Raw genomic sequence first — 144,179 nt, forward strand, 5'->3', positions numbered from 1 at the left:
CTAACAAGTCACATGACACCAGGGAGGGAAAATAGCTAATTGGGCCCAATTTAGACATTTTCACTTAGGGGTGTACTCACTTTTGTTGCCAGCAGTTTAGACATTAATGGCTGTGTGTTGAGTTATTTTGAGGGGACAGCAAATTTACACTGTTATACAAGCTGTACACTCACTACTTTACATTGTAGCAAAGTGTAATTTCTTCAGTGTTGTCACATGAAAAGATAGAATAACATATTTACAAAAATGTGAGGGGTGTACTCACTTTTGTGAGATACTCTACATGTTGGTCGGGAAGAGGTAAAACCAAAAAGCAAACATTTAATATATTACAGATTACTAATACTTAGATGTGATGGCTGCATTCATTTTAAGACTTTTTGCTACTTTTATCTGGTGATCTTGCCAGTAAATCAGGTGTTTTACAAAAAAACATGCTCACCTACAGATGTACCAGTTACAGAGATGAGACAAACCATTCAACACTGACAGGGGTGTTTAAAATGATCTTTTTTTTTCTATTCATGTAAAACCTTTATCCCAAAAGGGAAAAAAACTGTTTGTTGTTACTGATTATAAAGTGTGAGCTGGAGTTTGGCTTCAATTCGTTAGTGTATTCAAATTTCAAAGGACCACTGGTTGGCGACTGCTGCCATAGATGAGTCGAAAATGGAACAAAAATTCTTGTGGATCGTTAGGTTGGTTGGTGTTCGCATCATTAGAGTGCCAGCAGTGACACGCGATTTCCATGCCGCGATCGAAAGTGCTTAATCTAACATGCTGGAAAAAAGGAAACAAATCGTATGTGCCAATTTATTTTTGATCAACAGAACGTTTGGTTTGCGACTTCCCTAGAGCAGGCCTTTGGTAAAATGTTTCCTGTTCCTGAAGGGGGAAGCCTTGAAGGAAATTTGGGAAAATAATCCGCTGACAAGTTTATTTTCAATTATTAAGCCAGGCTTATCTCCTAAACCAGACCCCCCCCCCCCCCCCCCTGGAAACATTTGTTCCCAACCTACCAGTGTGATTCTGGCTTCCCTGTCGAGTTGCTGACCTCCAGACAGTTGCACTGGTCAGAAATGTAGGGTGCACTGCAGTGGCGGCTGGTGCTCCACGGGCTGGGGGGGGCGGCAGACCGACCACACCATACCCCCCCCCCGGACCACACCAGGCCGCACACCATATCCCCCCCCCCACCCACGGACCACAGGGAGACAAGGGAGACAGGAGAGGAGAAGACAGACAGGACCCCCCGCTCACTCACCCTGCCTGGATGCAGCAGCAGGCGGCGGCAGCTTCGGCTTCTTCCCCCGTCTTCTGTGTCTCCTCCCTCCTCCTCCATGCCCAATGGCATGGCCTCTCCTTTCGGTCAATCGGGAAACGGGTCTCAAAACCCACTTCCTGATTGGCCCGGAGGAGGATCCATGTGACAATAGTAAATTTTCATTCGCTATTGTCACACAACTGGGTGGGCTCCGGGCGCCCCAAGCCCACCCTTTTTTTTAGCCTGTGAGAGTCTCTGGCTCCAATCACGTGGCTAAAAAAAAAAAAAAAAAGCCCCATTGAACTCCATGCGTCCGGCGCCCCGCATGTAGATTAGGGGGCCGGACGCATGGATGGGGGGCGGCGCCCCTGCGCCCCGTATGACCGGCCACCACGTATAAGTTTTTGATCTAATTTTATAGCATCCATGTGTGTTTTGGATGCTTTCTATTAAGTGTTATATATCCATACATGAATATATTTAAATTCTGATGTTGTTAATGGAAATTTAGTTTAGGTTTTACTCCCCGTTGTGTGTCAGATTATGTGATAAATTGTTGTTGTTTCCAAATGTCCGTGGATTCATATCACAGGTGATGGGAGCGGCTTCTTTTCAGATGGCACAATTATCATCAGTTTATTTCAGCTGCTACTCTCCCTTTATCTGTGGTTTCACCTCAGACACTATTTGTATGGTTATGGGTAAGCGACTTGTTTTGTCGTGAAACGCGTCAACCTATTACCTGTCCCATGTCTTACCAGTTTTGTATTGATCCCTGTGATGAAGAATAAATATACTCCAATTTTTGATTTCAACTATACTGGAGTGCGGTCACCTTTTCTTTATGATTTAGTACCTGTCTGGATGGCGGATCCGACCTGCACCTGAGTCATACCTCACCTCGAGCGGTCCACCTGTGTTGGATTCCAGCCGCCACTGGTGCACTGGTCCCACTTACTCTAAATCTCCTAGTCACAAGGTAGTAAAGCAAGGATAAGGATGAAAGTCCTGACTGTAAAAACCATGTTGGTCGTGGCAATTTCCAGATTTCTATCCCTGCCATTCTGTCTGTGCATCAATCACTGGTGGTGGTGCCACCCTGCTCCTAACTATTTTGTTCACGTTCACATGACTACACCTTGCAGTCAGGTTTATTTTGCACTGGGGTTATATTAAATGATTAGATACAAACCATGTTCAAACCATGTTCAGAAGAATCAGAGTGAATCAGAGTGAAATACCCAATTAATTTACAAGTGGCTGAGTGCTCTTTGTAGGTCCACTTCTAAAGTGGGTAAACAGAGTGCTGTCTGGGTTGCCACAAGCACTGGTCCCCCACCTTTGGCATGGTGGAGAACCTCTGATATGAGTGACCCTGGCATGATGAGGGACCTCAGATATGATGGGGGAACCTCTTAAATAAAAGAGTAACTCTGACAAGGTGGGGGACCTTTGATAAAAATGGGGGAACCTCTGATGTGTGAGAGTGACTCTGGCATGGTGGGGGGACCTCTGATTTTATGGGGGAACCTCTGATGTGAAGGAGTTACTCTGGCATGTTGGGGAATCTCTGATATAATGGAGGAACCTCTGATGTGAGAGAGTGACTCTGGAATGGTTGGGGACCTCTGATATGATGGGGGAACCTCTGATGTGAAAGAGTGACTCTGGCATGGTGGGGGAACCTCTGTTGTGAAGGAGTGACTCTGGCAAGGTGGGGGACCTCTGATATGATGGGGGAACCTCTGATGTGAAAGAGTGACTCTGGCATGGTGGGGAAACCTCTGATGTGAAGGAGTGACTCTGGCAAGGTGGGGGACCTCTAATATAATGGGGGAACCTTTGATGTGAGAGAGTGATTCTGGCATGGTGGGGGACCTCTGACATGACGGGGGAACCTTTAAAGTGAGAGAGTGACTCTGGCATGATGGGGGGAACCTCTAATGTGAAATACTGACCCTGACATATTGGGAGACCTCTGATTTTATGGGGGAACATTCCAGAGTGACTCTGGAATGGTGGAGGACCTCTGATATGATGGAGGAACGTCTAATATGAAAGACTGTCTCTGGCATATTGGGAGACCTCTAATTTTTGGGGGGAACCTCCGATGTGAAAGAGTGACTCTGGCATGGTGGGGGAACCTCTGATATGATGGAGGAACCTCTGATGTGAAAGAGTGACTCTGGCATGGTGGGGAACCTCTGATGGGAGAGAGTGATTCTGGCATGGCGGTGGTTCTCCGATATGATTGGGGAACCTCTGATGTCTAAGAGTGACTCTGGCATGGTGGGGGACCTCTGATATGATGGGGGAACCTCTGATGTGAGAGAGTGACTCTGGCATGGTGGGAGGCCTCAGATATGATGGAGGAACCAATAATGTGAGAGAGTGACTCTAGCATGGCGGTGGTTCTCCGATATGATTGGGGAACCTCTGATGTCTAAGAGTGACTCTGGCATGGTGGGGGACCTCTGATATTATGGGGAATCTTTGATGTTAAAGAGTTTCTCTGGCATGGTGGGGAACCTCTGATGTGAGAGAGTGACTCTGGCAAGGTGGGGGACCTCTGATATGATGGGGGGAACCTCTGATGTGAAAAAGTGACTATGATGGGATGGAAGAACCTCAGGCGTGAAGTTAATTTTATCAAGGCAGTTGTTGTGTATTGTCCCAGGCTCAGGTATCCTATTGATAAATATATATGTTTTTTACATTTTAGACCAGGGTGCCTCAAGCTTTTAAATAGTTTTAAGGGTGACGCAACTAAAAAAAGGTTGAGAAATGTTGGTTTAGACAAGGGGGCTCCAAACGTCCTAAACAAAGGGCCAGTTTACTGTCCTACAGACTTAAGGGGGCCCAAACTGTGGGCATTGGGAGCGGAAAAAGTCTGAAAATCAGTGGGAATAAACAATGCCCCAGCTTTGGTGTCCATGGGAGGAATAGCACCCCATCGTTGGTGTCTGTGGTCTGTGGGAGGAATAGCACCCCATTGTTGGTGTCTGTGGGAGGAATAGCTCCCCATTGTTGGTGTCTGTGGGAGGAATAGCACCCCATCGTTGGTGTCTGTGGTCTGTGGGAGGAATAGCACCCCATTGTTGGTGTCTGTGGGAGGAATAGCACTCCATCGTTGGTGTCTGTGGTCTGTGGGAAGAATAGCACCCCATTGTTGGTGTCTGTGGGAGGAATAGCACCCCATCGTTGGTGTCTGTGGGAGTAATAGCACCCCATTGTTGGTGTCTGTGGTCTGTGGGAAGAATAGCACCCCATTGTTGGTGTCTGTGGGAGGAATAGCACCCCATCGTTGGTGTCTGTGGGAGTAATAGCACCCCATTGTTGGGTGTCTGTGGGAGGAATAGCACCCCATCGTTGGGTGTCTGTGGGAACAATAGTGCCCCATTGTTAGTGTCCATGGGAGGAATAGCACCCCATCGTTGGTGTCATTGGGCCCTGATGTTGACGTCATTGGGAGAAATTCTGCTCCTTCATTGGTGTTAGCGGGGGAATTATGCCCCATTGTTCGCAATAGTGGAAGAAAATAGTGCCTCAAGGGCCAGATAAAAGCAAGCAAAGGGCTGTAGTTTGGGACCACTGGTCTAGACTTGCATTTCTCAACCCCCCCCCCCAACACCCTTTAAAATTTTGCACACGCTTGAGGCACCTCATTCTAAAATGTAAAAAAAAAAAATATGAACTAATAGTTTTACATCATGAAGCAACACCCATAGATGTGGGAACAACAGAAGAAGTGATTTATTCATCCAAAAGAAATTACACCTTTGCACACCGGTACTGACTAGTATTCCAATATTCCACCTGTTCCTCAGTTTCTATTCCTCACTCAGTTAATGTAACACTTAGTGCTGACAGAGAAGACCTCACAACATCTGGGAATAGCTAACGTGTTTCAAGGGTCATGCCCTCTTCCTCAGCCTGTTTTTAGTTCTGAGGATGAGGACATGACCCTTGAAGCAGGTTAGCCATTTCTAGACGCTATGAGGTCTACACTATGGTGATTTGGAGGTGGTCTGATCTGCATCTCTAGATATGCTTGTGCATGATATGCGTTTGAGAGTATTCACTTGTTATTTATACATAAAATGTATTTATGGTAATGTCCTAGGTCAGTAAACCTCTCCTTTGTTGTTTTGTAGTTTACTTAAAGTGTTACTAAATCCAGGAGCCTGCAGTCACTTTATCTGATCTCCCACAGCACACAGAATATGGAAATGCAATAGTTTTAGAAAATATAAACTGCTAAAAAACCTTTTCTCATCAGCAATACATAGCAGTCTTGTGACTTCAATCAGTGTCTGGTTAAAGTTTGTAGGAGGAGTTTTTATTTTACTCTGACTGTTCTATGAGGCTGCAGGACCCCTGACCCTCTGTCTGGACAGTGCTGATTGGCCCTGTGCAGATCACAAGCACCCTTCCAAGGAAAAAAAAAAATCTCTAGAAATACACACCAAAATGAGCATGTGCAGCTTGTCCCCTAGCCTCTGTTCTATGAGGAGATGGTTTGGGGACAGTGGAAGAAGGGGAAGAACAGAGAAGACAGGATCAAACAGCCTTTTTAGACAAGGTAGATGATTAACCCCTTAAGTTCCACAGTGAGTATAACAAGCATGCTTTACTGCATATACAGACTGACTTTTACTTTTGTGGGTTTATTAGTATACAGGATTTATACAGCGCCAACAGTTTGTGCAGCTCTTTACAATATGAAGGAAGACAATACAGTTAGTGCCGGTTCACACTTCCGCGTGTGCGGCGATCGCATGTAATATCGGAGCGCACTGCTCCTTCATTAAATGCGATCGGATGTGCAGTGCAAATTCAGCCATACACTTTGTATGGCTAAATTCGCACTGCACCGCACAAAAGTCGCACATGAGGCATTTTTTCAGCCGCATAAGGATCGGATCGCACAGTGGTTCACACTTGTGCGATCCGATCCTGTGCGAACTGTCAGATCGCACTGCGATATGCGATCAAACTGGGGTTGTATCGCACATGGCAGTGTGAACTGCCAGATGTGCGTTTGCGATGCGGGAACAGGCTGCGAATTCGCACAAGTGTGACCCGGCACTTACAATACAATTCAATACAGGAGGAATTGGACATCCCTGCTCATTAGAACTTACAATCTAGAAGGGAGGTTCAAGTGAAGCAAAAGGCAATAACTGTGGGGGAGGGGCTGATCGAGAAAATGGAAGTACAGTTGTTAGGTGTGGGTAGGATAGGCTTCTCTGAAGAGGAGGATTTTCAGGGATGGGAAGGATAGGCTTCTCTGAAGAGGAGGGTTTTCAGGGATTGTCTCAAAGCTAATAGAGTAGGAGATAATCGGACAGATAAGGGCAAGGAGTTCCACAGGATTGGAGAGGCTCTTGAAAAGTCCTGGAGATGAGCATGGGAGGAGGTAATGAGGGAGCTAGAGAGCAGGAGGTTTTGAGAGGAACGAAGAGAGCGATTAGGTTGGTATTTTGAGACTAGACTAGTGATGTAGCTGGGGGCTAAACTGTGAATGGCTTTGTAAGATGTTGTTAGTATTTTGAATTTAGTTTGTTGGGTGAGCGGAAGCCAGTGGAGGGATTGACAGAGAGGAGCGGTGGACACTGAGCGATTGGTAAGATGGATGAGTCTGGCGGCAGCATTCATGATGGATTGAAGGGGGGAGAAGCCTGTGTAGAGGTAACACTTTAAGGATACCCATAGACCTGAGAAGCCAGCAAGACGGTTGTGCGCTATATCCATAAGGTTTAGCCAAGAGGAAAGTACTTTTCACTTCTAAGCACCACACCTGAGCACAGGAGGTTTTATTTTTAAATGTGCTAGACCAGGGGTACCCAAACTTTCTAAACAAAGGGCCAGTTTACTGTCCTTCAGACTTTAGGGGGGTCGGACTTAGCCCAGTGGGAGTAAACAACCCCTGATCTCTGGTAGGGATAGAAATAGTTGGTGTCAATGGGAGGAATAGTGTCCCATTTTTGCTGCCAGTGGTGGGAATTATGCCCCATCATTGGTGTTAGTGGTAGGAATTAGGGCTGCACGATATTGGGGAAAAAAGAACATTGCGATATTTCATTTTCAACAATATATATTGCAATATTTCTCTGGGTGGAATGCAGAAGACGGATTAGGCAGAGTCGGGACTCATAGTTGTGGTAGGAGGTAGAAGAACATGACATGACATCTGTCCCACACGTTCCCTCTGCCGCCCTGGAGCAAGTTCTCTTGACCGAGCGGTGAGCGCAGCACAGCGAACCAATCACGTGAGTAGCGGCACAGGGAACTAATCAGGTGTGCAGGCACTCGTGATTGGTTAGCTGTGCAGGGGCTCACGGCGCGCTGCTCACCACTTAACGCGTGGGACGGCTGCCAGCACTGTGAGTCCTCCTCCTCCCCCCGAGTCCCGACTTCTCCCTGCCTCCCTGCCTAATGGTAAATATCGTGTCTTCGGCGATATGAATATCGCCCACGCCCGCAGAACGATAGTCGATATCACATCGACTATCGTTCAGCCCTAGTAGGAATAGTGCCCCATTGTTGGTATAAGTGGCAGGAATTATGCCCCATCGTTGGTGTCAGTGGTAGGAATAGTGCCTCATTGTTGGTATCAGTGGCAGGAATTATGCCCCATCGTTGGTGTCAGTGGTAGGAATAGTGCCCCATTGTTGGTATCATTGGCAGAAATTATGCCCCATCATTGGTGTTAGTGGTAGGAATAGTGCCCCAGTGTTGTTATCAGTGTCAGGAATTATGCCCCATCGTTGGTGTCAGTGGTAGGAATAGTGCCCCATTTTTGCTGTCAATGGCAGAAATTATGCCCCACCGTTTGTGTCAGTGGTAGGAATAGTGCCCCATTGTTGGTATCAGTGGCAGGAATTATGCCCCATCGTTTGTGTTAGTGGTAGGAATAGTGCCTCATTGTTGGAATCAGTGGCAGGAATTATGCCCCATCGTTTGTGTTAGTGGTAAGAATAGTGCCCCATTGTTGGTATCAGTGGCAGGAATTATGCCCCTTCGTTGGTGTCAGTGGTAGGAATAGTGCCCCATTGTTGGTATCAGTGGCAGGAATTATGCCCCATCGTTGGTGTTAGTGGCAGGAATAGTGCCCCATCATTGGTATCAGTGGGAGGAATAGTGCCCCATCGTTGGTGTCAGTGGTAGGAATAGTGCCCCATTGTTGGTATCAGTGGGAGTAAACAATACCTGATCTCTGGTAGGGATAGAAATAGTTGGTGTCAGTGGGAGGAATAGTGTCCCATTTTTGCTGTCAGTGGTGAGAATTATGCCCCATTGTTGGTGTTAGTCGTAGGAATAGTGCCTCATTGTTGATATCAGTGGCAGAAATAATGCCCCATGGTTGGTGTCAGTGGTAGGAATTGTGCCTCATTGTTGGTATCAGTGGCAGAAATGATGCCCCATTGTTGGTGTCAGTGGTGGGAATTATGCCCCACTGTTCATGCCAGTGGAAAGAATAGTGCCTCATTGTTGGTATCAGTGTCAGGAATTATGCCCCTTCGTTGGTGTCAGTGGTGGGAATAGTGCCCCATCGTTGGTATCAGTGGCAGAAATGATGCCCCATGGTTGGTGTCAGTGGTAGGAATTATGCCCCATTGTTGGTATCAGTGTCAGGAATAATGTCTCAAGGGCTGGCTAAAGGCAAGCAAATGGCAGCATCTGGCCCCAGGGCCGCAGTTTGGAGACCACTGCACTAGACTAGAACAGACCTGGCCAATAAAACAGAAAACACTTGACTTTTTCACCACCATCCTATATTAAAACATAAAGGACACAATAAACATACCGTTCACATAAATCTGTTAGTGTATAGTGAGCATGACATAAATCTACGGCCTGGAACATTGGATACAAAGAATATTCAAGAACCCCTTTATACAAATGAGTATTAGATACATAGGTAAGTAGGCGTAACGCATATGTGCTTTACAAAGATCCATGAGAATTTCCTTTGACATGCCCATGACAGTTGGGTAATGACTCTTTCAAGCCTGTGAAGCAGGTTTAGCGCTGCATATAAAGGCAAGAAGTGAACAATAAAGGATCTGTGACTCAGCCAGATAAGAGGTACACCCAAATTATCTCAGGGGAAGGTAAAGTAGAGAAGCCAGAAAAGTGAACTGTCACACGACTCAGAAATAGAAGACTGGAGCAAGAAAACAAAGTTACATTGCAGCTATGGGGCCTTTCACACTAAGCTATACACATTCATGCATTTAGCCCTGCGTTGCCGTGACCAAGTTCTGTACTACCATTTGTCACCAGTGGGAGGCACTGTTATATTCAGTTTCCGTTTGACACAGAACAAAGGACGCTGCAGCATTGAGAAATGTTACAACTCTGCATACACTTTGAAAAATATTGCTTTAGCCATTTCTTACTGCAGTATTGCATTTTTTTTTTTTTAATGTCTCTTGTCGATTGTATCAAGGCCAACTTCCATGTACAAAATAAATTGACTTTCCCTCAACAAGCGTTGTTTTGTTTGTTCTTTGAATGAAACAATTCTGAAATAAAAAAAAAAAAAAAGCGGTTTTCCTTTCCTTCTCCTCTTATCATTGGGGGCATCAGGCCTGAATGCCTTCTACTCAGCTCCATTGGCCTTGAGGTCTGCAGAACCCAGCTATTATTTGAAAGGTTAAAAACAAGAGAAGGGCGCACCGACCTAGTGCAACACCATAAAATATTTATTGGAAAATTGTTAAAACCACATCATGCATTATACTCACAAGAGTACATTATTGGCGCTTTTCCACTGCATGGAACCGAACGGTTCGGCTCGCTTTTGTGCTTTTCCACTGCTGGTACCGCATGGTACGGTGTAGGAACGGTTCGGTACGGTACGGCGGCGCTTTTCCACTGCATGGAACCGAACGGTTCGGCTCGCTTTTGTGCTTTTCCACTGCTGGTACCGCATGGTACGGTGTTGGAACGGTTCGGTACGGTTCGGTACGGTTCGGTACGGTACGGCGGCGCTTTTCCACTGCATGGAACCGAACGGTTCGGCTCCCTTTTGTGCTTTTCCATTGCTGGGACCGCATGGTATGGTGTAGGAACGGTTCGGTACGGTACGGCGGCGCTTTTCCACTGCATGGAACCGAACGGTACGGCTCTCAAAAACAGTACCACCTCGATTGTGTTTCCAAGAGGTACCATTCCCGGTACCATATCCCACAATCCTTTGCATGCAGTCACTACTAGCCACTGATTGGTCAGAGAATCCCACCCCGTTGTTATCCCACCCACTTAACTTTAGTACTACTTTAGTGGAAAAGCAAACCATACCGTACCGTACCGAACCGTTCCAACACTGTACCATGCGGTACCAGCAGTGGAAAAGCAAACCGGGCCAAGCAGGGCTGAGTAGAGCCGAGCCGGTACTTGCAGTGGAAAAGTGCCATATGTAAAAGCAAAAACCAAAAGAGTTCCTTCAGCTGTCCAGAGACCGCAGGACCATGATCTTTAGTAATGACAGGCGAACGTGAAGATGTCCATAGGGCTAACGCATTTCGAGGGAGAACCCTCTTCATCAGAGCCATTGCCTCTCTGGCCTATATGCAACATTTGAGCGCAGGAGACATTTACTTGTCTTATTTGAAAGGTTGTTAGACCTTACCAGCATGGGGTGTGCCAGCCAGTGTATGCATTGAATGCAAAAGGAAATGAGAAATTTAAATAATAAAAATATAAAAGACATTTAGGATCCTATTTAGCACGGGGTTTTAACGCCCACGTGTATGCAAAGTGCAGTGAACCCTTTAAGCACCAATGCAGGCAATGATCCGTTCATCCTGTATTGAATGACATTAGTATACAGAATCGATGGGGTACAGATTATATCCTCCTACAATCACCTAATAAAAATTCTGCTTTTCAAGGACATGCACCTTCTAGAAACTTACAAGGACTGCCAAGCTATATAAAGCTTACATGAAAGAGCTTTAGACAGCATGCATATGGAGATGTTCATAAACAGTCATGAGAACCAACATAAATACTACAAGAGCTGTTCAACCGCATAGAAGTCTCTTTGCAGGTATTTAACCACTTGCCGACCGCCGCACGACTATCTACGGCGGCGGTCAGCCCCTCACAGGCAAAGTGACGTAGGGCTACGTCACTAGCTTGTGAGGGTCTAGGGAGCGAGCGCGCGCCGCCGGAGGCGCGCTCCCGCTCCCGCGTGGTCACTGACCCCCCCGCGCGTGTGACCGGGGGACCCGATCGTCCGCCGGTCACTCGCGATCGTCGGGGGAGAGGGAGAAAGGCAAGCAGCTTGTGTAAACAAGCTGCCTGTCATTCTCCCCTCTGTATGAGAGATGATCATACGGATCTACTATGTAGATCCGTTGATCACTCTGCATACAGCTGAAGCCACAGCCAATCACAGTTAGAATCACGCCCCTAGGGACACACACAGCCCCTCCCTCTCAAATAAAGTTAACCCCTTCACTACCAGTGTATTTTTCTGTTTCAAGTATTTTATTAAATAATGCAAGTGAGTAACAACGTTTGACATACAGAATAATGCAAGGTAATGTAATCAAAGCTCGGTAACAGAGCATGACCAATAACTGTAACTACAACTACCAGTGTATTTTTACAGTAACAGTGCATATATATAGCACTGATTACTGTAGAAATGTCACTGGTAACCCCAAAAGTGTCAAAAATGTCAGTCAATTGTCCGATCTGTCCGCCGCAATGTCGCAGTACCGCAAAAAAAATCGCAGATCGCCGCCATTACTCGTTAAAAAAAAAAACAACGAAAATGACAAAAATCTTTCCCTTAGTTAGTAAACGCAATAACTTTTGCGCAAACCAATCAAAATACGCTTTTGGCGATTTTTTTTACCAAACATAGGTAGCATAAAACAAATTGGCCGAAAATGTTAAAAAATTTTGATTTTTACATTTTTTTGGGGGGGAATTTCATATAAAAAAAAGGGAAAAATATTGCTATTTTTGCAAAATTTACGCTCTTTTTTTGTTTATAGCGCGTGATCAAAAAATCGCACAGGTGATCAAATACCGCCAAAAGAAAGCTCTGTTTGTGGGAAAAAAAGGACGCCAAATTCGTTTAGGTACAGCGTCACATGACCGCGCAATTGTCCGTTAAAGTCACGCAGTGCCGAATCGCAAAATACCCTCTGGTCGTTTAGCAGCCAAATCCTCCGGGGCTTAAGTGGTTAAAGTGTTACACAATCACCTGAAGCCAAAATAACCCACTTAGCTACTGTGTGAAACACAATAAGGGTTTGATAAATATATACTTATAATACTGTGTATTATAAGCATGTCTTTGCAGGTATTGCCTTACAGCATAGGTGTCAAACACAAGGCCCGCTGGCTGGATGCGCCCCCCCTCAGGCCATTTCATGTGGCCCTTGCACCTCTCCTGCAGCTGCGGCACCCCCTTTGTTTCTGCCCCCACCTTGTCTCAGTAGTTGGCAGCAGAGGACAGAACTCCTTTGCCAGATCCTGTGCTTCTCTGTGCTGCTGCAGAAAGACTAGTCTTCACCCACTCCCCCCCCCCCTTCTCGGCAGTCTGCAGCAGAGAGGAGGGCAGAACTCCTCCTACAGATCTTGCACCTCTCTGTGCAGCCACAACACCACCACCTTGTCTCTGCCTCCCCTGGTCTCAGCATTCAGAAGACTCTGTAAGCAGACTACAGCCCTCCTCTGGTCCTCCTCCAGGCCTTGCACTTTCTTCTTCCCAAATCCACCGGCATCTTCTTCCTGGCAGTAGCACAAGGTAAGGGGCTGAATTGTGATGTAAGGAAGGGTGGGTGACTCTTGACTTAAGATGGTGGGGGCTCTCATGTGAGGGTGTAAGGGGGGGGCTGCTCTGGACATGTAACCTTACAGATATAACTGGCCCTTTGAGGCAGAGCATAATGCTGATGCGGCCCGTGATGAAATTGAGTTTGACACCCCTGCCTTAGACAGAGGATAGATGTGGGTATTGGAAGTCCCACTGATGCTTCTGCCCACAGCCAGCCATGTACGTAGGTTTCCCTTTTAGGAGACACTCAGGAGGAGACTTACTAAAACTGGAGAGTGCAATAATCTGGTGCCGCTCTGCCTAGAAATAAATAGACTTCCAGGTTTTCTTCTCAAAGCTTAAAGAGTAACTCCACTTTTGTTGAGAAATAAACATTCCCCTCTGGGTGATCTCTGTACATTACAGGGATTATAACAAACTTTGTTGCAGATTCCTCCCTTTTGTTATTCTGAAGAAATCATTGTTTGTTCCTCTGTGCTGAGTGGGTCAAATGGGAGTGGTTTCATAATTATCTATCAGCTGTGCACCTGCAAGGCTCTAATAAGGAAATCTGCTGGGCCTGCATTCCCTTTAGATGTGTTCCTATTGGGAGGATCTCACCAAAAAATGACATTTTTATGTTGCAGGGGATGCCTGAAATCTGACTTCTGGGAAAATTGGTGAGCCAATCACACAAGCAGGAAATTATGTTTCTGGGGGTGTGGTCAGTATACATTCTGTGTACAGAACAGCTCCAGGCGGCCATATTGCATTTTCAGAAAAAGAAAGGTTATTTTTAATAACATTCAATTACAATATGATTTGTGTCGCAATCGTATACGCTATATGGTTTTTTCTTTATTTGCTATTTTTTTTCCCCACGAACAGAGGAGTTACCCTTTAAGGTGTTACTAAACCCACAACAGTAAAATCAATCTGTATATACAGTAAAGCATGCTTGTTAAACTCATTGTGGAACCGAAGGGGTTAATCCTCTGCATTGTGTAAAAAGGCTGTTTGATCCTGTCTTCTCTGATCCTGTCCTTCTTCCACTTACTCCAAAACATGTCTGGTTAAGACAGAGCCTTTGGAGTCAGGCTGCACATGCTCAGTTTGGTGTGTATTGCTAGAGAGGTTTTTTTTTTCTTGGGAGAGGTCATGTGATCAGCACAGGGCCAATTAGCATTGTTCAGATAGAGGGTCAGGAGCCCTGCAGTCTCATAGGACAGCTCAGTGCAGCATGAAAACTCCTCCTACAAGCTTCACCAGGAACAGACAGAAGTCACAAGACTGCTATATACTCCTGATGAGAAAATGTATTTAGCAGTTTATATTTATTAAATGATTGCATTTCCATGTTCTGTGTAATGCAGGAGACCAGATACAGGTCCCTCTCAAAAAATTTGCATATTGTGATAAAGTTCATTATTTTCTGTAATGTACTGATAAACATTAGACTTTTATATATTTTAGATTCATTACACACAACTGAAGTAGTGCAAGCCTTTTATTGTTTTAATATTGATGATTTTGGCATACAGCTCATGAAAAACCAAAATTCCTATCTCAAAAAATTAGCATATTTCATCCGACCAATAAAAAAAGTGTTTTTAATCCAAAAAAAGTCAACCTTCAAATAATTATGTTCAGTTATGCACTCAATACTTGGTCGGGAATCCTTTTGCAGAAATGACTGCTTCAATGCGGCGTGGCATGGAGGCGATCAGCCTGTGGCACTGATGAGGTGTTATGGAGGCCCAGGATGCTTCGATAGCGGCCTTGAGCTCATCCAGAGTGTTGGGTCTTGCGTCTCTCAACTTTCTCTTCACAACATCCCACAGATTCTCTATGGGGTTCAGGTCAGGAGAGTTGGCAGGCCAATTGAGCACAGTAATACCATGGTCAGTAAACCATTTACCAGTGGTTTTGGCACTGTGAGCAGGTGCCAGGTCGTGCTGAAAAATGAAATCTTCATCTCCATAAAGCTTTTCAGCAGATGGAAGTATGAAGTGCTCCAAAATCTGCTGATAGCTAGCGGCATTGACCCTGCCCTTGATAAAATACAGTGGACCAACACCAGCAGCTGACATGGCACCCCAGACCATCACTGACTGTGGGTACTTGACACTGGACTTCAGGCATTTTCCTCTCCCCAGTCTTCCTCCAGACTCTGGCACCTTGATTTCCGAATGACATGCAAAATTTGCTTTCATCCGAAAAAAGTACTTTGGACCACTGAGCAACAGTCCAGTGCTGCTTCTCTGTAGCCCAGGTCAGGCGCTTCTGCCGCTGTTTCTGGTTCAAAAGTGTCTTGACCTGGGGAATGCGGCACCTGTTGCCCATTTCCTGCACACGCCTGTACATGGTGGCTCTAGATGTTTCTACTCCAGACTCAGTCCACTGCTTCCGCAGGTCCCCCAAGGTCTGGAATCGGTCCTTCTCCACAATCTTCCTCAGGGTCTGTCCACCTCTTCTCGTTGTGCAGCGTTTTCTGCCACACTTTTTCCTTCCCACAGACTTCCCACTGAGGTGCCTTGATACAGCACTCTGGGAACAGCCTATTCGTTCAGAAATTTCTTTCTGTGTCTTACCCTCTTGCTTGAGGGTGTCAATGATGGCCTTCTGGACAGCAGTCAGGTCGGCAGTCTTACCCATGATTGTGATTTTGAGTAATGAACCAGGCTGGGAGTTTTTAAAAGCCTCAGGAATCTTTTGCAGGTGTTTAGAGTTAATTAGTTGATTCAGATGATTAGGTTAATAGCTCGTTTAGAGAACCTTTTCATGATATGCAAATTTTTTGAGATAGGAATTTTGGGTTTTCATGAGCTGTATGCCAAAATCATCAATATTAAAACAATAAAAGGCTTGCACTACTTCAGTTGTGTGTAATGAATCTAAAATATATGAAAGTCTAATGTTTATCAGTACATTACAGAAAATATATCACAATATGCTAATTTTTTGAGAGGGACCTGTATAGTGACTGCAGGCTCCGGGGGAGATCAGATATAGTGACTGCAGGCTCCTGGGGAGATCAGATATAGTGACTGCAGGCTTTGGTGTGAATAAAGCCTTAGGCCTGGTTCACACCTATTCTGGTTGCAGTTTGCATATTCCAGGTGCATTTTTCAATACACATTTTTGATCATTTGAAGTCTATGAACCCAAACCCCCCCCAAAAAAAAAAACCCATGCCTGGCCCCTTCTATATAATGCACAGATGTGAACATGACCCATAGGAAACCATGTTAAAAGGATTGTAGTGTTTCTGCAAAACTGAAAACGCAGTAAAAAAAAAAAAAAAAAAAAAAAAAAAAATCACATAGGTGTAAAGTGGGAAAAATGTCCCCTTCCAGTGGTTGTCAGAATGCCACCCTTAAGTGATAATTAAAAAGATCACTGGTGTCATGCAAATTACTCTGTCAAGTGGAACGTTACAGGCCCCATCAAATGGGATGTCAATCAGCTAAAGGAACCTCTAGATCAGGGGGTCACCAAACTGTCTAAGTAAAAGGACAATTTACCCTCCTTCAGGAAGGCCGGACTGCGGCTAGTGTGGGTGTATATAATGTCCCAGCATCAGTGTCCCATCATTGGTTTTGATTGGAGAAATAGTGCCCCACTGATGGTGTCAGTAGGGGAATGGTGCCCCATCATTGGTGTCACTTAGTGGAATAGTGCCCCCGAGGGCTAGATAAAAGCAAGAAAAGGGCCGCATACAGCTCAAAGTTTGGAAATCATTGCTCTAGAGCAGGGGTCTCCAAACTTTCTAAATAAAGGGCCAGTTTACTGTCCATCAAAATTTAGGGGGGGGGGGGCAGCAGGATTAGAAAATGACCCAGTGTCAGTGGGAGTAAACAGTGTCCGATCTTTGTGGATTCAGTGGTAGGAATAGTGCCCCCATCATTGGTATTAGGGGGAGGTATAGTGCCCCATCATTTGTGTCAGTGGAAGGAATAGTGCCCCATCATTTGTGTCAGTGGAAGGAATAGTGCCCGTTGCTAATGTCGGGAACTATGCCCCAAGGGCCAGATAAAATCAAGCACAGGGCCGTATCACTGTAAATGGAGCCTCTTCCCACCAATGAAGGAGGCATTTTCACATCCACCGCCAATGAACTGGTTTTAGCAGGGGTTCCTCAAGACCTGAAAATTTGCTTCAAGGGCTCCTTTTGGGTAAAAGGGTCTAGAAAGTCTGGTCAATAGTGTAATTCTTGGCAGAGCAATAAGCCTGTCAGATATAAATAGAGATAAGCCCAGGAGAAGTCATGCAGCTCCTTGAACTTAACTCATAGTGTGCCTTCGCCTTTACAAAGTGTCTGAATTCCTGGAATTCAGCTTGAAGGAACAACTCACGTGTTATCTGCCATGATGACCTTTATTTTCAGCAGTGAGCTCAGATAAAGACTGTGAAAGAGCCGAATGGCTGAAAAGAATAATGCATTATAGCTTAGAGCAGGGCTTAAACCCCAGGTGCTAGGTCACCATGGCGATTTAGTTTTGTGCTGGCGCCTGGGGTGCGGCCCAAATTCTCCCCACACTCTGTGCCTGCCCCCCGCTACATATCCTGGGCTTTACTTGCCCATCTGCAGGCCTGGGACCGGCGTAGCGGAGGCCGCAGGGTAGAGGGCAAAGTGGACACACGTCCACTACTCCTCCCCTTCTAGTTGTTGACCCAGAAGTGACCGCACTTCCAGGTCCCTGTTCAGTTTCCCCAGCCAACAAGGCAAGGGAAGAATGAAATGCATGCAATGTACATTATATTACATTTAATTTAGACCCTGAATGTCTCTTAAAATAGAACCCGTCACCCAAAAAAAAAAAAAAAAAAAAAAAAAAAAAATCACATAGGGGACTTTTTGTTCCCAATGTAATAGAAACGAAAAAGTTAAAAAAAGTTTATTTTTAATGAAACAATTGTATAAGTTATGCTGGCCATGCAAGTTTAGATCTTTGTTTTAAGAAAATTAGTTTGATTTTTCTAATCGATTGTGGGGGTCAAATCAATCTCAGTTTTTGACTGCAGTGATGGGAAAATTTGAAGGGGCAGGAAGGAAAACCTCTCTCGATCTAACAAATTTTCGGTCAGTGTTTACAGTTATCACTCAGAAATTAAATCTATTTTAAAATTAAATGTTAAAAGCAAAAGACCATCTTCAAATGTCATTTGTCCGTTTTCGTACGAATGTTCGAACATTCTCGTCCAAAAATTTATACGTGAATGGCCAGCATTACACCCAAGCATACAATTCCCCCCCCCCCCCCACCCCACATATGCAGGTACAAACTCAAGCAGCTGGGCGTCTATGCCAGAAAGCGTTGATTGAGATTACATATTACCGCACACGCGGAAAGCAATAATTCTAGTACCAGACCTCCTCCGTAGTGCTAAACTGATGACCTATAGGGGTACTGACATGTTTAAGATTTGACATTTTGGGTATCTACTCGGTGCAACCTCGGCTTTTATAGTTTGCCAAAAAATTAGGTATTTATTACATTTTTATGCCCCCAAAAAGCTGGATCTTTACTTACCGTAAAATCCTTTTCCCCGAAGTTCAGTGACAGACACAGCTCCATATTCTTCCTAACCATTGGGTTATATTGCCCCCTACAGGAGTAGGAGACTAGGCAGGGAAAAAAAAAAAAAAACGTTACCACGCCTATGGGGCAGTCCCTGAAGGCATACACCCACTCACTCTGCTATAGGATTCAGTTTTGTTGCAGTGTCAGAAGTAAAAAAACCCAACCCACTCATAATTAGAGGGGCGGGTGCTGCGTCTGTCAATGAACTTCAGAGAAAAGGATTTTACGGTAAGTCAACAACTCAGTTTTCTCTATCATTCTTTGACAGATGCAGCTTCATATTCTTCTTAACCATTGGGACGTTCCAAAGAAGTACTTGCATGAGGGGTGGGAAAACGCAGAGAAAGAATGTAATTCCCCAAAGGCTAAACTTAGCCAACCAGGTAACATGGAGATCAACCAGGAACAACTGGAGCTCACCTAGAAACAACATACACCCTCAGAGAGAAAAAATTGCTCTTAAAACAGCAGCCTGCAAAAAGTTGCGGCCAAAAGAAGCATACGAGGATGCCAACACATCTTTGTAGAATTTAGTGAATGTGTGCACAGATGACCAAGTTGCCACCTTGCAAACTTGTATTACTGACGCCTGATGGCGAAAGGCCCAAGAGGCACTCAGCGCCTTAGAGAATGTGCCTTTACAGGGAAAGGTGGAACCTGACTCTTAAGTGAATACGCCTGTACCACCATCTGCCTGATACATCTGGATATAGACACAGCCAATCCCTTCTGAGGTTCTTCCGTGAGGACAAAAGGAGATTCTGATTTCCTGAGAGACTCCGTAATCGCCAGGCAAACCCTATTTGCCCGAACCACAGCCAAAGAATGCAAGGCAATTTCCTTGGGATGCTTGGGCTTAGGACAGAGTGAAGGCAGCACAATGTCTTCATTCAATGAAAATCAGAAACCACCTTAGGAAGAGAGACGACTGATTAGGTCAAAGTACCACTTAATCTCTGTGGACCACCAGAGGAGTAGAATGGCAGGACAGTGCCACCTATTCAGACACTCTGCGGGCAGAGGTAATAGCCACCAAAAAGGCTACCTCCTGTGACAGTGTAAGCAGAGGAATCTCCCTAAGTTTTCAAAGGGAGGTTTTTGAAGAACAGATAGTACAAAGTTAAGATCCCACAGAGGTAATGGGGACCGTATGGGAGGAGCCACATGAAGAACTCCCTGGATAAAAGTGTGAATCAAAGAATGCGTAGCTAAAGGGCGTTAAAAAAAAACACAGCCAAAGCAGACACCTGGCCTTTAATATTACCCAAGGCCAACCGCTGCTCAACCATTTCTTTGGAGGAAAGCCAATATCTTAGCCACTGAAAACGAGCGTGGATGCACCTTAATCAATTCACACCATGAGATGTACGATTTCCACGTACAAAGATAAATCTTCCTGGAGGTAGATTTTCTAGCCTTCAACAGTGTAGGAATCACTGAGTCAGAAAGACCCCTATCCTTCAATACCTGGCTTTCAACAGCCACGACATTAAAGCCAGCGACGGTAAAGCAGGATGGAAGATCAGCCCTTGAAACAACAGATCTTCCCTGAGAGGAAGTCTCCAAAGAGCACTGGCGACCAACCTTACGAAATTTGCATAGCAAGACTGGCGAGGCCAGTCTGGGGCCACCAGAATGAGTAAAATCCCTTCCAACTCTATTCAGCGCAGAAGCCCCGGCAGAAGTTTCAGCGGAGGAAACGCATCAGCCGATACTGACCCCAACGAGCCACCAGTGCGTCTGTGGTGTCGGCCAGAGGATCCCTCAACCTGGCCACAAACCTTTGTACCATCTCGTTGAGCCGAGAAACTAACAGGTCTAAATCAGGTGTCTCCCACCAGACACAAAACATGTGAAACACCTCCGGGTGCAGGGACCATTTGCCCCTGATCCAACACCCAACGACTCAAGTAATCTGCCTGCCAGTTCTCCACTCCAGGTACGCACAGCGGAGAGGGCTGGAACAAAATTTTCTGCCCATAATAAGATCTCGGCCCCTTGGAGATTGACGTAAACCACATTGGCTGATTGAATCTAAACTGGACAACCCCGCAGACGATTTGTCCAGTGACTTAAGCAAAGCTTTATCGCTCCGAGTTCCAGAATATTGATCGGAAGTCTGGACTCTTTTAAAGTCCAGGTCCCCTGGACACAGCTTTCCAAGTCTCTCTCCCTGAGTCCAGAGTCAGTCCCAGATAAACCATTTTGGAGGCTGGGACATGAGCAGATTTTCTGAAATTGAACCCAAACCGAACTCTTGCAGAGTCCGTATAGTGATTGACAGATCACCCACCAGAGCTGAATGGGAGTCTGCTCTTAAGAGGAGATCGTCCAGGTAGCCTAGTACTGCAATCCCCTGCTGTCCTAGTAATGGCAATACCGGAGCCAACACGTTGGTGAAGACCCTGGCGGCGGAGGCGAGACCAAAGGGTAATGCTACAAATTGATAATGTTCCTCTCCTACAGCAAAGCAAAGAAAAACACTGGTGTGCAGCAAAAATAGCAATGTGCAGATATGCGTCCTCGATATCTTTAGAGGCCAAAAAAAAGTCCCCTTGGCGAATGGACTCAATTCGAAACCTCTGTACCAGCACAATGCAATTCAGAGCCTTGAGGTCCAGAATTTGACGCACTTTCCCTTCTTGTAAACAGTAAACAGGTTTGAATAAAACCCTTGAAAGCGTTCCCGAGGGGGGAACTGGCACAATCACCCTTTGCGACAGCAGATCTTGTACCGCCTCTTAACTGATCTGAAGATAGGCTTGATTGGACTGGAAGAATCTGTCCGAGGGTTGGGACCTGAATTCAATCTTGTAACCCAATCAGAGCTGCTCGTGCGCCCATTTGTCCTGAATCAAGGTGGTCCCTGGTTCCGGACAGAAAACAAAGATGTCCCCCCCACCCCAGATATGGGTGAGGGCGTCCCTTCGTGCAGACTGAGATTTGTCCGCAAATCTGGTGGGGCCTGTTCTCGGCTCACCCGACTACGTTTTCTTGGAACTCCCAGATGACCTAAATGGCTTTGGTCCTTTCTCCTGCGTGCCGAAGGCACAAAGGGGCCGCCTGTGTACTGAAAAATAAGGGCCCCGTCTATTACACGGTGACTTGCTCTTAGCGGATAGAGGAAGAGTACTCTTCCCGCCAGTGAGTCCTTTGATCAGTTCATCAAAAGACCCAAATAGGCAGACCCCCCGTAAAGGGGAGATCTGATAGAGATGCCTGGTCCGCAGACCAGCTTTTATGCCACACCATGCGTGTTACCATTATTGCATTTAGAACAACTCCACTGTGTTACCCCGCTGGAGTGAATTAACTGTCCTGCAGGGGAGGGTGTTGTGGGTTTCCAGGCTGGTGGGGCTGCTGCGGGCATCCCCTCCTCTGCCCACCTTTGCCCTGGTACCTGAGACTGATGGCCTCGCCAGTCATAATTAAGGGGGGCGCAGGGGGTACCCAGGGACGCCTGCCCTGGGTAACAAAAACCTGTTTCCAGGCCTAAAAAAAACAAACTGGGGAGTTATCCCATGGTGCCGTGTTTGCAGGAAACACAAGAACTGAAAGGGCAGCCTAGGGCGGCCTGTTTGAAACTTGTGTGCTTGTGTTTTCTGCAGGAGGCGGAGCTTCTCTCTCTCTCATGTGACCGTCCTGGAGGATGACTGGGGAAAAAGGGAATCATCTTCACTGCAGAGCACCTGAAGTGTGTGGGCGCAGAACCAGCAGAGTCTATAGCACTATATGCTAAACTCACCCTGGGAACATAAGCAGGGGAGGTCGCCAACCACAGTCCCGCAAGGAGCGGCTAAAGTTCCATAAAAAGACCCCTATTAGACCTAAGGGAGGCCCACCATTAATGACATAAAAGGACATAGCCCCCCATAAAGGGGAAGAGGGGGCAAGCCGTAAAGTAGACGTGCAGGCGGAGTACCCCCACACAACGCCTCCATGGCGCCCACCCCTCCCCTCCGATTCAAGGTGGGCGCCAGTCAGTCCATATGTCCACCCCCTTGGGGGGGGGGGGGGGTGAGGGCAGACATCCCTGCCCCAGTCACTAAACCCCAGGAGGCCGGAAACTTGCTCAAAAACCCCTGTGTGCGATCCGGACAGCCCGGTCAGCAACAACCGCATCCACTCCCCACCCCCCTTACTGGAGCTCCTACCTAACCTCCGGAAAGAGGGGGGTAGGGTTTGGGCCAAAAGACCACCGTGACTGTTAGAGGGGCTGGGGGAAATGGAAGAGAACCCCGGAGGCCCACGTCCATCACGAGACCGCAAGAGCTATGGGGGGGAGGGGGTGTCACTACTCACCATACCAACGACAATCCAGTGGGTGCCACTCCGGACAGACTACCTCTCCACTCGGGGTGGGGGCGCTGATAGCCAAGGGGCATGCTGCGAACCAGGTCGTGTGCTTCCCAGCAAGGTGTTTCACTCGCAGGCCAGCTCCCGTCCATTGTAGCTCCGTTGTGGTGAGGCCTAGCACAGGGCTATAACCTGCACATGCTCGCTGGGGGACCTTAAGGATCTAGGATATCCAGTCCAAAACCCAGTCCGGCTGTTGATTGCAATTCTCTCAGGAACATAACTACTGTATTTTCTGGCGTATAAGACTACTTTTGAACCTCAAAAAAATCCCCCAAAAATGGGGGGGTCGTCTTATACGCCAAGTATAATATCTCCAAGGTAACCTAAGTATAAGTATTACCGGTAGATGAAAATTAGGGGGGTCGTCTTATACGCCCAGTCGCCTTATACGCCGGAAAATACGGTAGCTAAATTTTTTTTTACATATTTTAACAAGGGTGAGTGGGTGTATGCCTTCAGGGAATTCCCCAACAGGCGTGGTAAAGTTTTTTCTGCCTAGTGTCCTACTCCTGTAGGGGGCAGCATAACCCAATGGTTAAGAAGAATATGGAGCTGCGTCTGTCAAAGAACGATAGAGAAATAACTTTTAATGTGTTTTTCTGACATGTTGTGTTTTCTTTGCGGTAATATGTGACTAGATAAAATTTGGAACTACCGCTCTTATTCTCTAGGGCAGGGGTGTCAAAGTGGCAGCTCTCCAGCTGTTGCAGAACTACAAGTCCCATCATGCCTCTGCCTGTGGGAGTAATGCTTGTAACTGTCAGCCTTGCAATGCCTAATGGGACTTGTAGTTCTGCAACAGCTGGAGGGCTGCCAGTTTGACACCTGTGCTCTAGGGCAGTGGTCCTCAACCCTGGCCTACAGGGCCCACTAACAGGCCAGATTTTAAGTATTACCTTGGGGAGATGCAGACTAGAGTACTGCAATCACTGAGCAGCAAATGATATAACCTGGGATGTATTTAAGTTATCTTGCAAATCTGGCCTGTTAGTGGGCCCTGTAGGCCAGGGTTGAGGACCACTGCTCTATGGTGTCTGCTTTCAGAAAATATATAATGCTTGGGGATTTTATGTAATCTTCAGGCCAGAAATTATTTTTTAAACATGCAAAAAACACTGTGAAAGGGTTAAAGGATATATTCACCTTCGGTAACATATTCCACCCGTAAGATTTATTAGTTAAAAAAAAAATGGCTCTTTACTTTTTTAGCTGGCTCCTAGATTCAAAGCAAATCTGTCAAGCCCTGGCTTAGCGAATTGAGCCGAATGTGTTGTCAGCTGCTACTAATTGAACAGCAAAGAAAAACAGCAAAAAGAAAATCGCTAAGCCTGTTAGAATGTAAAAGCCGCCTCCTCCTCCTCCTCTCAAGTCTTCCTACATTTATTGCTGAATGCTGCTATGTAGAAGAAGTGCATGAACAGATCCACCTGAAGTAGTATGGTTCAACAGTATAAACACTTTATTACACATCACACCTGTTTTTTTTTTTTTCATGTAGTTTCTAGAGATCAAAACAGCGGATCTAGCAATGAGTGACATACAAGTGACATTATCTATTACTGGTCGAGAGTGGGGGGAAAAAAAATAAGAAAAAAAAAAAAAACAAAAAAAAGAAAAGATCTGTTGAGTCACAAGGTATCAGGAGAGGATGCCTCCAGCAGGCAACATGCGTTTATTTCATATATTATACAGACATCTCTGAGTGGAGACAGGAAGAGGAGGGGGGGGAGGGGTCTAGGGCAGACCTGGAATCATTGTATTTGTAGAGAAAGAAAGAAAGAGGGAAGAAGGAAGAGCACAGGAAGGAGAAAGAGAAAAGAGCTTGAAAGAGGATTAGATCATTTCCTTAATACAGAAAGTCAAAAAAATCAAAAAGAATTTAAGACATGTAAAAATCCAGATGGAATAGTAAAATTAAAGTTCTTACACACATACACTCAAAACAAAAAATATATTAACAAAAAAAAAAAAAAAAGAAAAAAAAAAAAAGAATTCCAAAGAGTCCAGTGCAGGACGTGGGGAATATACAGAGCCTGGCACCTCTAGAACTGGGCACAGGTATTGGGCCTGGCCCCCCTCCAGAGCTGGACACAGGAAATCGAAGCCCGGCACTGTGCAGGCAGCGGCCGTTATATGTTCTGACAGCACTGCATCTTTGGTTTATTTTCAGTGGTTGGTGGGACATGTATGGGGACAACGTTGTTACTTGGGGACATGTCGTTTTCACGTCTGTCAGACATCTGCTTTTGAGACACAATGCGGTAAATTTCTGAAAAAGAAAAAAAAAAAGAGAAGTTTGGTAAAAATCAGACACAATGAGGATCTGTCACTCTTCTCTAGCAATATAACAAATGCATGGGAAAAAAAAGGGGTTAGCCCCTGAAAGTCACACATCTGGGGTGTCCTGGAAAGGTGAATGGGGTGGCAACCTCAGCCTGGATTCTGACCAGGCCACGCCCCCAACACATTTCACTCATGGGGAATAAAACAATGCAACTGTTCAGCATCCAATAATCACACAACAGCTGAAAATACACACAGTTGTACACCAATAATCCATAACATTATGACCACTGACAGGTAAAATGTCTGCGATTATCTTATTACAATGGCACCTGAAAGTGGGTGGGATATTTTAGGCAGCAAGTGAACATGTTGTCCCTAAAGCAGATGTGCTGAAAGCAGAAAAAATAGGCAAGCGTAAGGATTTGAGGGACTTTGGTTTTGTAATGCAACTTCAAAACTGCAGCTCTTGTGGGATGTTCCTGGTCTGCAATGATCAGGACCAACAAAAAATGGTCCAAGGAAAGAAAACTGGTGAACCGGCGATAGAGTCATTAATGCATGTGTGTGGGGAGGCTGGCCCGTGTAGTCCAACACAATAGAAGAGCTACTGGAGCTCAGATTGCTAAAAAAAAAGTGAATGCTGGTTTCCGATAGAAAGGTGTCAGAACACACGGAGCTTAGCAGTTTTTTTTTGTGTATGTTGCCGTGTAGCCGCAGACCGGTCAGGGTGCCCATGCTTACCTGTGTCCACAACCAAAGGCACCTAACAAATGGGCACATGAGCATCAGAACTGGACCACAGAAAAATGGAAGTTGTTTGAGGAGTTGACTAAGAGGGGAATCTATGGGGGACCCTGGCCTTGGCTGCTCTAAGAGGGGAATCTATGGGGGACCCTGGCCTTGGCTGCTCTAAGAGGGGAATCTATGGGGGACCCTGGCCTTGGCTGCTCTAAGAGGGGAATCTATGGGGGACCCTGGCCTTGGCTGCTCTAAGAGGGGAATCTATGGGGGACCCTGGCCTTGGCTGCTCTAAGAGGGGAATCTATGGGGGACCCTGGCCTTGGCTTCTCTAAAGGGGGGAGGGGGATGTATGGGGGACCCTGGGCTGCTCTAAAGGGGGGGGGGATCTATGGGGGACCCTGGCCTGGGCTGCTCTAAAGGGGGGAGGGGGATGTATGGGTGACCCTGGGCTGCTCTAAAGGGGGGGGATCTATGGGGGACCCTGGCCTGGGCTGCTCTAAAGGGGGGGGATCTATGGGGGACCCTGGCCTGGGCTGCTCTAAAGGGGGGGAGGGATCTATGGGGGACCCTGGCCTGGGCTGCTCTAAAGTGGGGGGGGTCTATGGGGGGACCCTAGTCTGGCCTAAAGGGGGTTATATATATATATATATATATATATATATATATATATATATATATATATGGTATATACACACACACACACCATATATGCCTGGTGGTGCAGGAAAACCTGGTAGCACGGGGAATATAGATGAAAAGGTAAGACTAAAGAGGGATCTATGGGGACCCTGGCCTGCTCTAAAGGGGGATCTATGGGGCGAAAAGGGGTGGAGCATGGGTGACCTTAAAATGAGGGATCTATGGGGACCCTGCTCTAAAGGGGATCTATGGGGGACCCTGGCCTGCTCTAAAGGGGGATCTATGGGGCAGAGCATGGGTGACCTTAAAATGATGCCCCCCCCCCCCCCCCAAAAAAAAGTTCTGTGGCTGCCCATGTCTGTGGGATAAGCTGGAAACACAAGTCTCATCCATGGAGGCCCCACTTCACAACTTACAGGACCTAAAGGATCTGCTACTGATGGCTTGGTGCCAGATACCACAGTGTACCTTCAGAGGTCTAGTGGAGTCCATGCCTTGATGGGTGATGGTGGTCTGTGGTTTTAATGTAATGGTTAATCGGTGTACACATACATATAAAGCTTATACACAAAAACCTAACCAATGAATTGAAGCAGTTTAGCAATATGCAATTAAAAGGAAAAAAAAAAACTAAACTAAACTCTACAGAGGGGTCTCTAGATTTTTCAAAGGGCCAGTTTACTGTCCTGACTTTAGGGGGGCCAAATTGTTGCCAGTGCGGGTAGAAAATGTCCTAGGCCCAGCATCAGTGAGAATAAACATGGCCTTAGGGTTTATAGTCAGTAGGAGTAGTGCCCCATCACTGGTATTAATGGGAGTAATAGTGCCTTATCTTCGATTTCAGCAGAAATAGTACCCCATTATTGGGAGGAATAGAAAGATGAAGGGGTCATTCGCAGGTCAGAGAGCAAAATCCCAAAGATTCCAAGAAGAATCGAAATCTGACTGTATAAAAACATTTAGAATAGTTTGGTTTATAGTTTAGTAGTTTGATTACGAAAGGGAAAAAAAAAAAACCCCGAAGGTCTACTTTAACCCCTTGCAGACCGCCCCATGTATATTTACTGTGGGGCGGTGTCTCCTGTACCCAGAATGACGTACAGGAAGTGATTCTGCACTTCCGGGTCTGGGGCGTGCATGCGTGTCGCTGGCCACCTGCTCCGGCTGTGATTAGACACAGCGGAAGCCAATCAGCGGGTTCTTGCAGCCCCGATATCGGCCGATCGTTCGAGACAAATAAGGCAGATCGCCATTCTGTTAGTAGGGAAGACAGAGATCGTGTGTTTCTGCTAAGCAGTAACACAGATCTCTGTCTTCCCACAGTCAAAGCAACCCCAACACAGTTAGAAAGCACTCCCCAGGCACACATTTAACCCTTTGATCACCCCTGATGTTAACCCCTTCCCAGCCAGTGTCATTAGTACAGTGACAGTGCATATATTTTAGCTATGATCACTGTATTGGTGTCACTGGTCCCCAAAAAAAGAATCAAGCGTGTCACTTAAGGCCCGTACACACGTGCAGATTGTCAGCTGAAAAGATTCGGCCGATGACCGATCGGCCGATTTTCGGCTTGTTAGTATGATGCTTCCGACAGCCGACAGCGCATTTTCGGCCGAACAGAATCTGTTGTGCAAGCATTAAAATCTTTGTATGCCGACACCAGAACGGCCGATTGTTCGCCAGTCAGTACAGAATTCGGCCGACAGACAGCAGATTTGCAAGACTGGGCATGCTCAGAAAAGAAAAAACACACGGAAAGTTAACCATCACATGACATCACTTCTGCAGTCGGCTGTTGGCCGACAAAATTCGTGTGCAGTCTTTTGCACTTTTCAGCGGACATGACAGCCCGGGGACAAAAGACGGCCGATCGTTCGGCCGACGATCGGTACGTGTGTATGGGGCTTTAGTGTCTGATTTGTCTGCCGCAATGTCGCAGTCCTGCTATAAGTCGCCGAATGCCGCCATTGCTAGTAAAAAAATAAAAATAAAAAATTCCATAAAAATATCCCCTAGTTTGTAGACGCTATAACTTTTGCGCAAGCCAATCAATATACTCTTACTGGGTTTTTTTTTTTACCAAAAATATGTAGCATAACACATTGGCCTAAACTGAAGAAATTAGAGTTACCGTATATACTCGAGTATAAGCCGAGTTTTTCAGCACATTTTTTTGTGCTGAAAACGTCCCCCTCGGCTTATACTCGAGTCAAGAAAAAAAAAAAAAAAGTCCCTGGCCGCTCCGACGTGCTTAAGCTTTAAAAATGGCGCCGCCCGGCGCATACATGATTTTGCGCACGCGCCGCCGCAGCTCGGGAGAGGCCGGGAATAGCCGAGAGTATACGAGCGGCGGCGGCGCGTGCGCAATGACGTGTCGGCGCCGGGCGGCACCATTTTTAAAATGAAGGCGCCTCTGGAACAGGTAAGTGAAACAGCTGCACTACCTGCCATTATGCAGGGCTGCGGGCATACTACAAGGGATGCAGTGCTGCGGGCATGGTCCACCTGTACCATGCCCACAGCACTGCATCTCCTGTAGTATGCCCACAACCCCGGATCCTCTTGTACCATGCCAGTACCCTGCAATCTCCTGTACCATGCCAGTACCCTGCATTCTCCTGTACCATGCCAGTCACCCTGCATTCTCCTGTACCATGCCAGTCACCCTGCATTCTCCTGTACCATGCCAGTCACCCTGCATTCTCCTGTACCATGCCAGTCACCCTGCATTCTCCTGTACCATGCCAGTCACCCTGCATTCTCCTGTACCATGCCAGTCACCCTGCATTCTCCTGTACCATGCCAGTCACCCTGCATTCTCCTGTACCATGCCAGTACCCTGCATTCTCCTGTATCATGCCAGCCACCCTGCATTCTCCTGTACCATGCCAGTCACCCTGCATTCTCCTGTACCATGCCAGTACCCTGCATTCTCCTGTATCATGCCAGCCACCCTGCATTCTCCTGTACCATGCCCGCCGACCTGCATTCTCACCCTAGGCTTATACTCGAGTCAATCATTTTTCCCATCTTTTTGTGGTAAAAGTAGGGGCCTCGGCTTATACTCGGGTCGGCTTATATTCGAGTATATACGGTACATTTTTTATTGGATACGCTTTGTAGCAGAAAGTAAAAAAATATTTTTTTTTTTCTCTAAAATTGTCGTTTTGTTTTTTTGTTTAGAGGGCCAAAAATAAAAACCGCAGAGGTGATCAAATACCACCAAAAGAAAGCTCTATTTGTGGAGAAAAAAAAGGCATGTATATTATTTGGGTACAGCGTCGCACGACCGCGCAACTGTCAGTTAAAATAACGCAGTGCCATGTCGCAAACAATGGCCTGGTCATTAAAGGGGGGTAAACCTGCCGGAGCTGAAGTGGTTAAAACAGCTTGATATCTGCCAGCCCTAAGGACATCTATATAAGGATCACTGCTGGCATATATGTGAAGTCAGCACTATTTGTACTCTTCTCCCTATCTTACGACCTTGAGAATATTTGTGTCCTGAAAGAAATGCCCTCCTCACCAGAGTACACAAATACAGCACAAGATCTAAGAGAACAGGAAAAAGGAAGTGTACACAGCAGCAAAAGACCTTTCCAAATAACTGGTGACTATAAATGTCAGGGTTGGACGAACGTTTTTATGGTCTTAAAAAAAAAAAAAAAAAAAAAAAACACAGGAATTTGGCACCGTTAAAAAATGTATCTTTTTTTTTTTTTTTAACACGTTGCAGCAGTTTAGGCTTTATTCACACGTGCGCGACTTTGGACACTAAAGTCGCATGACAAGTCACATCCCATGTTTTTCAATGGCAACCGCTCAAATATGTGCAAAAAAAGCCGCAGTAACTTTAAAAAAAAAAAAAAAAAGTTCCTGCACTACTTTGGCCTGACTTTCATGCGACTTGAGTGCCATAGACTGCAATGTAGCTCCCAGCTAAATCGCAGAGAACTCCAATGGGTCTCCCACAGCTAAATGCAAACAGCCCTATTCGCAAGTGTGAGGCCTTATTCACACCTTCGGAGCACCTGAACGTGAGTTTGTATGCTCATTTTTGTGCAACACGCATAGGGAAGCCCAACTGTTGAAAAAGCTTCATTATGGGCACCAAAGAAGCTCCTGCACCTTTGTTGGCGTTTAGCTTGATGCTTATGTCAAGTATGAAATCACACACATGCTGGTCGCATTTGAGGTGTCATTAATTAATAGTAATGCAAGTGTGTTGCGTGCTTTTCACAGATGTGAATGGGGCCTTAAAGTGGAAACTGGATTGTTTGTTTGATGAAAAACCACCACATTACGTTACTCTTAGTGAATTCCATGCCAAATACAAGCACCCACAGCATAGCCGACAATAATTCAACTCGATCGCAGCAGTGCTCTTATGTCTTTACCTGTCAGGATGGTTTGGAAAGCAGCCTCCACATTTGTAGAGTCCAGGGCTGAAGTCTCGATGAAGGACAAACCATTCTTTTCTGTACAAAAAAAAAAATGCAAGCCAGATTAAGAGAGAACATAAGAACAAATGCTATATTACTAAAAAACAGGCACTCACCACAGCAAGGCAACTGACAGTAATCAACATTTTTACCTTAACATATACAGGACAAGGCTGGGTTTTCAAAGTCAGCAGCTATGAATACTATAAGGACACCTACATTTCCAGGGATCCAGCAATGTCCACACTCAAGCAGTTATCTTAAATCAGCTTCGGGTGCAGGCGCCAGGATCTCAAGTAAGACAAACAGGCAGTGAAGCCCTGCGGCTTCACAGTTTGTTTCTTCCTGTGCATGTGCGAGCCACGTTGGACCTTGTGAATGGTCCCACCATCTTCTGGGACCTGTGATGTGTCCCGGAAGACTGCAGGGTAAGAAGGGGGGCAGCGGAGATCTGAGCCAGAAACGGTTGTGGGAACTCGTCAAAACCAAGTAGCCCCCCCCAACAAATGTGGCAGTGGATTGGGGGTACAAATAAGAGGAACTTCCCCTTCTGGTTGGAGCTCTGCTTTAAAGCGGTTGTAAACTCAATTAAAAAAAAAAAAAAAAAAAAAAAAACCTGCAAGACAAAGGCATAATGAGCTAGTATGCATCGCATACTAGCCCATTATGTGTAACTTACCTTAAAACGAAGCCCCGACACGGACCCCCGGACATCGCTGCGGGCGCTGCCATGGTCCCTCGTCGTCTCTTCCGGGTTCGGCGGCTCCGGCGCGCTGATTGGCCGGAAGAGACGGCTCCGGCGCGATAATTGGCCGGAGCCGCGATGACGTCACTCCCGCGCATGCGATTTTTCTGGCAAACTCCGGCAAACTAATTGAAGGTCCCCCCCGGACCTTCAGAGCGCTCGCGCGAGCGGCTGCATGCACTGTAAATATCTCCTAAACCATGCCGGTTTAGGAGATATTATTTGTACCTACAGGTAAGCCTTATTATAGGCTTACCTGTAGGTCAAAGTGTCAAAAAGCGGGATACTACCGCTTTAATGTAAATCTTGTACATGTGGCTTTAATGTAATAAATGGGGGAAGAATCTGCGCTAGGATAGATAAACCAAAAATAATGGCTGCAGCCTACCTCCTAAATATAATCCAAAGGGCTATATGAAAGAAAAAGGTTAATAGGAAGGTAAATGGCGCTGCCCAATAAAATCAAAGAAATTAGACCCAATCAGAAATACAACACGGTATTATATCAATGCAAGCGATAGATAGTAAAAGGCAGGCCAAATCCTGAAAAAATACTTGTTGGTGTACGAATAAAAATCAGTGAAGAAATAAATATAAATTGCTAGGATATGGTATTAATAATCAATAAAAGCAAATCAAAGTGACTTGGTGCAGCAAAATAAATTAAATAAATAAATCTGGATATATAAAGATTCAATAATCAAAAGTGCATATAGTGACATAAATCAATATCCACATAGGTGTATAAAAATCAGTGCACAACTGAAGAGATCATTACCATTCATAACAATGACATATCTTGTATGACTTTCCACAAAGACCCAACCAGTTAGTCAGATTGATGGCCAAGGCCAACTAATAAGACAGCATCATTATATAGTAACATACAGCACACATCTGTACTGCCTACACATCACTGGTCCTCCTATATAAACCACAGAAGAAACAACGGTTACAGTCTATGTCAGCTATGGCAACCAATGTGCGTTCTTCCTTTTATTCTCCCATACTGCACTTGGGGAATAAAACTGTGACGAGACCCTTGCTCGCTCGCTCGCTTCCGCTCTCCCGACACTCCTCTGCTTCTAGTGAGTCAGCTTGCAGATCGCAACGTCTGATGGTTCGGTCAACCAAGGTTTCGGGATCCGAACTACAGCTATGTGCCGTTCAGAATCCATTAGAACAAACACCAGGCAGGCTGTATGTAAGTTCAAACAGGAAGACCATTTATTGGAACTTCAGTACACAACACACTTTTATACAGAATTTGGAACATCCTGCCCCCAACAACCGCTTTCCCATTGGTCAATTGCAAAGTACATGCCGTTCTCCTTCAGGTCCTCCTTAGCCATGCAAATGAGGACTTGAAAATGAGTCAGCAGGGATTGGTCTAATAGCTTGAGTAGAAGGACTGTTATGTGTAATGAGACAGAAGCCCCCAGGGGACAATCAATGTACACAATAGCCAGACAGAACAATGGTTCCCTAACGAGCCCCCAATACACATTACTCTGAGTGTCAATACATCCCTTAGCAGACAACAGGTGAGTTCATTAGCACACCCGACAATAGGTGAATGGAAAGCCACCTCAGACAAAAGCAACATTGTTAGACAGTCAGTCTCCTCATTGAACTTCCTGGAATGACCATATTAGGAGTTGTACTTCCTGGTCAGAGACCTCATGGCAAATGGGAACAAATCTCAATATTTCTACATGGAGACCTTGCTGACAAATATGAAGCAATCCAAACCATCACCCATCTGTCCTTAAATTCCAGTGACGGTGAACACTGTCACAAAAACAAACTGGCTACTCTTGTTGGACTTCACCATTCGTAAATAAAAGTCGTACATACGAATAGGAATTTTTAGACTTTCCACTTGTATCTATAACTGAGATGCAGTTTCCTGGATGGAAGGAGTGGGGTTTCTAGGCAACGTACCACTGTTACGTCACCCTACAATTTATTTACGCAGAGGCTACTGTAGAGGAGTGGTGGTAATACCATGAAGGGTTATAAGACAATTCAATGATGTGTCTGCAGGACCTACAGGGTGAACTGAAAGTCAGAGACTGAAAGAGGCTATTCAAAGTAACTGTAAACCTGTTTTTTTTTTTTTTTTTTAAACAAACATGTTATACTAACCTGCTCTGTGTAATGCTTTTGCACAGAGCACCCACGATCCTCTTCTGGGGTCCCATGCTGGCGCTTCTGGCTTTACCTCTTCAGCGAGTGCCCCAAATACCAAGCCGCTTCCCTATAGAGGCACTCATGCAGGCTCGATCCCGAGCCGCACTGCCTGTGTCTAGAGATACAGACAGCTGGAACCTGCCCCATCCTCATTAAAAAATTTGATTGACAGCAGCAGGAGTCGAAGGTTCCCATTGCTATTTATCTGCCCTGTGAGGAAGGAGAGAGCAAAGAGATGCTGCTCTTGGGCATATCACTCCATTAAGATCAGGCTCAGGTAAGTGTAAGGGGGGGGGGGGGGGGGAAATCATCTGCACAAGAGGGTTTTTACTTTAATGCAAAGAGAATGCATCAAAAGTGGTTGCAAAGGCTCAAAGTTTTTTACCTTCATGCTTTCTATGCATGAAGGTTAAAAAACATCTGTGTGCAATAGCCTCCCCCCCCCCCCAGTACTTACCTGAGCCACATCGCGATCCAGCAATGTGCACAACTGCCTCAGCTCTCTGGGGACTCTCCATCCTCATGGGCTAAGACAGCAGCGGCAGCCAGTGAGCCAATAAGAGAGGGAGTGGGGCCGAGCCACAGCTCTGTCTGGATAGACACACAGAGCAAAAGGCTCGGGAGCGAGCCTGCTCGGGTGCCCCCACAGCAAGCTGTTTACTCTGGGGGCACACAGCAGGAGGGTGGAGCAAAAAACACCAACAGGGGAAACGAGAAAAGGGGGGATAGGGGCTGCTCTGTGCAAAACCATCACACTGAGCAAGTAAGTATACGGTTATTTAAAAAAAAAAAAAAAAAAAATTGACTTTAATATCACTTTAAGGTAAAACAACTTAGGGCTTTAGAACCACTTTAAGATTGCCACATGAGGCAGCGGGTGTGTGTGGGTTCTTTTTTTATACAAATGAGTAAAACATTCAAAAGCTTTGGGAAATGATAGTTCCTCAATTTGAAGAACCTCACTATGTGATTATAAGCCCCCATTCACACAGGGGCGACACGACTTGCTGGGGCGACCTGTGCACCGCGACCTCGGCGCGACTTGCACGGACTTCATATAATTGAAGTCAATGTAAGTCGCCTCCAGGTCCTCCCAAAGTAGTACAGGACCCTTTTTCTAAGTCGGAGTGACTTGTGTCGCTCCTATTAGAATCGGTCCTGTGCTAATCAATGGCAGGCGACCGACCGCGACTTGTCAGGATGTGTGAATGGGGTCTAAAGGTTTGAGAAAATTGCTTGACCTGTTTATTGTAGGGTTTAGATATAAACAGTTGTTTCTGACAACAGTTTCAATACGACATCTGTTTATAGAGAAAAAAATAAAATAAACAATTTACGAACCTAATAAAAAAAAACAGGAGGAAAGGATATAAGGAACGGTGGCAGTGACTGAAAACGAGGATGTCATGAACTGCAACACAAGATTTCAGCTCTTCTCTTTTAGCAGCTTTCATCCACCACTGACACAGCATGCAAAGACAAGTTCTGCCACTAGAGGCAGTGTGGTAGAGTTCTACTGAGCATTACCTGTATGACCAACAATTTGCTCATGGAGGCCTCATACAGAGAGGTTGTCAAAAGCACAGAGATAGCAAAAAAAAAAAGCAGCAAAGCATAACCTGCATTGTGTGAATAAATGTCTGTACAATCCATTCAGGATAAACTTGTTTAAATCAGGGGGTTGAAGATGTGGAAATGCACAGATATTTAACATGTGAACTGCACATGTTGTAAAGGATGTACACTATGCATGAAGGTAAAAACCCCTCAGTGTGCAGCTCTGCCCCCCCCCCATGAAGGGTTTCTCTGCAGGAGGATAAAAACGCTTTACCATTACAATCACTTTAAGCCTAGATGCTTAGACATTTAGCAGTGTCAGTGTGGCATCGGTTACCTTGGTGATAACCCTATGACTAATTTTACGGTTTGACTTTGAGACGAAGGAGGACTAAGAATACATATTTGCACATTACTAGTTCCCTCCTACAAGGTTCATTAAAGTGATTGTAAAGCATTTCTTTTTATTTAAACATGTTATACTTCCCTTCTCTGTGCAGTTGGTTTTGCCTGGATCCTCCTCTTCTCGGGTCCCTCTTCTATGCTCCTGGCTCCTCCCTCCTGTTGAGTGCCCCCACAGCAAGCAGCTTGTTATGGGGGCACCTGAGCAGAATTACAGCTCCCAGTGTCTGTTCAGACACGGAGCCCTGACCCCGGCCCCACCCCCTCTCTCTAATGATTGGCTGACTGACTTTGATTACAAGCAGCAGGAGACAATCATGCTGCGGTCTTGGCCAATGAGGGAAGTCCCGGGCAGCTGAAACACTCCAGTAACATTCCTGTATAATGATGGGCTCAAGTATTAGGGGGGCTGCTGCACATAGAAGGCTTTATCTTGGTGTCGGTTCACACTAGGGCAACACGACTTCGAGCAAGTTATGCCGTCACCCGTGCACCGCGACTTCGGCGCGGCTTGCAACAACTTCACATAATGGAAGTCAATACAAGTCACTCCGGTGTCGCCCCGAAGTAGTGCAGGAACCTTTTTCCAAGTCGGAGCGACTTGAGTCGCTCCTATTAGAACGGTTCCAATTGCACAGCACGGTCCGCTACTCGTCAGGCGACCAAGTCACCTGACAAGTCTGAACAGTGTGAACCAGCACTTAATGCATAGAATGTACCTTCTGCATTTACAATCCCTTTAAAAGTTGAGCTAAAGGCAAAAGCTATAGGGAGGGTTATAACCAGTCTTTTTTTTTTTTTTTGCCTTTGGGGTGATTGCCCTTCATTTCTTATCCCAATGTCAAAATAGGAAGTGTGAGGAAATCTCCCCCAAAGTGAGGAAATTCTTGGCTGTCAACAGGATCACCAGAACTAGTATCCCCATTGATTTCCCCTCAATCCCTGTTTTGGGGAAAACCCAATCGCTTTCAAAGCAACAGGGTGAATCTCCCCAGAGGGGACACAGAAAGCAATATTAACTGCATGCTGCCCACCCACAGTACATTTACTAGACTGATGGACCCAGCGGATCATGGCGCTCAGTACCCGGTCGCTGTGAACGGCCAGGGTATCATGTGATCACTATAACAATCACATGATGTTCTGTAAGCAAACTGTCATGATTGGCTTTCATTCATGAAAACGCTTTCTTACTATTGTGATGCTGTGATTGGCCCGCAGCTATCACATGGTACCTGGCACCCTGTACTATGTGATTAGCTGTCGCCAATCACAGCATCTCAACAGTAAGCAAGCAGTTATGAATGGAAAACCTTTCATGACCGTTAACTATTGCTTATAAACAGTAATCATCACTGCTATAAATAATAAAAAGTAAAAAAAAAAAAAACCCTAGATACCGAAACTATGGTACTGAAAAAACTACATAGGCGACCCTTTAAAAAATTCTACAGGTTACCAGCTTAAATTTACAGAGGTCTAGTGCTAGAATTATTGCCCTCACTCGGATGTTCGCGATGATACCTCACGTGTGGTGCAAGCACCGTTTACAGATGTAGACGTGACCTACGTATGTGTTCATTACTGCGCGTGAGCACATGAAGACTTAATGTAAGCATCCCTTGTGATAATACAGCATGGCAGGTCCTCTCTATGGAGAGATCTGGGGTCTAAAAGACCCCAAATCTCTCCTCTACCCTTAAAAGCAAAAGATCAAAAAAAAATAAAAAAAGTTTACATGGCTCGAGAACCGGAAGGAACGTATGACATCGCTCCAGTCCTCCAAGGGCATAGAGATGAGCAGTGGCCATCTTGCCATCACTTATCTCTATGGGAAAACACTACCGACACCGGACGGTTACTGGGCTCAGCGATTGGTAATAAAAGCCCGGAAACTACCGCAGGGACCACTTTTATCTGAAAGCCGGTCGCCTAAGGGAAAAAATGATACCAAGGTTATGGCATTAAGCTGCAGCTATAACCTCAGTATTTAAAGAGGAAGTAAACCCTCCTCTGACACTTTTACCTATAGGTAAGCCTATATTAAGGTTTACCTATAGGTACTGTAAATATCTCCTAAACATGCACCGTTTAGGAGATATTTACCTTACATGCAGCCAGTCACGTCACTGGCGCATGCGCTCTGAAGGAACGGCCGCTGGTGCCGTTTCTTCAGAGCCCCCTGCCGTGACCGTCGGCTCCCGCGCGCGTGCGAGGGAGTAACGTCACTGCGGCTCCGGCCAATCAGATGGCCGGATGCCGCGATCCCGGACATGTCGCCCGTCATACAGGTGAGCGGGCGGCACGGCGGGGGCTCGTTCTTAGGTAAGTATTTCATAATGAGCTAGTATGCTAGCTCATTATGGGTTTCTCTTTCAGGTTGCAGCAAAAAAAAAAAAAGTTTAGAAGGTTTACAACCTCTTTAACGTCAAATTCAGGACAAATTCCCAGTTAGGCGGTCAGCAAGTGGTTTAACATTGCAGTGAAATTCACATTAATATATATAAAATATATGTGAAATTACCTGCAAATGCTCGGGCCTCATCAGTCGGCACTGCTCTGAGGTGGCGCAAGTCACTCTTGTTGCCCACCAGCATGATGACGATGTTGTTGTCCGCATGGTCCCTCAACTCTTTCAGCCACCTTTCCACATTTTCGTAGGTAAGATGCTTGGCAATATCATACACCAGCAGAGCACCAACAGCTCCTCTGTAGTACCTGTAGGGAGAAGATACACTCAGTCAGTTCATAAGGACTGAATCTAATGGGTACTTTGCTTATGAAATAGGCAGAACTGTGCAGAATGTGGCATTAACACAGCAAATACAAAAAGGAAAACATTTTATAAATATGCACACCCCACGTTCTGCCCACCCTTTCATTCCCACAACATGGTGACTCACGCGGAGGTAATTGCACGGTATCTCTCCTGTCCGGCCGTGTCCCAAATCTGAGCTTTGATTGTTTTACCGTCCACCTGGATGCTCCTTGTAGCAAATTCCACACCGATGGTGCTTTTGCTCTCTAGGTTAAACTCGTTGCGGGTAAAGCGAGAAAGGAGGTTACTTTTTCCAACTCCAGAATCACCGATCAGCACCACTGCAAAGAGAAAGAAAAAACAAAATGGTAAAGATTTGGCCTTGTGTTTATAGTAGGTCACACTGAAACATACACGTCACTGCTACGATTACAATGTAAAGCCCCTTTCACACGGGGCGGATCTGCTCGGCGGACTCGGCTAGCTTAGCAGGGATCGCTCTGTTTTTACCCGCTGAGCAGGCAGAAGACAGAATGTCCGTTTTCATCCGATCCCACCTGCTGGACGGATGGCGAATGTATCGCCATACGTATGTTTTAAGCGGATCTTGTTGGATCGGATGCCAGACGGGTGTCAGCAGACAGATCTCTGCTGATATCCGCCTCTCCATAGAGGAAAATAGGTAGGCCGATCAGGTCCGCCTGAAAAACGGATAGGCAGACCTGATCTGTCCGATCGTGTGAAAAAGGGGCCTTAGGAAAGTTATCAAGTACTCAAAAAAAAAAAATAAATAAATAAATCCAATCCTATAGATAAAAACAATAGTAGTGCACCGAAATGAAAATTCCGCTGCCAAAAACGAAAATTCAGGATGCACTAGGCCGAAACGGACAGTTTTTTTAAATTTAAAAAGGTATTGTAAAGGCAGAAGGTTTTTTTTTATCTTAATGCATTCTATGCATTAAGATAAAAAAGCCTTCCGTGTGCAGAAGCCCCCCTCAGCCCCCCTAATACTTACTTGAGCCCATCTAGATCCAGCGATGTTGCAGAATGGTCTCAGCTGCTCGGGGCTTCCATCCTCATTGGCTAAGACAGCAGCACAGTGTCATTGGCTCCCGCTGCTGTCAAGGTCAGTAAGCCAGCCAATCAGGAAAGGGGGGGGGGGGTAGGGCAGGGCTGGGCCGCGTCTGAATTGATATACGGAGCTGTGACTATGCTCGGGTGCCCCCATAGCAAGCAGCTTACTGTGGGGGCCAGGAGCACAGAAGAGGGACCTGAGAAGTGGAGGATCAGGGCCACTCTGTGCAAAACAATAACACAGAGCAGGTAAGTATTAGTCTCCATTCACACTAGTACGACTTGTCAGGCGACTTGGTCAGCCTGACAAGTCACGCACCATCGTGGTCCATTGACTGCTACAGGAACCGTTCTAATAGGAGCGACACAAGTCGCTTCGACTTAGAAAAAGGGTCCTGTACTACTTCGGGGCGACCTGGAGCGACTTGCATAGACATTCATTTTATGAAGTCCGTGCAAGTCGCGCTGCACGCGACTTCACAGGTCGCCCCCAAAGTCGCGCCGCTTCAGTGTGAACCGGCACTAACATGTTTGTTATTTTTTATTCATTTTTTTAAAAAGGAACGAGACTTTACAATCACTTTATTTATTGTGGCTGGTGTTTTTGCATTGCAGTCAATGGGACGTGGCTTGTCAGTATCGGAACCTTGTCTTTTTTTTTTTTTCTATCAGCAAAACACCGATAACCCTATTTTTGCCCAATCATTTTCGGCGCCCAATATATCGATGCATCCCTAATAATTTTATATTATTAACATACAGTGTTTATCTTTGAGCATATAAAATCAATTGACACAATAGAGTCCTATATTAGGACTTGCTATTACACCATATTATCAAAAAATATTGTGTAATGATACAAACATGTATGAACCTACTAAGCAAGAGTTTCTTAAGATTACAAAATACACATTTGCAGAGTCACGAATATACACCCAAGTGTTGCTATATAAAGTGGTATCCTATATGGACATATTAAGCAGGAGTTCTTCACAGTATAGAATGGCGGGTCCGACGTGTTTCACAGCTATGTTGGCTGCTTCATCAGGAGGGTAACGGAGCAGGGGTCTTCAAACTACGGACCTCCAGCTGTTGCGGAACTACTCATCCCATGAGGCATTGTAAAACCCCTACATTCACAGACATGACCAGGCATGATGGGAATTGTAGTTCCTGAACAACTGGAGGGCCATAGTTTGAAGACCCCTGACATAGAGCAATCACAACAGTATCACATGCCTGGCTTGGGTATGGAGCCACAAGAGGTCCAGTTTGCCACCACACGTTCCTCCACCAACCAAGCACAGTCCTGGCATTACTTTTTCCCACTTGATGTACTGTCTCCTACCTCAGGACATCCATCTCCTGTCTGTCCTTGTGGGGGGCTTCCCTATTACAGGCATACCCCACTTTTAAGTACACAATGGGACCAGAGCATGTATGCAAAACGAAAATGTACTTAAAAGTAAAGAAATACCTTTTTTCATTTCTCAATGCATGTAAATACACAAGCTCTATAGGAAATCTTGGTCAGCTCGACATGGCACTGCTCCTCAACCATAAGTGACAAGGACACAAAGCTTGGAGAGCATGTTAAGGGGATCCAGGACTAGGACATTGTGGATTACCTAGGCAAGCTGGCCGGCCACAAATAGGATATGTTGTAGTCCTGGGTCCTCTCTTGATGCTCCCCAAGTTTGGTATTCCTGCCACTTATGGTTTGGGAGCAGTGCCATGTCAAGCTGACCAAGATTTCCAATAGACGTCAATGTTAAAAACCGGGAGTAGTGCCATGCCAAGCTGACCAGGCTGTGTCCGTACTCGCGAGTGTACGTAAAGTGAGTGTACTTAAAACGGGGTATGCCTGTACTCCAGTGGACAACAGTAGGAGGAGGGACACGTGGCCCAGAGTGGGAAAACCGGAATCTGACATTCCTGGATGTTTCTGAAGAGACATCTATTAGGGATTCCTCTTTATCACAGAGGCATTCGGCAGTGTCCCGTATTTACCAACTTATTTGTTCTCTAATTTTAGTAACAAAGTTACTTTGACCCCATCCTGCCCAGCCTTGTCCCTGCACAGGGTCTTGATACATGAGAAGTAAGGAGGGGCAGAAAAGATTGGACTATCACATGACCACTGTGATTGGCAGTCAGCGATCACATGATTGGGAGTGTTTTGATGTGCTGCCATACACAGTACCCTACCGCATTGTTTCGTGTTGTGTTGCATAAAATACATACATGCACATTGAACACACTATAATGTATGCCTGCTGGTGTAAATGAGCCTTTATAAATGTTTAATATTAAACCAAAAAGGTCAATCAAGACATATTCCAAGGATCCTCACCAAGCTTCTCCAGTGTGGATATGCTACAGTATATCCCATTCCCTGTCATTGTAACCAGGGGTGCACCGATCCAATATTAGGATCAGATATCGGCCTCGATACTGACAAAATAGCTGGATTGGTAAAATTAACAGATCCCACTGGCCGATCCGGTTTGGTCGCAGCAGAACTTACGGCAGTGTCTGCTAAGTCCTGGCTCAGCCGTCCCTTACTTGCACAGAGCCGCTACTTCCTGTATAGGTCCGGCTCACAGGCGGAGTGATATCAGATGCACTCCGCCTGTGAATGGAAGCAGCGGCTTTGCTCTGTACTGCAGCCGCATGCTTCCCGGGCTCAGTCACAGACAGACAGTGCCTACAAGCAAATCCCTGCAAGTACCCTTATTGCTATTACGGTGTGTATATATATATATATATATATATATATATATATATATATATATATATATATATATATATATACACATATACATATACATATACACAGGGCTTTTTTTCTCAGAGAATAGGTGCAGGAACTTCCCCCTTCCGAGTCACCCCTTGTCTCTGCCCCTACCCACCTGCGAGCACCATCCCTTAGGTTCCACCCCCTACCTGACTCCCAGTCCCTCCCCTTTTAGAGAATACAGAACCAAGCACCATTCTGTGGTGCTAAGTCATTTGTATGGAACTAGTTAATTATAATAAGACAAGCAGCAAAATAGATCCCCTTCAGCCAGCAACAATAGACCCCCCACAACGATGCCCCCTCCACAACAAAATAACACCCCAGCAGCCAGCAACAATAGAGCCATCCCAGCAACAATAGACCACCAGCAGCAAGCATCAATTAACCCTCCAGCAGCCAGTAACAATAGACCTCTCTCTCAACAGTACAGTAGATCCCTTCCAGCAAAAACAGACCCCCTTGGGAATATAAGACCCCTCCCAGCAAAAATAGATTCTCCAGCAGCAACAATAGACCTGACCAGCAACAATAGACACCATACACAAACAAAGATCCCAGCAGTGACAATAGATCCCTCAGCGGCAATTATCAATAGACCCTACAGCACGTCCCCAGCATCCCTTGCCATTACATACATTCAGTGGTAGAGTTGCCGGAACTGCGTTCCCCCTGAAAAAAAGCCCTGTATCTATATATCTTTATCTCTATCTACCTATAGTATAATTATATATATATATATATATATATATATATATATATATATATATATATATATATATATATATATATATATATATATATATATATAATTTGGGTCAGAATATTTTTTTTCTTGTTTTCCTCCTCTAAACACTAGGTACGTCTTATGGTCAGGTGCGTCTTATGGAGCGAAAAATACGGTACGTCATTCATCAGCCTCATGTGTGTGTCATTGTAATGTAAACAGGTAGTCCAGTGTCACACGCCACCATCAAATTGTGATGCTGGTGCGACACAGGACTACACGCATGTTACAAATTACAATGCTATTTGTATGTGTGATCATCAAGTTGTTGTTCGACCAACTTTTTAGTTTATTCTCACTGAGAATTTTTCAGGTTCAGCTGCTATGTTGTATGTTGCATTTTAAATTCCTGTTTGCATGATTTTGCACTTTATATTTTTTACATGTTTACTGTTTGATTGCTTTTATATGTTCAAGTAATAGGGTCCTTCCTTTCAGAAGGGGCGGACCGTTTTTTGATCCATTCTGGCACTTTTTTTTTTCTTTTTTACAGACACGGATGACACTTGTGTCATCCGGTCCGTATGTCCGGTTATCATCCCACCCGTTTGCGGATGATAAACGTAGATAATGCATGTAAATGGGATTGCGCATGTCAGCGGATGACACTGCTGGCATCCGTTTTTGCGTCCGTTCCGTTTTTTTTAAACGGAAGAAAAATAGGGTTCTCTTCCATTCCAAAAAAATGAACTGATCGGAAAGGACGCAAATCGGATGTCAGCGGAAGGTCATCCGCTGACATCCCCAATCCCAGTGACATGCAAAAAAAACGGACAAACGGAGCAGCGCCCGTGTGAAAGGACCCATAAACTGTTTTTTTTTTTTCTTGTGGCTACATTTTATTCTTTTTAATTTGGAGTTTGATTACATATATCTTAGATTTTGAATGCACAATTGTTATAACAAAACAATAGTTACGGATCGGTATCGGCAGATACACAAAGCCAGGCATCGGTATCGGGACTAGAAAAGTCGGATCGGTGCACCCCCAATTGTAACACTCCATATAGCTGCTATTAAGGCTCGGTTCACACTGATGCGATGCGGGAAGGCTGCGAATTCGCAGCCTGTTCCCGCATCGCACACGCACCCCCGGCAGTTAACACTGCCATATGCGATCCACTGGGGGTGTCAATGTAATCTTAACGACACCCCCAGTTTGATCGCATATCGCAGTGCGATCGTGCACTTCGCACAGGATCGGATCGCACAAGTGTGAACCGCTGTGCGATCCGATCCTGATGCGGCAGCAAAAATGCCTCCTGTGCGTGTTTGCTGCGGGTGCGATGCGAATTTAGCCATACAAACTGTATGGCTAAACTCGCACCGCACAGCTGATCGCATGTCATGTCGGAGCAGTGCGCTCCGACATGACATGCGAACCCCGCACACGCAGTAGTGTGAACCGGGGCTAAAGTTGAAAACAAACTGTAAAGTTATCCTGTTCCAAAAAAAAAAAAAAGTTATAACAGCCTTTACCTGTAAAAAGAGAAGCTGTGAAAACTCAACTTTCCTGCTGTCCGTACTTCTACATACTGATCACTAGAAATACACCCTTGCAATCCAATGGAAAAAGGACACTTCCTGGTGTGGCAATGTCCTGCTTCCCCCACTAACCTTACATCACTTCATGAAACAGTGACATGAAGTCAGAGGAGGAAACCAGCAAGGACAGCAGAGGATCCAAGAGATAAACACTCCCAGAAGAAACCGGTTTCAACGATTGAAGCAGTGTTTACATGGTGTGAATACAGGAAAGGAGAGTACCCATTGCCTTCTTTAAAGCGGAGTTCCACCCTGGGAAAGTTTTTTTTAATAAAAATACCCCCGGGACAGTCAGGGCTAGTACATTCCACAATGGATAGCCTCTGATCTGTCCCGGTTCGCACTTACCTTTTAGAAGAAATACTTACCTTGAAAAAAGTATTGTCCAGCGCTGCCATCTCAGGTGTGGGCAGCTTGAAGCCAGCGCGATCCTCTTCTGCGTCCTTAAAGTGGTTAAGCTTCTGTATGACATTTTTTGGTTTTGGGTTATATTCCGCTTCCTGTTTCACATCCTTGCCTGCGGCCTTCATATTCGACTGAATGAATATCACTCTAGTAAAGAGAGTTTTCTTTACTCCTGACTTTTTGAACCTTGGGAGTAAATAGGCTCTTAAAGCGGAGTTCCGGCCACAAAAAAAAAAATTTCAATGAACATACCCCCGGGTATACTCCGACCAGGTCAGTGGCCCGATCATTGACCAGGTCAGTGGCCCGATCATTGACCAGGTCAGTGGCCCGATCATTGACCAGGTCAGTGGCCCGATCATTGACCAGGTCAGTGGCCCGATCATTGACCAGGTCAGTGGCCCGATCATTGACCAGGTCAGTGGCCCGATCATTGACCAGGTCAGTGGCCCGATCATTGACCAGGTCAGTGGCCCGATCATTGACCAGGTCAGTGGCCCGATCATTGACCAGGTCAGTGGCCCGATCATTGACCAGGTCAGTGGCCCGATCATTGACCAGGTCAGTGGCCCGATCATTGACCAGGTCAGTGGCCCGATCATTGACCAGGTCAGTGGCCCGATCATTGACCAGGTCAGTGGCCCGATCATTGACCAGGTCAGTGGCCCGATCATTGACCAGGTCAGTGGCCCGATCATTGACCAGGTCAGTGGCCCGATCATTGACCAGGTCAGTGGCCCGATCATTGACCAGGTCAGTGGCCCGATCATTGACCAGGTCAGTGGCCCGATCATTGACCAGGTCAGTGGCCCGATCATTGACCAGGTCAGTGGCCCGATCATTGACCAGGTCAGTGGCCCGATCATTTCCCAGGTCAGTGGCCCGATCATTTCCCAGGTCAGTGGCCCGATCATTTCCCAGGTCAGTGGCCCGATCATTTCCCAGGTCAGTGGCCCGATCATTTCCCAGGTCAGTGGCCCGATCATTTCCCAGGTCAGTGGCCCGATCATTTCCAGATTTGCTGCAGGTGTCAGTGCAATTTTAACACCCCAAACCCAGTGCGTTCACCAGCATCGAATTGTACCAGATCACATGGTATGAAAGTACCATGCAATCCGATTGCAACGCGGTTCCAAAATTGCTGCATGCATGACTTTGGCCTGAGGCGGTGTGAACGTACCGTACTGAATTGCATGTGAACTGCACAGAAATGCAGTGCGGTTCCTGCACGATTCACATTTAGTTCATAGTGGGAACCGAGGCTAACTGTTTTTTTTCTGGTGGAGCTAGTACTGATATTAATCAGTAGCCGCTCCCACTTTCGCAATCCTTGCCTAGGGGAAGATGGCATTCATCGCCCCCTGCCACCTGCCCCCCCTCATCTCCTGTAGCCTCGTGGGATAAGTCACATGTTCCAGGAATCTGCAGGACCAGTTAAGAGAGCGCCCTGTGAGCTCGCACATGTGTTTCCTCAGGACACTACACAGGCTCCCAGATCCAAGATGGTGGCGTCAGGGACCCGCAGTGATAACAACCGCCACTTTGCATTGAGTCTTGCACTATAATACAGTGCTGGACTCCATGCTACATACCTGCTTTTTAAAAGTCAGCTGCTACAGTATTTAACCACTTCCATACCGGGCCATTTCTGGCACTCCGCTCCTACATGTAAAAAATCAGCATTTTTTTGCTAAAAAATTACTCAGAATCCCCAAACATAATTTTTTGTTTTGTTTTTTTTAGCAGAGGCCCTAGGGAATAAAATGGCGGTCATTGCAACTTTTTATGTCACACGGTATTTGCGCAGACATTTTTTTTTTTTAAACGCAATTTTTTTTAAATAAAAAAAAAAAAAAGAGAAATACTAAACTTAGCCCATTTTTTTGGTATATTGTAAAAGATGATGTTATGCCGAGTAGATACCAAACATGTCACGCTTTAAAATTACGCACGCTCGTGGAATAATGCCAAACTTCGGTACTTAAAAGTCTCCATAGGCAAAGCTTTAAAAATGTTTACAGGTTACAAGTTTAGTTACAGTGGAGGTCTTGGGCTAGAACTGTTGCTCTTGCGCTAACGTTCACGGCGATACCTCACATGTATGTATCAAACGCGTTTACATATGTGGCCGCGACGTACGCATGCGTTCGCTGGACGAGGGCACTTTAAAACTTTTTTTTTATTGTTTATTTTATGGTTACACTTTCCCTTAATTTTTTTTATTTTTTTATCACTTTTATTCCTATTACAAAGAATGTAAACATCCCTTGTAATAGGAATAGTGAATGACAGGTCCTCTTTATGGGGAAATCTGGGGTCACTAAAACCTCAGATCTCTCCTACAGATTAACCACTTAAGCCCCGGAAGATTTTACCCCCTTCCTGACCAGGGGTATTTTGCAATTCGGCACTGCGTGACTTTAACGGACAATTGCGCGGTCATGAGACGCTGTACCAATACAAAATTGACGTCCTTTTTTTCCCACAAACAGAGCTTTCTTTTGGTGGTATTTGATCACCTGTGTGATTTTTTGATCATGCGCTATAAACAAAAAAAAGCGTCGATTTTGCAAAAATAACAATATTTTTCACATTTTTTATATGTAATTCCCCTAAAAAAATGTAAAAATCTAAATTTTTTAACATATTCGGCCAATTTGTTTTATGCTACATATGTTTGGTTAAAAAAAAAAGCGTATTTTGATTGGTTTGCGCAAAAGTTATCGCGTTTACTAACAAAGGGAAAGATTTTTGTCATTTTTGTTTTTTTTTTTAACGCGTAATGGCGGCGATCTGCGATTTTTTTTGCCGTACTGCGACATTGCGGCGGACAGATCGGACCCTTGACTGACATTTTTGACGTTACCAGTGACATTACTGCAGTAATCAGTGCTATACATATGCACTGTTACTGTAAAATTACACTGGCAGTGAAGGGGTTAACTTTTGAGAGGGAGGGGTTGTGTTCCTAGGGGCGTGATTCTAACTGTGATTGGCTGTGGCTTGAGGTGTAGGAACAATGATCAACGGTCCTACATAGTAGAACCGTATGATCACCATTCCTACACAGGGGAGAATGACAGGCGGCTTGTTCACGTTAGCCGCCTGCCTTTCTCCCTCTCCACCGACGATCGCGAGTGAGCGGCGGACGATCGGGTCCGCCGGTCACACGCGAGGGGGGGGGGTCAGTGGCGGCGCGCGCTCGCTCCTGAGACCCTCACAGTCTAGCGATGTAGACCTACGTCGCTCTGCCTGTGAGGGGCTGACCCCCGCAGTAAATAGTCGTGCGGCGGTCGGCAAGCGGCTAGAAAGCCTGCAAAAAAAACAAAAACACCATCTCAGCCGAGATCACGGCAGTATTGACAACTGCCAGGCCGGGCATGACGTCATCACGTCGCGCCGAGCATCCAAGAGTCAGACTGCCGGGGACAATGTGGTCCTCAGCAGCGTCTACGGTGTACTTCGGCCGCCGGCGGATTCCTTCTCCGGCTTGCCCGGAAGAAGCACCAGAGGGCAGCGCGGGGGGGTGCCTGTAATAACGATCAGGTGGCTTAACAGCCGCTATGATTGTTCTTATGGTGCAGGGACTCACCAGCGGAAAAAAATGATACCTGAATGATGCCTGCAGCTGCACCCGTCACTATATATCTCCACTCAAAGCCCAGGACGTCATATGACATCCAGCTGTAAGGAAGTGGTAAAAAAAAAAAACAAGTTTAAATATTTCATCATCAGTGACATCACTAAAGTCAGGGATCCAGGGTGGAGCTAATTTCCACTGCACTGCTTTTTTAAGCAATGTTACTCAAAGGTAAAGAATAAAGCCATTATGTCATTCAATGTTGCACAAAGGTTAAAAAAAAAAAAAAATGCAATTGCTGAAAAACAAAATTAGAATGGGCTGAGCCCATAGACCCGACTCCTAGGACAAAACAGCTGCAGTTTACTGTAATCCTTCCTCACCCGGGTGCACCAGTCTGACAGGTCTACCTACCCCACACCACAGTCACTCATCATTTATAGGGGGTGACAGCTGACAGAAGCCAGACACAGCCTAGTTGAATGGACAATTCATTTCAAAGAGAATGAGTAATAAAAGGTTAGGCAAGCTCATACAAAATGTGATTAACCCGTTACTGACCACCGGCCTATTCATTTAAAATTTCTATTAAATGGCCTTATGCATCAAGATCTTCTTAACCACTTAAGCCCCGGAAGATTTTACCCCCTTCCTGACCAGGGCCTATTTTGCGATTCGGCACTGCGTGACTTTAACGGACAATTGCGCAGTCGTGCGACGCTGTACCAAAATGAATTTCCTTTTTTTCCCACAAGCAGAGCTTTCTTTTGGTGGTATTTGATCACCTGTGCGATTTTTTGATCATGCGCTATAAACAAAAAAAGATTGTCAATTTTGCAAAAATAATATTTTTCACATTCTTTTTTTATATGAAATTCCCCCCAAAAAATGTAAAAAAAAAAATCAAAATTTAACATTTTAGGCCAATTTTTTTTTTTACCATATGTTTGGTAAAAAAAAATTGCAAAAAGCGTATTTTGATTGGTTTGCGCAAAAGTTATTGCGTTTACTAACAAAGGGAAAGATTTGTCATTTTTATTGTTTTTTTTTTTTTAACGAGTAATGGCGGCGATCTGCGATTTTTTTTGCGGGACTGCGACATTGCTGCGGACAGATTGGACCCCTGACTGACATTTTTGACACTTTTGGGGGTACCAGTGACATTACTACAGTAATCAGTGCTATACATATGCACTGTTACTGTAAAAATGACACTGGCAGTGAAGGAGTTACCTGTATTGGAGAGGGTGGGGTTAAGTGTGTCCTAGGGGTGTGTTTCTAACTGTGATTGGCTGCGGCTTGATGTGTAGGAACAGTGATCAACAGTCCTACATAGTAGAACCGTACGATCACCATTCTTACACAGGGGAGAATGACAGGCGGCTTTGTTTACACTAGCCGCCTGCCTTTTTTCCGATGTCACGGACATGGGGTCCGCCGGGCACATGCGGGGGGGTCCGTGAACGCGCAGGAGCGCGTCTCCGGCGGCGGGCGCTCCCAAAACCCTTACAGGCTAGCGACGTAGCCCTACGTCGCTTTGCCTGTGAGGGGCTGACTGCCAACGTAAATAGTCGTGCAGCAGTCGGCTAGTGGTTAATGATAGCGGGAGTTATTTTACCAAAGCCACCAAACAAGTTCAAGCATTTACAGCGGCGGTTGTCAACTTAAAAGCTAAATGGGGGCTCAAATGCATCACCAAAGGGTCTCACAGACGGTTTCCTACTGCACATGCGCAAGCCGCAAAATGCTTTGCGAATGGATCCGCAGTCTTCTGGGACCTGTGATGTGTCCCAGATAACTGCAGGGAAAAGAGGGAGGGGGGACTGAACTTCTGGCTCAGATCACCAGGGCCCCATCTGACCTGTGAAAACTAGGTACCTGCTTCCCCCCCCCCCAAAAAAAAAGTACCAAACGTGGGAGAGGATGCAAACAAGAGAACTTCCCATTTTGAGTGAAGTTCTGCTTTATTTACTCCCAAGGTTCAAAAAGTCAGGAGTAAAGAAAACTCTTTACTAGAGTGATATTCATTCAGTCTAATATGAAGGCCGCAGGCAAGGATGTGAAACAGGAAGCGGAATATAACCCAAAACCAAAAAATGTCATATACTGACGCTTAATCAGATGTGGTGGCTGCATTCGTTTTCTTCCTTCACACAAAAACAATCAATATATGCTTTTCTCTAATAAGCCCCGGAAGATTTTACCCTCTTCATAACCAGGCCATTTCGCTACTTTAACTGGCAATTGTGTGCGTCATTCAACACTGTATCCAAATGAAAATTATATTATTTTTTTCACATAAATAGATTTTTTCTTTTGGGTTTATTTTTTATTCTAAGAGCCGGTTCACACTAGCGCGACTTGTCAGCCTGAAAAGTCGCGCTCCTGACCGCTACAGGACCCGTTCTAATAGGAGGGACACAAGTCGCTCCGACTTAGAAAAAGGGTCCTGTACTACTTTGGGGCGACCTGGAGCGACTTGCATAGACTTCCATTATGTGAAGTCCCTACAAGTCGCTCTGAAGTCGTGGTGCAATGTAATGCACCAGTCGCCCCCGAAGTAGTAAGGAGTCGTGTCACCTCAGTGTGAACCAGCTCTTAAAAAAAAAAAAAAAAAAAATAGGTATTTGAGGCCGGAACTCCACTTTAACCACTTTACCACCGGAGGATTTTGCTGTCTTACGTCCAGGCCACTTTTTGCGATTCGGCGCTGTGAGACTTTAACTGACAATTGCGCAGTCGTGCGACGCCGTACCCAAACGAAATTTACGTCCTTTTTTTTTTAGATTTCTTTTGGTGGTATTTGATCACCTGTGCGATTTTTACTTTTTGCGCTATAAACAAAAAAAGAGCATTTATTTTGAAAAAATTATATTTTTCACATTTTTTTTATATGAAATTCCCCCCCAAAAAAATGTAAAAATCTAATTTTTTTTAAATTTTTGGCCAATTTGTTTTCTGCTACCTATGTTTAGTAAAAAAAAAAATCACAATAAGCGTATTTTGATTGGTTTGCGCAAAAGTTATTGCGTTTACTAAGGGAAAGATTTGTCATTTTTGGTGTTTTTTTTTTAATGCGTAGTGGCGGTGATCTGCGATTTTTTTTGCGGGACTGCGACATTGCGGCGGACAGATCGGACCCTTGACTGACATTTTTGACACTTTTGGGGGTACCAGTGACATTTCTACAGTAATCAGTGCTATATATATATATATATATGCACTGTTACTGTAAAAATGACACTGGCAGGGAAGGGGTTAATTTTATTGGAGAGGGAGGGGTTAATGTATGCCTGGTGCTTACTGACGTGTGGGGGGGGGGTGACTGTGTGACAGAAGGACAGAGCAGATGTCCAGCTATGCTGAACACTCCGATCTGTCAGTCCCTGTCACTATGGAGATCCTCCCGCTGTGTTTACACACAGCGGGCGGATCTCCAGACTCGATCCCCGACAATCGGGGCAGAGCAGCGGCGATCGCCGCTGCTCCTCCGCTGGTCCGACTCCCGCTGTGAATGAATACAGCAGGAGCGAGCCTCCGGCGGCGCACGAGCGCCGCCCACAAGGGGCGGAGTCCAGCGACGTAGGTCTACATCGCTGGATGGGATCGCGGCACTTTGCCGCAGTAGCCTCCATGTGAGCGGAGGTAAAGTGGTTAAAAAAAGACAGCATTCAAAACAGCCAAACTTGGCGTTTTGAGTGCTTTTAATCTTTTAAGTGCAGAGGAGGGGTTTGTGGTCTTTTAGACCAGTGGTCCTCAACCCTGGCCTACAGGGCCCACTAACAGGCCAGATTTTAAGTATTACCTTGGGGAGATGCAGTATAGAGTACTGCAATCACTGAGCAGCAAATGATATCACCTGGGATGGATTTCAGTTATCTTGCAAATCTGGCCTGTTAGTGGGCCCTGTAGGCCAGGGTTGAGGACCACTGTTTTAGACCACCAGATGCCTCCACAAAAGTACCTGTCAAAAAAAAATAATAATTTTTTTATTTTTATTTTAAATGTACAAAAATATCGGCCAATACCGATATGCATTGGCCAAAATATTGGTATCGACAACAAAAAAACGATATTGGTCGATCCCTAATTCACTAATTTTTAGGCGTTTTTCTTTTTAGGCGTTTTGAGGCAGGCATTGAAAAAATGCTTGTAATCTGCCAAAAAAAAAAAAGTTCGTACTTTTTTGAGCTTCAGGTGACAAAAAAAAAACTCAGATGTGAACAGGGGCCATTGAAATGAATGGGATTTTGCTTGTTGGGCGTTTTGAGACTTCAGAGATGAACGTTTCACGAGCTGAAAAACGCTAAAGTGTGAACAGGGCCCAAAGCCTTTACAACCATTTTAAAATTTTAAATAACTGGATTGGGTCACTTTAAGTGCCGGTTCACACTACGTCGCTCTGACTTCGGGGGCGACTTTGGCGCGACTTGCACGGACTTCATAAAATGAATGTATATGCAAGTCGCCTCCAGGTCGCCCCAAAGTAGTACAGGACCCTTTTTCGACTTGTGTCACTCCTATTAGAGCGGGTCCTGTACTACACAATGGACCGCGACTTGTCAGGTTGACAAGTCGTGGTCCAAGTCGGACTAGTGTGAATGCGGTCTTATGCCTCGTACACACGCAACGATGATCAGCCGACTTTTGTCCAGTGTTGTTGTGTTGGTTGAAATGTGCTCTAGACTGCACACTAATATTCTCGGCCAACAAAAACCAACTTCAGAAGTGATGTCATGTGATGGTTTACCTCCCGTGTGTTTTTTTCTTCTCTGAGCATGCCCAGTCTTGCTCATCAGATTTTTGTCTGCCGAAATCTGTACTGACTGAGGAACGATCGGCGGTTCTGCTGATGGCCAACAAAAATTTTATAGCCTGCACACCAGATTTTGTTCGGCCAAAAAGTCGCAGTTGGTTGACGGAAGCATCATACTAACAAGCCGAAAATTGGCCGATCGGACGTTGGCCGAAAATTTACGGCCAACAATCGCTGAGTGTGTACGAGGCTTAAAGCGGTTGTATCCCGCTTTTTGACACTTTTACCTACAGGTAAGCCTATAATAAGGCTTACCTGTAGGTACAAATAATATCTCCTAAACCGACATGGTTTAGGAGATATTTACAGTGCATGCAGCCGCTCGCGCGAGCGGCGCATGCGCTCCGAAGGTCCGGGGGGACCTTCAATTAAGTTGCCGGGAGCTTGCGGGAGTGACGTCATCGCGGCTCCGGCCAATCAGCGCGCTGGAGCCGTCTTCCGGCCAATCAGCGCGCCGGAGCCGCCGAACCCGGAAGAGACGACGAGGGATCATGGCAGCGCCCGCATCGATGTCCGGGGGTCCGTGTCGGGGCTTCGTTTTAAGGTAAGTTACACATAATGGGCTAGTATGCGATGCATACTAGCTCATTATGCCTTTGTCTTGCAGGTTTTTTTTTTTTTTATTTTTTTTTTTTTTTATCGGGTTTACAACCGCTTTAAGTCTTCAGAAAGTCCAGAAATATAACAGATAAGCAGCTCTGCATATTTTAGGCTATCAGTGTAGATTTTTGTCTGGAATTTTCATTCCAACGCCCCTCCCCCAAATCAGTTGAGTAAAGATCTCCAACCCATAAAGGTGAGCGGGGGTCAGAGCGAACGAATATTGTTCTCTGTACGGAGGACAGATTAAAGGTCAGAGACAAGCCCAGCTACAATTACATTATAGACTGGGCCAGGAAAGAACAAAGAATGAGCAGACAGCAGAAGCTCAGGCAGGCCAGGACAAGCAGGTGAAGACATTCTATGTGAACAAATGTGGCCCTCAGGGGTTTCGCCTTATATTGCCCACTTTCTAAAAAGAGCAATAACATAAGTTATCCTGCCGAGAGGGAGACATTCCAGCCTCAGACGGGAGGATTCTGATGTTTGGAGAGCCCAGAGATTAGTGAGGTGTGATCACCAGACATGGAGAAGTTCAGTACAGTGAGCCCTCATTCCACTGACATAACAACATTCCAAGTTTTAAAGGAGGAAATCCTGTATTGCAAACGCTGGAGCACCTTTTCTTTCTAAAACAATCTTTGTACTTGCTGTAGGTCATTAGGTCTCACAGGCGGGTGCCAAGAAGGGTGACGCAATGTGCTGCGTATCGGGGACTTAGGTGATTGCAGGGTGTGTTGTGTGAATCACTGGAGTCTCAATGAGATGACACCCACACGTGGAAAAAGCTGCAGGGCGGCTACTGTGAGCCCTGGGCTCGCCCTAAATTGAAAGGAAATAGCTTGCATGCAAATAGTCACATTACTGTCAGCATACCATAAAATATGTCATAGGGTTACCAGTATATAGCAGGAAATACAAACAATTTGGATGTCACATCATGTCTGTGAGGCTTTGGCAGTTCATGTCCTGACAGGCTCAGCATTGCTGACCAAAGGCAAAGCACAAGAATGAAATGCTGCTCATCATGCCAAAGCTTCCAGGTGAACTCCTCCCCTTTACTCACCGGCAGAGAGCAAAGCTTGACACTCCCCTACAAATACCAGTATCTGCAAGTGGAAAAATAAATGGACCCATCCCTAAAGCAGGCGATTCATCACGTGAATTTATTTCCTGCAACCACAAACTGCAGGAAAGAAATTTGCTTGATTCCCCCATAAACACAGACAGTGCTGACAGGGGAATCCTTCCTGCCGAGTCATTGTATTCTCCTGTTGTTCTGCCGAGATCTCCAACAACGTTATTTCCAGTGACTGTGCACCAGGAATAACTGAAGATTTCCACCACTTTGTGTTTTCACACAACACCGGTGTCCTGCCGAAAACTCTAACCTGCAGAGATCTCCAATGCCGTTATTTCCGGTCAGTGTGCACCAGGAATAACTAAAGATTTCCACCACTTTGTGTTTTCATACAACACCGGTGTCTTGCCGAAAACTCCAACCTGCAGAGATCTCCAATGCCGTTATTTCCGGTCAGTGTGCACCAGGAATAACTAAAGATTTCCACCACTTTGTGTTTTCATACAACACCGGTGTCTTGCCGAAAACTCCAACCTGCCGAAATCTCCAACCACGTTATTTCCGGTGACTGTACACTGGGAATAGTTGGAGATTTCAAGCACTTGGTGTTTTCACACAACACCGGCAGCCTTTAGAGCCGGTTCACACTGGGGCGACTTGTCAGGCGACTTGGTCGCCTGACAAGTCGCCTGCCATAGATTAGCACAGGAGCCGTTCTAATAGGAGCGACACAAGTCGCTCCGACTCAGAAAAAGGGTCCTGTACTACTTTGGGGCGACCTGCATTGACTCCAATGATATGAAGTCCGTGCATGTCACTCCGAGGTCGCTGTGCGCGCTGTGCACCGCGACTTCACAGGTCGCCCCGGCTAGTCGGATCGCCTCAGTGTGAACCGGCTCTTACACCCGAGTACATGGGATAATTAGTGCAGATTCTTACACTGCCCGCTAGTAACCAAAAACATGGCCGCCTCCAAGGCGGCGACAACTACCGGGCGGAGTAACATCGAATATCGTGCTGCGGGCGTAGGCGATAGTCACATCGCTGGATCATGCGATATTGGGGACTCACAGTGAAGGTAGAAGAATACAGCCTGACATCCGTCCCACATGTTAAGTCTGTCCTGCAGCTCTCCTGACTGAGCGGTGAGCAGCGGCACAGGGAACCAATCACGCGTGCCTGCACACCTGATTGGTTCGTTGTGCCGCTACTCATGACGTGATTAATTCGCTGTGCCGCGCTCACCGCTCAGTCAGGAGAGCTGCAGGGCAGAACATGTGGGACGAATGTCGGGCTGTATTCTTCTACCTTCTACCACCACTGTGAGTCCCGACTTCTGCCTTCCACAGCACAGTCACAGTGTCAGTGTCTTATTAACCTGCAGTTCCCTGTCCACCCAGTTCCCTACATTACCATTAACCCTGGCCTGGACTGTATGGTGCAACTGCAATGACAATCAGAAGAAGGCTGCTGCACTACTTCCTAAATCCTACTACACTAACATTAACCCTGGCTGGCCCTGTAGTACAATCAGAAGAAGGCTGCTGCACTACTTCCCAAGGTAATTGTTGACTTTAGCCTGGATTGATGGCTCTCTCAATATTGCAATATATATAGTTGGGAAAAAAAATATCGCAGTGTACTTTTTTTCCAATATCGCGCAGCCCTAAATTATACCATGTACTCTCAGGTGTATAGGCTGCCGGTGTTGTGTGAAAACACAGAGTGCTCGAGATCTCCAATTATTCCCAGTGTACACTCACCGGAAATAACGTGGTTGGAGTTTTTCGGCAGGTTGGAGATTTCGGCAGGACACCAGCAGCCTTTACACTCTTGGTAGATGCTATATAATTAGTGCAGATTGTTAGTCCGCCCGCTAGTTGTCGCCGACATTTTTTCTGGTTACTAGCGGGTGGGCGGACTAACAATCTGATTATTGGACCGACAAGTGATTATTGCTGGCGGCTATACCAGCAGCTGGAGATAATCGCACTTAAAGCGTAACTCTGCTTTTATTGAGGAAAATAAACATTCCCCTCTGGGTGATCTCTGAACATTGCAGGGATTATAACAAACTTTGTTGCAGATTCCATCCTTTTGTTATTCTGAAGAAATCATTGTTTGTTCCTCTGTGCTGAGTGGGTCTAATGGGAGTGGTTTCATAATTATCAGCTGTGGCAGCTGCAGGGCTCTAATGAGGAAAGCTGCTGGGCCTGCATCCCTTTAGATGTGTTCCTTTTGGGAGTATCTCACCAAAAATGACATTTTTGTTGCAGGGGATGCCAGAAATCTGACTTGTATCTTAGTGGAGTGGTTTCATAATTATCTATCAGCTGCAGGGCTCTAATGAGGAAATCTGCTGGGCCTGCATCCAATTAGACGTGTTCCTATTAGGAGTATCTCACCAAAAATGAAATTTTTGTTGCAGGGGATGCCAGAAATCTGACTTGTATCTTAGTGGAGTGGTTTCATAATTATCTATCAGCTGTTGCAGCTGCAGGGCTCTAATGAGGAAATCTGCTAGGCCTGCGTCCCTTTACATGGGTTCCTATTGGGAGTATCTCACCAAAAATGACATTTTTGTTGCAGGGGATGCCAGAAATCGGACTTGTATCTTAATGGAGTGGTTTCATAATTATCTATCAGCTGTTGCAGCTGCAGGGCTCTAATGAGGAAATCTACTGGGCCTGCATCCCTTTAGACGTGTTCCTATTAGGAGTATCTCACCAAAAATGAAATTTTTGTTGCAGGGGGATGCCAGAAATCTGACTTGTATCTTAGTGCAGACTTCTGGGAAACTTGGTGAGCCAATCACACAAGCAGGAAATTGTGTTTCTGGGGGTGTGGTCAGTATACATTCTGTGGACAGAACAGCTCCAGTCGGCCATATTGTATTGCATTTTCAGAAAATTACAACAGCTGCAGATTGAAAAGGAAAGGTAATTTTTAATAACTTTCAATTACAATTTGATTTGTGTCGCAATTGTATACGCTATATTGTTTTTTCTTTATTTGCTATCCCCCCCCCCCCCCCAAAGTGGAGTTACCCTTTAAAACATGCTGGTAGGTTAATTGGATCCTGTATAAAAAAATTGGCCCTACTGTGTATGTATGTGAGTTAGGGACCTTAGATTGTAAGCTCCTTGAGGGCAGGGCCTGATGTGAATGTACAATGTATAAGTAAAGAGCTGCGTAAATTGACAGCGCTATACAAGTACCTGAAATAATAATAATATTATTATTATTATTATTATTATTATTATTATTATTATTATTATTATTATGGCAGGCTGATTGTACCCCAGTTGATCATTCAGCCTGGCCCCGTACATGGTCTGATTCTTGGCCCAGTTCCTGCTAAACTGGCCGAGATACGACACGTCTATGGTCGGCCTTACCAAACTAGCTGCCCAGCTGATCCCTTTCATCTCTTCACAAATCTACAATTACAACCAATTGTAACTCCTTACCTGAAATTATTCCACAATGTTTAGGTCTATGTGATCAGGCACAGATGCACGTCTTTTACATGCATTGCAATGGGCAGAGCGGTCACTTCAATGGACAGCCCAACGAGCAGTAACTGAACTCAAGAAGTACAGAGCCGCATAGATGTAAACCTAGCCTTAGCGGGGAAAGCAGGAAGTCTCACACTGATGAAGTTAGATCACATCCATCTTTAATAAAGTGGTTCAAAGGGCTCAAGGTTTTTTACCTTCATGCATTCTATGCATGAAGGTAAAAATCATTCACTGTGCAGCAGCCCCCCCCAATACATACCTGAGCCCTATTGTTATCTAGCGATGTGCACAGGATTCTCGGCTCTCTGGGGACTCCACCTTCTCATTTGTTGAGACAGCAGCCAGAGCCAATCACAGCCAGTGAACTAATAAGGAGAGAGAGGTGTGGGGCTGAGCCGCTGATCCGTGTGTGAATGGACACACAGAGAAGAGGCTCGGGAGCAAGCCTGCTCAAGTGCCCCCCCCCCCCCCACAGCAAGCTTGTTTGCTATTAAAAACAGGATTCATTTTTTTTCTATTAGATCATTTGTATGTATTTTGCGTTGGTCAATTTTTTACATTTTAATGAAACTATGTTATTGTAAAAATAAAGATGAAGTTAAAAAAAAAAGTTACAGGATTTATTTAGCACCAACAGTTTGCTCTGCTCTTTACAAAATGAAGGCAGACACTACAGTTACAATACAATTTGGTACAGGAGGAATCAGAGGCGGGGCACTTGGCAGAAGGGTGGAGCCAGGATTGACGATGGCGGACCTGAGAAGGAGGAGGATCAGTGCTGCTCTGTGCAAAACCATTACACAGAGCAGGTATGGATAACTTTTTTTTATAGACTTGACTTTAATATAACTTTAAAGCCAAACTCTCACACTGCTATTGCTTTAGAGTCCATTCACACTAATACGACTTGTCAGCCTGACAAGTCGCGGTCCCATTGTGCGGTACAGGACCCGTTCTAATAGGAGTGACACAAGTCGCCCCGACTTAGAAAAAGGCTCCTGTACTACTTCGGGGCGACCTGGAGCGACTTGCATAGACATTAATTTTTATGAAGGTTGCCCCCGAAGTCATGCCGCTTCAGTGTGAATGCGGTGTTAAATAGTTAATTTGGGCCACGCTGGCCTAAACAAACTATTTCCCTTACAAACACATGGTCACTGCCAGCAGGGGTCTTCAAACTACGGCCCTCCAGTTGTTCAGGAACTACAATCCCCATCAAGCTTAGTCATGTCTGTGAATGTCAGAGTTCTACAATGCCTCATGGGATGTGTAGTTCTGCAGGGCCGTAGTTTGAGGATCCCTGCATTATACAGCGCTGTGTTTCAGCAGTGGTATGGGGACTTCCTGTCCCAGAATAAAATCAAGTCCGGTGTTCTAAAATTTTAATCGGACCCATGAAAATTCCGGACCTCATCACTTCCGGCTGGTGCGAGCCCCGGTGCGCATGCGCACAAGGTCCGAGGAAATTCTTAGACTTAGAGAACAGCTGATTGAGAGGAGGAGGGGCTGAGGTGGGACGCACACACCGCCGCGGGAAAATTGCTGTCACGGGCGAACCATATGTGCTAGAGACCCCAAAATTGTATCGCAGGTAGCCAAGACGCTCCCCTACAGGTGTTAAAATTTTGGGGTCTCGGGGATGAAAGGGTGCGGAGCAGTGGTCCCCGGTTCTCGGGGTCACTGCTCCGCGCCCTTTCATCCCCGAGACCCACGGGGTCACTACTCCACGCCCTTTCATCCCCGGGACCCCAAATTTCTATCAGCTATAGGGGAGCGTTTTGGCTACCTGTGATATAATTTTGGGGTCTCTAGCAGCTTTGGTTCGCCCGTGACAGCAATTTTCCCGCTGCGGTGTGTGCGTCCCTCCTCAGCCCCTCCTCCTCTCAATCAGCTGTTCGCCAAGTCTTAGAATTTCCTTGGACCTTGTGCGCATGCGCACCAGCCGGAAGTGACGAGGTCCGATTTTTTCACGGGTCCGACAAAATTTTACAACACCGGCTGAGCGCTTTGTATTTTTATCAATGAATAAAAGGCTTCCTGTAAATGGCTGAAGTGAAGATTGGGACATTCTCTGTCCACCTCAGCCAATCAGAGGAAGCCTTCAATTCACTAATTAAAATACAAAGCTTCCTGAGAATGGATGAGCAGCACTTAGCCAGACTTTATTTTATTCTGGGAAGGGACCCCATTAGATAACAAAGGCTCCTGAAAGCCACTACAAAAAAAAAAACTGTGTGTCAATCAAGAGCTGCAGGCACCAATCACCATCTCATTCAAAAGTGCTGAGCAGGTTTCAATTTAAAATAGTGCTGCGCTACAAAACTATATCACACAAATTATTTATATACAAATAGATTCCTGCAAACAAAAACAAATCATTCATTTAGGGCAGATAATCCCATCCCCCATATTCCTCAATCCTACTAAGTGTATACCGTATATAACAAGTGCAAAATACCATGCATGTGATCAAAGAAAAATTAAAATACAAATACAGTGAAATGATAAAGTCCACATCTGTGCTATTTAACCACTTAACCAGCTCGGGACCAGAAATATTTGCCCCCTTAATGACCTGGCCATTTTTTGCGATTCGGCACTGTCACTTTAACGGAAAATTGCGCGGTTGTGCAACGCTGTACCCAAATAAAATTGATGTCCTTTTTTTTCCCCATAAATAGAGCTCTTTTGGTGGTATTTGATCACCTCTGCGATTTTTGTTTGAGCTATAAAGAGCGACAGTTCTGAAAAAAAATATATATTTTCACATTCTGCTATATAACATTTCCATTTTTTTTTTTTTTTTTTACACTGTCCATTAAAAAAAAAAATTTTTGATCACTTTTATTCCTATTACAAGCAATGTAAACATCCCTTGTAATATAAATTGGCAGGACGAGTACCCCCCCCCCCCCATGTTTCCCTCCCTTTTTTGCTGTATTGCTCTTGACTCTCACGATGTACTAATGACTATTGTTTAATGCTTCTTGTATTGTTACGTTTTTTTCTCAATAAAACACTCCTTGTTTGTTAAAAAAAAAAAAAAAAGAAGAAAGTACCGACGTAAATACACGGTGGGCGGTCCGGAAGTGGTTAGGATAAACTGTGATGCTGCAGCCTGGAGTGTGAGCCAACCAGTTGTGCACATGGACAAGACCATCAGAGAGGAGTTTTATGCATATATAGGACTGGCGAGCTAGGAGCACCAGCAACTTCTGAGTACCCAGTGTTTTGTTTTTAATAAAGAGACGTTTTTAACGCTATAAGCACTTTGAGTTTTTCTTTACATATATCAGGACACCAATGAGAGGAGAGGGGTGACTAGACAAGGAGCAATCATCGGGGGGCATATTGGATACCACTGCCCTAGCCCAGGAGAGGCTAACTAGCACTTTTTGACCTAGACTAATTGCAAGATTGCATTACTGAAAGTGAGAGTTCAACTGAAGGGGGAAGAGGGGGAGCAGTTTTGTGGGGTCACACAGATTTGTTTATTGAAACCCCCACTAAGGAAGAAGGAAGAGTAAACTTTGAACAATTAAGGAGATCGGTGATGGGGAAGACTGTCACAGTTCATCTTAAATAGCACAGATGTGGACTTATTTCACTGTACAATGTACTTTACATAGATTACCCCCCCCCCCTTCAATGAATGCTGCTGCAAGACTTATCCACCTTACCAACCATTCAGTGTCCCCCCCCCCCCTCTGCTAATCCCTCCACTGGCCTCCTCCACCCCCCTCTGCCAATCCCTCCAGCCCTCTACCAATCCCTTTACTGGCCTCCTCCACCCCTCTCTGCCAATCCCTCCAGCCCTCTACCAATCCCTTTACTGGCTTCCTCCACCCCTCTCTGCCAATCCCTCCAGCCCTCTGCCAATCCCTTTACTGGCTTCCTCCGCCCCTCTCTGCCAATCCCTCCACTGGCTTCCTCCGCCCCTCTCTGCCAATCCCTCCACTGGCTTCCTCCGCCCCTCTCTGCCAATCCCTCCACTGGCTTCCTCCGCCCCTCTCTGCCAATCCCTCCACTGGCTTCCTCCGCCCCTCTCTGTCAATCCCTCCACTGGCTTCCTCCGCCCCTATCTGTCAATCCCTCCACTGGCTTCCTCCGCCCCTCTCTGCCAATCCCTCCACTGGCTTCCTCCGCCCCTCTCTGCCAATCCCTCCACTGGCTTCCTCCGCCCCTCTCTGCCAATCCCTCCACTGGCTTCCTCCGCCCCTCTCTGCCAATCCCTCCACTGGCTTCCTCCGCCCCTCTCTGCCAATCCCTCCACTGGCTTCCTCCGCCCCTCTCTGCCAATCCCTCCACTGGCTTCCTCCGCCCCTCTCTGCCAATCCCTCCACTGGCTTCCTCCGCCCCTCTCTGCCTTCCTCCGCCCCTCTCTGCCAATCCCTCCACTGGCTTCCTCCGCCCCTCTCTGCCAATCCCTCCACTGGCTTCCTCCGCCCCTCTCTGCCAATCCCTCCACTGGCTTCCTCCGCCCCTCTCTGCCAATCCCTCCACTGGCTTCCTCCGCCCCTCTCTGCCAATCCCTCCACTGGCTTCCTCCGCCCCTCTCTGCCAATCCCTCCACTGGCTTCCTCCGCCCCTCTCTGCCAATCCCTCCACTGGCTTCCTCCGCCCCTCTCTGCCAATCCCTCCACTGGCTTCCTCCGCCCCTCTCTGCCAATCCCTTTACTGGCTTCCTCCGTCCCTCTCTGCCAATCCCTTTACTGGCTTCCTCCGCCCCTCTCTGCCAATCCCTCCACTGGCTTCCTCCACCCCTCTCTGCCAATCCCTCCACTGGCTTCCTCCACCCCTCTCTGCCAATCCCTCCACTGGCTTCCTCCACCCCTCTCTGCCAATCCCTTTACTGGCTTCCTCCACCCCTCTCTGCCAATCCCTCCACTGGCTTCCTCCACCCCTCTCTGCCAATCCCTTTACTGGCTTCCTGCACCCCTCTCTGCCAATCCCTCCACTGGCTTCCTGCACCCCTCTCTGCCAATCCCTTTACTGGCTTCCTGCACCCCTCTCTGCCAATCCCTTTACTGGCTTCCTCCGCCCCTCTCTGCCAATCCCTTTACTGGCTTCCTCCGCCCATCTCTGCCAATCCCTCCACTGGCTTCCTCCGCCCTCTCTGCCAATCCCTCCACTGGCTTCCTCCGCCCCTCTCTGCCAATCCCTCCACTGGCTTCCTCCGCCCCCTCTCTGCCAATCCCTCCACTGGCTTCCTCCACCCCTCTCTGCCAATCCCTCCACCCCTTTCTGCCAATCCCTTCACTGGCTTCCACTCACCCAACGAATAAAATTCAATGTACTAACAATAGTTTACAAAGCCATCCACAGCTCTGCCCCCAGCTACACCACTCACCTGATCTCAAAATATCAACCAAGCGTTCTCTTTGGTCCTCCCAAGACCCCCTGCTCTCTAGCTCCCTTGTCACCTCTTCCCATGCTCGCCTCCAGGATTTCTCCAGAGCTTCTCCCATTCTTTGGAACTCTCTACCCCAATCTGTCCGACTGTCCCCTAATCTATCCATCTTTAGACAATCCCTGAAAACCCTTCTCTTTAAATAAGCCTACCCGGCTACTAATAACACTGTTTCACTTTCTTTCATCAGCTCATCCCCCACAGCTATTACCTTTTGTATCAATTGACCTTCCCTTTTAGATTGTAAGCTCTAATGAGCAGGGGCCCTCTGATTGCTCTTGTTCCAAACTGTATTTTAACTGTATTGTCTGCCCTCATTTTGTTAAGCACTGGGCAAACTGTTGGCGCTATATAAATCCTGTATAATACATGTATTTTAATTATTTTTGATCACATGCATGGTCTTATTTTGCACTTGTTATATATGGTCTACACTTCGAAGGATTGAGGAATATGGAGATGGGATTATCTGCCCTGAATAAATGATTTGTTTTTATTGTTTGCAGGAATCTATCTGTATATAAATAATTTGTGTGGTGTAGTTTTGTTTGTAGCGCAGCACTATTTTTAGATTGAAAAAGGAAATCCCCTTATCACTGCTCAAACACAGGGCTGTATACTGTGTGTAGCTGAGGCTGACAGTTTATATGACAGCGGACACATGTATTAGTAAAGGGAAATAGTTTGCTTGGGCCAAAAACCTATGTAATAAGGAGCTCCAGGCTCCCCCCTTAAAACCTTAAAAGTAAAAAAAAAAAAACAGCAGCTACAAATATTGTAGCTGTTGACTTTGAATATAAGGACACTTACCTGTCCAGGGATCCAGCAATGTCCTTACCCGAGATGATTCTTCAATCAGCTCCTGTGTGCTGCTGGCGGCATCTCAAGTAAGGGAAACAGGAAGTGAAGCCATGTGGCTTCACCGCTGGTTCCCAACAATGCATGCTCAGGCCCAGACTGTAGATCCCGTAGTCTTCTGGGTCCTGTAATGTGTCCCAGAAGACTGCAAGGGGGGGGGGGGGGGGGGGGGGGGAGGAAGAGGCCGAACTACCAACCCAGACCGCAGCGGCGATCTTAGCCAGAAGTGGGAGCAGGTACTCATCAAAACCTGGTACCCACTACCCCCACACTTGGCGGTTTCTTTTTTTTTGGAGGCGGGGGAGGGGGTGGGGGGGTATGGGGGAGCGGGTACCTGGTTTTGACAAGGGGGAGGATGCAAATAAGCAGAACTTCCCCTTTTGGGTGAAGTTCTGCTTTTAACCACTTTGTCGCTGCTCACTAGAGCTCTACTGCGGCAAAGTGGCTCTTGTAGGTCTGACGACGTAGACCTACATCGCCAGACACTCCCCCTTCTCGGCGGCGCGCGCGCACCGCCGGAGGCTCCGCTCCCGCTGTTTTCAGTCACAGCAGGAGCCGGGCCAGGGGAGGAGCAGAGGCGATCGCCGCTGCTCTTCCCCGATCGTCGGGGCATCGAGTCTGGAGATCCGCCCGCTTGTGTAAACAAAGTGGGTGGATCTCCTCAGTGACAGGCAGGGTCAGATTGCAGGGTTCAGCATAGCTGAACATGCGATCTGTCCCTGTGTCACTCAGTCCCCTCCCCCCACACACGTTAGTAAGCACCAGGCATACATTAACCCCTTGATCACCAATAAAGTTAACCCCTTCCCTGCCAGTGACATTATTACAGTAACAGCGCATATGTATAGCACTGATTACTGCAGTAATGTCACTGGTACCCCCAAAAGTGTCAAAAATGTCAGTCAAGGGTCCGATCTGTCCGCCGCAATGTCGCAGTACCGCAAAAAAAAAAAAAAAAAAAAAAAACGCAGATCGCAGATATTACTCGTTAAAAAAAAACTACGTTAAAAAAAAAAACACCAAAAACAACAGAAATCTTTCCCTTTGTTAGTAAACGCAATAACTTTTGCGCAAACCAATCAAAATACGCTTATTGTGTTTTTTTTTTACCAAAAATATGTAGCAGAAAACAAATTGGCCTAAAATGATAAAAAAATTTGATTTTTTACTTTTTTTGGGGGGGAATTTCATATTAAAAAAATGTGAAAAATATTGTTATTTTTGCAAAATTGATGCTCTTTTTTGTTTATAGCGCGTGATCAAAAAAAAAAAAAAAAAAAAAAAAAAAAAAAAAAAAAATCGCACAGGTGATCAAATACCACCAAAAGAAAGCTCTGTTTGTGGGGAAAAAAGGACGTCAAATTTGTTTAGGTACAGCGTCGCACGACCGCGCACTTGTCCGTTAAAGTCACGCAGTGCTGAATCGCAAAATACCCCCTGGTCAGGAAGGGGGTAAAATCTTCCGGGGCTTAAGTGGTTAATATAAGGACACTTATCTGTCCAGGGATCCAGCGATGTCCTTACCCAAGATGATTCTTCAATCAGCTCCTGTGTGCTGCTGGCGGCATCTCAAGTAAGGGAAACAGGAAGTGAAGCCATGTGGCTTCACCGCTGGTTCCCAACAATGCATGCTCAGGCCCAGACTGTAGATCCGTAGTCTTCTGGGTCCTGTAATGTGTCCCAGAAGACTGCAGGAGGAAGAGGCCGAACTGCCAACCCAGACCGCAGCGGCAATCTGAGCTAGAAGTGGGAGCAGGTACTCATCAAAACCTGGTACCCACTACCCCCACACTTGGCGGTTTTTTTTTTTTTTGGAGGGGGTGGGGGGGGAGCGGGTACCTGGTTTTGACAAGGGGGAGGATGCAAATAAGCAGAACTCCCCCTTTTGGGTGAAGTTCCGCTTTTAAAGTGATAGCAAAGCTGCAGTAAAGCTTTAAATCTGAACACTAAAGCAATGGGCCTCAACTCCGGTCCTCAGGGCCCACTAACAGGCCAGATTTTAGGTATTACCTTGGGGAGATGCAGACTAGAATACTGCAATCACCGAGCAGCAAATGAGATCTCCTGTGATGCAATTTAGTTATCTTGCAAACCTGGCCTGTTAGTGGGTCCCGAGGACCGGAGTTGAGGACCACTGCACTAAAGTTACCCAGTGCTGTGCTGTTACACTAGCTAGGTGCATAGAAGTGCCAAGAATAAGAATGGCGGGCACTGAAGTAAATCCACAATAAAAATACCCATTTTTGCGCGCTACGTAAACATTTGCAATTTTACGCACATTCCCTGTACATCTTCCATAACCGCACTGCGCTGACATTCTACTAACAAATGGCTGCACCCGTTAAGGTCAGTGCATACGTAAGCTTTAAAATATTGAATTTCCATTTCATTTATTGCTAACCTTCCCTTTAAGGCAAATTCTTGCCATTTCACAACTGCACAAAACGTTAACGTGACTCCAAAAAAAAATCTCTAACTCAGATATTACACATTAAAAGTTATTAAAGAGATATTAAAGCTTTCATTTTTTTAAATTAAAACATGTTATAACTACCTGCTCTGTGTAATTGTATTGCACAGAGCAGCCCCAATCCTCCTCTGCTGGGGTTCCCTGGTGGCTCCTCCTCTTTGACGAACACCCCCATAGAAGTCCAGCCCCTTTGTCAGTAGCCTGTCAAAGTCTATGGATGGACACTGTAGAGAGTGGGGCTTGCATTTAGGGCCCTGTGTGTTTGAGGATGAATACCTGGAAGACCAAAGACCTGCCATAGACTGACAGGCTGCAAGCAGCATGGCCGGACACTGCATGCTGAGATGGACACAAAGACGATAGTCAGCCCTGTGTTCAAGGGGCTTAAAGGGATTGTAATAAATAAAATTATACTTACCTGCTCTGTGTAATGGCTTTGCACAGAGCAGCCCCAATCCTCCTTTTCGGGGGTCCTCCTGCCAACACTCCAGGCCTCTCCTCTTTGACTAGTGCTTCCAGTGTAAGCCACTTTCCCTGGGGGCACCCTTGTGGGCTTGCTCCCAAGCCGCCCAGTTTGTCATCCCTACATCTGGAACATTGTGAAGTTGAACTTCACTCTCTCAATTAACATGAACTATTTTTAATTTTTATGCAGCTAGCATTAATAAATAGCTAGAAAGGTATTTGTTTCAACCCCCCCCCCCCCCTTTTCTTCAGTTGCTTCCTGGTTTTAGGCCAATGCCAAAGTGATGTCATACATCCCAGGAGTCTTCAGGAAGGGAGCAAGGGCTTTCTTAGCTACGTACACCCTCCTGTCTGCATATCTGAGCTAAAGGTAGAAGAAACCCAGTAAATGCTACATTAAATCATCTGCTATCTCAAGATGGCCACAGCTATAAATGGGGGAGGGTGGGTTTAAAGCAATTTCCTACCAAAATAAAGACATTGCTGGATAAGGGAGTTTACATTGAATATTAATACATTAAAGAGGTTGTTAAAGGCTCAGTATTTTACTTCCATACATCCTATGCATGAAGGTAAAAAACCTGTGCAGCAGCCACCCCCAATACTTACCTGAGCCCCATCACGATCCAGTGATGTGCGCAGGAACTCACCCTCCTCAGCCATTGGCTCCTGCTGCTGTCAATCACCGACAGTGAGCCAATGAGAAGAGTGAGGGGGCCAAGCCGCTGTTGTGTGTCAATAGATACGAAGAGCAGCGGCTGGGGAGCAAGCCTGCTTGGCTGTTTGCTGTGGGGGCACACGGCAGGCGGGAGGGGCCAGAATTGCCATCAGGGAGCCTCAGAAGAGGAGGATCGGGGCTGTTCTGAGCAAAAACCATTACACAGAGCATGTAACAGGTTTTATTAAAATCAGTTTTTATTTTTTTATCACTTTAAATACCAGTTTCAGTTTGTGGTGCTCAGATACAGTTTAGTTCCACTTTAACTTTGTATGTGTTGCTGTGCGGTGAGGTGAAGTATAGCGACGTGCGCTGCCGTGAGCTATAGCGACGTGCGCTGCCGTGAGCTATAGCGACGTGCGCTGCCGTGAGCGATGTGCGACGTGCGCTGCCGTGAGCGATGTGCGACGTGCGCTGCCGTGAGCGATGTGCGACGTGCGCTGCCGTGAGCGATGTGCGACGTGCGCTGCCGTGAGCTATAGCGACGTGCGCTGCCGTGAGCTATAGCGACGTGCGCTGCCGTGAGCTATAGCGACGTGCGCTGCCGTGAGCTATAGCGACGTGCGCTGCCGTGAGCTATAGCGACGTGCGCTGCTGCGGTGATGAGCGGCGCGGCGATGTGCGCTGTCGCGGCGATGAGCGGCGCAGCGATGTGGTAAGGTGCAGCGATATGCGCTGCCGCGAGGAGCGCTGCAGCGAGGAGCGCTGCCGCGAGGAGCGTTGCAGCGATATGCGCTGCCGCGAGGAGCGTTGCAGCGATATGCGCTGCCGCGAGGAGCGTTGCAGCGATATGCGCTGCCGCGAGGAGCGTTGCAGCGATATGCGCTGCCGCGAGGAGCGTTGCAGCGATATGCGCTGCCGCGAGGAGCGTTGCAGCGATATGCGCTGCTGTGATGTGCAATGTAGTGATATGTGCTACGGTGAGGAGCGGCGTAGTGGTATGCGCTGCTGTGATGAGCGGTGCAGCGATATGTGCTGCCGTGATGAGCGGTGCAGCGATACGCGCTGCCGTGATGTGCGGGGGTAGCGATACGCGCTGCCGTGATGTGCGGGGGTAGCGATACGCGCTGCCGTGATGTGCGGGGGTAGCGATACGCGCTGCCGTGATGTGCGGGGGTAGCGATACGCGCTGCCGTGATGTGCGGGGGTAGCGATACGCGCTGCCGTGATGTGCGGGGGTAGCGATACGCGCTGCCGTGATGTGCGCTGCATAACAATGCACATATGCTGCAGACCTCCATACATGTATTTCGCATAAGGAGCACATAAAAATCAATTGTATTCTATGTGCCGTTGCACCTTCGTTATTCTATGCATATGCACCCTGTTTAATGGTCATGACAGGAGACAAAACTGTTAAATGTCTAGTAAAGGAAAAGTTCACAGCAAATCACCATCCAGATACACAGATGACTCTGCCGGGACAACAGGCCCAGATCACACCTTCCACAGGAAAGGCAACCAAGTGCAAAAACAGGAATGGGGACAAAAGAATTAATATTTTCAGAGTAACCAGCCCTAACTTATTTTCCTCCAGCGAAGTTTATGTTTAACTATTGCACTGCACCAAACCAAAGTCAACAGATGACACAAAGAGGAGTACTATGGAGAATACCTGAACAATAGGGATCATTGTGGTATACATAATTGCCACCTTCATAGACCTATAGAAACAAATATTAAATGAAGGCAGGGAGTGATTAATGCTGATCTATCTCCTGGGATCTTTGAAGGTTTTCTGATCATGCAAAAGAAAAAAAAAAAAAAAAACACAACACTTGTCCAGGCCACCTTGGTTAACCACCCCCCCTCACATACCCCACTCAACATTCTTGATTCCTGAGAGGTCACAGACCGTGCTAACCACTGACCCTGAACACGGCACACCGTTTCCCTTCACATTTCTCAGATCAACCTCAATGTAGATGAGGCTAGACTTGCATAGACCAGCAATCTGCAGTGGGGATGATTTACTAGAGCTGGAGAGTGACAAATCTGGTGCAGCTCTGCAAAGAAGCCAATCAGCTTCCAGGTTTTAGGCCTCATCCACACAGGGCGTTTTTACAGCTGCTTTTAGGAGCGTCACATGTTTGTCAGATGTTTTTATTTGCAGTTTAACAACTTGCCGACCGCCGCAAGTACATATACGTCGGCGGTCAGCCCCTCACAGGCAAAGTGACGTATATATACGTCACTAGCCTGTGAGGCTCTGGGGAGCGAGCGCGCGCCGCCGGAGGCGCGCTCCCACGCGGTCACGGACCCCCCCCCGCGCGTGTGACCGGCGGACCCGATGTCCGCCGGTCACTCGGCGATCGTCGGTGGAGAGGGAGAAAGGCAGGCGGCTGATGTAAACAAGCCGCCTGTCATTCTCCCCTGTGTAGAAACACTGATCATACGGTTCTACTATGTAGGACCGTTGATCACTGTTTCTACAGCTTAACCCACAGCCAATCACAGTTAGAATCACGACCCTAGGGACACACACCACCCCTCCCTCTCAAATAAAGTTAACCCCTTCACTGCCAGTGTAATTTTACAGTAACAGTGCATATGTATAGCACTGATTACTGTAGAAATGTCACTGGTAACCCCAAAAGTGTCATAAATGTCAGTCAAGGGTCCGATCTGTCCACCGCAATGTCACAGTACAGCAAAGAAAATTGCAGATCCCCATTACGCGTAAAAAAAAAAAAAAAAAAAAATGACAAAAATCTTTCCCTTTGTTAGTAAACGCGATACACTTTTTGCGATTTTTTTTACCAAACATATGTAGCATAAAACAAATTGGCCGAAAATTTTAAAAAAAATTTTGATTTTTACTTTTTTTTGGGGAATTTCATATAAAAAAAAATGTGAAAAATATTATTGTTTTTGCAAAATTGATGCTCTTTTTTTTGTTTATAGCGCATGATTAAAAAAAAAAAAAAAAAAAAAAAAAAAAAAAAAAAAAAAAATCGCACAGGTGATCAAATACCACCAAAAGAAAACTCTGTTTGTGGGAAAAAAAGGACATCAAATTTGTTTAGGTACAGCGTCGCACGACCGCGCAATTGTCCGTTAAAGTTACACAGTGCCGAATCGCAAAATACCCCCTGGTCAGGAAGGGGGTAAAATATCTTCCGGGGCTTAAGTGGTTAAGAAGGCCCCTCCATGTGATTCTATGGCCTTATGCACACACAGGCTTTTAGGAGCTGTAAGTGGCATAGGCGTTTTTAAGCTGTACAAAAAACCCAGGGCGTTCTGGAGCAGCAGCGTTAAGCTGTACAAACGCCTGACGCTGCTAAAGGCCGCATACAGGGTTTGGTCACGTCAGACGTTTTTAAGCTGTAGAATAGTTGGATTTGAGGTTGGAAAATAGAAGAGGGCAGAGAAAAGCCGCTAAACTTGGCTAATAAATACGTGCATTAATGCCAATACAAAAATGCTTCTAAAAGCGTGTTTTTACAGCTGCCTTTTCCTGGCGTTAGAACTGGATTTGCAGCTCTTTTTTTTCAAACTCCCCGTGTGCATGAGGTCTTATTGTCAAAGAATAATTAAATAAGCTGAAGTTAGAAGTCAATTGGCTACCATGCACAGCTGCAGCAGATTTTGCACTCTCCAGTTTTAGTAAATATCCTCCTAGTGTGCGATGGCAGCTCTTCAGCAATGCCCCAGTGCTAGGCCTTATTCACACTGGCACTACTGTGTAAACCTGTTATAAATGCAGATAAACCCTGGGAAGTATAAAATACGTTTTACACCTTTTCCTGCTTTATCTCATGCATACTGGAGGTTTAGAGCCGCCGCTCCAGGCGCCTCCGCCCCCTTACAGGCGCCGCTCCAGGCGCCTCCGCCCCCCTTACAGACGCCGCACCAGGCGCCTCCGCCCCCCTTACAGACGCCGCACCAGGCGCCTCCGCCCCCCTTACAGACGCCGCACCAGGCGCCTCCGCCCCCCTTACAGACGCCGCCTCCGCCCCCCTTACAGACGCCGCCTCCGCCCCGCCGTACAGACGCCGCCTCGGCCCCCCTTACAGACGCCGCCTCGGCCCCCCTTACAGACGCCGCCTCGGCCCCCCTTACAGACGCCGCCTCCGCCCCCCTTACAGACGCCGCACCATTATCATTGGTTAAAGCCAAAGTTGCATCAGCGTTGCAGGACTTTGGGTGTCATACAAGCTTGAATGGAGTTTAAGGCGTATGGTTTCTATTGGGACTTTACTGTTGACTTTGGCTGTTGCACAAAATCTCATTGGGATGCGACTTTTGAGAGAGTTTACATTGCAGTCTATGGGGCCCAAGTCGCATTAAAGTCCCATCAAAGTAGTGCAGGAACCTTTTTAAAGTCGCTGCATCTATAAGTCGCATAGATTTGAACAGCTTCCATTGAAACACAGAGGCCGCAACTTGTCATTATGTCCAAAGTTGCATGACAAATCCCACAAATGTGAATTGAGCCTTAAACCTGGAAGCAGACCGATTACTATACAGAGCTGAATCAGATTCTGTGTGCACCAGTTTCAGTAAATCTACCCAAGAGATAGTAAAAAAAAAAAATTTAAATATAACCCTCCCTTGCTAAATGCAAAATGAAAATAAAAGGTTTTGTCTTTATTTCTACTTTAACCTCTTGGCGCCTGTTGTACGCATATATGTGGCCTCGTGTTTACAACCTACTGTGCTCAGAGCGCATTTTTAGCATGGTAGACCGCAGGGATCAATAAGCTCCCAATGCATACCTACGATCAAGAGCTTTCTGATCATGTGACTGCTGTAACAGCCAACCACATGACCTGACTGGCCGCCTCCCGGCTTTAAGGAAGAGGTTGAGGCTGATTCACACTGTGTACGGCGCAGCTTGCAGCAGGGCTTCCGATGCTTCTCTGTTTACCCTTTCAGGTCCAAATTTTTGGCTAAATTTGGACCTGAAATGGACCAGTAGACACACAGGACTCTTCTGCAAACTGCTCTGCAGCCGTCCCAGGGCTGTGTGAATCGGCTCTATTGAGAGCCGGTCAAAGTCTCCTGACATGTGAATTGAATGCGGAGAAACCCACATCCAATGAGCAATAGTGTGATCCCAGCCTGGGGGCTCTTTTACACCAGATACAGTCAAGTCTGTTTTTTTTTAAAGTGTTACTAAACCCACAACAGTAAAATCAGTCTGTATTTGCAGGAAAGCATGCCGGTTATACTCACTGTGGAACTTCAAGGGTTAATTCTGCACATTGTGTAAAAATTCTGTTTGATCCTGTCTTCTCTGATCCTCCCTCCTAATAATTTCCTGATAATAGAGTCAGGCTGCACATGCTCAGTTTGGTGTGTATTGCTAGAGGTTTTTTTTTTGTTCAGTGGAGGGTGTATGTGATCAGCACAGGGCCAATAAACACTGGCAGGGGTCCTGCAATGTCATAGGTGTCAGAAAACTTCTCTTACAAGCAGTGCTTGGCCAGAAACAGATAGAAGTCACAAGACTACTCTAAATGCTAATGAGAAAAGGTATTTAGCAGTTTATATTTACTAAATCACATGTCCATGTTCTGTGTACTGGGGGAGACCAGATATAGTGACTGCAGGCTCCTGGGGGAGACCAGATATAGTGACTGCAGGCTCCTGGGGGAGACCAGATATAGTGACTGCAGGCTCCTGGGGGAGACCAGATATAGTGACTGCAGGCTCCTGGGGGAGACCAGATATAGTGACTGCAGGCTCCTGGGGGAGACCAGATATAGTGACTGCAGGCTCCTGGGGGAGACCAGATATAGTGACTGCAGGCTCCTGGGGGAGACCAGATATAGTGACTGCAGAGTCCTTGGGAGAACAGATATAGTGAATGCAGGCTCCTGGGGAGATCAGATATAGTGAATGCAGAGTCCTTGGGAGATCAGATATAGTGACTGCGGGCTCCTGGGGAGATCAGATATAGTGAATGCAGGCTCCTGGGGGAGAGCAGATATAGTGACTGCGGGCTCCTGGGGGAGAGCAGATATAGTGACTGCGGGCTCCTGGGGGAGAGCAGATATAGTGACTGCGGGCTCCTGGGGGGAGAGCAGATATAGTGACTGCGGGCTCCTGGGGGAGAGCAGATATAGTGACTGCGGGCTCCTGGGGGAGAGCAGATATAGTGACAGCGGGCTCCTGGGGGAGAGCAGATATAGTGACTGCAGGCTCCTGGGGAGATCAGATATAGTGACTGCAGGCTCCTGGGGAGATCAGATATAGTGACTGCAGGCTCCTGGGGAGATCAGATATAGTGACTGCAGGCTCCTGGGGAGATCAGATATAGTGACTGCAGGCTCCTGGGGAGATCAGATATAGTGACTGCAGGCTCCTGGGGAGATCAGATATAGTGACTGCAGGCTCCTGGGGAGATCAGATATAGTGACTGCAGGCTCCTGGGGAGATCAGATATAGTGACTGCAGGCTCCTGGGGAGATCAGATATAGTGACTGCAGGCTCCTGGGGAGAGCAGATACAGTGACTGCAGGCTCCTGGGGAGAGCAGATACAGTGACTGCAGGCTCCTGGGGAGAGCAGATACAGTGACTGCAGGCTCCTGGGGAGATCAGATACAGTGACTGCAGGCTCCTGGGGAGATCAGATATAGTGACTGCAGGCTCCTGGGGAGATCAGATATAGTGACTGCAGGCTCCTGGGGAGAGCAGATACAGTGACTGCAGGCTCCTGGGGAGAGCAGATATAGTGACTGCAGGCTCCTGGGGAGATCAGATATAGTGACTGCAGGCTCCTGGGGAGATCAGATATAGTGACTGCAGGCTCCTGGGGAGAGCAGATATAGTGACTGCAGGCTCCTGGGGAGAGCAGATACAGTGACTGCAGGCTCCTGGGGAGAGCAGATACAGTGACTGCAGGCTCCTGGGGAGATCAGATACAGTGACTGCAGGCTCCTGGGGAGATCAGATATAGTGACTGCAGGCTCCTGGGGAGATCAGATATAGTGACTGCAGGCTCCTGGGGAGAGCAGATACAGTGACTGCAGGCTCCTGGGGAGAGCAGATATAGTGACTGCAGGCTCCTGGGGAGAGCAGATATAGTGACTGCAGGATCCTGGGGAGAGCAGATACAGTGACTGCAGGATCCTGGGGAGAGCAGATATAGTGACTGCAGGATCCTGGGGAGATCAGGTATAGTGACTGCAGGATCCTGAGTTTAGTAATACTTTAAATGCCACATATGCATAGTAAATGTATTATCGTGAACGCACTACAAAGCCAACATAAATGCAACTCAGTAAAAGGAAAGCCTTAAAATCTTGACGAAAATGCACCACGAACGCATGTAAACGCACATACAGATCTGCACGCTGAACGCAGGGATTGTGATGTAAATGAGCTACAAAGCATGTTTGTAGTCATGTTCACACAGATCCTTGACACACAGGGGGTGTTATTAAAAACTGGAGAGTGCACAATCTGGAGCAGCTCTGCATATAAACCAATCACCTTCCAGGTTTTATTACCAAAGCTTAACTGAACAAGCTGAAGTTAGAAGCCGATTGGCTACCATGCAGAGCTGCTGCAGATTTTGCACTCTCCAGTTTTAGTAAATCATCCCCACAAGATTCCATCTCCCCTAACTGCAGGTAAACCCCCCTGTGTCAATGTTACAATTGAAAAGTCATTTCCTGCGTTTGTATGCATGTATAAATGTCCTCGGGGTAAATAAACCAGTGACGGTGTGAATGAGGCCTCACAGGCGTATTATACATCCAGAGCTCATAGTTCGTAAGAACAGAAGAGCCGATTAGATCAGAAAACAAGGCGACAAAAGACGTGTCACATGACAGGCCGCTCATTATCTGCAAAGGAGGGTGCATGGAAATAAAGCAATCTTCAGCAGGACAGTGACAGTAAAATGTAAATAAAATATAAGGTGGGGGGGGAGGGGAGTCCACATGGGAAAGTTGTACACCGGCAGAGGTGATCTGGCAGTGAGCGGGTTAATAGAGGGGAATGCGGAGGGTTGTAGTGTGTCCTGGATTTCCGGGAGATAATATACCGCATTCAGCCCAGGCCTACACCAGGGCCATCCCTCCTCCTCACTGACATTGCTGCATTGTATGGACACATCAGATGACTGGAGACACAGCGCCGGGGTCCCCCTGTCATCCAGTGTCAGCCAGGGAGGGGGAAGGGGGGATACATTATAGGAGAAGGAAGTCTACGGGACATGAGGAGCTGCATCTCCCCTCTCCTACATACCAGGCCCTACTATATCCACCATGCCCATCCATATCCCAAGCCGTACACCACCGTGCCCATCCATACCACGAGCTCTACACCACCGTGCCCACCCATACCATGAGCTGTACACCACCATGCCCATCCATACCCCGAGCTGTACACCACCGTGCCCATCCATACCCCGAGCCGTACACCACCATGCCCATCCATACCCCGAGCCGTACACCACCATGCCAATCCATACCCCGAGCTCTATACCACCGCGCCCAGCCATACCCCGAGCTCTACACCACCGTGCCCATCCATACCCCGAGCTCTACACCACCATGCCAATCCATACCCCGAGCTCTATACCACCGTGCCCAGCCATACCCCGAGCTCTATACCACCGTGCCCAGCCATACCCCGAGCTCTACACCACCGTGCCCATCCATACTCCGAGCTCTATACCACCGTGCCCAGCCATACCCCGAGCTCTACACCACCATGCCCATCCATACCGCGAGCTCTACACCACTGTGCCCACCCATACCATGAGCTCTACACCACCATGTCCATCCATACCCTGAGCTCTACACCACCGTGCCCACCCATACCATGAGCTGTACACCACCATGTCCAGCCATACCATGAGCTCTACACCACCGTGTCCATCCATACCCCGAGCTCTACACCACCGTGCCCAGCCATACCCCAAGCTCTACACCACCGTGCCCACCCATACCATCTGCTCTACACCACCATGTCCATCCATACCCCGAGCTCTACACCACCATGTCCATCCATACCCCGAGCTCTACACCACCGTGTCCATCCATACCCCGAGCTCTACACCACCGTGTCCATCCATACCCCGAGCTCTACACCACCGTGTCCATCCATACCCCGAGCTCTACACCACCGTGTCCATCCATACCCCGAGCTCTACACCACCGTGTCCATCCATACCCCGAGCTCTACACTACAATGCCCATCCATACCCCGAGCTCTACACTACAATGCCCATCCATACCCCGAGCTGTACACCACCGTGCCCATCCATACCCCGAGCTGTACACCACCGTGCCCATCCATACCCCGAGCTGTACACCACTGTGCCCATCCATACCCCGAGCTGTACACCACCATGTCCATCCATACCCCGAGCTGTACACCACCATGCCCATCCATACCCCGAGCTGTACACCACCATGCCCATCCATACCCCGAGCTGTACACCACCATGCCCATCCATACCCCGAGCTGTACACCACCATGCCCATCCATACCCCAAGCTGTACACCACCATGCCCATCCATACCCCGAGCTGTACACCACCATGCCCATCCATACCCCGAGCTGTACACCACCATGTCCATCCATACCCCGAGCTGTACACCACCATGTCCATCCATACCCTGAGCAATAGACCACCATGCCCACCCATACACTGAGCTATACACTACAATGTCCATCAATAACCCAAGCTGTACACCACCATGCCCATCCATATCCCGAGCTCTACACCACCATGTCCATTCATAAATTGACAACCTCTTTATCTGCTGGTCAGAGGCTCCCAATAAAATCTGACTTCAATAGAAAGTCATCTCCTAGAATAATGGGGGATTAATGTAATCGCGGCAGAAGAAAAATAAAAGCCTTGGGGGGCTTTGTGGGTGATGTATGGCCATTACAGAAGGGGCACGTACGAGGGGCAACTAGGGAAGAGGAAGGGAAGGAGGGGGGTTTGGATGGGACAGAGGTATTAGGGATCCAAGGGCTTTGGGGAGGGGGGGGGGGGGGTTAGTGAGTGTGGACAGCTGTAGAAGGGGCAACTAGAAAAGGGGTATTATGGGGTTCAAGTTTGAAGGGACAAGGGCTTGGGGAGTAGAGAGACTAATGAGGAAAGTAGGGGAGTTTGGATGGGTCAGAGGTATGGGGAGGGGTATATACTACAGTGCCTTGAAAAAGTATTCATAACCCTTTAAATTTTCCACATTTTGTCACGTTACAACCAAAAATGCAAATGTATTTTATTGGGATTTTATGTGATAGACCAAAACAAAGTGGCCATAATTGTGAAGTGGAAGGAAAATGATAAGTCCCCGTTCACACTGAGGCGACCTGTGAGGCGACCTGGTCACCTCACAGGTCGCCGTAGGTCGCCTTCCATAGAGAAGCTGTGGACCCGTTCTAATAGGAGCGACACAAGTCGCTCCGACTTAGAAAAAGGGTCCGGAGCTTCTTTGGGGCGACCCGGAGCGACCGTCATAGACTTCAATGTTATGAAGTCTGTGCCGGCCGCTCCAAGGTCGCGGCGCGCTGCTCGCACCGCGACCTCGGATCGCCCCTATGTGAACGGGGCCTAAATGGTTTTCAACATTTTATTTACAAATAAATCTGTGAAAAGTGTGGCTGCATTTGTATTCACCCCCCGGAAGTCAATACTTTGTAGAACCGCCTTTCCCTGCAATTACAGCTGCAAGTCTTTTTGGGGATGTCTCTACCAGCTTTGCACATCTAGAGAGGGACATTTTTGCCCATTCTTCTTTGCAAAATATCTCAAGCTCTGCCAGATTGGATGGAGAGCGTCTGTGAACAGCAATTTCCAAGTCTTGCCACAGATTCTCAATGGGATTTTAGGTCTGGACTGTGACTGGGCCATTCTAACACACGAATATGCTTTGATCTAAAGCAGTGGTTCTCAACTCCAGTCCTCAGGACCCACTAAGTTTTAAGTATTACCTTGGGGAGAAGCAGACTAGAATACTGCAATCACTGAGCAGCAAATTATATCACCTGTGATGTATTTCAGTTATCTTGCAAACCTGGCCTGTTAGTGGGTCCTGAGGACCGGAGTTGAGAAACACTGATGTAAACCATTCCATTGTAGCTCTGGCTGGATGTTTCGGGTCGTTGTCCTGCTGGAAGATGAACCTCCGCCCCAGTCTCAGGTCTTTTGCAGACTCTTAACAGGTTTTCTTCTAAGATTGCCCTGTATTTGGCTCCATCCATCTTCCCATCAACTCTGACCAGCTTCCCTGTCCTTGCTTTAGAAAAGCACCCCCACAACATGATGCTGCCACCACCATGTTTCACAGTGGGGATGGTGTGTGTCGGGTGATGTGCAGAGTTCGTTTCCCGTCACACATTTTGCATTTAGGCCAAAAAGTTAAATTATAGTCTCATCTGACCAGAGCTCCTTCTCCCTGATGTTTTGCTGTGTCCTCCATATGGCTTCTCCCAAATTGCAAACAGGACTTCCTATGGCTTTTTTGTTGCCACTCTTCCATAAAGGGCAGATTTGTGGAGCGCACGACTAATAGTTGTCCTGTGGACAGATTCTCCCACCTGAGCTGTAGATCTCTGCAGCTGCTCCAGAGTTCCCATGGGCCTCTTGGCTGCTTCTCTAATGAATGCTCTCCTTGCCCGGCCGGTCAGTTTAGGTCAGGGGTCTTCAAACTATGGCCCTCCAGCTGTTCAGGAACTACAATTCCCATCATGCCTAGTCATGTCTGTGAATGTCAGTTTTACAAAGCCTCATGGGATGTGTAGTTCTGCAACAGCTGGAGGGCCGTAGTTTTGAGGATCCCTGGTTTAGGTGGACGGCCATGTCTTGGTAGGGTTGCAGTTGTGCCATACCCTTCCCATTTTCGGATGATGGATGTTGAACAGCGCTTCGTGAGATGTTCAAAGCTTGGGAGATTTTTTTTATAACCTAACCCTGCTTCAAACTTCTCCACAACTTTATCCCTGACCTGTCTGGTGTGTTCCTTGGCCTACATCAGTGGTCCTCAACTCCGGCCCTCGGGGCCCACTAACAGGCCAGATTTGAAGTATCACCTTGGGGAGATGCAGACTATAATACTGCAATCACTGAGCAGCAAATGAGATCACCTGTGATGTAATTTAGTTATCTTGCAAACCTGGTGGGTCCTGAGGACCGGAGTTGAGAACCACTGGCCTACATGATGGTGTTTGTTCACTAAAGCCCCGTACACACGCAACGATTGTTGGCCGTGAATTTTCGGCCAACGTCCGATCGGCCGATAATCGGCTTGTTAGTATGATGCTCTTGACAACCGACTCCGACCTTTCGGCTGAAAAAATTCTGGTGTGCAGCCTATAAAATTTTTGTCCACGTCCGATTTTCGTGCAGTCAGTACAGATTTCGACAGGGAAAAATCTTATGAGCAAGACTGGGCATGCTCAGTGAAGAAAGAACACAAAGAAAGCAAACCAACACATGACATCACTTCTGAAGTAGAATTCTGCCGGTCGACAAAATTCGGGCGCAGTCTAGAGCACATTCCAACCAACAAACACCACTCTGGACAATAGACAGACGAATGACCGGTTGGCATAAATTTGTTGCGTGTACGAGGCTTAAAGTGGAGTTCCACCCTAAAATTACTCTTCTGTTCATCTTCTTGCTCCGGGTCACCTTAAAAAGAAATGGATAATCGTATTTTTTTTTTATTTTTACTTACCTTGGATTAGAAGATAATATACTCGCCTTGCTTCCTCTTCCTCCCCTCGGCGGCCGCGGCCCGTCATCACTTCCTGGCCTGCAATGATTCCTGGGAGCTGAACGTCATCGCTCCCAGGAATCAATGCGCCTGCACCGGCCCCGACGTCAGTTCCGGTGCGGGCGGCGTCATACCTTGCTAAACAGCTTCTGGGCATGCCCAGAAGCTGTGCAGGGATGACGCTGCGGCCCCCCGGAAGTGACGGCGGGGCCGGTGCAGTGCATTGTGGGACAGAAGAGGACACAGAAGAGGACACAGAAGAGGACACAGAAGAGGACACAGAAGAGGACACAGAAGAGGACACAGAAGAGGACACAGAAGAGGACACAGAAGAGGACACAGAAGAGGACACAGAAGAGGACACAGAAGAGGACACAGAAGAGGACACAGAAGAGGACACAGAAGAGGACACAGAAGAGGACACAGAAGAGGACACAGAAGAGGACACAGAAGAGGACACAGAAGAGGACACAGAAGAGGACACAGAAGAGGACACAGAAGAGGACACAGAAGAGGACACAGAAGAGGACACAGAAGAGGACACAGAAGAGGACACAGAAGAGGACACAGAAGAGGACACAGAAGAGGACACAGAAGAGGACACAGAAGAGGACACAGAAGAGGACACAGAAGAGGACACAGAAGAGGACACAGAAGAGGACACAGAAGAGGACACAGAAGAGGACACTCTGGCTTCAAGCTGCCCACACCTGAGATGGCAGCGCTGGAGAATACTTTTTCAAGGTAAGTATTTCTTCTAAAAGGTAAGTGCAACCCGGGACAGATCAGAGGCTATCCATTGTGGAATGCACTAGCCCTGACTGTCCCGAGAGTATTTTTATTAAAAAAAGTATTCCCAGGGTGAAACTCCGCTTTAAGGTTCTCTAACAAACCTCTGAGGGCTTCACAGAACAGCTGTATTTATACTGAGATCACATTACACACAGGTAGACTATTTACTAATTAGGTGACTTCTGAAGGCAATTGGTTCCACTAGATTTTAGTATCAGAGTTAGGGCCAGTTCACACTTGTGCGATGCCATTGCTGTACAGATCACACGCAATGTCTGTGTGATGCAAGTTTAGCCATATAAACTGTATGGCTGAATTTGCTTTGCATTTGGGACCAAACTCGTGCAGGACCCCTTTATTTGTCCACACCGGAATGGGATCACGTGGCCGTTCACACCCATGTCATCTAATTCTCCTATTCTGGAAATCGCGCTGTGTTTTGCAATCTGATTGCGGGGCGTTACCTTAACACATTCTCTGCAATAGGTTTGTATCAACAGGTTGAGATTTTGATGCAGTGCGAATCTGCAGCGATTTGGCTGTGAATTTCCACCAATCGGCCCTAAAGGGGGGGGGGGGAATACAAATGCACGCCACACTTTTCACATATTTTTAAAACATTTTGAAAACCATTTATCATTTTCCTTCCACTCCATTATGTGCCACTTTGTGTCGGTCTATCACATAAAATATCACATTTATGGTTTTGGTTGTAACAAGACAAAATTTGGAAAATTTCAAGGGGTATGAATAGTTTTTCAAGGCACTGTATGCACATAGGTATAAGGGGCAAGGACAGAGGTATGGGGGGGGGTTGTATTGATGGAGCAGATTTGGGGGGGTTGGTGGAAATAGTTCCAAGGGCAACTAGAGAAGAGAGGGGGCTTAGTTAAGACAAAAGTATTGGAAGGGGGAGGAGCTAGACATTGATGGAACAGGGATATGGGGGGGGGGGGGGTTCAGAGGTACATGAAGCTTTGGAGGAGGGAGGGTTAAGGAGCAGCTGAAGAGGTATTGCAATTGATGGAACAGGGACTTGGGGGGTGGGGAGGCTGATGGGGAAGATAGGGGGGTTTGGATGGGTCAGATGTATGGCGGTGGTGCTGGGGGGGGGGGGGGAGGTTAAGTGCACATAGGTACAAGAAACAAGTAGGGAAGAGGAAGGGGAGGGCAGTTTGGATGGGACAGAGGTATTGGGGGTGGGAGAGGGGTTCAAAAGTACGAGGGGCTGGGGGGGGGTGTAGGAATTGATAGAGGTATTAATTGGGGGATGGGCAGAGGTACAAGGTACTACTGTGGGGGGTAGGTTTGGGATTGATGCAACAGATGGAGGGGGTCAGAGGTACGTTGTCAACTATGGAGGAGGGAGGGTAGAGGGTTTGGACGGGACAGAAGGGAGGAGGGGCTAGACATTGATGGTATTGGGGGGTAGTTTAGAGGTACATGGAGTTGGGTGGACAGAAGTACGAGGGGCAACTAGAGAAGAGGTTTGGATAGGACAGAGGTATGGTGGGGGGGGGAGGGTTCAGAGGTACGAGGGGCTGAGGAATAACAGAACAGATATGTATGGGGGGGACGGACAGAGGTGGAAGGTACTACTGGAGAATGGGGAGGGCAGTTTGGGATTGATGCAACAGATCGGGGGGGGGGGGTACAAAGGTATGAGGGCAACTAGGGAAGATGAAGGGGTTTGGATAGGACAGAAGGGAGGAGGGACTAAACATTGATGGAACAGAGGTATTTGGGGGGGGGGGGGGGGACATATAGACAGTATAATGGGGGGGTAGGACAGTGACATTTAGCTGGTATATTGAGGGGGGCAGTGATATAGCTAGTATAATGGCGGGGGGGGCAGTGAAATATAGCTGATATAATTTGGGGAGGGGGGTGGGGTACAGTGACATATCCAGTATGGGGGGGGGGGGGTAATGACATATAGCTGGTATAATGGGGGGCAGTGACATATAGCCGGTATAATGGGGGGGGTAATGACATATAGCCGGTATAATGGGGGGGGGGGGGGGTAATGACATATAGCCGGTATAATGGGGGGGGGGGGGGGTAATGACATATAGCCGGTATAATGGGGGGGGGTAATGACATATAGCCGGTATAATGGGGGGGGGGGGGGTAATGACATAAAGCCGGTATAATGGGGGGGGGGGGTAATGACATATAGCCGGTATAATGGGGGGGGGGGGTAATGACATATAGCCGGTATAATGGGGGGGGGTAATGACATATAGCCGGTATAATGGGGGGGGTAATGACATATAGCCGGTATAATGGGGGGGGTAATGACATATAGCCGGTATAATGGGGGGGGTAATGACATATAGCCGGTATAATGGGGGGTAATGACATATAGCCGGTATAATGGGGGGGGGATAATGACATATAGCCGGTATAATGGGGGGGGGATAATGACATATAGCCGGTATAATGGGGGGGGGGGATATGACATATAGCCGGTATAATGGGGGGGTAATGACATATAGCCGGTATAATGGGGGGGGGTAATGACATATAGCTGGTATAATGGGGGGGGGGGTATGACATATAGCCGGTATAATGGGGGGGGTAATGACATATAGCCGGTATAATAAGGGGGGGGGTAATGACATATAGCCGGTATAATGGGGGGGGTAATGACATATAGCCGGTATAATGGGGGGGGGTAATGACATATAGCCGGTATAATGGGGGGGGGGGGTAATGACATATAGCCGGTATAATGGGGGGGGGGGGGGGGGTAATGACATATAGCCGGTATAATGGGGGGGGGGGGGGTAATGACATATAGCCGGTATAATGGGGGGGGGTAATGACATATAGCCGGTATAATGGGGGGGGGGGTAATGACATATAGCCGGTATAATGGGGGGGGGTAATGACATATAGCCGGTATAATGGGGGGGGGGGGTAATGACATATAGCCGGTATAATGGGGGGGGGGGGTAATGACATATAGCCGGTATAATGGGGGGGGGGGGTAATGACATATAGCCGGTATAATGGGGGGGGGGGGTAATGACATATAGCCGGTATAATGGGGGGGGGGGGGGGTAATGACATATAGCCGGTATAATGGGGGGGGGTAATGACATATAGCCGGTATAATGGGGGGGGGCAGTGACATATAGCCGGTATAATGGGGGGGGGGTAATGACATATAGCCGGTATAATGGGGGGGGGGGGGTAATGACATATAGCCGGTATAATGGGGGGGGGGGGGCAGTGACATATAGCCGGTATAATGGGGGGGGGGTAATGACATATAGCCGGTATAATGGGGGGGGGGCAGTGACATATAGCCGGTATAATGGGGGGGGGTAATGACATATAGCCGGTATAATGGGGGGGGGTAATGACATATAGCCGGTATAATGGGGGGGGGGGCAGTGACATATAGCCGGTATAATGGGGGGGGGGGGCAGTGACATATAGCCGGTATAATGGGGGGGGGGGGGTAATGACATATAGCCGGTATAATGGGGGGGGGGGGTAATGACATATAGCCGGTATAATGGGGGGGGGGGTAATGACATATAGCCGGTATAATGGGGGGGGGTAATGACATATAGCCGGTATAATGGGGGGGGGGGGTAATGACATATAGCCGGTAAAATAGGGGGGGGATATGACATATAGCCGGTATAATGGGGGGGTAATGACATATAGCCGGTATAATGGGGGGGGGCAGTGACATATAGCCGGTATAATGGGGGGGGGGGGGTAATGACATATAGCCGGTATAATGGGGGGGGGTAATGACATATAGCCGGTATAATGGGGGGGGGGCAGTGACATTATAGCCGGTATAATGGGGGGGGTAATGACATATAGCAGGTATAATGGGGGGGGGGCAGTGACATATAGCCGGTATAATGGGGGGGGGTAATGACATATAGCCGGTATAATGGGGGGGTAATGACATATAGCCGGTATAATGGGGGGGGGGGTAATGACATATAGCCGTATAATGGGGGGGGGGGGGGGGCAGTGACATATAGCCGGTATAATGGGGGGGGCAGTGACATATAGCCGGTATAATGGGGGGGGGGCAGTGACATATAGCCGGTATAATGGGGGGGGGGGGGGGTAATGACATATAGCCGGTATAATGGGGGGGGGGTAATGACATATAGCCGGTATAATGGGGGGGGGGGGTAATGACATATAGCCGTATAATGGGGGGGGGGGGGTAATGACATATAGCCGGTAAAATGGGGGGGGGATATGACATATAGCCGGTATAATGGGGGGGGGTAATGACATATAGCGGTATAATGGGGGGGGGGGTAATGACATATAGCCGGTATAATGGGGGGGGGGGGGTAATGACATATAGCCGGTAAAATGGGGGGGGGATATGACATATAGCTGGTATAATGGGGGGGAGGTAATGACATATAGCCGGTATAATGGGGGGGTACGGTATAGTGGGGGGGGGGGGACATCCCGGTGATATGACAGGACGCGGCCTGCTCCTCTCCCTCATCCTCGGCCTGTTACTGAATCTCCGGCCGGCTCTCCTGTCAGTGTAGGCCGCCGCCGCCGCCCTTCTCCTCCTCCCTCGGCCCCGTCACCTCACATCCCCCCCCTGCTGATCCCGGTGTGCCCCCCTCCCCTCCTCCGTCGTTACCTGTCCGGTCTCCCCTCCCCCCGGCCGCTAGGCCTCACCTTTGAAGAGATAGTCGTACTCGTCGTCCCGGGTTCCCATGCTGGCGGTGGATGTAGTGCTCCGGATCCTCAGACTCTCGGCAGCCAACCGACGAAATCTCCAGGAAGCCCGGCTATGACCGAACCCCTCCCTGAAACAGGAACAGCGCTTCCGCCCAAGTCCTCGGCTACACCACTTCCGGGTTCAACGAAGCACGGCGCCGCCATCTTGGTACACCCTCACCCCCTTGCCCTGTCACGGGGACGCTTATTTTCGGCGCGCGTGTTATTTCTCGCTCTTAATTCGGGAAAAGCCATCGTTTTGATATCCGGGTAAATGAAAATGGTTGTTTTCTGAGCGGAGGGGGGGTCATATTGGCGTGAGCGGCAAAATGGCGGCGTGTGGTGCAGGAGGCGGTGCAATATGGCGGGCGGAGTGACACTGCGGCAGCGCGAGAATTACCTCAGAAATACAGAAGTCCTCAGTCTCCGGACAGCTGTGAGGGAAATAAACACAGAACGCCCCCTATGGCGGTGTATAGAGAACAGGCATATGTAATATGGAGCATGGCGGGAAAAGGTCATAAGGAAGAAGTTTCGCTGTGATTAGTAAGGAGGTGCCCTGGTGTAGTGGTTAGCGCTCTGCGCTCCGTACCCCAGCATACCGGGTTCAAATCCCGGCTGGAACCTTCGTTTTTCTTTAAACTTTATTTTTTTTTTTTCCCACTTCTCTCTTTTACATTGAAAAAAAAAAAACAATATTTTTCACTTTCTGCTATATAACATTCCAATTAAAAAAAAATAAATAAAAAATGAAAATTTATTAATATTTTAGGCCAATTTGTTTTCTGCTACATATTTTTGGCAAAAAAAAAAAAAAATCCCAATAGGTGTATATTGATTGGTTTGTACAAAAGTTATCACGTCTACAAACTAAGGGAAAGATTTATGTCATTTTTATTTATTTAGTTATTTCTTACAAGTAATGGCGGCGATCTGCGATTTTTAGCGGGACTGCGATATTGCTAATTCTCAAAAAAAAAAAATTAAAAATCAAAATTGTTTAATGTTTTAGGCCAATTTGTTTTCTGCTACATATTTTTGGTTAAAAAACAAAATTCCCAATAAGTGTACTTTGATTGGTTTGCGCGAAATTTTTATCGCGTCTACAAATTCGGGGAAAGATTTATGTCATTTTTATTTATTTATTTGTTTTTTACAAGTAATAGCAGCGATCAGCGATTTTAACTGAGAATTGCGCGGTCGTGCAACCCAAATAAAATTGATATCCTTTTTTTTCCCCGCAAATAGAGCTTTCTTTTGGTGGTATTTGATCACTTGTGCGATTTTTATTTTTTGCACTATAAATAAAAAAGAGCGACAATTCTGGAAAAAAAAAAACATTATTTTTCACATTCTGCTATATAACATTTCCCATTAAAAAAAATGTAAAAATCAAATGTTTTCATCATTTTGGGCCAATTTATATTTTGCTACATATTTTTGGTAAAAAAAAAAAAATCCCAATAAGCGTATTTTGATTGGCTTGCGCAAAAGTTATCGCGTCTACAAACTACGGGAAAGATTTATGTAATTTTTATTTATTTATTTCTTTTTTACTAGTAATAACAGCGATCAGCGATTTTAACTGACAATTGCGCAGTCGTGCAACCCAAATAAAATTTATATCCTTTTTTTCCCACAAATAGAGCTTTCTTTTGGTGGTATTTGATCACTTGTGCGATTTTTATTTTTTGCACTATAAATAAAAAAGAGCAACAATTCTGGAAAAAAAAAACATTATTTTTCACATTCTGCTATATAACATTCCCCATTAAAAAAAAATGTAAAAATCAAATTTTTTCATCATTTTGGGCCAATTTATATTTTGCTACATATTTTTGGTAAAAAAAAAATTCCAATAAGCGTATTTTGATTGGTTTGCACAAAAATTATCACGTCTACAAACTAAGGGAAAGATTTATGTCATTTTTATTTATTTATTTATTTTTTACAAGTTTTACAAGTAATGGCGATGATAAAATTGATATCCTTTTTTTTTCCCCACAAATAGAGCTTTCTATTGGTGGTATTTGATCACCTCTGCGATTTTTATTTTTTGCACTACAAATAAAAAAGAGCGACAATTCTGGGAAAAAAAAACATTATTTTTCACATTCTGCTATATAACATTCCCAATAAAAAAAATGTAAAAATCAAATTTTTTTCATCATTTTGGGCCAATTTGTTTTCTGCTACATATTTTTGGTAAAAAAAAAAATTCCAATAAGCGTATTTTGATTGTTTTGCGCAAAAGTTATCGCATTTACTAACTACGGGAAAGATTTATGTCATTTTTATTTATTTATTTCTTTTTTACTAGTAATAGCAGCGATCAGCGATTTTAACTCACAATTGCGCAGTCGTGCAACCCAAATAAAATTTATATCTTTTTTTCCCCACAAATAGAGCTTTCTTTTGGTGGTATTTGATCACCTATGCGATTTTTATTTTTTGCGCTATAAACAAAAAAGGAGCGACAATTTTGGAAAAAAAAAAAACATATTTTTCACTTTCTGCTATATAACATTCCCAATAAAAAAAAATGTAAAAATCAAATTTTTTTCATCATTTTGGGCCAATTTGTTTTCTGCTACATATTTTTGGCAAAAAAAAAAAAAAATCCCAATAGGTGTATATTGATTGGTTTGCACAAAAATTATCACGTCTACAAACTAAGGGAAAGATTTATGTCATTTTTATTTATTTATTTATTTTTTACAAGTTTTACAAGTAATGGCGATGATAAAATTGATATCCTTTTTTTTCCCCACAAATAGAGCTTTCTATTGGTGGTATTTGATCACCTCTGCGATTTTTATTTTTTGCACTATAAATAAAAAAGAGCGACAATTCTGGGAAAAAAAAACATTATTTTTCACATTCTGCTATATAACATTCCCAATAAAAAAAAATGTAAAAAATCAAATTTTTTTCATCATTTTGGGCCAATTTGTTTTCTGCTACATATTTTTGGTAAAAAAAAAATCCCAATAAGCGTATTTCGATTGGTTTGTGCAAAAGTTATCACGTCTACAAACTAGGGGAAAGATTTATGTCATTTTTATTTATTTATTTGTTTTTTACAAGTAATAGCGGCGATCAGCGATTTTTAGCGGGACTGCGACATTGCTCATTTTAAAAAAAAAAATTTAAAAATCAAAATTGTTTTAACATTTTAGGCCAATTTGTTTTCTGCTACATATTTTTAGTTAAAAAAAAAAAATAAAAAAATCACAATAGGCGTATTTTGATTGCTTTGTGCAAAAGGCATCGCGTCTGCTAACTACGGGAAATATTTATGTAATCTTTATTGTTTTTTACTAGTAATGGCGGTGATTTGCGATTTTTTGCGGGACTGCGACATTGCGGTGGACAGATCAGACCCCTAACTGACATTTTGGACACTTTTGGGGGGACCAGTGACATTACTACAGTAATCAGTGCTATAAATATGCACTGTTACTGTAATAATGACACTGACAGAGTAGGGGTTAACACTGTGGGTGATCAAAGGGGTTAAGTGTAAACCTAGGGGGTGCTTTCTAACTGTATGGGGGATGGGCTTGTAAAATCAATACAGGGACCTGTGATCCTAAATAGGAGGAACACAGGGGATCTGTATTGATTCCTGAGAGAACAATGGTCTGCTGTGTTTACAACATACACCAAGCCAGCCACCCATACAACAGGGTGACCCCAAGCCAGCCATCCACCACAGTGTTCCAGCAAGCCAGCCAAGCCACCCATAACAGGGTGACCCCAAGCCAGCCATCCACCACAGTGTTCCAGCAAGCCAGCCAAGCCACCCACAACAGGGTGACACCAAGCCAGCCACCCACCACAGTGTTCCAGCAAGCCAGCCAAGCCACCCACAACAGGGTGACACCAAGCCAGTCACCCGGCCACCACAGTGTTCCAGCAAGTCAGCCAGCCACCCACAACAGGGTGCCAGCTAGCAACCCACACTGCCAGGCGTCAGCCACCAACCCACAACAGGGTGCCAGCAAGCAACCCACACTGCCAGGCGTCAGCCACCAACCCACAACAGGGTGCCAGCAAGTAACCCACACTGCCAGGCGTCAGCCTCCAACCCTCAAACTAAAAAAATTACATAAATCTTTCCTGTAGTTAGTAGACGCAATAACCTTTGTGCAAACCAATCAAAATACGTTTATTGCGATTTTTTTTTTACCAAAAATATGTAGCAGAAAACAAATTGGCCTTAAAAAAATGAAATTTGACTTTTAATTTTTTTTATTTGGGAATGTTACATAGCAGAATGTGAAAAATATTGTTTTTGTTTTCAAAATTGTCGTTATGTTTTTTGTTTATAGCGCAAAAAATAAAAATAACACAGGTGATCAAATACCACCAAAAGAAAGCTCTATTTGTGGGAAAAAAGGACGTCAACTTTTTTTGGATACAGCTTCCCACGACCACGCAATTATCCGGTAAAGTAACGCAGTGCCGAATCGCAAAATAGGGCCTGGTCATTAAAGGGGAAAAATCTTCCGGTCCAGAACTGGTTAAGCAACCATCGGCAGCGTATGCATCATATGGTGCAGGATTATCTAAGAGCAAGAGAAGACTTGGAGACCTTTCAAACTGAGCATCCACTGGGTTACTGAGTCTTGAGGATGGACCACTGGCCAGAACTTGCTTAATATGCAATTGAGCTACTGGCCTGTCCTGCTTCAAAGCATGCGTTCCGAACGGACATTCAGTGCTGCTTGGAGGTTTTGTAACGGATAAGAGTGTGTCTGTCCACAGACTCCGTTGGCTGGCTGACATTTATCAAAATGAATCAGTCCTGGATCAACAGCAGCTATCAAGCCCCTGATGCTGATGTAACTCATTGAATTTGCTAGAGATCTGGGATCCCTTGATGACTGCCTATGCCTAGGCAGCTTGGCAGGCCAGGTAAGGAGGGGGGACAAGCAAGCGCTCCCCCCCCTCCTGAACCTTACCAGGCTGCTTGCCCTCAACATGGGGATGGTGCGATGGGGTGCCCCCAAAACACCTTGTCCCCATGGACAAGGTGGTAGGTTGATTGGCTCCTGTCTAAATTTGCCCTAGTATGTGTATGTATGAATGGGAGTTAGGGACCTTAGATTGTAAGCTCCTTGAGAGCAGGGACTGATGTGAATGTACAATGTATATGTAAAGCGCTGCGTAAATTGACAGTGCTATATAAGTAACTGAAATAAATAAAATAAATACATTTCGGAACTTTTAAAAGAGGAATGCATTAGTGCAGGGAAATGGAGTGCACTGTGGAAAAAAGTGGGCGTGACCACATATGCACAGAATTTGTGGGTGTGGCTAAAAGTAGCATCATTAAAGAGAATCTAACAAAGTACATGCTGCACACCTTTTGCACAGTCCTTGTACTCAAAAAAAAATCTAAAAATACTGAGCCACCAGCAACAGACTAATAGACGCACATAAACTTCAGAACAATTATTTTTTAATTAACCACTTCAGCTCCAGAAGGTTTCCCCCCCCTTCCTGACCAGGTCATTTTTTGCGATATGGCACTGTGTTACTTCAGCTGACAATTGCGCGGTCCTGCAACGCTGTACACAAATAATATTTATGTTCTTTTTTTCCTACAAATAGGGCTTTCTTTTGGTGGCATTTTATCACCTCTGCAGTTTTAATTTTTGCGCTATATATAAAAAAAGACTGACAATTTTGAAAGAAAAACAATATTTTTTTTACTTTCTGTTATAAAATGGATATATTTAAGAAGAAAGGAAGATGGGATTTTAACGGTGAAAAAAAAGACTTCAAAATTAGTGTGAGCGGTCTCTTGAACAATTAGTTACAGATTGTAAACCTCTGCAAAGTCTCATTATATCCCGCCACCTGCATCGGCGTCTAATGGCGCCGACGGAGTTGCGGGCGTCAAAGAACCTGTGCTTGGCAGACGGAAGTGACGTCACGCGCATGCGCGACTACCTCCCGTCGCCATGTTGGGAAATCTGCCCATATGTGGGCTGGATGGGGGTATAAAGTACTGCCTCCAGCACCATTCCTCAACAGCATCGCTGAGATGGCAAGATACAATAGGCTGGAGAGAAGGATTAACCACTGGGACGCAATAATAAAGGGTGGCAAAAGCAGAGGCGTCAATCCATTTGGGCCTTGGGTTTTTTTGTTTTATTTTTTTGTATTGCTTGTAAATAATTTGTGGTTTTCCAATCTTATAGCAAGTTTGTATGCTGGACTCATTAAAGTCTCCTGAAGAAGCCATTGGTTGGCAAAACATGTAGAGATGGAGTCTTTGCATACATACATCAATCGTTTGAATACTGTGTCATGTTTTTAATACATGTCATTTTTAATCAGAGATATTTTCAATACATTTTGTTATATCTTTTAATTTTGAAGTCTTTTTGCACCGTTAAAATCCCATTTTCCTTGTTTCTTAAATATATCCAATTCAAATCAAGGGATGTGGTGCATCTAACTACTAGACACCTGGCAGACATACTTTTTGGTTGTTTCTGCTATAAAACATTCCCAATAAAATAAACAAGCAAAAAATTGGGGGAGCAAACCCTGAACATGTATATCTAAAGCCGGTGCAGCTATGGACCAAGCAACATGCATATTAAAAAAGAATAGCGCACACATGCAAAAGAAATGACTATCAAATATGGAGACTATCCATAAATAAAAATGGGAATTTAGTCCCACCATATGGCCATATCGTGCTCAAGCCCACCACTGCGTCAAAGTACCCCATTATCAGTGGGTCCTACACTATCCATAAAAAAGGGGTGAATCCAGCCTCTCTATAACCCTTGGAGACAACACTCCTTGCTGGGAAAGATGTGCAAATGCACTACAAGGGACTCCTCCTATATCTACTTGATAGTGGACATTGATAGAGTACAGATGTGTGTGGGGGATGGGGTGCTCAACCTCAGAAGTCTGGTCAGACCGAATACATAATAAACAAGCAAAAAATTGGGGGAGCAAACCCTGAACATGTATATCTAAAGCCAGTGCAGCTATGGACCAAGCAACATGTATATTAAAAAAGAATAGCGCACACATGCAAAAGAAATGACTATCAAATATGTTTCATTAGCACATCTTTCCCAGCAAGGAGTGTTGTCTCCAAGGGTTAGAGAGGCTGGATTCACCCCTTTTTTATGGATAGTGTAGGACCCACTGATAATGGGGTACTTTGACGCAGTGGTGGGCTTGAGCACGATATGGCCATATGATGGGACTAAATCCCCATTTTTATTTATGGATTGTCTCCATATTTGATAGCCATTTCTTTTGCATGTGTGCGCTATTCTTTTTTAATATACATGTTGCTTGGTCCATAGCTGCACCGGCTTTAGCTATACATGTTCAGGGTTTGCTCCCCCAATTTTTTGCTCATTCCCAATAAAATAATTGTAAAAAATAATATTTCTTCATCAATTTAGACCAATTTGTATTCTGCTACATATTTTTGGTAAAAAAAAAAAATCCCAATAAGCGTATATTGATTGGTTTGCACAAAAGTTATAGTGGCTACAAAACTAGGAGATATATATTTTTTTATTTTTTTTTATTTTTTACTAGTAATGGAGGCAATCAGCGACTTATAGCAGGACTGCGATATTGAGGTGGGCAAATCTGACACCTAACTGACATTTTTGACACTTTTTGGGGACCAGTGACACCAAGACAGAGATCGGTGCTAAAAATATACACTGGTACTGTACTAATGACACTGGCTGGGAAGGAACAGTAAAAAAAAATGGCGCAATGTCAGTGGGGGGGACAAAATGCCACAATGTCAATGGGGGGGACAAAATGCTGCAATGTCAGTGGGGGGACAAAATGCCGCAATGTCAGTGGGGGGACAAAATGCCGCAATGTCAGTGGGGGGACAAAATGCCACGTGAACAAGTATAAGTGATATACAAAAAACAAAATTGCTCATTCAAAAGATTTCACACTAAAAGTAAAATATATAAATTCTCTATAAATATATAACGGAAAAAATCAAGTTCATAGGTAGTGCATGAGATATACGAATAATCTCATAAATCCTCCATACAGTTCATGTGCAAATGTGACTTCTTGTGACAAAAAGTTCAATTATATTAGATTAGTACACAGATAATTTAAAACAGATAATTTCATTGCACAGAATCAAAAAAAAACAATTTACAGGGTCCAAAATGCAGGAACGAGACAGATAAAGGTAAAAAACGCCATCACATAAACGAGTTATGGAGTCTCCACTCGCCAGCACCAGCCAGCAGTACCCACCAGCAGTACCAACCAGCAGTACCCACCAGCAGTACCAACCAGCAGTACCAACCAGCAGCATTCACCTCTATAGAACCGCAAATGTTGTGTCTGTTTATACCCGCCTATCTCCAATCTGATCCACTTAAAAAAACCTGTCCCCTTCTGTCTGGGTGGATCACATCAGGGACCCATAGAGAAGAGGGGGCTGTGTCCTTGTCTGCTCTGCATATGCTGAGTAGACATGCGCATGTCATCCGCCCGCTCTGCTCATTGTGGCCCACGACCAGTTACCAAGGCGCTAACGTGGCCCTCGCTCCTCCAAAGGTAGGGCACCCCTATTTTCTGGCAGTGCCCCTCCCGAGACTAGACTCTGGATCTGCCCCTGATCTGACACCACCAGGTTGCACCTCAGTCTGTTCAGGAGCTCAGTGATGGCCTGGTCCAGATCTGGGAGGAAATATCCCAGGACACCATCTGTTGTCTCATTAGGGGTATGCCCCGACGTTGTCAGGCATTCATACAAGCACGTGGGGTCCATACCGACTACTGAGTACCATTTTGAGTTGCTGCAATGACATTTCAGAAAAACGGACTAGGGAAAGGGGGAATGGAGACATGGGAAATGGATAGGATTTTTACGGTACCATCTTATATAATAGATACTTCACATATAAAATCTTTTTATCAAATTTTATTCAAAACAATTAACATTAAAAAATGGAAAAAGGGTCCAACATCAATACATAGCTCCTAGCGTGAGTAGCTGATTGGTCAAGACAGACTATGCAGTATAGTGTTCAAGCGTACATTCCTCTACATGTTTCACGGAATAACCGCTTCTTCAGGAGGATATACGTGCACTCTAAAGATGATAACAAACACATAACCAAATAAGTATTGTCTACAGACACACAAGAATCACAATGCAGTGAATCACAGTTACATGATAATATAACATTACTTGTACATCAGTATGTGGGGGAGAGTTTGGGCTCACCTAGAGACAGCATAAATCACCAACCCCTCTGGCGGGTCAGCCACCAAATGCTCTCACCGGCGGACATGGAAGACACTAATAATAGTAAAGTAACAATAGGAATTTTAATATTGAGTCTGTGTATATTCCTATGACTGAAATAACAGTATAAAAGAAAAAGGAACATAAATTAATGAACATGGAAGAAGGAAGGGAAGAAGAAAATAGGAAAAGAAAGGGGGGGAGAGGGGAGGGGAGAAAGAAAGAGGGGGGGACGGGGACCTTGCGGGCACTGCAGGATTTCAGTCCTTCACGGCGTAGTGTGTTACCAATTGTTTTTTTGGTGACTATGGTCCCAGCTGCCTTGAGATCATTGACACAGCGAGGGCCCTATCATTGAGGTCAGTGGGAGAAATAATGCCCCACCGCATTCGAGGAATAGAACCCCATGGCCAAGATAAAAGCAAGCAAAATGCCTCATTTGGCCCGTGGGCTGTAGTTTAGAGACCACTGGTCTAAAGATGTGATCACATAGTTAGATTGTAGGTCTGTATAGGAAGTACATATGAAGAATTTAGGCTTCTATTGCCTTGTGGGTCCCTATTAGGGAATAAGAATTCATATATTAAATAGTGTCAGTAACAGGTGTAACCAGAAATGTGTGGACTGCCACAGAGAATATCAAACACAAGTAAAGTGTATAATAATATTATTTATTTGAAAATAAGTGAATAACACAAATGAAAACATACCTCCAGTAACCTAAGTGCCAGTTCACACTACTGCGGGTGCGCTGATCGCATGTAATTCGGAGCGCACCGCTCCTTCATTACATGCGATCTCCTGTGCGGATGCGAATTCAGCCATACACTTTGTATGGCTGAAATTCGCACTGCACCCGCACAAAAGACACACAGGACCCTTTTTTTCAGCCGCATCAGGATCGGATCGCACAGTGGTTCACACTTGTGCGATCCAATCCTGTGCGAACTGTCAGATCGCACTGCGATATGCGATCAAACTGGGGGTGTAGTTAACATTTAATTGACACCCCCTGCGTATCGCATATGGCAGTGTGAACTGCCTCTTGTGTGGATGCGATGCGGGAATTCCCAGCCTTTCCGCATCGCACAAGTGTGAACCGGCACTAAAACTGTGTAAATCAAACCAGATAACCAAACAATAGTGACACACAACAAACAACTGCCCAAACCAAGTATATACTGGAAACAGGATAAATGAATCATAATCATAACAGAGCCAGGGTAATACACAAGAGATAAAGCAGAGGGAGCAGGGAGCAAGACAGGACAGGGAGAGGGTAACAGGAGGGGGAGTAGGCAGGTAAAAAGGGATCAGATTGCATGGTCAGGACAAAGATCCAGGATCAGGATGCAGGAGCGCAGGTCAGGGGCACATGGAGACATTACCAAGGCAGTGAGGAAGAGCATGCACAGGGTTTAAATACACTTCCTGCAACCAGCATCAGGTGATGACTGATTGCATGAAATGTCAGCTTCTGGCTGCTGAGGGACACCTGCTGGTGGACACTGGAACTGCAGCCTATAGATCTGGGAGCCACAGTGCCACCAGCAGGTGAACCCTTTCCTGACAGTACCCCCCCCCCCCCTCTAAAGAGCGACCTCCAGGTGCTCCAACCAGCAATAGCTGATGGAGTCCATCAAAGATACCCAGTTGCTGCATATGTCCAGAGGGAAAATTCCTTATAGGCCAAAGGAGTGCCGGGTTCCAAATAGGATGCCCTGTTGCCGGGATCCAACAATAAGCTAGGTGTCCTGCCGTCTGGGTCTGGTGACTGGCTAGGTACCCCACCGCTGGGGTTAGGCAACTGGCTAGGTATCCTGTTAGCCAGATTCTTTGAGACATTTGACATTTGATCCCTCAAGACAGTAGGCATCCCAATGCTGAGATACCATGGGTCATCCACAAACTTATCCCTGGGGTCATGTGACAAAACCAGAAACTCCAGAATATCTGCTTACAACCGTGTAGCTTGCCTGGTTTCCAGGACTTGTTCTGTACATCAACGTTCCCTAATGCACCTGGACTTGTGGCAATCGCATCCGGGTCATGGCAAGGCACAAATGGTACTCTGCCACTCCCCTGGAGCTCACGACTGCCAAGGTCATGAAGCCAAACGTAGCTACCAATTGTGAAGGGTATGTCCAGATCACCAGGATTTGGCGCCATCGGAGAAACATACTGTAAGAGGGACCCAACTGAGACAACTGAAAAAAGAATCTCAGGCAAAACAGGTAACCCATACAAGGTACACAAAAACTCAGAGGTTTCAGACCCAATGGCAGATGGAACCCTACCCTTTGCAGGACAATCCAGCTGAGCAGCAGACATAGAGTCAATAAAAGCTAGCTGGGCAGTAGGCACAAAGTCAGTAGAACCCGGCTGGGCAGTAAGTAAAGGATCATTAAAAACAGGCTGGTCATTGGTCAGGGGATCATCAGAGGCAGGCTGGACACTGGCCACAGCAGGCATTGGATTAGCAGGCAACAGATCATCAGGCACGGCAGACCGCAGAGGCACATCAGGCTGGGCAGCAGGGAGAGGCACATCAGGCTGGGGCAGCAGGCAGAGGCACATCAGGCTGGGGCAGCAGGCAGAGGCACATCAGGCTGAGCAGCAGGCAGAGGCACATCAGGCTGGGCAACAGGCAGAGGCACAGGCACATCAGGCTGGACAGCAGGCAGAGGCACAGGCACGTCAGGTTGGGCAGCAGGCAGAGGCACGTCAGGCTGGGCAGCAGGCAGAGGCATGTCAGGCTGGGCAGCAGGCAGAGGCACATCAGGCTGGGCAGCAGGCAGAGGCACATCAGGCTGGGCAGCAGGCAGAGAATGTGCAGCGGGCAGAGGCACATCAAGCTGGGCTGCAGGTAGAGGCTGTGCAGCAGGCAGGGGCACATTAGGCTGGGAAGCAGACAGAGGCACATCAGGCTGGGCAGCAGGCAAAGGCACATCAGGCTGGGCAGCGGGCAGAGGCTGGGCAGCAGGCAGAGGCACATCAGGCTGGGCAGCAGGCAGAGGTTGGGCAGCAGGCAGAGGCATGTCAGGCTGGGCAGCAGGCAGAGGCACATCAAGCTGGGCAGCAGGCAGAGGCACATCAGGCCTTGGCAGCGGGCAGAGGATCAGCAAGGTCAGTTGGGTTATCAGGTTCAAGATTGTCAGAGGCCGGCCTAATTGGCAATCATAGAGGCAAACTGGAGCAGATGGGATGGCGTGGGGGCAGACTGGAGCAGATCGGCTGTTGTGGAGGCAGACTGGAGTAGATTGGCTGATGTGGAGGCAGACTGGAGCAGATCGGCTGGCGTGGAGACAGACTGAAGCAGATTGGTTGGCGTGGAGGCAGACTGGAGCAGATTGGCTGGTGTGGAGGCAGACTGGAGCAGATCGGCCGGGGTGGAGGCCGACTGTAGCAGATCGGCTGGTATGGAGGCAGACTGGAGCAGATAGGCCGGGGTGGAGGCAGACTGGAGTAGACTGGCTGATGTGGAGGCAGACTGGAGCAGATTGGCTGGCGTGGAGACAGACTCAAGCAGATTGGTTGGCGTGGAGGCAGACTGGAGCAGATTGGCTGATGTAGAGGCAGACTGGAGCAGATCGGCCAGGGTGGAGGCCGACTTTAGCAGATCGGCTGGTGTGGAGGCAGACTGGAGCAGATCGGCTGGCGTGCAGCCAGAATTTGATAGTGGCAGGATTTTGCGAGTTGGGAAAAACTTTTGTTTCTTTTTGGGTTTTGCCTCTGAGGTTCTGCATGTGAACACAGGGCTGTGAGTAGGGGGAGCAGCTGATGGCAAAGAGAAGCTAAGGGATGGTGAAAAAGAGGGAGCAGTTGCTAAGGGGGATTTCTGAGGGATTGGCGCAGGCAACTGAGAAGAGGTAATCTTCAAGGGGTTAAAGGCACGGTAGGTGCAGCAAGTGGAAACAGGGTACTGACATATGGTTGGTAGTAGGGTATACTGGGCTGCAACTGTGGTTGCTGTGGGTAATGGAGAGAGAGATCTTTGAGCAGGCATGTGTCTAGCAGTAGGAAGTGGTGCAAGCTGACTGAGTGCAATATATCTGACCATACTTGTAGTAACGGTTGAACGAAATTCAGTTTACACTCTGCCTGTCTGACAACAGACTGCACTGCATTAATACACTCTACTAGCACCTGTTGGGAACATGCTGAATAGTGTCAAAGAAATAAGCCAAGTCATCCTCCAATAACCATACCAGTGATTCTACCTGAGCCATACTGAAGGGGGGGGGGGGGGGGAAAGTCATCACTGCCTTTAGGAGTACTGCACGAAGCCAGTTCTACACAAACTTGAATCAATGGCTGAACATCACCAAATAGCATCCTGCCCTCATAGGCGTGCGCACAGGGTGTGCCGGGTGTGCCTGGGCACACCCTAATCACCCTGTGTCTGTTAGTGTTGGGCCGGCTTCTCCATCTCTGCCACTGAGGGTAGTGAGATACTTGGTGGAGAGGCGGCTGTGCTGTTGGCTCCAGCAGATAGTGAGGCTTGTCAGAGCCGCTCAGTGTGTGTGTGACACTGTTAGGTAATGTTAATGCTTGCAGGGGGAAAGACCAGCTGTCAAAACTCAGGGGTGATGTCGGGGGTGGGCGGGACCGAACAGCTATCAAACACCAGCCAATAGGATGGGGTCTGGGCGGCCGCTTCGTTTATGTGGCTCCGCCCCTTTCTTAAGCAGCCCAATCATTGGCTGGTGTTTGACAGCTGCTTGATCCCGCCCACCCCCGACATCACCGCTTTTTTTTACAGCTGGGCTTTCTCCCTGAAAGCAGCTACATTACATGACAGTGTCATACACACAGTGGGGTACCAATGTGGGGTGTCAGCCGGCGTTCTCTGAGATCCCACATCGCAGGGTGAAGGCAGCTGCAGTGGCAGCTCCTTCAGTCCGTGCTGCTAGCGGGGGGCGGAGCCGGGATGGGAAGAAGGGGGCGGAGCCTCGCGGGGAGGGGCGGAGCCTCGGCGGGAAGAAGGGGGCGGAGCCTCGGCGGGAAGAAGGTGAGTGCGTTCCCATTGCTCAAGTGTGTGTGCTGGATAGGAGGGGGGTGGGGAAGCTGCATATAGAGGGATTCATCTTTCCCTATTCTTTCTGCAGCTGCTGAATAACTGATTCTCCTCCTCTCCCTCCTGCAGGAAGAATAGGGAAAGATCAATTCATCTATATGCAGCTGCCCCATCCCCCTCCTATACAACTTCTTTTGCTAGCCCCCCGGTGCTCGTAATCCCCCCCCTCTGCTCTTAGCCCCCCCCAAAGGCACTAGACCCCCCTGTTCTTTAGCACCCCCCATGCTCTTCAGCCCCCCACAGTGCCTTTCATCTCCCTCCCCCCAAGTGCTCCCTGTCCCCCCCAGTGCTCTCCACCCCCCTGGTTTTCCCTGCCCGCCCCCCAAGTGCTCCCTGTCCCCCCCAGTGCTCTCCACCCCCCTGGTTTTCCCTGCCCGCCCCCCAAGTGCTCGCCCCCCCCCCCAGTGCTCCCCCCCCGCGCCTTCCAACCCCCCTACAATGCTTTCCAAATCCCCTCTTTATTCTCTCCAGCCCCCCCCCCCCCCCACCGTGCCCTTCAGCTCCTCCAGTGCTCTCTGCTTGCCCTGTGCTCTCCGGCCCCCCTAGTGCTCTTCTATCTTCTATCATGTCCTCAGTCTCCGAGCATCTCCTGTATCATGTCTGTAGTCTCTGACCGTCTCCTGTACCATGTCTACAGTCTCTGACCATCTCCTGTATCACATCTGCAGTCTCTGACCATCTCCTGTATCATGTCTACAGTCTCTGACCATCTCATGTATCACGTCTGCAGTCTCTGACCATCTCCTGTATCACGTCTGCAGTCTCTGACCATCTCCTGTACCATGTCTACAGTCTCTGACCATCTCATGTATCATGTTTGCAGTCTCTGACCATCTCCTGTATCACGTCTGCAGTCTCTGACCATCTACTGTATCATGTCTGCAGTCTCTGACCATCTACTGTATCATGTCTACAGTCTCTGACCATCTCCTTTATCATGTCTGTAGTCTCTGACCATCTCCTGTATCACGTTTGCAGTCTCTGACCATCTCCTTTATCATGTCTGTAGTCTCTGACCATCTCCTGTATCACGTTTGCAGTCTCTGACCATCTCCTTTATCATGTCTACAGTCTCTGACCATCTCCTTTATCATGTCTGTAGTCTCTGACCATCTCCTGTATCACGTTTGCAGTCTCTGACCATCTCCTTTATCATGTCTGTAGTCTCTGACCATCTCCTGTAAACACATTGCTAATAATATTAGCTATCTATTTATGCTGAAGGTAGGACTGTGCAGGGGAGGCAGAGAGTGCAAAAGGGGGAACTGTGATTAGAGAGACAGGGGGCAGACTGCAAGGGGCACTGTGATTGGGGGGGGGGGGGGGCTGTGAATTTTGTGCAATAAATATTCCTGAAAACATTACAAATTTTTGTGGGTGCTTACATTTTAAAGTTGGGGGGGGGGGGGGTGCCAGATATAGGATCCGCCCCGGGTGCCAAATTCTCTAGGTACGCCACTGCACACACACTGAGCAGCTCTTGCAAGTCTCACTGTCTGCTGAATGTGAAACTCCCCCTCTCCCCTGTTAGTGTCCATAAGTGGTGTCCAGTAGTGCCACCTATCAGTGCCCAGTAGTGCCACCTATCAGTGCCCACCAGTGCCACCTATCAGTGCCCACCAGTGCCACTTCATCAGTGCCCATCAGTGTCACCTAATAGTGCCTATCAGTGCCCAGCAGTGCCGCCTCATCAGTGCCACCTATCAGTGCCCACCAGTGCCGCCTCATCAGTGCCCATCAGACACATCTAACAGTGCCTATCAGTGCTTCCTATCAGTGCCACCAATCAGTGCCCACCAATGCCGCCTATCAGTGATGCCTATTAGTGCCCATCAGTGCTGCCAATAAGTGCTGCCTATCAGTGCCACCTATCAGTACCCATCAGTGCAGCCTCATCAGTGCCAGTCAGTGCTGAGAACAAGCGCCTATTAGTGCTGCCTATCAGTCCATATCAGTGCCTCACATGTAATTTCACCTGTAATACACATCAAAAGGAAAATAAGGCATACATCTTTTTCAAAACTTAGCAGTGATGGTGGAACCCCTCTACAGATATTTGCCATACAATTTAACTTAAGTGCAAAAACCTTTTAGTGTCCCAATACTTTTGACAAGTGTTTATGTGTGTGTGTGTGTGTATATATATATATATATATATACACACGCATGTGTGTTTGAGCTTTGGGGTGCACACCCTAATGCAATAGGCTGCGCACGCCTATGCCTGCCCTGATCAATTAGGGAATGAGCAAGACAAATGCATTCTAACAGCTGGTCACTGGCCCACTCCTTTAATATCTGACAGCAATATTCTTTTTCCTCTTTCAAAGAAAAGTAGATAACCTCAACAGGATGCATCTTGCAACAAACAAAAGCAGAGCCAAGATGGCTTCCCTGTGCAGCCACTTCTGGTCAGGACTGGCCTTGGTGTTATCTCAGTAACAGGTGTGACCAGAAATGTGTGGACTGCCACAGAGAATATCAGGCACAAGTAAAGAATAATATAATTTATTTAAAAAATAAGTGAATAACACAAATGAAAACGCACCTCCAATAAACTAAAATTGTGTAAATCAAACCAGATAACCACTGATAATTCAGATAACTTACTGATAAGAGGCATGGAGGAGCTCAGCTGTGAGAAAAGATTAGAGGAACTGAATTTATTTTAAGGGGGGATATTAAGGGGGGGATATGATCACCATGTACAAATACATAAGGGGTCCATATAGTGAACTTGGTGTTGAGCTGTTCGCTTTAACGTCAACACAGAAGACAAGGGGGCACTCTTTATATCTAGAGGAAAACAGATTTTGTCTCCAAATAGGTTTCTTCACCATAAGAGCTGTGAAAATGTAGAATAGACTCCCTTCAGAGGTGGTTCTGGCCAGCTTACTAGATTGCTTTAAAAAAGGCCTGGATTCTTTCCTGGGTGTACAATTATATTAATGGGTACTAATATTTATAGGTAATGTTGATCGAGGGAATATCCGATTGCCTCTCGGGGGATCAGGAAGGAATTTTTTTCCCCTCCTGTAGCAAATTGGATCATGCTTTGCTGGGGTTTTTTCGTCTTCCTCTGGATCAACTGTGGGTATAGGATTGTGTATATGGGATTGTATGGTTGGGTTTTCTTTACTGTTTTTTTTTTTTTTTTTGTTTTTTATTGGTTGAGCTAGATGGACTTTTTTCAACCTGACTCACTATGTAACCAAACAATAGTGATACACAACAAACAACTGCCCAAACCAAGTATATACAGAAAACAGGATAAATGAATCGTAATTATAACAGAGCCAGGGTAATACACGGGAGATCAAGCAGAGGGAGCAGGGAGCAAGACAGGACAGGGAGAGGGTAACAGGAGAGGGAGTAAGCAGGTAGGAAGGGATCAGGCTGCAGGGTCAGGATCAAGGTCCAGGATCAGGATGCAGGAACGCAGGTCAGGGGCACATGGAGACAACACCAAGACAGCGATGAAGAGCATGCACAGGGTTTAAATACACTTCCTGCAACCAGTATCAGGTGATGACTGATTGCATGAGATGTCCGCTTCTGGCTGCTGAGGGACACCTGCTGGTGGACACTGGAACTGCAGTCTATAGATGTGGGAGCCACAGTGCCTCCAGAAGGTGAACCCTTTCCTGACAAATAGTATCATTACATGTAGTGACTGCACACAGTTATTAGTACATGGTATTTTTCACAATAGGGGTCCATTACTAGCAATGGATCAGAATGTGAGGGGCTGATTCTTTGTGTAGCACCCTCTAGCTAGTGTGCTAGGTATAAATAGGTTTTGTTAGTGTAAGATAATTGGTTTGGCTGTGAGCCAGGCTGGGTTGAATCTGGGTCAAGGTGAGTGGTTCAGAGAGGCTGGATGACTCATCAGGCAACACTTCTGGTACCTCCCTCTCCAGTACTTGCTGGAACCTTGGAGAAGCTTCCAGAAGAATGAGAGGGGGTTAGGAGGAGATGCCTGAAATATTGAGGAGGGCCCCAGCCAATCCCCAGCAAATGGAGGTGGTAGGTCCCTCCTAAATACTCAGAGTCAGGCCAGCAGGGGCAGTGGAGCTTGGGTGGAAGATAAGAACAGATTGCTGAGGAGGCTGTCGGTGGCCCTTGAGGGTAACCCCCTAGTCTGGGGGGGGGGGGGGGGGAGGGGACCTCTGGCCTGGGGCTTGGATGCTAGAGGGATACTCTTACAACATACAGAGGACTCCTGTCCAGAGGCACGGGAACAAGAATGAGGACAGTAGGAAACAGCAAACATGTCCAGGAGGTCTCCAGAAGTCAGCCGCTTGCCCTGGTGAGTGTGCAGTCTGAGAGGACTGTGGGATGTAGCCAGGGGGGCTAGTGAAAGGGGCTGCTGCAGCCAGGCGGGCTAACAGAGCCTGAATAGGTGGTACTGGGACCAGAGACCATGAGAGGAAATGCAATGAAAGTGCTAGTGGTGTCACCCCATCATTCTTAAAGGGGTTGTAAAGTCAGAAGGCTTTTTTCATCTAGATAAAATGCTTTCTGTGTGCAGCAGCTCCCCTCAGCCCCCTAATACTTACCTGAGCCTCTTCTCTATCCAGAGATGTCCACGAGTGCCTCTGCCGTCTGGGACGCTCCCTCCTGATTGGCTGAAACACAGCAGCAGCGCCATTGGCTCCTGCTGCTTTCAATCAAACCTAGTTAGCCAATTAGGAGAGAGAGGGGGCGGTGACGAAAGGCAGCTCCATGTCTGAATGGATACATGGAGCTGCAGCTCGGCTCGGGTGCTCCCATAGCAAGCTGCTTACTGTGGTGGCACTCAGCAGGAGGGAGGGGCCAGGAGGTCAAGCCAGGGACCAAAGAAGAGAAGGATCTGGGCTGCTCTGTGCAAAACCAACTGCACAGAGGAGGTAAGTATAACATGTTTTTTAATGTAATAGAAAAAAAACAAGACTTTACAATTACTTTAAAGTAGAACTATAGGCAAATTCTTATTTTATTTTTCATTTTGGATAGAATAAGGGAGAGTTATAACCCGTGTCAGATTTTTTTTCGTCATCTGCGTCCCATTGCAGAGATTTCCCTTCACTTCCTGTCCCATAGCCAAACAGGAAGTGAGAGGAAATCCCTGCAAATTAAGGGAATTCCTTGGGGACCTTTCTTTTAGTTTTTACTTTCAACGATAACAATAAACAGGACAGATGAAGGGTGAATCTCCCTAACAGGGGGCAAACAGACAGAAAATAAAAAACTGACAGGTGTTCGAAACACCCTCTACTCTACTATCCAAAACCAAAAAAAAAAAGGTTTTTGTCCTTTAGTTATACTTTAAGCATATGGGCCCCCGGTCCCTGCCTGGTGCCCCTGCTGTTTCCTGCTATTCTATAGACTTTATCTTATGGTGACACCACAGTGGATCTGCAAGCAAGTTTTTTGTTGCAGGGAAAAAGGGAAGGTAGGGAGTGTTTGGTTGAAGTGTCCCTGAAGAAGTTTGGTTCCAGTCAAAGTGGGCATCCCATAATCATCCTGTCCCCATCCAAGTTTATTTAAACCCCTGAATAAAAACACAAAGACAAAATTGTTGGACTGTCCAGACATCCCACCTGAAAAAACTCATTTCAGGGGAGGGGGGTTATCCGCCCCCCCCCCCCCCCCCCCGCCCCCCCCCCCCCCCCCCCCCCCCACCACCCAATTTAACACAACTAGAGGATGATCAAATGTAAAGGAATCAGAATACAGAGGTTTACTTCTTCTGAGAGGTATTAAAAGAACACTCTAACCCCATGACCATTTCAGTGATTTGAAGTGGTCATGGTGGTAGAGTCAGAAATACTGCACATGCTGGGATATTTACAATTATGTGCTGGGGGCTAGTTTGCACCCCTAGCACATGGGACCTTACTGCTGGCGGTTACTGCTGGTGGGTACTGCTGGGTTGTTAATGCATGCTGGTACTACTGGTGGGGGTACTGCTGGCTGGTACTGCTGGTGGGTACTGCTGGTGGGTACTGCTTGCTAGTACTACTGGTGGGTACTGCTGGCTGGTACTACTGGTGGTCGCTGCTGGCTGCTACTGCTGGCAGGTACTGCTGGCTGGTACTGCTGGTGGGTACAGCTGGCTGGTACTGCTGACGGGTACTGCTGGCTGGTACTGCTGGTGGTTACTGCTGCTGTGAACTGCTGGTGGGTACTGCTGGGTGGTTACTGCTGGCTGGTACTGATGGTAGGTACAGCTGGCTGGTACTGCTGGTGGGTACTGCTGGCTGGTACTGCTGGCAGGTACTGCTGGTGGGAAATGCTGGCTGTTACTGCTGGCGGGTACTGCTGGTGGGAAATGCTGGCTGGAACTGCTGGCAGGTACTGCTGGTGGGAAATACTGGCTGGTACTGCTGTGGGTACTGCTGGCAGGGAAATACTGGCTACAGACACATGACATCAACTGAAGCGAGTATGAGGAGCGGCCCGCTGTGCTGGAGGAAGCATGTAGAGCCGATGCTTCCTGTATCTCTTGGTCTCCTCACAGGCGGAGTGCCATTTGATATCACTCCGCCTATGACTGTCAGTATCAGGGACAGGGCGGGGGAACTATACAGGAAGCCTGGGCTCCATTCTAAAAAGCTCAGCTGGACACAGACAGCTGGGATATCGCACGGCACTTGCAGGTGGTCAGCGAGCCGCAGGCCGCATGCTGGAGACTCCCGCACTTCCCGGGAGACTTGGGATGTCTGCTTTCCTGTCTCAAGTGTGCTTGGCTGTGCAGGGTGGGGGATCCCTATTTCACCAGTGGCTACTACGTTGGGTGTGCTACATTTGTTACAATAGACACTGTCACAGAGTTATTATTGGCTTATATACAGTATGTAGCCTTTTGTTTGCATTGGCTGTATATTACATTTTTGTGTATTTGCATTAACTTACAATATTTGAACATGCATTAATATCAAGTTAAGCCTTTGTCTATGATTCTACACAGAGGAGAGTTTTTTTTGTAAAGTCTTCCTTCTATCTCAGTGTTGGTGTGGTGGATCACACAAGGTGGTGGTCTGGGCGCCAGTCCTGGATGGATAAGATAGGAGGTAAGAAAACAGGGATGTCCGCTCAGCAGGATGCAATCGAGCATGACTGAATATTCAGCACTGTCAGCATTTTGGCAAGGCTAAGCTGACCATCCTCGGGATAGCTTGTACTGTGACTCACATCTTTACTGGTGATTACTGTTAGAACGTTTTATCTGCTGGAAGAGAAAATGTTGATGTACACAAAACACGAGTATTTCATATTACTAAAATATTAAAATCTTAGAAAAGACATTTAACCCTTTTGCTACCAGAGGCATTTTTGCAAAAAAAAAAAAAAAGCCCACATATTTAACCTCTTTCGGGACAGGCCCTCCTGCGCGAACCTACGTAGCCCTACGTTTGGTCATGTGCCTGCAGCTAGGGGCAAGCGCGCACCGCTGGCGGCACGTTACCGTTCCCACTCGGCAGCGGGACACCAATGCACAGGGCTGGCGGCTCCTATTGCCGCCAGCCACCCGCGATCACTCCCCGCTGAGAGAGAGGACAGGTAGTTGTTGTAAACACAGCTGACCGTTCTTCTCTCTGGAATGATCACAGAACTCCTGTGATCCTTCTATATAGAAACACAGGTATCTATGATCATTTCAAAAGCCCCTCCCCCATAAAGTTAGAAACACGCCCCTAGGTACACATTTTTAACCCCTTGATCACCCACAGTGTTAACCCCTTCCCTGCCAGTGTCATTACTATTACAGTAACAGTGCATATTTTTAGCACTGATTACTGTAGTAATGTCACTGGTCCCCCCAAAAGTGTCAGAAATGTCAGTTAGGGGTCCGATATGTCTGCCGCAATGCCGCAGTCCTGCTAAAAATCGCAGTTCGCCGCCATTACTAGTAAAAAAAAAAAACAATAAAAATTACATAAATATTTCCCGTAGTTTGTAGATGCGATAACTTTTGCGCAAACCAATCAAAATACGCTTATTGTGATTTTTTTTTACCAAAAATATGTAGCAGAAAACAAATTGGACTAAAATGTTAAAAAAATTAGATTTTTTTTTTTTTTTTGGGAATGTTGTATAGCAGAATGTGAAAAATATAGATTTTTTTTTCAGAATTGTCGCATTTTTTTGCTTATAGCGCAAAAAATTAAAATCGCACAGGTGATCAAATACCACCAAAAGAAAGCTCTATTTGTGGGGGGAAAAAAAGACGTCAATTTTTTGTAGGTACAGCATCACACGACCGCGCAATTGCCTGTTAAATTAACGCAGTGCCGAATCACAAAAAATGGCCTGGTCATTAAGGGGGCAAATCCTTCCGGTCCAGAAGTGGTTAACTAATTCGGCATCTGTGCAATTTTTTTACATTTATTTGCAAACAAAGATCTACATTTTTGGAAAAACTACTTAAAGCGGAGTTTCACACAAAAGTGGAACTTCCGCTCATTTGCTTCCTACTCCCCCTCCCCCCATTTGGCACCTTTCAGGAGGAAGGGGGGGGGGTGGGTACCTGTTTTTGACAGGTACCCTGCTCCACTTCTGGGAAACACTCTTCTCCCTTGGAAGTTCCGTCCCACTTCTCCTTCCCCCGCCGCCAAGCAGTAGGGAACCAGCTGTGAAGGGCTTCATTGCCGGTTTCCCTTAGAAGGAATGGCAGTGGCAGCACCTGGCAGCCGAGCCAAAAATCGGCTGGAGTTGCTGACATTGCGGGCTCCCTGGACAGGTAAGTGTCTATATATAAAAAGTATTTGTAGCTGCTGACTTTTAATTAAAATAAGGTTGCGTCAAGTAAATAGAGACCAAACATGCCAAGTCTTATGTAACACCCTCCTAGATGGGTGCTAGAATCAGTTAGCTTTAGTGCTGGCTCACCGTGTTCAATGTAGCCGTGTGTGTTCTGGTTAGGTAAATTATTATTATATTATTATTATTATACAGGATTTATAGCGCCAACAGTTTACGCATCGCTTTACAATATGAGGGAAGACAATACAGTTACAATACAATACAATACACGAGGAATTAGGGGGCCCTGCTCGTTAGAGCTTACAATCTAGAAGGGAGAATAAATTTAGCTTGCCTCACTGTATCCAGTGTGACTGCAATTGATTAATTAGGTCTATTCAGTGTTCTCAGTTGCTGCCAGTCTGATAGCTCCCTCTGCTTTCCAGAAATCAGTAGAACTTTCTGGATTATCCACTTGACCTCCGGAAGGTTTTACCCCCTTCATGACCAGGCCTTTTTTTGCTATTCGACACTGCGCTGCCTTTACTGGTAATTGCACGGTCATGCAACGCTGTACCTAAACAAACTGTTTTCACACAAATAGAGCTTTCTTTTGGTGGTATTTGATCACTACTGGGTTTTTTATTTTTTGAGATATAAACAAAAAAAAAAAATTTCTTTTTAAAAAATATATATTTTCTACTTTTTTTATTTTTTATATCTACTTCTTATACCTTTTTTATATCTACTTTGTTATAAAAAAATATCCAATAAACTCAAATTTTGTCATAAATTTAGACCAAAATGTATTCTGCAATAAGCATATATTGATTGGTTTGTTTGAAAGTTATAGCATCTACAAACTATGGTAAATATACTGTAATTTACGCAGCTTTTATTTTCTGACTGCTTATCACATTTTTTAAGGTGCTAAAATACCAGGGCAGTACACCCCCCCCCCCCAAATTACCCCTTTTTTGGAAAGTAGAAACCCCAATGAATTTGCTAAAAGACATGTTAAGCCCATGGAATAATTTATTTTTTGTCCCAAATTTTGAAATATGACAAAAAAATTTTTTTTTTTTACACAAAGTTGTCACTTAAATGATACATTGCTCACACATGCCATGATATATGTGAAATGACACCCCAAAACACATCCTGCTGCTTCTCCTGAGTATGGGGATAACAGATGTGTGAGACATTTTGTGGCAACTTTTTTTTTTCTTTCTTCATTTTTCAAAAAAATGTGGCAACAAATGAGATTTGCAAAATACTCACCATGCCTCTTAGTAAATACCTTGGGGTGTCTACTTTCCAAAAAGGGGTCATTTGGGGGGGGGGATTTGTACTATCTTGGCATTTCAGGGTCTCTGAAACTGTGATAGGTAATGAGGAAGTGTAATGAGGAAATTACCCCCTTTTTGAAAGCCTGAAGGTGCTTATTGAATTTTGGGGTCCTGTACGCGGCTAGACTGTCAAAAAATTGCCACAATTTTTTAGAAAATGAAGAAAGAAAATGAAAACCTTGTGATAAAGATTGAGATTTGCTAAATACTCACTATGACTCTTATCAAATTCCTTGGGGTGTCTACTAATAGGGGCCATTTTGGGGGCGGGGGGGGGGGGGGGCTTGGCATTTCAGGGCCTTAAAAACTGTCACTGTCATAGGTAGTGAGGAAGTGAAATGAGCAATTGACGCCTTTTGAAAAAAAAATAAAAAATGTTACATGGGCTCAACATGGCTCTCAGTAAATAGCTTGGGGTGTCTACTTCCTGAAAAGGGGTCATTTTGGGGGGGGGGGGTTGAGCTATCTTGGCATTTTGGGGCCTCTAAAACTGTGATAGGTAGTGAGAAAGTAAAATGAGCAATTTACACCCTTTGAAATCCTGAAGGCGGTGATTGGTTTTCGGCATCCATACATGGCTAGTCTCCCAAAAAGTCTCACACATGTGTTATCCCTATACTCAGGAGAAGCAGCAAAATGTATTTTTTGGTGTATTTCCACATATACCCATAACAACTTTACACAGCGCTTTACATATATATTGTACATTCACATCATTCAGTCACTGCCCTCAAGGAGCTTACAATCCAGAGAGGTAACTAGAACCTTCAGGCCCCCGGTGCAAGAAACCATGAAGGGCCCCCCGGACCCCTGGCCGGGCCCTTTCCTTCAAGCCTGGGGCTCTTCCCACTTATCCTGGGGCCCTTTGCTCTTGTTGCGTAGCCCTTTATTACGGTCCCGCAGCGGGACCCTTTCACAAGTTCTGCAGTGGGCCCCCTTCCTGCCATCTTGGGGCCTCCCCACGGTGGTCGAATGCCAGGGCCCGGTTGCAAGTGTGACCTTTGCGATCCTGGAAGTTCCCCCACTGGTGTCAGTAGTTTTTATTTTTGGTATTTTAATTGTATTATTTTTTATCATTTTATTTTATTTTTTTACAATGTCACTGACTATGACTCTGTCCATTCAGAAAAGGAAGGAGCTGGTAAATTACATATTTGCCGACTCCTTCCTGGTTCTCTATTGTGTCACATCCCCTGCAGCAGCCGGCAGGAGAGGGGAGGGAGCACAGTGGGGGAGGGGGCAGCACAGTGGGGGGGGGGGACCAGGGGAGCACACAGGGGCCCAGAGACAGCAGAACACAAATGAACTGGATAGGAGGAGTGGCGGGGGCAGCATACAGAGGAACCAATCTCCTCCATTTTTCTCCTGCAGCTACAGGAGGAAAAAGGACAGTGATTTCTCTACATGTGTCACGTACCTGGTAGGTGAGCCTGACATGTAGAGGAGGGCCTCTCGTACAACTCCGGCTCGTGGGCCTCTGATAGTGAGACAGCGGCCACAGAAGCACGGTGACGTAGGAGTGCCTCTAATCAGTCCAGTAGTAGTGTGGCCGCAGTGAGCGGGCTGGTATGAGACTGCTGGAAGCGAGCTTGCTGGGCTGGAGTTGTAGCAGGCCAGATGAGCAGGGTGCAGGGTCAAACAAGCCGGGTAGGTAATGGTCGGGCAGGAAGGACATAGATGATAGGCAGCAGAGTAATCGGGTCACAAGCCGGGTCGGTACCAGGAGAGCAGCAATGCAAGATCAACAGGCAGAAGCGAAATCCAGAAGACAAGCCAGGGTCAGGGTAGGAAGCAGACAAGCACAGGTTAGAGGCAACAAGCCGGATCAAGATCAGAGGTCACAGGAAGTCAGGAACAGTACACAGGAAGCTGCAGACCAAACAGCAATGAATCCATGCAGAGAGTCAGTTTAACCACTTCCATACCGAGTCATGTAAAATGACGTCGGCAAAGTGGTTGTCTAGATCCGGGCCGCCGTCATATGACGTCGGCCCTTTCTAGCTGCTACTGCGCGCCCCCGGCGGCGCGCAGCGGCGCGATCAGGGATGAGGCTCGTCCCTCGGACATAGCCCATCACTGATCAAGGTAAACAGCCAATAGAAATTGGCTGTTTACCACGTGATCGGCTGTGTCAATCACAGCCGATCACATGAGCGGCTCCAGCACGAGCCGCTCGTTCTCTCTGCAATGCGCGCCCCCGGGGGCGCGCAGAGCAGCGATCGGGGACAAGGCTCGTCCCTCGGACAGAGTCGATCCCCGATCTAGGTAAAGAGCCAATGAAATTGGCTCTTTACCACGTGACCGGCTGTGTCCAATCACAGCCGGTCACAAATGTCAACAGAGAACACGGTAACTAGCTGTCACCGTGTTCTCCTCCTCACACACTGATCCTGTGTGAGGAGGAGATTGTGGTAACAGCTAGTTACCAACTACAGTGCACCCCAAACACACTGATTGCCCCCCCCAATAAAGAGCACCTGTCACTAGCCCATCAAAGTACCCGAGTACCTGTCATCAGGTACTCAGATGACAGGTACTCGGGTACTCTGATGGGCTGGTGACAGGTATTCGGGTACTCTGATGACAGGTACTCAGGTACTCTGATGACGGATACTCTGATGACAGGTACTCGGGTACTCTGACGGGTACTCGGGTACTCTGATGACGGGTACTCGGGTACTCTGATGACAGGTACTCGGGTACTCTGATGACGGGTACTCGGGTACTCTGATGACAGGTACTCGGGTACTCTGATGACAGGTACTCGGGTACTCTGATGACAGGTACTCGGGTACTCTGATGACGGGTACTCGGGTACTCTGACAGGTACTCGGGTACTCTGATGACAGGTACTCGGGTACTCTGATGACGGGTACTCGGGTACTCTGATGACAGGTACTCGGGTACTCTGATGACAGGTACTCGGGTACTCTGATGACAGGTACTCGGGTACTTTGAGTACCTGTCAACGGAGTACCCGTCATCAGAGTACCTGAGTACCTGTCACCTACCCATCAGAGTACCCGAGTACCTTCCACCTGCTCATCAGAGTACCTGACGCCTGAAGTACCCAAGTACTTGCCGCCTGCTCATCAGTACCCATCACTACTCATCAGTACTCATCAGTACCTATCACGTATCAGTACTGATCATCAGTACCCATCAGTACAGTATCACATATCAGTCAGTGAGTACTACTCATCAGTACCTATCACCTGCCTGTCACCTGCCCATCAGAGTACCCGAGTACCTGTCACCTGCCTATCGGAGTACCCGAGTACCTGCCACCTGCTCATCAGTACCAGAGTACCTGTCACCTGCCCAACAAAGTACCCGAGTACCTGTCACCCTTCATACAACCACCATGTCCAAGTCCAAAAAGGTTTATATACGTCGTCCGTTTAAACCTAAATACCGGTGTTATGGCAGCAGATAGCTGCCATAACCCTGGTATTTTTTTAAACGGTGGAAAGTTGGCTTTCCGATAAGGGTGGTCCCAGTGGCGGATTCGCCGTGGGATCACCCTTCCGGGATGGCGGAAGAGGCGCCCCCCCCCCTCCCGACGCGTTCCGGTCCTTTTCCCCGCTTACCGGACCCGCCGGCAGCGGGGAAAACGATCCGGTCCCGAATCCTCACAGACAGGATGTCGAGTGAGGGCAAGCTTGCCCTCACTTGACTCTATGGTCTTGGAGGACCGGAGCTACGGAAAATGTTGTTGCCTAGCAACCGGTTTAAAGGTCCTTTTTTTTTTTTTTTTTCATTTTATATTATAATTATTTTATTATTTTTTTTTTTCTATCTTTTAGTGTACTTGTGAGATCTGAGGACTTTTTGACCCCAGATCTCACAAAAAAGAGGTCCTGTCGTGCCTATTTCTATTACGAGGAATATTTACATTTCTTTTAATAGAAATAAAAATGATCAAATTTTTTTTTTTTTTTAAACGGTGTAAAAATAAAAAATAATAAATAAAATAAATAGTAAAAAAAAAAAAAAAAAAAAATTAAAGCGCCCTGTCCCCGTTAGCTCGCGCGCAGAAGCGAATGCATACAGAAACCCCGCCCACATATGTAAACGGTGTTCAAACCACACATGTGAGGTATCGCCGCGATCATTAGAGCAAGGGGAATAATTTGAGCCCTAGACCTCCTCTGTAACTCAAAGATGGCAACCTGTAGAAATTTTTAAATTGTCGCCTATGGGGATTTTTAAGTACCAAAGTTTGTCACCATTCCGTGAGCGTGCGCAATTTTGAAACATGACATGTTGGGTATCTATTTACTCGGCGTATTATTATCTTTCACATTATGGAAAAAAATTGGGCTAACTTTACTGGTTTCTTATTTTTTAATTAAAAAAAGTGAATTTTTTCCAAAAGAATTGCGTTTGGAAGACCGCTACGCAAATACGGTGTGATAAAAAATATTGCAATAATCTCCATTTTATTCTCTAGGGTCTCTGCTAAAAAAAAATATATAATGTTTGGGGGTTCTAAGCAGTTTTCTAGCAAAACAACTGATTTTAGCTTGTAAACACCAAATGTCAAAAATAGGCCTAGGCAAGTGGCTAGGATGCATGATGGTGCTCCTTGGATGTTCGGCCCCTCTATATGGCTAGGCTGTGAAAAAGTCTCACACATGTGGTATTGCCATACTCAGGAGGAGTGGCAGAATGTATTTTGGGGTGTCATTTTTGCTGTGTACATGCTATGTGTTAGGAATATCCTATAAATTGACAACTTTGTGTAAAAAAAAAAAGTTTTCATTTTTTTCCCACATTTTCCAAAAACCTGTGGAAAAAAATGATATGTTCAAACGACCCATAATGCCTCATAGAATATACGTTGGAGTGTTTGCTTTCCAAAATGGGGTCATTTTGTGGACTTTTCCATTGTATTGGTGCTCTAGGGCCTTGAAAAGTGTGATAGGTAGTAAGAAAGTTTTATGTGTATTTATGCTCCTAGAACGCCTGAATGTGCTTCTTGGACGTGGAGTCTCTTTTTGTGGCCAGGCTGTGTAAAAGTCTCACACATGTGGTATCGCCATACTCGGAAGGAGTAGCAGAATGTATTTTTGGGTGTAATTTTTGCTGTGTACATGCTATGTGTTAGAAATAGCTTATAAATTGACAACTTTGTGGGAAAAAAAAGAAAAAAAAAATTTTTTCTTCATTTTCCCAAGAATTGTGGGAAAAAATTACAACTTCAAAAAACTCACCATGCCTCTTACTAAATACCTTGGACTGTCTACTTTACAAAAAGGGGTCATTTGGTCGGTATTTGTACTGTCCTGACATTTCAGGGCCTCAAGAAAGGAGATAGGCAGTCAGTACATCTGGTGTGATCAATTTTCAGTAATTGGTACCATAGCTTCTAGACTCAATAACTTTCACACAGACTAAATAATATACACTAATTTGGGTTAATTTTACCAGAGACATGTAGCAGTATACATTTTGGCCCAAATGTATGAAGAAAAATTTATTTTTTGCAAAATTTCATAATTGAAACTAAAAAAAAGTGTTTTTTTTTCAAAATTTTTGCTCTTTTTTTGCATATATCACGAAAAAAAAAAACCCCAGTTGTGTTCAAATGCCACCAAAAGAAAACTCTATTTGTGTGAAAAAAATGATAAAAATTTTGTTTGGTTATAGTGTAGCATGACTGAGCAATTGTCATTCAAAGTGTGAGAGTGCTGAAAGCTGAAAATTGGTCTGGGCAGGAAGGGTGTCTAACTGCTCTGTATGGAAGCAGTTAAATAGCCAGCTTGGCGCCATCTAATGGCGGAAAGTTCTAACTACCTTATGGACTTCTCTGACATTGCCCCCTCCCAATGGGCAACCTCCGGGTGCCCAACTGGCTCTTCTTCTGGGGATGGCTGCGAAAGAAGGCACGAATCAAATCTGTGGCGTGCACATTATGTGCAGGTTCCCAGGAATTTTCCTCTGGACCATACCCCTTCCATTTGATCAGATACTGTATCTGACCCCTTCTCTTCCTACAGTCTAGGATAGCCTCGATCTCAAATTCCTCATCCCCGTTAACAATTACAGGTGCAGGGGGTCCTGATCTGTGATCAGGAAAGGGATCTGGCACTGCAGGTTTTAACAACGATACATGGAACACTGGGTGTATTCTAAAGGACTCTGGTAAGGTTAGCTCATAGGAAACATCATTAATTTTTCTCCTTACCGGAAATGGTCCTACGAACTTCGGTGCCAGCTTCTTCGAGGGACATGCCAACTTCAGGTTTGTTGTAGCGAGCCATACTTGGTCTCCTGGCCGTAGGAGTAGTTCTCCCCTTCTTTTCTTATCAAACACCCTCTTGTTGTCCTCTTGTGCCTTTGCGATGGTTTCCTCTAACAACAAGTTATTAAGGGAGAAAAAATCCAGCGTACTCTGGACGGCTGGAACAGAGGATTCTGGAACAAGATCAGGTAAGAAGGTAGGGTGAAATCCATAATTAGCGAAAAATGGGGACTGCTTGGTGGCGGAATGACTGGCATTGTTATAGGCAAACTCTGCTAGCGGCAACAGCGATACCCAGTCGTCTTGGACAAAGGAGGTAAAGCATCTGATGTACTGCTCCAGAGTTTGGTTAGTCCGCTCTGTTTGTCCATTGGTCTGTGGGTGATAAGCTGAAGATAGGGAAAGTTCAATTTTTAAAGTTCCGCACAAAGCTTTCCAGAATCTGGATGTAACAATGTTTGCAGGGACTCCATGGAGCCTGACAATTTCTTTGATAAAAACCCGAGCAGTCTCAGCAGCAGATGGAGTACTCTTCAGGGGTAAGAAATGAGCCATCTTTGATAGACGATCCACTACCACAAAGATAGCGGTACAGCCTTCAGACGGAGGAAGTTCGACTATAAAATCCATGGAAATCATCTTCCAGGGCCTGTCAGGTACGGGCAAGGGTCTGAGTAACCCCCAGGCCTTATTACGAGTAGTCTTACTCCGGATGCAAGTTGTACATGCATTTACACAGGCCTTGCAATCTTTCTCTAATCCTGGCCACCAGAATGTGCGTTGCACCAACTCAGAAGTCTTGTGAATCCTAAAATGGCCTGCCAAAGGATGATCATGACAAATTCCTAGGACAACTACCCGAATTCTTTCTGGTACAAAAATCTGTTCCCCTTTCCATAACAGTCCATTCCTTGGCTGTAACGTGACCCCTGGAGGGCTGTGCGTTCCTGCAGAAGCCTGCTGTAGTTGTGACAGAAGGTCAGATTGCAACAAAAGAAAGTTCCCGGCTGGTAAAATAGTGTCTGGAACTGGTAAGTCTCTAGGGTCCTCAAACATGCGGGACAAGGCGTCGGGCTTGGTGTTCTTTGACCCTGGTCTATAAGTAATGTGGAATATAAATCTTGAAAAAAAAAGTGCCCAGCGGGCTTGGCGTGGCTTGAGGCGTTTTGCTGATCGCAGATACTCTAAGTTCTTATGGTCTGTGTAGATCAGTATTGGGTGGGTGGCTCCTTCCAGCAAATACCTCCATTCCTCCAAAGCGACTTTAATCGCAAGGAGCTCTCGATCTCCCACATCATAATTTCTTTCTGCTGGGGTGAGTTTCCTTGAAAAGAATGCAACTGGATGGACCACATCCTTGAGGCCTTGACGCTGTGATAGAACTGCTCCCACAGCGCTTTCTGATGCATCCACCTCCACGATAAAGGGTAAGGATGAATCTGGATGACTTAGGACAGGAGCAGTGGTAAAACATTTCTTTAATGTCTCAAAGGCGGCCTGTGCCTCAGTAGTCCAATAAAAACGAATACCCTGCTTGGTGAGACATGTGATAGGAGAGATGATGGCTGAGAAGTTCCTGATGAATTTGCGGTAGAAATTGGCGAATCCTACAAATCGTTGGATCCATTTCTTGTCCGCGGGAGCTGGCCAGTCAAGGATCGCTGAAACTTTCTGTGGGTCCATCTTGATTCCGTCAGTGGAAAGAATTAAGCCCAAAAACTGGATGCCTTATTGCTCAAAGTCGCATTTTTCGGCTTTGGCATAGAGTCCATGCTGGCGCAGCCGACATAGCACATCTTTAACATGTCTACGGTGCACCTCTAGGGAAACAGAAAATATCAGGAATATCATCCAGGTAGACAACGACAAAGATATCAAGGAAGTCTCTAAAAATGTAATTGATGAAGTGCTGGAAAGTAGCTGGTGCGTTGCATAAACCGAAGGGCATAACTAAGTATTCAAAGTGCCCGAATCGAGTTCGGAATGCAGTCTTCCATTCATCCCCTTTCCGGATACAGACCAAGTTGTAGGCCCCTCTCAAGTCCAATTTTGTTAAGACCATGGCAGATTTTAGCCTTTGAAACAGTTCAGGAACCAAGGGAAGAGGATAGCGATTTTTCACTGTAATCTTGTTTAAGTCGCGGTAATCTATACATGGTCTTATGGAATGATCTTTTTTGTCTACAAAGAATATACCTGCACCGGCCGGTGAGGTAGAAGGCCGGATAAACCCCTTCTGCAGGTTTTCATCAATGTAGTCCTTCAAGGCCCCTAGTTCCCGTTCGGACAAGGGGAAGATGCGTCCAAAAGGGATTTCGGCTCCAGGAAGCAGCTCGATGGGGCAATCATAGGGTCTGTGTGGAGGAAGAGCATCTGCTCCCCGTTTGCTGAAAACATCTAATTATTCATGGTAGGGCTTTGGAACCACTTGGCACAACTCTGCGTCTGAGTCAACGCACAACAAGGTAGTTGATGATGGAATTGACGCTGTTATGCAATGTTCTTGGCAATATGGTGACAAAAACTGGACATTTCCAGAGTTCCAATTAATCTGAGGGTTGTGCGCCTGTAGCCAGGGTAGGCCCAAGATGACAGGAAATAACGGTGAAGAAATTGCGTCAAGACGCAGTAGTTCCTGATGGTTATTGGAAGTGATGGTCAGGATTGGTGGGGTCTCTTTGGTTACAAGTCCTGATTTAATGCAAGACCCATCAGCCAGGAACACGGTGAGGCCTTGTCCTCTGGTTTGCAGTGGAATGCGTTGTTGAGCTGCGAAGGACAGGTCGATGAAACAGCTACAAGCTCCTGAATCAATAATAGCGGTCACGGACACAGTCCTTCCAGGAAGCCGGAAAGAGATGGGCAGAGCTATGTGAGCTGAGCTGGCAGGTAACGGTGACTGGTTAACTGAAGAAACGGAGAGACACTTACGCCACTTAGCTGGGCAGGTGCGCACATAGTGACCGGCTTCTCCGCAGTACAAGCAAAGGTTATTTACACATCGGCGTTGACGTTCTTCTGGAGTCAATGAAGGGCGGATCAGCAGGTGGAGCAGAATTTCCGAAGACCGGGTTGGAAGGGACAGAATTCCTATGTAACATCCATTCCGGGCGGAACTGTTGTGTAGATCTTTTTTGTAGAACGCAGATCTGCAGATCTGCGTTCACGTAAGCGGCAATCAATCTGAATTGAAAGAGTAATTAACCCTTCCAGGGAACTTGGCACTCCAACCCGGGCAAGCTCATCCTTAAGACTTTCTGAGAGACCCAAACGAAACTTGTGACGCAGGGCTGCATCGTTCCAAGCGGTATCTGCGCTCCAGCGTCGAAAGTCAGTGATGTAGTCTTCAACTGCTCTGCGGCCTTGCTGGAGAGCATGTAGAGCTGCCTCAGCGGTGGTGGTCCGCTGTGGGTCATCATATAGCCGTGACATGGCGTCAAAGAATAATTGCATGGTATTGAGTTGTGCGTTATTCTCTTCTAACAACTGGTGGGCCCAGGACTGTGGTTCATCTTGAAGCAGAGAGATGATGAATAATACCTTAGTGGATTCCAGGGAAAAAGTCAGTGGCTGCAGAGCAAAGTAAAGTTGACATGCGTTTCGGAACGCTCTAAACTTACTCCGGTCACCGGAAAACCTCTCAGGGGTTGGTACTTGAGGTTCAGGGGATAACATCATTACTGTAGGATTGGTTACAGTCCCAGCTTGAATACCAGATGCTGCAGAGGTGGGAACTGAGGCAGGGATAGTTGTTGGTGTAGTCCAGGACAGAACACGTTCCTCCAGATGAACATATCCTTCCTGTAGCGTCTTAACTGCTTGAGAAAGCGCAGAGAGGTGCTGACAGATTTCATCCACTGGAGAGGGTCCTCTTGTAGGCTCAGTCATGGCTGTTTGGTACTGTCACGTACCTGGTAGGTGAGCCTGACGTGTAGAGGAGGGCCTCTCGTACAACTCCGGCTCGTGGGCCTCTGATAGTGAGACAGCGGCCACAGAAGCACGGTGACGTAGGAGTGCCTGTAATCAGTCCAGTAGTAGCGTGGCCGCAGTGAGCGGGCTGGTATGAGACTGCTGGAAGCGAGCTTGCTGGGCTGGAGTTGTAGCAGGCCGGGTGAGTAGGGTGCAGGGTCAAACAAGCCGGGTAGGTAATGGTCGGGCAGGAAGGACATAGACGATAGGCAGCAGAGTAATTGGGTCACAAGCCGGGTCGGTACCAGGAGAGCAGCAATGCAGGATCAACAGGCAGAAGCGAAATCCAGAAGACAAGCCAGGGTCAGGGTAGGAAGCAGACAAGCACAGGTTAGAGGCAACAAGCCGGATCAAGATCAGAGGTCACAGGAAGTCAGGAACAGTACACAGGAAGCTGCAGTCCAAACAGCAATGAATCCATGCAGAGAGTCAGTTTAAATAGCCAGCTTGGCGCCATCTAATGGCGGAAAGTTCTAACTACCTTATGGACTTCTCTGACAACATGCTGCCACCGCCGCCCCTCCTATCCAGGTGTACAGGCGAGCCGCACAGGCCTCCAGGAGCAAGGGGCCCGGTTGCAATTGCAACCTCGGCAACCCCTGTAGTTACACTCCTGTTACAATCTAAGGTCCCTAACTCACATTCATATGGCCAATTTAGACAGGAGCCAATTAACCTGCCAGCATGTCTTTGGGGTGTAGGAGGAAACCAGAGTACCCGGAGGAAACCCAGGCGGGCACAAGGAGAACATGCAAACTCCAGGCAGGTAGTGTCATGGTTGGGTATGTTCAATTCCATGCAGGGGCTGCATTGTGTGAGTGTGTGCTCGCATCTACAGGCATCATTCCGGTATCATTGTTTGCAGCCAGCGATTCTGTAGAAGGCAGAAGTGATCTGAGTGGCGAAAGGGGTCCCACCCTCCACCCACCGCCGCCTCTGCTGGGCTCTCCTGTCTCCTTGCGGTGCCTGGAAGCGATGCGGTCGGCGCCGATGGTTGCCTGATACAGAGAGAGAGGAACTGACGTAGTTCGGCCTCTTTGTTTACCTGGCCACCAGCGGCCAGAGAAGCAGCCAACCGGACCGATCTCGGTCTGATTGGCTGCATGGGGTGGTCAGAGGAGAGATTTGGGGTCTAATAGACCCCAAATCTCTCCATAAAGAGGACCTGTCACAGCCTATGCTGTCAAAAGCGATGTTGTTCATCCCTTGTGATAAAGGATGCAATGCAATAATGCAATAAAGTTTGTTCAAGAAAAAAAAAGTTGTAAAAAAGGAAAAAAAAGTGTAAATTTTTTTATATAAAATAAATAAATAAAATAAAAAAAATTTAAATCCCACCGTGCTTACGTGCAAATGCGAACGCATACGTTACTCCGACACACATATGTAAACGGTGATCGCACCACACATGTGAGGTCATCAGAGTGAGACCAATAATTCCAGCACCAGACCTCCTGTGTAACGCTAAACTGGTAACCTGTGAAGGAATTTAAAGCATCCCCTATGGAGAATTTTAAGCACCGTAGTTTGCCCGCCATTCCACGGGCAGACGCAATTTTTAAAGCGTGACATGTTGGGTCTCTATTTACTCTGTGTAACATCATCTTTCCCATTACACAAAAAAAAAGTGGGCTAACTTTACTGTTTTGGTATTTTTTTTTTTTTTTCAGGAACGTGTTTTTTTTCTCAAAAGAATTGCATTAAAAAAACTGCTGCGCAAATACCGTGTGACCAAAAAAATTGCAACACCCACCATTTTATTCTCTAGGGCTAGGGACTCTGCTAAAAAAAAAAAAAAAAATTATAATGTTTGGGGGTTCTAAGTAACTTTCTAGCAAAAAAAGTAGATTTTTTTTATGTAGGAGTGAAGTGTCCGAATAGGCCTGGGAAGGAGGTGGTTAAGTATATACAGTATACTGTTATTTTTTTCATAACTCACCACCAGACCGGTACACCAAACACCCACTGTCTGTCCTCAGTCCTCCTGTTACTTCTGAGTCTGCCATGCCCACCGCCCTAGAAGATCCAGCCTTCCTACGTGAGATAGAGTGCGCTGATATCTGACGTCATTGCGCACACCACAATCACGCACGGGATGTTCCCCAGAGGCACTTCGCCTCCTCATCTCATCAGTTTGCAATACGAGAGGCAGGTACTGATGACACACAAATCTGCTGGAAAAAAAATCTTGGACTCACCCCCACTCGGCAGCGGGGACTCCGATACACGGGACCGGCAGCTCTGATTGCCGCCTGACATCCCCGATCGTTCCCTGCTGGGAGAAAAGGACGGTCAGCTGTTGTAAACACAACTGACCGTTCTTCTCCCTGGAATAATCACAGAGCGCCTGTGATCCTTCTATATAGGATCACAGGTCTCTATGGTCATTTCAAAAGCCACGCCCCCCACAGTTAGAATCACTCCCCTAGGCTCACATTTAACCCCTCGGTCACCCACTGTGTTAACCCCTTCCCTGCCAGTGTCATTATTACAGTACCAGTGCATATTTTACCACTGATTACTGTAGTAATGTCACTGGTCCCCCCAAAAGTGTAGAAAATGTCAGTTAGGGGTCCGATCTGTCCTCCGCAATGTTGCAGTCCCGCTAAAAATCGCAGATTGTCGCCATTACTAGTAAAAAAAAAAAACAATAAAAATGACATAAATCTTTCCGCTAGTTTGTGGACGCAATCCAATCAAAATATACTTATTGTGATTTTTTTTGTTACCAAAAATATGTAGCAGAAAACAAATTGGCCTTAAAGAATGAAAAAATTTGACTTTTATTTTTTTTTGGGAATGTTATATAGCAGAATGTGAGAAATATTGTTTTTTTTTTTTTTCAGCATTGTCGCATTTTTTTGCTTATAGCGCAAAAAATAAAAATTGCAGAGGTGATCAAATACCACCAAAAGAAAGCTCTATTTGTGGAAAAATAAAGAACGTCAATATTATTTGGGTACAGCGTCACATGACTGCGCAATTGTCTGTTAAAATAGTGCAGTGCCAAATAGCAAAAAATGGCCTGGTCATTAAGGGGGCAAATCCTTCCGGTCCAGAACTGGCTAATGGACAATTGCGCGGTCGTGTGACGCTGTACCCAAATAAAATTGGTGTCCTTTTTTCCCACAAATAGAGATTTATTTTGGTGGTATTTGATCACCTGGGTGATTTTTATTTTTTGCGCTATAAAAGAAAATTTGATTGGTTTGCGCAAATGTTATCGCGTCTACAAACTAGGGAAAAGATTTATGTCATTTTTATTTTTTATTTTATTTTACTAATAATGGCGACGATCAGCGATTTTTAGCGGGGCTGCCACATTGTGGTGGACAGATCGGACCTCTAACTGACATTTTCTACACTTTTGGTGGGACCAGGATCGCTCCTACGGATCGCCGTACAGGTACGGCGAGTCGCGCAGCCTGAGCCAGCCTGCCACAGTATGTATGCGGTGGGCGGTCGGTAAGCGGTTGAATCGTGACATGTTAGGTATCTATTTACGTGGCATAACATCATCTTTTGTTTTACTAAAAAATGGGAATTATATTCTGTTTGTGTGCACCAAAACTCATCAAAGTGTATTTTTTCTTAAAAAATTGTATTTGATAAACGCAAATGTTGTGCGACACAAAAAAATTGCAGCAACAAGTATTTTATTCTCCAGGATCCCTGCTTAAAAAAAATATCATGCTCGGTCATTTGCTAGCAAAAAAAAAGTGAATTTGTTCCTCGCATGTGAAAAATGTCAGAATTGGCCCGGAACTAGTTAAATACATATAATTTGGGTTTTATGACATGGCTGTAGCATGGTTCTAATGTTACATTACAATACATACGTTTCCGGTAATAACAGCCTTTCAGAATCCATAGAATGAGCCAAGAGAGATGCAGAGTCATACTTGGCTACATTGTATCACTAGACATAAAGGGAAAAGTTGGCCTTGTTCCTGGGGAGAAGGGAAGTGTGTTGGAAGAGATAGGTGCGCTGACAATACAGACGCCGTGACTAAGTTTACAAAGAATTGTGAAGATGTGCTGAGACAGGGAATGTAAACAGTGCAGGATCACTGTTGCAATCATTGTGACATCACAAACAAATTTCCTCATACCTCATTTTTTTTCCCCTTTCAGGCATCACAAATGCTAGTGCAGCAATCTTGTGGAAGCAGCAGAAACAGGCACGGGGGGTCAGAGGGTGCCTCAGCAGGCCGACAGTGCAACTGTGCATGCGCCATTCCGAAGCCTGCTGGCCTTGGGAAAGCTCGTACATGCTCGGCAGAGTGGGCACATGCGCAGTGACGTAATGGCGCCACCTGGCACCCGTTTTGAAAGTGAACCACTTCACAGCCTCTGGGGGGGGGGGGGGGGCAGAGGGTGCCTCAGCAGGCCGACAGTGCAACTGCTCATGCGCCATTCCGAAGCCTGCTGGCCTTGGGAAAGCACGTACATGCTCGGCAGAGTGGGCGCATGCACAGTGATGTAATGGCGCCACCTGGCACCTGTTTTGAAAGTGAACCACTTCACAGCCTCTGACAACCCCCTGCACCATGTCTGCAGCCTCTGATCAGAGCAAGACCTGCACCATGTCCGCAGCCTCTTACCACCGCCTACAGCATGTCCGTAGCCTCTGACCAGGCCACCACCTGCACCATGTCCACAGGCTCTGACCAGACCACCACCTGCACCATGTCTGCAGCCTCTGACCACCCCCTGCACCATGTCCGTAGCCTGCACCATGTCCGCAGCCATGACCACCCCCTGCACCATGTCCATTGCCTCTGACCAGACCACCACCTGCACCATGTCCACAGCCTCTTACCACCCCCTGCACCATGTCTGCAGCCTCTTACCACCCCCTGCACCATGTCTGCAGCATCTGACCAGACCACCCCCTGCACCATGTCCACAGACTCTGACCACCCCCTGCACCATGTCCATTGCCTCTGACCAGACCACCACCTGCACCATGTCCACAGCCTCTTACCACCCCCTGCACCATGTCTGCAGCCTCTTACCACCCCCTGCACCATGTCTGCAGCATCTGACCAGACCACCCCCTGCACCATGTCCACAGACTCTGACCACCCCCTGCACCATGTCCATTGCCTCTGACCAGACCACCACCTGCACCATGTCTGCAGCCTCTTACCAACCCCTGCACCATGTCTGCAGCATCTGACCAGACCACCCCCTGCTCCATGTCTGCAGCCTCTGACAGCCCCCTGCACCATGTCCGTTGACCAGAACACCCCCTACACCATGTCCATTGCCTCTGACCAGACCACCACCTGCACCATGTCCGCAGCCACTGATTACTGCCTGCATCATGTCCGCAGCCACTGATTACTGCCCGCATCATGTCCGCAGCCACTGATTACTGCCCGCATCATGTCCGCAGCCACTGACCACCACCTGCACCATGTCCATTAATGTCTAAACCGCTGGCAACAAAAGTGAAATGTCCAAATTGGGCCCAATTAGCCATTTTTCCTCCCTGGTGTCATGTGACTCGTTAGTGATACAAGGTCTCAGGTGTGAATGGGGAGCAGGTGTGTTAAATTTGGTGTTATCGCTCTCACTCTCTCATACTGGTCACTGGAAGTTCAACATGGCACCTCATGGCAAAGAACTCTCTGAGGATCTGAAAAAAAAAAGAATTGTTGCTCTACATAAAGATGGCCTAGGCTATAAGAGGATTGCCAAGACCCTGAAATTGAGCTGCAGCACGGTGGCCAAGACCATACAGCGGTTTACCAGGACAGGTTTCATTCAGAACAGGCTTGGAAAATCGCCCTTCCTGCCGGTTGTGGTAAAGGAAACAACAAGAGAAGGGCGCACTGACCTTGTGCATTACCACTTAAAAGTTTATTAAAATCAAAGAAGGGTAGCGTACAATATGCTCACAAACGTAGCATATGAACAAGCATATAGGAAATGGGCACCGCTCGCTTCCAGGACACTTCTCTACTGCTGGATAGCGTGATGGCGTCCTCAAAACCTGTGGTGATTTTGGCTCTGAGGAAGAGGGTCCTCCCTCGAAACGCGTAAGCCACATCAGGTTTTGAGGACGCCATCACGCTATCCAGCAGTAGAGAAGTGTCCTGGAAGCGAGCGGTGCCCATTTCCTATACTGACCCTAGAGGAGCATGGGACTGAGCCAGAACCGACCCAGAGGAGCATGGGTCTGAGCCAGAACCGACCCAGAGGAGCATGGGACTGAGCCAGAACTGACCCAGAGGAGCATGGGTCTGAGCCAGAACCGACCCAGAGGAGCATGGGACTGAGCCAGAACTGACCCAGAAGAGCATGGGTCTGAGCCAGAACCGACCCTAGAGGAGCATGGGTCTGAGCCAGAACCGACCCAGAGGAGCATGGGACTGAGCCAGAACCGACCCTAGAGGAGCATGGGACTGAGCCAGAGCCGACCCAGTGAGGGAAAGGGAGGTAGGAGAGGGTTTCCCAATCTCTCAGATGTCATCTTCTTCCCTCCCTTCTTCTGACCACCATTCTTCCACACATTCACCAATCCAGGGATCTTCCCGTTTCTGGCCGTCATCCTTCAAACAATCTTCTCAGCTTCACTGCAGTTCTGCAAAAAGGTCAAAGTTAGTTTTTCTGCCCAAAACCAGTTTGTGACCAATTTTAAACCCTTCAAACCCCCCCCCCCCTTCAGCCTAATAGCCCCTTGCTCCAAACTGGTTATTGCTACACATTTACATGACACCAAACCTCAACCCAATAACCCCCCCCCCTCCCCCCTCCAAAAAATGTCTTAATTCCAATCTTTCAATTGTTTCCCCCATATACAGCTACAGACATCCCCCTCATATACAGACATCCCCCTCATATACAGACATCCCCCTCATATACAGACATCCCCCCCCCCCATATATAGCTACAGACATCCCCCCCCCCCCCCCAGAGAATTACCTCAGAAATACAGAAGTCCTCAGTCCCCGGCAGGGCAGCCATCAGATATTTTGGGGCCCCTTACACAGTTTTAGGCCTGACCGCCAACATTCCCCAGGGCCCGCCTACCATGTCCTCCTCCTCCTCCAGTCCCATCTCCTCCATCCCATTAAATAAAGGTGAACGGTTCTAGGAAATGCCGCCCTTCCAGTCCAGGTGTGAACAGCTAGAGACCAGGGGAGGGCAGGGCCTACAGCTGTGTGTGAGGGCTGGTGAGGGGCCCACAGTGCCAGTCTGCAAGGGAACGGTGGAGCTTACAATTGAATGGTATTGCGAGGACAGGTGGAAACCCTACCCTGTTTGGGGCCCCTTGGGACGCCCGGGCCCCGTACATGTGTATGGGCTGTATCCCCCCTGATGGCGGCCCTGGTCCCCGGACAGCTGTGAGGGAAATAAACACAGAACACCCCCTATGGCGGTGTATAGAGAGCAGGCATATGGAGCATAGCAGGAGCTGGGAAAACGTTTTGAGAAAGAAATTTCACTGATGTCAGCAAGGAGGTGCCCTGGTGTAGTGGTTAGCGCTGAGCGCCCCGTACCCCAGCATGCCGGGTTCGAATCCTGGCTGGAACCTTCGTTTTTTTTTTTAACTTTATTTTTTCCCCCCCACTTCTCTCTTTTACATTTATTTTATTTTTTAATACATATATCTCCATCCATTACTGTTTCCTCTATTTCAAGTTGTATAGAGGTGTATAGAGAACAGGCATATGTAATATGGAGCATAGCAGGAGCCAAGAAAATGTTATAATAAAGAAGTTTCGCTGCAGAGAGCAGGGAGGTCACCTGGTGTAGTGGTTAGCGCCGAGTTCAAATCCCGGTTGGAACCTTCGCTATTCGCTGGTATTGGATCATCTGTGCGATTATTTTTTGCGCTATAAACAAAAAAGGAGCGACAATTCTGAAAAAAATAAATAAATAATATTTTTCACTTTCTGCTATATAACATTCCAATAAAAAAAAATAAAAAATGAAAATGTATTAATATTTTAGGCCAATTTGTATTCTGCTACATATTTTTGGTAAAAAAAAAATCCCAATAAGTGTATATTGATTGGTTTGCACTAAAGTTATCGCGTCTACAAACTAGGGGAAAGATTTATGTCATTTTTATTTATTTATTTTTTACAAGTAATGGCGGCGATCTGCCCAAATATTATATATATATATATATATCTATATATATATATAGATATATATATATATAGATATATAGATCTATATATATATTTTTTTAGCAGAGACCCTAGAGAATAAAATGGAGATCTTTGCAATATTTTTTTATCACACCGTATTTGCGCAGCGGTCTTCCAAACTAGAGATGGCCTTGCGGTTCGCCCGGCGGTCGGTTCGCGGCGAATTTTGCTTGTTCGCAAATTCGCAAAAAGTCGGACTTTTGCCGATGTTCGCGAATATGTCCGCGCCGCCATTTTCTTTTTCATTCTAAAGAACTTTGACCCATGACACAGCCGTCAGGTGGAGCGGGGCAGCCAATTGAAACATTCCAGCACATGGACAGTCCCCCTACCCTGTAAATAGACCCGATCTGATGGCCATTTCACATTCCGCTTTCTGCCAGTGTAGGGAGAGGTCTGCTGTGCTCATCAGGGAGAGTTTGCTAGACACATATAGTGCTGTGAAGATCCACAAAAGTCCTTTTCAGGGCTGGTATTTCGGTATAGGCCTTCTACAGTCTCTTTTCAGGTTAGGGACAGGTATCCAGTGGTTGCTTTAGGGGCAGTTAGAGATCGGCTGCAGTCGCACAGAAATCGCTTTGTCAATGTCCACAAAAGTCATTTAAAATGCTCCAATGTCGTTTTAGGGTCTATTACAGTCTCTTTAACATTAGGGAGAGGTATCCTGTGGTTGCTTTAGGGACAGTTAGAGATCAGCTGCAGTCACACACAAATCGCTAATTTTGATCTCACACAAATCGCTATGTCAATGTCCACAAAAGTCATTTAAGGTGCTCCAATGTCGTTTTAGGGTCTATTACAGTCTCTATACTATAAGGGCCAGGTATCCAGCGGTTGTCACAGATGTGTGAATGGACCCTATATGTATTAGACAATGTATTTACCGGCTGCTGTCAGTTCTGGCTGATTTATGAAAAAAATATATATATTTTTTGCTGTAAAAAAAAAAAAAAAAAACATTTAGGGCAAGTTTTTCAATTGCAATACTTCTGTTATGACATTGTCCATGTGCTGGGACTATTTGTGAACAGCTAGTATGTGTTTTGTGGCTGCAAATATGACCTAAAGGTTTTTAAAGTTCACCTCCCATTAAAGTCAATGGGGCCCGCCACAAACTCGCGGTTCGCGGTCTTTTGAGAAAATTTGCAGCTGGCGTTCGCGAACCGCCCCGGCCGATGTTCGTCCATCACTATTCCAAACGCAATTTTTTGGGGGGAAAAAAACACTTTTTTTAATAAAAAAATAAGAAAACAGTAAAGTTAGCCCAATTGTTTTCCATAATGTGAAAGATAATGTTACGCCGAGTAAATAGATTCCCAACATGTCATGCTTCAAAATTGCACACGCTCGCGGAATGGAGACAAACTTTGGTGCTTAAAAATCCCATAGGCGACACTTTAAAAATTTCTACAGGTTACCAGCTTAGAGTTACAGAGAAGGTCTAGGGCTCAAATTATTGCTCTCGCTCTAACGATCGCGGCGATACCTCACGTGTGGTTTGAATACCGTTTACATATGTGGGCGGGGCTTCCATATGCATTCGCTTCTGCGCGCGAGCTAATGGGGACAGGGTGCTTTAATTTTTTTTTTTTCCTATTTATTTTATTTATTATTTTTTATTTTTACACAGTTTTTTTTTTTTTTTTTTTTACTTTGATAATTTTTATTCCTATTACAAGGAATGTAAACATGTAATGTAAGAAATGTAAACATTCCTTGTAAGTGTCCATTCACACTACGGCGACTTGTCAGGCGACTTGTCAGCCTGACAAGTCGCGGTCCGTCGCGGTCCATTGTGTGCTACAGGAACCGTTCTAATAGGAGCGACACAAGTCGCTCCGACTTAGAAAAAGGTTCCTGTACTACTTCGGGGCGACCTGGAGCGACTTGCATATACATTCATTATATGAAGTCCATGCAAGTTGCGCTGAAGTCGCGGTGCACGCGACTTCACAGGTCGCCCCCAAAGTCGTGCCGCTTCAGTGTGAACCGGCACTAATAGAAATAGCCATGACAGGACCTCTTTATTGTGAGATCTGGGGTCAAAAAGTCCTCAGATCTCACAAGTACACTAAAAAAGAAAAAAAAATGGTTAAAAAAAATCGGCTGTTCAAGCCGGTTGCTAGGCAATGACGTTTGAAGTCGCTCCGGTTCTCCAAGACCATAGAGTCGAGTGAGGGCCATCTTGTCCTCACTCGACTTCCTGTCTAAGAGGATCCGTGACCGGATCATTTTCCCTGCTGCTGGCAGGTCTGGTAAGTGGGGAAAAGGACCGGGATGCAGCGGGAAGGGGGGGAGCATCTATTCTGCCGCAGCGTAAGGGTGATCCCGCGGCGAATCCGCCACTGGGACCAACCTTATCTGAAAGCCAATCACCCGCCATTGAAAAAAAATACCGGGTTTATGGCAGCTATCTGCTGCCATAACCCTGGTATTTAGCGCCAAAGGACCGACCTAAATCGGCGGGCGGTCGGTAAGTGGTTAGGCAGTTGATGTCCATACTTGAGCCAAGCTACACAATGAAGAGTGAGAACTATTATCGAACAGAAATGCTGGGAAAGATTCACCAAAAGGTCGTTGACAAAGTAAAGGCTATGCTGCAACCAGAGAATGCTGGCAACTCACTCTCATTCACGATTGACTGCTGGTCAGGACAAACAGAGTCACTAATGATTCTTACATGCCACTTCATTGACAGCGGATGGTGTTGGATACAAAAGTGATGCAAGGATCCCACACTGAGTACAGTAGAGAAATGTTTCTAGGCATGCTTAAAGAATGGGGAATCAACAAAGGCAGAGTTATACTTGTGCTACTTCGAGACAGTGGAGCAAACATGCGGCAAGGAATGATGAGGCTGCTTGATGATATGTCATACCTCAGTGTCATGGCACACAACACCCTCCAACTTTCAAATGATGGCCTGTCAAGCCAAAGAGCTTTGATTGATATATGTTTTCAGAAGCATGAACAGATTAAAAATGTTGTGCTTGCAAAAGAACAATGCTTTCTCTTCTGATGATGTATTGGCAAAGGCAAAACAATGGCTGACATAAGATATTCAACAGGAGGTGCAGGAGGTTCCTGCCGAAAAGACAAGTCCAGATCACTATTTTGATAATATGAAAGAGCAGCATGCAGCAAAAACAGAAAGATGCCAAAAAATACGTCAACGAACAGAAGAGAATCTTCTTCATCGTGGTAGAATTGATCAGGACATTTTCAGTGTTTTATTGGGGCCTCATGCGGAGGATTCAATTTCTTCTGAATCTGCAATAATGACCCTGGATGATGAACTTCATCTCTATTTGAAGAAACCAGAAATTGACAGAAGAAGTCATCCTCTTCAGTTGTGGAAAGAAAACGAGGCACGCTACAAAAGACTTGTTTCCCATGCTAGAAGTATCTTCTAGCATGGGAAACAAGTCTTTTGTAGTGTGCCTCATTTTCTTTCCACCACTGAAGAGGATCACTCTCTCTCTGCTCCTCTGTCCTCCTCTACTCCTGAGCATGTTTATGAAGTGGCAGCATTATATGAACAAAACAGAAGCCCTTTAACAGGTGACCATGGAGTTGGACATGCTGAAACGCTGTGCTTTCTGCAGTATAATATTGTTCTACTTACTGTAACTGGGAGTATTGAAAAGAGTAGTGTTCACTCAAATCCACTGTGTAGCTGTTGCCTAGCTTTTTTTCTAGGAGTTTTGCACTGACTGCAGTAAATCATTGCAGTGAGTCCACTACTGCAGCAGTAGTCCACTGACTCCAGTTTAACTCCAATCCACTGTCCTGCTGTTGTCTAGCTTTTTTGTAGCAGTTTTGCACTGACTGCTGTAGTTGCAGTGAGTGCCCTACTGCAGAGGTAGTCCACTGACTCCAATCCACTGTCCTGCTGTTGTCTAGCTTTTTTGTATAAGTTTTGCACTGACTGCAGTAGTTGCAGTGAGTGCCGTACTGCAGAGATAGTCCACTGACTCCAGTCCAATCCACTGTGTATGTGTTGTGTTGCCTAGCTTTTTTTCTAGCATTTTTGCACTGACTGCAGTAGTTGCAGTGAGTGCAATACTGCAGCAGTAGTCCACTGACTCAGTCCAACTCCAGCTCTGGCGCTTCACACCACATGCAGTCCTGTGCATTTTTTTTCTGCATCAAAAACCATAGCTCCCAATTGTCCCTTCTTTCGAGGGACTGTCCCTGATTTGGAGCAATATCCCTCCTTCCTCCTCATTTGTCCCTCATTTTGGTCTGATCTATATAGTTGTATATAAAATGCTCTAATTATCATTCAAAAAGTATGTAAAATAAAAACCGCGCTAAAACACACTATGAAACAATAATAAGCTTGTGCTCAAAAGAGTGCAAAATTAATTGAAAAATCATAAGATACAAAAAGCTGCAGCTGAAGTGGGAATACACCAAATAAAAAATAAATAAAATAGAGCTGCGCTAGCTTGTGATATATGTGATCAAAACATATGCATATAGATAATAAAGTGAACAGTTTAACACAACATCAGTATTGAAATAACATAGTGTTCATGAGAAAACATATAGAAAGTCCAAATAAGATGTGCAGGGTGCAGAAATAGAAATTCATCCACCGCAATAATGTGACTTCTCCTCAATCCGTGACAAAGGTAAAAACCACGCTATGCGCTTACCAAAAGGTAGATGCAATATAGCCCATCAATAGACATAAATGGTGCGGCTCCTATCTTTTCCAATGGGTAACACTATGGCCCCTCTGGCTGGCTCAACCCTACACCATGTCCGCAGCCTCTGACCAGACCACCACCTGCACCATGTCCACAGCCTCTTACCACCCCCTGCACCATGTCCGCAGTGTCTGACCAGACCAGACCCTACACCATGACTGCAGCCTCTGACAGCCCCCTGCACCATGTCCTTTGCCTCTGACCAGACCACCACCTGCACCATGTCTGCAGCCACTGATCACCGCCTGAACCATGACCGCAGCCACTGACCACCACCTGCACCATGTCTACAGCCACTGATCATCCCCCGAACCATGTCCACAGCCACTGACCACCACCTCCACCATGTCTGCAGCCACTGATCAACCCCGCACCATGTCCGCAGCCACAGATCATCCCCAGCACCATGTCCGCAGCCACTGATCACCCCCCGCACCATGTCTGCAGCCACTGATCACCCCCGCACCATGTCCGCAGCCACTGATCGCCCCCTACACCATGTCCGCAGCCACTGATCACCCCCCGCACCATGTCTGCAGCCACTGATCACCCCCCGCACCATGTCCGCAGCCACTGATCACCCCCCGCACCATGTCTGCAGCCACTGATCATCCCCCGCACCATGTCTGCAGCCACTGATCACCCCCCGCGCCATGTCTCCAGCCACTGATCACCCCCTGCACCATGTCTGCAGCCACTGATCATCCCCCGCACCATGTCCGCAGCCACTGATCACCCCCTACACCATGTCCGCAGCCACTGATCACCCCCCGCACCATGTCTGCAGCCACTGATCACCCCCCGCACCATGTCCGCAGCCACTGATCATCCCCCTACACCATGTCCGCAGCCACTGATCACCCCCCGCACCATGTCTGCAGCCACTGATCACCCCCCGCACCATGTCTGCAGCCACTGATCATCCCCCTCACCATGTCCGCAGCCACTGATCACATGTCCTTAAAAAAAGAGCAACAACAACGCCTCAAAAGCACTGCAAAAGCGCTCAGCATTTTATGGGCAGTTTTCAAGCACCTCAGTGTGAAAGGGCTCTAAGAGGTAGAGCTGCGCGATTCTGGATAAAATGAGAATTGCGATTTGCTTAGATTAAAGATCACGATTCTTGGCGCAACATCATCTTTTACATTATACAAAAAAATTGGGCTAACTTTACTGTTTAGAGCCCTTTCACACTGAGGCGCTTCTAAACCGCCCATAAAATGCAGAGTGCTTTTGCGGCACTTTTCGGGCACTTTTAAGGCATTTGCGGTGCGCTTTTTAAACGACATGTGACTCAAAGACTTCTCCAAAAACCATTTCGAGGCATTTTTGAAGCGCTTTTCAGGCGTTCCTATTCATTTTAATAGAGAGGTGGGTTTTTGAGGTGCTTTTTTTAGCTCTCCGAACATGCTCCAAAGATACTGCATGCTGGACTTTTTTCACCGCACTGCCAGTGCACTGCCCCGGTCTGAAAGCATTTATTGCTTTTAAAGGGAAGCATTTGCTGTGAGCTTTTCAGGCGCCTTTTTTTTTTTTTTTTTCAAACGCCAAAGCGCTTGAAAAACTCCTCAGTGTGAAAGGTCTCTCAGTTTTTATTTTAATTAATTGAAGTGTATTTTTTCCCAAAAAATTGCTTTTAAAAGACTGCTGCGCAAATACAGTGTGACATAAAATATTGCAACGACCGCCAGTTTATTCTCTAAGGCCTCTGTTAAAATATACAGTATATATAAGTTTGGGGGTTCTAAGCAATTTCCTAGCAAAAGATACTGATTTTAACTTGTAGACAACAAGAACGAAATGCTTTCAGGTATGGAACAGCCAGGCTATTGATTCATCCTGCCACTTTGGATGAGTAGAAATTAGGTCTCTTATCTTCAAGACGACTTGGTGAACAATCTCTTATCTTCAGGACACTCTCCCTAGTATTCTCTCTCTCTACTGACACCCGTCTGCTGGCTATCCTATGAGCAGGGGTGGCCTCCCTCAGGTCAGGCCCTTTGACACGAGTCCCTGTACTCAGGATAGTGCAGCCACAGGGTCTCCAGTGTCTCCCCTCTCAATCAGCTTCCCTGGACCTCTGGGTTCAGCTCCTCTCGGACACCTCCTCTGGCCCTCAGGACGACCTCCTGTGACCCATGGCACCTCTACAGAGGAGGAGGCAGCCGCCCCCTCCTTCCGGAACTTCGCTCTCCAACAAAAGACCCCTCAGCACATGTGCTCTTGGCTTTTATACAGTATCCCAGATTGAACCGAGGCAACCTGCCCTCTGCCAATCATCAGGACTGTATCAACAGCTGTTGCACCCATTCATCAGGTTTTCTCCTGCTGTCCAACATGCCTCCCTATTGGACCAGCGTGAAACACTCTCCAGACTGAATGAATCACATACTGAACACAATGAGCAGACCTCACTAACAGATCCTGCTGTCTGGTAGGCAGAGAACAATATAGATTTACCTGCAGCCCCTCTGGTAAGCAGACAGAGCTCAAAACTATTCTCTCTCACTAGCACCTACCTAGAGGAGTGCTACGCTAGTAAAAGGACATCCCCTGGATCAGGGATATTGATTTCAAATTCATGGAGGTCCAGTCTGTAAAATATTCTTTCATTAAAGGTCAAAATTGCATGTTTGTCCGATGACTCAGATCCCTCACATCACAGCCCCCCCCCCCCCCCCCACATTTATATCATTGTCCTCTTCTTACATCAGTGTCCTCATCCCTTCTTTTACATCACAGTTTCCCCCGTTTACGTCACAGTCCCCTCTTTTACCTCACAATTCCTTTCCTTTATATCACAGTTCCCCCTCTGTGCATCACAGCCCTCCCCCTTTACGTCACCGTTCCCCCGATTTACGTCACAGTTCCTCCCTCTTTTATGTCACAGCTCCCCCCTTCACGTCAGTGTCCCCTGCCCCCTTTCCACCTCCCCCCACCCATTCATAGCACTTTCCTCTGGCCCCCTTTAGAGCATTGTTCTCATCCCCCTTTTTCCCCCTCCCCCTTCATAGTAGTGTCCTGAACCCCCCCCCCCCCCCCCATTCACCTCTCTTTAGAGCACTGTCCTCACATCCCCATTCACCCCTTCAGAGCACCCCCCCCCCCCCATTCTTAGTAGTGTTTTTTCGGCCTCACCTATACTCTTACTTACAGTCCTACCTTACACAGGGCAGGGCTGAACAGAGGATGGGAGCTACCCAAATTGACTTGTCACAAATGCAAAAGGTATGTATATATACATCTCATAGTCCATCCAAATGAGAGGGCTAACGGGTGGCTAATGGGAGAGCCTATGCTAGTAGGTGAGAGGAGTGGATCAAAATTATGGTCCCATACCCCTAGCAATCCAAACAGCAAGATGTTCCTTAGCCGTCTATATACATACCTTTTGCATTTGTGATGTCCCTTATCTGTGTATATGCCCCTGAAGAAGCGGTGACCCGCGAAACATGTTGGGCTAGTGTATGGGCATCAACGTTCATTACACACATCAAACCTATGCTACCTTTTGGTTTTCTGTGCATGCTACCTATATTATTTGCAATACAATATTTATGTTTTTCAATACAGTAATTTTTATATATGACTATGGTTTCTTTCAATAAAAACTGTTTTTACTCCTATATATACTCTGATTATTGGTCCGATGACGGTATCCCCTTTAAAAGTCCCCCTGCCCCTCCCTGTTCCTATTTTTTTCTATGAATTTTGGGACGTGGATACCTTTGCTTTAATATCCACTTAGGATATACATATTCCCTGATTTGGAGCTTGTCTTTCATTTACCAGACGCTTAAAGTGGTTGTAAATATGAAAAAGCATATCCCTCTATAGTGTGTACTTGTCTCAATTAAAAGCACTAAGTGTCATTTCTATCTGCTGCCTCCTTCCTCTGCTTTCAACATGACTCACTTCTGACAAGTTTTTCTGGCACCAAGAGAAAAAAAGTGACAGGGGAGGGAGCTCCAGCCGATCAACAGCCTCAGCTCTGTTCCTTTGAGCTATGTGGAGGGGGGGGGGGGTGTCCCTTCTGTCCCTTCCCTCCAATCAGCTCTCAGAGTTCTCCTCACTGAGCTCTGCAGAGTGTAAATTCAGTTCTCCGCCCCTTGTTTGCTGAACTCTGGGACAAGCTTATAAATTCAGCACTTTGAATAGATGTAGCGAAGAGAAGGCTGTAGATTAACATGTACAGCTTATGTAGAAGGATTTGTTTGATCTCTGTGTATCACCTGAGAATAGTTCCTTCACTGGATGTAAGGGTTTACAACCACTTTAAGGAAGCATGGTTTTTACCACCTCCTTTGTGCATTCTTTCTCTGCAATAATGTGTGTTAATATACAGTACATGCCTTGTCTTCAGAGGTGCAATATGGAGAAGAATGCAGTATTGTTATAACTGCTGGTTACTCTTGGATAAAAATGATTTACCAGGAGAAGCTGAGTCCCCTGTTCCCTTTCAATTTCTGTGACATGTCAAGCACCTGGAAGCAGTCTTGGTGTTTGATTTGGCCATCAATTCCTTGAAAGACAGGGCCCGCCAATGTTCATTCTGCCCAAAGGGGAGCGAGCCCCTGAGGAGGCAGTGGTGGCCCACTTGGAAAGCTTGTATAACTATGGTACCTCTGTGGTGGAACTCAACAACAAGTTTTTTACATGGAGTCAACAAGAGGGGAGGACTGTTCCTCAATATGCAGTGGCCATACAGGAGTTGCAAAACCCTCTGAAGGTTAAAGATAGAGGTGAGAGCTGATTGCACTGTAAAATTTGCTGCTATTCTACAGGAGGTTAACCACTTCAACTCTGCTCACATTGCTGCTACTGCAGCAATGCGGCTCGTTATCGTCCAGCGACGTAGACCTACGTCGCTGGACTCCGCCCCTTGTGGGCGACGCGCTCGCGCCGCCGGAGGAGTCGGGCCAGGGGAGGAGCGGCGGCGATCGCCGCTGCTCTTCCCCGATCGTCGGGGAATCTAGTTTGGAGATCCGCCCGCTTGTGTAAACAGAGCGGGCGGATCTCCTAAGTGACAGACAGTGACAGATTGCAGGTTTCAGCATAGCTGAACATATGCGATCTGTCCCTGTGTCACTCAGTCACCTCCCCCCCACACATTAGTAAGCACCAGGCATACATTAACCCCTCCCTCTCCAATAAAATTAACCCCTTCCCTGCCATTGCCATTTTTACAGTAACAGTGCATATACAGTGGGTACGGAAAGTATTCAGACCCCCTTAAATTTTTCACTCTTTGTTATATTGCAGCCATTTGCTAAAATCATTTAAGTTCATTCTTCTTCCTCATGAATGTACACATAGCACCCCATACTGACAGAAAAACACAGAATTGTTGACATTGTTGCAGATTTATTAAAAAAGAAAAACTGAAATATCACATGGTCCTAAGTATTCAGACCCTTTGCTGTGACACTCCTATATTTAACTCAGGTGCTTTCCATTTCTTCTGATCATCCTTGAGATGGTTCTACACCTTCATTTGAGTCCAGTTGTGTTTGATTATACTGATTGGACTTGATTAGGAAAGCCACACACCTGTCTATATAAGACCTTCCAGATCACAATGCATGTCAGAGCAAATGAGAATCATGAGGTCAAAGGAACTGCCTGAAGAGCTCAGAGACAGAATTGTGGCAAGGCACAGATCTGGCCAAGGTTACAAAAAGATTTCTGCTGCACTTAAGGTTCCTAAGAGCACAGTGGCCTCCATAATCCTCAAATGGAAGACGTTTGGGACGACCAGAACCCTTCCTAGAGCTGGCCGTCCGGCCAAACTGAGCTATCGGGGAGAAGAGCCTTGGTGAGAGAGGTAAAGAAGAACCCAAAGATCACTGTGGCTGAGCTCCAGAGATGCAGTCAGGAGATGGGAGAAAGTTGTAGAAAGTCAACCATCACTGCAGCCCTCCACCAGTCGGGGCTTTATGGCAGAGTGGCCCAACGGAAGCCTCTCCTCAGTGTAAGACACATGAAAGCCCGCATGGAGTTTGCTAAAAAACACCTGAAGGACTCCAAGATGGTGAGAAATAAGATTCTCTGGTCTGATGAGACCAAAATAGAACTTTTTGGCCTTAATTCTAAGCGGTATGTGTGGAGAAAACCAGGCACTGCTCATCACCTGTCCAATACAGTCCCAACAGTGAAGCATGGTGGTGGCAGCATCATGCTGTGGGGGTGTTTTTAAGCTGCAGGGACAGGACGACTGGTTGCAATCAAGGGAAAGATGAATGCGGCCAAGTACAGGGATATCCTGGACAAAAACCTTCTCCAGAGTGCTCTGGACCTCAGACTGGGCCGAAGGTTTACCTTCCAACAAGACAATGACCCTAAGCACACAGCTAAAATAACGAAGGAGTGGCTTCACAACAACTCCGTGACTGTTCTTGAATGGCCCAGCCAGAGCCCTGACTTAAACCCAATTGAGCATCTCTGGAGAGACCTAAAAATGGCTGTCCACCAACGTTTACCATCCAACCTGACAGAACTGGAGAGGATCTGCAAGGAGGAATGGCAGAGGATCCCCAAATCCAGGTGTGAAAGACTTGTTGCATCTTTCCCAAAAAGACTCCTGGCTGTATTAGATCAAAAGGGGGCTTCTACTAAATACTGAGCAAAGGGTCTGAATACTTAGGACCATGTGATATTTCAGTTTTTCTTTTTTAATAAATCTGCAACAATGTCAACAATTCTGTGTTTTTCTGTCAGTATGGGGTGCTATGTGTACATTCATGAGGAAGAAGAATGAACCTAAATGATTTTAGCAAATGGCTGCAATATAACAAAGAGTGAAAAATTTAAGGGGGTCTGAATACTTTCCGTACCCACTGTATATAGCACTGATTACTGCAGTAATGTCACTGGTACCCCCAAAAGTGTCAAAAATGTCAGTCAGGGGTCCGATCTGTCCGCCGCAATGTCGCAGTCCCCCAAAAAAAAATCGCAGATCACCGCCATTACGCGTTAAAAAAAAAAACACCAAAAATGACAGAAATCTTTCCCTTAGTTAGTAAACGCAATAACTTTTGCGCAAACCAATCAAAATACGCTTATTGCGATTTTTTTTACCAAACATAGGTAGCAGAAAACAAATTGGCCAAAAATTTAAAAAAAATTTGATTTTTACATTTTTTTGGGGGGAAATTCATATAGAAAAATGTTAAAAATATTGTTATTTTTTCAAAATAAACGCTCTTTTTTTGTTTATAGCGCAAAAAGTAAAAATCGCACAGGTGATCAAATACCACCAAAAGAAAGTTCTGTTTGTGGGAAAAAAAGGACATAAATTTCGTTTGGGTACGGCGTCGCACGACCGTGCAATTGTCAGTTAAGGTCGCACAGTGCCGAATCGCAAAAAGTGGCCTGGACGGAAGACAGCAAAATCCTCCGGTGGTAAAGTGGTTAAACAAAGTCAGAGACCCTGACTGTCAGGACCTGGATCTGAACCTGCAACCTCTGCTGGGTCTGGCAGTCTCTCCTCTAGCTGAGCCACCCGACAGTTGCCTGCCTGTTTCCTTAAGCTTGGAACACATAGTAATTACAAAAACAAAATAAAAATGAGGAGTTCCAGAAGAGGTCGCTGTACTAACAATGCGATTTTAGTACAGAAATCTCCCTGCTGAGTAATTGTGTTCTGACATGGGGGACTTCCTCCCCGCCAGAACACACTGGTCAGTGCTTGCAGCCATTGGCCATAGTGCAAACTGATGAGTATGAGGAGGGGGAGGGTTTCCTCCGGTCCCTCATGTGATCCTGGTGTGCGCAATGACGTCAGACATCAGTGCACTCCATCTTACGCAGGGCAAGGCTGAATCTCCTAGGGTGGTGGGTATTGCATACACAGGAGTGACAGGAGAACCGAGGACAGACAGTGGGTAATTGGTGGACCACTCTGATGGTAAGTTATAGAAGAAAATAACAGTATATATAATATTTTCTTAATTGTAATATTATATAAAATAATGGATGTGGGGGTCTTTTGTTAGGTGTTATTTATTTTTTATTTTTTTAGGGGAGGGGGCAGCATTTCATTCTTGGTTCCAGGAAGCACAATGTCTTGGGCCAGCCCTGGGTAACTGTCTATCCGGGGGCCGTTGATAGGGCAGTACGATCTGTACTGGGCCCAGGCTCCATCATCTAAATAGGGAGGCCCAGGGCAGATTTGTTGTTCATTTTTGCTTAATTGAATAAATGGATTTTTACTAGACCTCACCCTCACTCCTTGTTTACCAGGGATTAAATTACGTTTCTCTAGGCTCCATCAGGTTAACAGAGGGGCCCAGGAGGTGGGAGCAGAGAAGGGAATTTTTTAATTTTTTTTCATGGGTGTAGACGGATAAGATCGGTGCTGCTTTTTCACTAAGGTGGGGGGAGGAGGAGGTGGGGTCTAGGCATGGTTGGGGGGCATCAGGAGGGCTGTATGGGGCCCTATGACGTCTAAAAGCGGCCCTGTGTCTATCTATTAGTGGCTTATGTTGCATTCATCTGTCGTGTGTGTGTTTTTACATCGGCAGTCAGCCCCTCACAGGCAAAGTGACGTAGATCTACGTCGCTAGCCTGTGAGGGTCTAGGGAGCGAGCGCGCGCCTCCGGAGGCGCGCTCCCGCGTGGTCACGGACCCCCCCCCCGCGCGTGTGACCGGCGGACCCGATGTCCGCCGGTCACTCTGCGATCGCCGCTGCAGAGGGAGAAAGTCAGGCGGCTAGTGTAAACAAGCTGCCTGTCATTCTCCCCTGTGTAGAAACAATGATCACACGGTTCTACTATGTAGGACCGTTGATCACTGTTCCTACAGCCCAAGCCACAGCCAATCACAGTTAGAATCACGCCCCTAGGGACACACACAGCCCCTCCCTCTCAAAAAAGTTAACCCCTTCACTGCCAGTGTAATTTTACAGTAACAGTACATATGTATAGCACTGATTACTGTAGAAATGTCACTGGTAACCCCAAAAGTGTCAAAAATGTCAGTCAAGGGTCCGATCTGTCCGCCCCAATGTCGCAGTCCCGCAAAAAAAATCGCAGATCGCCGCCATTACGCGTTAAAAAAAACAACAACAAAAACGACAAAAATCTTTCTCTTTGTTAGTAAACGTGATAACTTTTGCACAAACCAATCAAAATACGCTTTTTGCGATTTTTTTTACCAAACATATGTAGCATAAAACAAATTGGTCGAAAATGTTAAAAAATTTTGATTTTTACATTTTTTTGGGGGGGAAATTCATATAGAAAAATGTGAAAAATATTGCTATTTTTGCAAAATTGACGCTCTTTTTTTTTTTATAGCGCATGATCAAAAAATCGCACAGGTGATCAAATACCACCAAAAGAAAGCTCTGTTTGTGGGAAAAAAAGGACGTCAAATTTGTTTAGGTACAGCGTCGCACGTCTGCGTAATTGTCCGTTAAAGTCACGCAGTGCCGAATCGCAAAATACCCCCTGGTCAGGAAGGGGGTAAAATCTTCCGGGGCTTAAGTGGTTAATGGAGCCCATTTACAAGTTGCTAGTATTCGGAGAAGGAGCGGATTAGTTGGG

The 144,179-nt window shown here is 46.5% G+C and overlaps 1 protein-coding gene across 1 annotated transcript; it reads right to left on the reverse strand.

Annotated features, from left to right (window-relative positions):
* Nucleotides 1-24,429: 24,429 nt before the first annotated feature.
* RAB11A (RAB11A, member RAS oncogene family) lies at nucleotides 24,430-87,221 on the reverse strand. The gene is made up of 5 exons (XM_082256581.1): nucleotides 87,058-87,221; nucleotides 38,905-39,100; nucleotides 38,526-38,719; nucleotides 31,060-31,140; nucleotides 24,430-25,262 (listed from the first exon to the last, which is right to left on the reverse strand). The coding sequence occupies exons 1-5, from the start codon at nucleotides 87,095-87,097 to the stop codon at nucleotides 25,123-25,125; spliced, it is 651 nt and encodes a 216-aa protein (XP_082112707.1). The 5' UTR covers nucleotides 87,098-87,221; the 3' UTR covers nucleotides 24,430-25,122.
* Nucleotides 87,222-144,179: the final 56,958 nt, after the last annotated feature.

This window comes from Pelophylax lessonae (genome assembly GCF_965119305.1).
Source record: "Pelophylax lessonae genome assembly, chromosome: 4".
Taxonomy (NCBI): domain Eukaryota; kingdom Metazoa; phylum Chordata; class Amphibia; order Anura; family Ranidae; genus Pelophylax; species Pelophylax lessonae.

Coding starts and splice junctions, on each gene's coding strand:
- RAB11A (XM_082256581.1), bottom strand. CDS start 87,097: ATGGGAACCCGGGACGACGAGTACGACTATCTCTTCAAAG. Junction 38,720..38,904: donor TACCGTGCAATTACCTCCGC/GTGAGTCACCAT, acceptor TTCTCCCTACAG/GTACTACAGAGGAGCTGTTG. Junction 25,263..31,059: donor TTTCCAAACCATCCTGACAG/GTAAAGACATAA, acceptor TTTCTTTTTCAG/AAATTTACCGCATTGTGTCT.